Source organism: Halichoerus grypus, chromosome 14, assembly GCF_964656455.1.
Source record: "Halichoerus grypus chromosome 14, mHalGry1.hap1.1, whole genome shotgun sequence".
Classification (NCBI taxonomy): Eukaryota; Metazoa; Chordata; class Mammalia; order Carnivora; family Phocidae; genus Halichoerus; species Halichoerus grypus.
In genome coordinates this window covers 33,227,358-33,358,346 of record NC_135725.1, presented here as the reverse complement: position 1 = coordinate 33,358,346, position 130,989 = coordinate 33,227,358, and the positions used below count along the sequence as shown (strand labels likewise).

Sequence of the window (130,989 nt, the reverse complement as noted above, 5' to 3'; positions counted from 1 at the left end):
GGTATGGATTGTGTTGATGTATGAGCCCATGCCCATCCATTTGGCCACTGACAGCTGGGCAGTGTGGAAAGTGTTAACAACATGGATATTGCAGCAGCACAAAGAAGACTGCGTTTTATTAAATAGACCCCTGTGGGGAGCAGAACTATGGAAAGATATTTAGGAAGTATGCACTAAGCCTGATGCAGCCATCCAAGTATGGCCCATGTCTGCTCACTCCCCATTCACACTACCAGGCAATCATGAGGCAGGCATTCTAGCCCGGGCACAAGACCTTCTGCTAGAGAAAATGTTGATTACATCTGATGCAGCAGAATGGTTCCACTGTGAGTCAGAACACTGAAGTCCCAAAACCACTCAGGAAATAGTAAAAAGATTGCATTTGTCTTTAAACTATTCTAATTGAGAAGCTGCTGACAAGGACTGCCCCCAGTGCCACCTCAGGTGATGGCTGTTGTGCCATATGCTGGGCATATTGGGTGGCTACATGCCCTGTTTCTCACTGGGAAATAGACTATAGAGGCCCTTGGCCAGTATCAGAAGGGCACAAACATGCACTAACCTGTGTGGACATGTCCACAGGATTTATACAAGCCTTTGCCCATAAAAGAGCTAATCAGGCTACAACTATAAAGAGATTAACAAAACTAGAGGGCATGTACAAACACCGACTCAGAGAGGTAGTGACCAAGTGACCTTACCAGCCATGAGGTCCAAGAATGGGCAGAGGCCTGGGATATATTATGGACTTTCTACCTGCCATCCAGTCCTACTGCTGCAGGCCTGATTGAAAGGGTGAATGGACTAATAAAAAACACATTAAAGACTTTGTCACCAGAAGGTTCCCCAAAAGATGATCTCTGAGACTAACACATATGCAAATAACAGCTTCTAAGTCTCTGACACTTGGTACAGAGGTAGGGTTGTTAGTATGGGGGCCACCTGAGATGACTATGTGCAATACGGACACACCCTCTATTAATACTAAGGGACAAAATATATGGTATCACCCCTCAGGGAAAATACCTAAGCCAGGAGTAGTATTGACTCATGGAGACCAAACCACTACCATGTTGTTACTAAATGAAGATTTACCATATTACTGCCTGTAAACATTTGTCTTATCACCACTAGCCTCCTATTGCTGATGTTTCTTTCTGTCACATCAGGAAACATTTTCCTATAATGGACCACCACTTACATTGAAGTTCACAATCACTCCAACTGTTGGGTCTGTGGAAAGGCCTCTTTACCAGGTCTCCAGAGAACTATAATTCTAAATATTTTCTTTGGTCTGATAGGTATATTAATATTGTTGCTATGGCATAAGGATGCAAGTCACCTCCCGATATCTGGCTCTAGTGTCATCATGGAAGAATGGCATATAAAGATGTTGAGGGTGGAGTGTAGGAGCGCTGATAACACTGACTCCTTCTTTGGCCTTCCGTCTTGTTCATGCCCATGCAATGACCTCCCTCAGGGTTACATGTTCTGGGCCTTGTGGAAGTTAATGTACGCTGACCAAAACGTGGGAAAGCTTGTTCTGATCTTCCCTAAACTGGCACACAGAAGGCTCCACTCTCAGATGGTAGATAACTGGTGCCCAGAAAGTGCCACTTAGGTAACTAGTAGGGAAAACTGGTTCACATGTGGGGTCACATTAGATAACTACCCTTTGACCCCCCCCACACACACATCCCTCCCTCTGCACTCTATAAAAGCTGTGGGTTAAGGTCCAAACTAGGCAGAGAATAGCTTTTTAGTGCCTGGACCATTGCCTGCCAAATCTCCCATCCCTCCCCACCTTCCCCCTCTCCCATCCCAACTGTACATTATCCTGAATAAAACTGTGTAAGTGACATGGAGTGGCTTGGTTCATTTTTCAGTCTTAAAGTGCCTTCTCAGTCTGGAGGATACTTTACTGTCCCTCCTCCATCTTCTAACAAAATGGTTGTCTTTTAAATTTCTGTACCACTTTAAAATAAGTTGCAGACAGGGGCGCCTGGGTGGCTCAGTTGGTTAAGCAACTGCCTTCGGCTCGGGTCATGATTCTGGAGTCCTGGGATCGAGTCCCACATCGGGCTCCCTGCTCAGCAGGGGGTCTGCTTCTCCCTCTGACCCTTCCCCTCTCATGCTCTCTGTCTCCCATTCTCTCTCTCAGATAAATAAATAAAATCTTAAAAAAAATAAAAATAAAAATAAAATAAAATAAAATAAGTTGCAGACATCATAACCTCTCCCTGAATACTTCATACATTTCCTCTAAGTTTAACAACATTGTTCTGGGGTTCCTGGCTGGCTCAGTTGGTTGAGAACTCTTGATTTAGGCTCTGGTCATGATCTCAGGTTCGTGAGATCGAGCCCGCCTCGGCTCCAGTCTGAGTGTGGAGCCTGTTTGAGATTCTCTCTCTCTCTCTCTCCCTCTGCCCCTCCCTCCACTTTCTCTCTCTAAAAAAAAAAAAAAAGGAATAGTGTCCTAAGTAACCATTATCACACCCAACATAATTAACAAAAATTCCTTAATGCCATATAATAGTTTTATCTTTTACAGCTAGTGTTTTGAGCCAGAACTGAGTCAGGATTCTTGTGTATATTACATTGTTGTAACTTTTAAAGTTCTATCATCATCACTTTTTATGTTAAAAAAAGTCCTAACAATTATTGTTTATTATTTCCAACTAAAATTTAGACATTTTGGGGTGCCTGGTGGCTTGGTCAGTTAAATGTCTGACTCTTGATTCCAGCTCAGGTCATGATCTCAGTGTTGTGAGATAGAGCCCTGCCTTGGGCTCCTTGCTCAGCTGGGAGTCTGTTTGAGAGTCTGTCTCCCTCTCCCACTGCCCCTCCCCCTGCTCAAGTGCAGGTTCTCTCTCTCTAAAAATAAATAAATTAAAAAAATTTAGACATACTTGTTAAGTTCCAATTACTATTGGATTTTTGCTAGACTTCAGTTAAATCTATACATTATTTTGTGCAAAAGTGATCATTTTTTTTACTATATTTAGATTTTCCTTACAGAATCCTCTTTGTTTCAATATTAAAACATTGTCTCTTAGTGAAGCTTTGTTTTTTATAATATAAATTTTGAGTATTTAGTGTTGATTATTTCCAAGTGTTATGTTGTTATTATGAATGCAATTTTTCTCATTCTAAGTAATGATGTAAAGGAAAAACTATTGAAACTCTTTTGTTAGTTCAAATTCATTTCAGTTGGTTATTTGTGAACAACTAATTATAAAAGTTAAAATAATGAAACTTGACTCCACCTATCCAATACTTAATGCAGTTTCAAGCTTTAATACAGGGCTATGAATTCCAAAATAATGTTAAATAAACATGTTAATTGTGGGCATCCTTGCTTGTTTCTAGATTTCTTTTACAATTATTTATGAAGTTATCTCTTAATTTATGATGTTGACTCTTAGTCACAAATTCTTATGCACTCCACTCCATTGAAGACACCTCTCTTGGTCAAAATACCCCTTTATTTAACTGATTAGCTTACAGCTATTTTTACATCCCAGTTACGAATAAAGACTTCACTGAACATATATATGTTTCATAGGAATCCTCAATATATATCATATTTACACATCATCTACAGCTGAACTCAAGGAAGCAACTATACAAAAGAGCACTAACTTGGATCAACTTTGAGATATTTTCTTCCAACCATAAGAATGTGACAATCTCTACTGAGGTGAGATAGTTGTAAATGAAAACTATATGCATATTCCTGAGAAACTCTTGTCACATAACTCTACAGTAAAGTTTGGTTACTTTCTCTCCTCCAGATTCCTAGACATGGAAGATCTCAACCTAAAGACTGTCAGGGGCTATTAGGGTTCAAACAGTTCATCTGTGTGGTTTGTTTGGGATTTTAAAAACCTATGCAGAAACTGTCAGCTAGGAGGAATTACTCCCTAAGTCATGGCTTTAATGAGCTTCAGATGTGCTGGCTTGACATGAGAGAGTGCAATCCATCACGGGTCAATCAGGAAAACAGAAATCACTCTGGGCATTTCAGGCAGAGGGTTCATATTAAGAATCAAGTGTTTACAACACTGAAGAAGAGAAAGTCAGAGGGAAGCTGCCACTGGCTTCCAGGTTTGTGTTGCTGTGGTCCTGAAAAGCAGTGAGTAGTGGCTGTCACACGGGAAATTACAGGAACTAGCCACCAATCATCATTGCTGTTTTGTTGCATAGAGACGAGTGACTAACAGTGGAATAAATACCTGTGGTCATTACAACACTTCCCATCTACCTCATCCCACATAACTGTCCACTGCTGCCAGAGGAAGAAAGAAATGACTTTTGCCTCTCTTCTGCCTAACAAGCATTGTATGAGTGTATTTGTGGCTGACTGTAAATTGCATCCGGGATCCTGGAGAAAATGGGGTCAGAGAAATACAGTTCCAAGACTCTCCAGCATTTGTGATATAGAGAAGAGAATAGAGGGAGTGGGAATGCATTTTGGATGAAGACAAAAAAGCAATCTATTTCTTTGGCTACTCAGCAACCATACAGAGCTTTCTATCTATATCCAAGCTTACAAATAACAGCAACAAAAATAGCCTGCTTCCTCCTAATGCAATGCAACAATTTCTTATACAAAGGAAAGCAGACCCACCTTTTCCTCTGGAAGGGGACAGCCAAAGTCTCATCAATCATTGTATTTATGAATGATATTTCTAGTTCAGTCATAATCTCCCTTTGATATTCTATACACAGTGGATAATTTATAATGTTAACTACCACCAACACAACTTACATAAAGTAATAAAAAGGGGAAAGGGAGAAAAGGTTGATAAAGTATATATATATAACAGAACATGGAAAAACATGTGCCTCTTTTTGAATGGCAAGGGGTTTAAGGTGCACAAAACTGTCTTTTACTTTGAAGTGGATAGCTCAACATGACTAAGACCACTGGAGCTTTAGGAACTTTACTGAGGTAGTGGATTCCTGAATCTTAATGAGGTTTATCTTCCACTCTGGTATGTGTCTTACCGAGGACAAATTTGCTGCATTCTGCTCACAAGGTCCTTCAAGCATTATGTCCTTCAGGAGAACAAGACAGTCCAAGGTCCTGGCAGATTAGAGCATGACAGAAAGTTGAAAAGTTGACACAGCCCTGTGGTAAGATAGCAGGTATACAGCTTCTGTTGACAAGTGAAATTAAGTGCTTCTGGTGGTCTTTACCAATTAGTATAGAGGAAAAATAGTTCTCCCAGATTAACAGCCACATACCAGTTGCAAGGGACTATGTTAATCTGTTCTAGTAATCAGTAGGAACAGCTCCAATTAGAATTATTACTTGCATAAATTTTCATAATCCATTATCAATCTAAAATTATGTCTTCTATACAGATCAAACAGGAGTGTTAAAAGAGATATGAACCAGACTTCTGCTTCTGGAAAAATGGAGTACTAATTATAACTAATTATAACTCAAATCCCTGGTTGAAATACGTAAGGCATCTATCAGAAGAGTCTGAAAGGTGGAGAAAAGGAGGTGGTGTAGACACTTTAGGACTTGAAAAATGACCTAGCAATGAGATTCCTGAGGTTTTTATTTTGCCTCATGTGTATCCAGGCTTCAGTGCAAGAGAAATCTGCCCTCACTAGCCAAAAAAATGAGAAAAGAGTGACTCTACAGGATAAAACCTGTTTGACTGTTCCTGTCCTACTCCAGGTAGAAACCATGAAAAAAGCCACACCCATCCCCCTCAGAGCTGAGTCTGGCCAAGACTGTGGGATGGAGCCTTGCTGGCCATCCCTACCCTGCACTAACAGAGGCAGCAGTCCTCTAACCAAGCTCTGTAGAAACCATGGGATGGGACAGTTTTGACCATCACTGCATTAAGAATGCCAGTCCAGCTCAACTCTCTAGTTGAGAATTAGAAAAGGGAACTGGAAAATGGGATGCTTTAAATCTGTGTATGAAATCCAGAGCAGACCTTGGAGTGGACCAAGCATGAAACTGACCATAATCAACACAGCACACGGAACTGTGTGGACTACTGCCCAGGTTTTAAATTGTTCTGGGAAACACCCAAGTGGGGCAGACCAGAATAGCACTGCAAAGGCTTTGAAAACTAATTGACATTTGAAATACAGCCCACAAAAGTGGGCCAGGACATGCATTCTAAACCTAAACAGTTTGACTGCCTTATAAAATGGAAGATTTATTATTATTATTTTTTTCAAATGGAAGATTTAAATAGGAACCATAGTCTCATAATATTCAAAATGTCCTGGATAAAATGCAAAATTACTCATCATACCAAGAATGAGGAAAATCCTTAACTTGATGAGAAATATAAAGAGCAATTGAATAGAAATTTTAGAACTGAAAAATACAATAAATAAATAATATAAAAAGTAAGTCGATGGCTGGACTTTACACAGGATGGAAAGACAGAGGAAAGAATTAGTGGACTTGAAGGTAGAGCAGTAAAGGTTACCCAATCTGAACAACAAAGAGTAAATAGGAGGAAGAAAATGAACAAAGCTTTAGAAACATATGAAAGTATAACAAAAAGTCTAGCATTCATGTTATTGAAGTCCCAGAAGGAGAGGAGAAAAAGAGAAAAGGGCTGAAGAAAAAAATAATGTCTGAAAATTTCCTAAATTTGGTAAAAAATACAAACCTACATCTTTAAGAGCCTGAGTGCTATGGACTGAATTGTGCTCCTCACCCCAAATTCATATATTGAAGCCCTAACCCTGACGTTATTGTATTTGGGGATAGGGGCATAAGGGTGGGGGAACTAATCCAATAGGATTGGTGGCCTTATAACAAGAGGAAGATTTCTTTCTTTTTCTGTCTTTCTTTCTCTCCCCCCCAGCCCCAGCACCTGCCTCTCTTTTCTTGTACACACACCAAAGAAAGGCCATGTGGGGACCTAGCAGGAAAGAATCCATCTGCAAGCAGGAAGAGAGCTCTCACTAGGAACTGAATTGGACTTTCTAGCCTACAGAACTGTGAGACATAAATTTCTGTTGTTTCTACCCACTCTATGGGTATTTCATTATGGCAGCCCAAATTGACTAAGACACTGAGAAAACCTCAAATAAGATAACCACTCTCCCCAAAAAAGATAAACCCAAAAAAATTTATACCAAGACATATCATAGTCAAACTGCTAAATACTAAAGACAAAGATAAATGCTGAAAGAAGCAAATGAGAAATGATACCTTATATATAGGAAAAAAGTCTTTGAATGATAACAGATTTATCAGAAACCATGGAGAACAGAAAGAGTGGCACATGTTTTTCAAGTGCTGCAAGAAAAGAAGAGTTGACCCAGAATCCTTTGTCTTGTGAAAGATCTTTCATGAATGAAAGGGAAATCAAGTTATTCCCACAAAAGGAAAACTAAGAATAAGAAGCTAGCCTTTTAAAAAAATAACTGAAGGACTTTCCCTAAACAAAAAGAAAATGATTTAACAAAACCCCCAAAACACTCTTGGAACATCAGAAGAAAAGAAAGAACAAAGGAAAGAACAAAAATATAGGTAATGTCTGCTAGCTGTGAATTCTCTCAATTTTTGTTTGAGGAAATCTTCATTTCTTGTTCACTTTTTTTTTTAGTTTCAAGTTTTTATTTAAATTCCAGTTAGTTAACATACAGTGTAATATTAGTTTCAGATGTAGAATTTAGTGATTCATCACTTACAACACTGTATCTGTGATGTCATTTGCAAATATCTTCTCCCATTCTGTGGGTTGCCTCTTAGTTTTGTTAACTGTTTCCTTTGCTGTACAGAAGCTTTTTATCTTGATGAAGTCCCAAAAGTTCATTTTTTCTTTTGTTTCTCTTGCCTTTAGAGACGTGTCTTGAAAGAGGTTACTGCCTATGTTCCCCTCTAGAATTTTGATGGTTTCCTGTCTCACGTTGAGGTCTTTTATCCATTTTGAGTCTATTTTTGTGTATGGTGTAAGGAAATGGTCCAGTTTCATTCTTCTGCATGTGGCTGTCCAATTTTCCCAGCACCACTTATTGAAGAGACTGTCTTTTTTCCATTGGACATTCTTTCCTGCTTTATTGAAGATTAGTTGAACATAGAGTTGAGGGCCCATTTCTGGGGACTCTATTCTGTTCTATTGGTTTATGTGTCTGTTTTTGTGCCAATACCGTACTGTCTTGATGATTACAGCTTTGTAATAGAGCTTGAAGTCAAGCATTGTGATGCCCCCAGCTTTGGTTTTCTTTTTCAACATTCCCCTGGTGATTTGGGGTCTTTTCTGGTTCCATACGAATCTTAGGATTGTTTGTTCCAGCTCTGTGAAAAATGTTGATGGCATTTTGATAGAGATTGCTCTGGGCAACACAGACATTTTAACAATGTTTATTCTTCCAATCCATGAGCATGAAATGTTTTTCCATCTCTTTGTGTCTTCCTCAATTTCTTTCATAAGTGTTCTGTAGTTTCTAGAGTATAGATCCTTTACCTCTTTGGTTAGGTTTGTTCCTAGGTATCTTATGGTTTTTGGTGCTATTGTAAATGGAATCGATTCCTTAATTTTCTTTCTTCAATCACATTGTTAGTGTATAGAAATGCAACTGATTTCTGTGCACTGATTTTGTATTCTGTCATGTTGGTGAATTGCTATATGAGTTCTAGTAATTTGGGGGTGGAGTCTTTTGGGTTTTCCACATAAAGTATCATGTCATCTGTGAATAGAGAGTTTGACTTCTTTGCCAATTTCAATGCCTTTTATTTCTTTTTGTTGTCTGATTGCTAAAGCTAGGACTTCTAGTGCTATGTTTAACAACAGTGGTGAGAGTGGGCATCCCTGTCGTGTTCCTGACCATAAGGGGTTCCAGTTCTCAGTTTTTCCCCATTAAGAATGATATTCGTGGGGTGCCTGGGTGGCTCAGTCATTAAGTGCCTGCCTTCAGCTCAGGTCATGATCCCAGGGTCCTGGGATCGAATCCCACATCGGGCTCCCTGCTCCTCGAGAAGCCTGCTTCTCCCTCTCCCACTCCCGCTGCTTGTGTTCCCTCTCTCGCTGTGTCTCTCTCTGTCAAATAAATAAATAAAATCTTAAAAAAAAAAAAAAGAATGATATTCGCTGTGGGCTTTTCATAGACGGCTTTTACGATATTGAGGTATGTTCCCTCTATCCCTATACTTTGAAGAGTTTTAATCAGAAAAAGATGCTGTATTTTGTCAAATGCTTTTTCTGCATCAATTGAGAGGATCATATGCTTCTTGTCTCTTCTTTTGTTAATGTGATCTAACACATTGATTGATTTGCAAATGTTGAACCACCCTTGAATCCCAGGAATAAATCCCACCTGCTCAAGGTGAATAATCTTTTTAATGTACTGTTGGATCCTCTTGGCTAGGATCTTGGTGAGTATTTTGGCTTCCATGTTCATCAGGGATATTGGTCTGTAGTTCTCCTTTTTCTTTTCTGGTTTTGGGATCAGAGTAATGCTGGTCTCATAGAACAAGTTTGGAAGTTTTCCTTCCATTTCTATTTTTTGAAACAGCTTCAGGAGAATAGGTATTATTTCTTCTTTAAATGTTTGGTAGAATTCCCCCTGGGAAGCCATCTGGCCCTGGGCTCTTGTTTTTGGGGAGGTTTTTGATTACTGCTTTAATTTCCTTGCTGGTTATTGGTCTGTTCAGATTGTCTATTTCTTCCTGTTTCAGGCTTGGTATTTTCCAGGAATGCATCCATTTCTTCCACATTGCCTTATTTGTTGGCTTATAGCTGCTGGTAATAAGTTCTAACAATTGTCTCTCTTTCCTTGGTATTAGTCGTGATCTCCTCCCTTTCATTCATGATTTTATTAATTTGGGTCCTTTCTCTTTTCTTTGGATAAGTCTGGCCAGAGGTTCATCTATCTTTTTTTTTTTTTAAAGATTTTATTTATTTATTTGACAGAGAGAGACACAGCAAGAGAGGGAACAGAAGCAGGGGGTGTGGGAGAGGGAGAAGCAGGCTCCCTGCTGAGCAGGGAGCCCCATGTGGGACTCAGTCCCAGGATCATGACCTGAGCCGAAGGCAGACGCTTAACGACTGAGCCACCAGGTGCCCCAAGGTTTATCGATCTTATTAATTCTTTCAAAGAACCAGCTTCTAGTTTCATTAATCTGTTTTACTGTTCTTCTGGTTTCTATTTCATTGATTTCTGCTCTAATCTTTATTATTTCTTTTCTGCTTGGTTTAGGCTTTATTTGCTGTTCTTTCTCCAGGTCCTTTAGGTGTAAAGTTAGCTTGTGCATTGGGGATTTTTCTAATTTTTTGAAAGAGGCCTGGATGGCTATGTACTTCCCTCTTAGGACCGCCTTTGCAGTTTCCCATAGGTTTTGGACTGATGTGTGTGTGTGTGTGTGTGTGTGTGTGTGTGTGTGTGTGTGTGTAAGATTTTATTTATTTGTCAGAGAGAGAGAGAGCACAAGCAGGGGGAGCTGCAGGCATAGGGAGAAGCAGGCTCCCCACTGAGCAAGGAGGCCGATGTGGGACTCAATCCCAGGACCCTGGGATCATGACCCAAGCTGAAGGCAGACACTCAATGGACTGAGCCACCCAGGCGTCCCGATGTGTTTTCATTCTCATTGGTGTCCATGAATTGCTTAAGTTCTTCTTTAATTTCCTGGTTGACCCAGTCATTCTTTAGCTGGATGCTCTTTAACCTCCAAGTGTTTGTGTTCCTTCCAAATTTCTTCTTGTGATTGAGTTCCAGTTTCAAAGCATTGTTGTCTGAAAATATGCAGGGAATAATCTCAGTCTTTTGGTGTTGGTTGAGACCTGATTTGTGACCCAGTATGTCATCTATTCTGTAGAGAGTTCCATGTGCCCTTGAGAAGAATGAGTATTCTGTTGTTTTAGGATGGAATGTTCTGTATATATCTATGAAGTCCATCTGGTCCAGTGTGTCATTCAAAGCTTTTGTTTCTTTGTTGATCTTCTGCTTAGATGATCTGTCTACTGCTGTGAGTGGAATGTTGAAGTCTCCTACTATTAATGTTTTATTGTTTAATGTTTAATGTTCTTTATTTTGGTTATTAATTGGTTTATATAATTGGCTGCTCCCATGTTGGGGGCATAGATAATTACAATTGTTAGATCTTCTTGTTGGATAGACTCTTTAAGTATGATATAGTGTCCCTCTACATCTCTTACTATGGTCTTTGGTTTAAAATCTAATTTGTCTGATATGAGGATTGTTACCCCAGCTTTCTTTTGAGGTCCATTGGCATGGTAAATGGTTCTCCAGCCCCTCACTTTCAATCTGGAGCTGTCTTAAGGTTCAAAATGAGTCTCTTGTAGACAGCATATGGATGGGTCCTGCTTTTTTATCCAATCTGAAACCCTGTGTCTTTTGATTGGAGCATTCAGCCCATTTACATTCAGAGTAACTATTGAAAGATATTAATTTAGTGCCATTGTATTGCCTGTAAAGTCCCTGTTTCTGTAGATTGTCTCTATTACTTTCTGGTCTATATTACTCTTGGGGTCTTTCTTTGCTTACAGAAGCCCCCTTATATTTCTTGCAGGGCTGGCTTGGTGGTCACATATTCTTTCAGTTTCTGCCTGTCCTGGAAGCTCTTTATCTCTCCATCCATTCTGAATGACAGCCTTGCTAGATAAAGTATTATTGGCTGCATGTTCTTCTCATTTAGTACCCTGAATATGTCTTGCCAGCCCTTTCTGGCTTGCCAGGTTTCTGTGGATACATCTGATGTTATTCTGAGGTTCCTCACTCCAAATATAAGGAATCTCCTCTCCCTAGCTGCTCTCAGGGTAGCTTCTTTGGCTCTAAGATTTGCAAGCTTCACTATTATATGTCGGGGTTTGATCTGTTTTTATTGACTTTGGGAGGGGTTCTCTCTGCCTCTTGGACATGAATTCTTATTTCCTTCCCCAGATTAGGAAAATTCTCAGCTATGATTTGCTCAATATACCTTCTAGCCCCCTCTCTCTCCACCCACTCAGGGGTCCCAATAATTCTGACATTGGAACATTTCATGGCATCATTAATCTCTCCAAGCTTTTTTTCATGGGCTACTAGCTGCCTATCTCTGTCTTCTCAACTTCCTTCCTTTCTATCAGTTTAGCTTCTAGATCATTTATTCTTTCTTCTGCCTCATTGACCCTAGCTGTTAGAGTAACAAGTTTAGACTGCATCTCATTCATAGCATTTTTTATGTTCGGCCTGATTGGATCTCATTTCTGCCCTTAGAGATTCTATATTGTCACTTACGCTTTTTTTCAAGCCTAGCTATTAACTTTATGATTGCGATCCTGGATTCTATCTGTGACATCTTATATCCATATCAGTTATCTCTGTGGCAGAGAACACTGCCTCTGGTTCTTTTTTGTGTGACTTCTTCCTTCTTGTCATTCTGTCCAGAGAATGATGGTTGGGCAAATGAATGGAGTCCAAAATATTAACCACAACCCAAGCAAGATGCACCCTAGCAAAATCCAGAGTGGGTGGAAGCCACCACAGAAAAACAAAGCCAACATGAAACACAAGAATAAAATTTTAAAAAGCGGGGGCGGGGGGAGAATGACTATAATCTTACAGTGTGGACAAAGCAGGGTGTTGCTCTTGTTCCTGGGTGAATTTTGGTCTGTGTGTTAGAAGACACTACATCCCAATATTACAAGGAAAGTAAAATTTATATATAGATAGATAGATAAAATTGAATAGAGTGAAAAAAAAAAAGACTAAAATTAAGCATGTATCTATAAAAAAATGTAGATGTGAAAAAGTACACGTTAAAAAGTGACTATGAGGGGCGCCTGGGTGGCTCAGTTGTTAAGCGTCTGCCTTCGGCTCAGGTCATGATCCCAGGGTCCTGGGATCGAGCCCCACATCGGGCTCCCTGCTCAGCGGGAAGCCTGCTTCTCCCTCTCCCACTCCCCTTGCTTGTGTTCCCTCTCTCGCTGTGTCTCTCTCTGTTAAATAAATACAATCTTTAAAAAAAAAAAAAAAGTGACTATGAAATATAAGTTGGTATAATAAGCATCTAGTTGAAACGAGAAAAAGGTAAAAGGAAAAAAAAAAGAGAAAAAGCATAAGAAAAAGAAAAAAAAGAAAAGGAGAATTTTATCTGAAAAATAAATTAGTCAAGAGGCAACACCTGGAGCTCAATATACTATTTTCCCCTGGCGTTGGAATTTCACAGTCTTGTGGGATCCATAGGCTTGTTATCCACCTGTTCTTCCAGACTGTCTTCTGGGGAAGGGACCTGCTGTGCTGTTTTTCAGGTATCCCTGCCTGGGCAGAGTTGTCCCACCCCCTGTCAGGGGGATGGGCTCAGTGCAAACTTGTCCTCTGTGTGGCTTTTGTTCCCTGGCGGCTTTCCGCACCTCTTCAGAGGATCAGAGCAAAAATGGCCCGGAGCAGAAAGATCGCAGCCTGCCCTCTTTAATAAACCCTCCAGGACAAATATTCTTACATCTCAGGCTGATTTCATGGGTATTTCAAAATGGTTTGATAGATGGGTGCCTGGGTGGCTCAGCTGGTTAAGTGACTGCCTTTGGCTCAGGTCACGATCCTGGAGTTCCAGGATCGAGTCCCGCATTGGGCTCCCTGCTCAGCAGGGAGTCTCTTTCTCCCTCTGACCCTTTCCCCTCTCATGCACTCTTTCTCTTTCATTCTCTCTCTCTCAAATAAATAAATTTAAAAAATCTTAAAACAAAACAAAACAAAATGGTTTGATAGACATCCAGCTAAATTCAGGGGACCAGTTGAAAAGGGGTCCTCTCCTCCTCTACCATCTTGCCTCCCTCTCTCTCTGGCTTTTAAAAAGATTTTATCTTTTGGGGCACCTGGCTGGTTCAATGGGTAGAGCGTGTGACTCTTGATCTTGGGGTTGTAAGTCTGAGCCCCATGTTGGGGAATGATTACTCTTTTGTAAAAGATTTTATTTATTTATTTATTTATTTGTTTGTTTGTTTATTTTGGATAGAGAGCACACATACAAGTGGGGGGAGGGGCAGAAGGAGAGGCAGAGAATCCAAAGCTGACTCCAGCCTAGAGTGCAGAGCCGGGTGTGAGGCCCAATCTCATGACTCTGAGATCATGACCTGAGCCAAAACCAAGAGTTAGTTGCTTAACCGACTGAGCCACCCAGATGCCCCAACAACAAAATCTTTAAAAAATATATTTCATTTTTTCCCTTGGTTTTCTGCAGTCTGAATATGATATACCTAAGTGTTGTATTTCTCTTTAGTGTGTTCTCTGATCCTCCTGGATCTGTGATTTGGTGTCTATTTTAATTTTTGAAAGTTTTCAGTTATTATTACCCAAAAATCTCCTCTGCTTTCTCTTTTTCCTCCTTCTGGTATTCCAATTATGCACCTTTTGAAATTGTCCCACAGTTCTTGGATGTTCTGATCTGTTTTTGTTTTTGCTTTATCATTCTGTTTTCTTCTGCATTTCAGTTTGGGAAAGTTCTATTGATTTGTTTGCATTCACTAATTCTTTCTTCAGCTGTGTCAGGTCTACTCATCATCACTTAGAAGGCATTCTTCATGTCTGTTATGGTGTTTTGATTTCTATCATTTCCTTTTGATAATTTCTTGGAGTTTCCATCTTTCTGCTTACATTGGCCATCTGTTCCTACAACTTGTCTACTTTTCTATTAGAGTTTTTAACATGTTAATCATAATTATTTTAAATTCCTTGTCTGATGATTCCTACATCTGTATCATGTGTGAGTTTGGTTCTGATGATTTATTTGTCTCTTCAAACTGCTTTTTTCTTGACTTTTTGCATGTCTTATAATTTTTTATTGAAAGCTGAACATGATGTATTGGGTGATAAGAACTGAGGTAAATAGGGCTTTAGTGTGAGGATTTCTGGGCTTGGCTACGGTTGTGTTGTGTTTAATGTTTGCTGTAGCTAACATTGACAGAGGCTTCAAATTCCTCTAGTGTCCTTGTTTATCTTTCCCCTGTTGCTTGTGGGATTCCCTAGTACTCTTCCTCAGAGACAACCTGTGTTTTACAGCAATTGTATTTGTTTTATTGGAGCCCTACTTATGTGGTGGTGTGTTGTGGTGGAGGAGAAGTGTTTTGTAATGTTCCAGTTAAATATAGCCCTATGTCTTGGACTGTGAACCTCCAACTGTATCTCCAGTGATATAGCTCCCTCACCCCCACCCCACCTCATACTCCTTTCCTTGGCTGCAGGGTTCTCAATCTATTCCCTTGAAGCACTAAACCCTGTTGACTTTTCCCCCGACTATGTGAGATAAGAAGACTGGAAGGGGCTGGAGTGGGAGAAATTCCCTTCCTTAGCTTGGATAAACTCTGGAAGTCCTTTTCTTTGGAGAGTAGGTCTTTGTTATGAAGAAGGCTCTGGACATATTTCACAGTGATTACTCTTTTCCTTTTTCTAGTGCTGAGGGCAGATATTTCTTGGATTTTTACCCTAACTGTGGTGGGGGTCCTGGAGGTAAAGCCTATGAAAGTGCGGGACCCCACTAAGACTAGTCCCCAGGAGTTTCTCCCTCTCAAGTTAGTCCACAGTCAGCATCCAGTGATTCATCATAATTACCATTACATATTCCTACCGGTTTCTAATTCTAGCAGCTTCTGCTCTAGGCAAGCAGATCTTGGCTATGTCTCTTTGGATGATCCTGTCTTATTAGATTTCAAGGTGCCATTTTGTCCTACAATGTCAGTTTTCAGATGTGTCCAAAAGTCATTGATTTTTAGTTTATCCAGCTTTTTCTTGTTGTAAGGACAGAAGTGATGACTTTCATGCCCTTACATATTGGAACTGAAAGTAGAAGTCCCAAATCTCCATTTATAATCAAGCTTCCATAACATCCCACTGTGATTAGTGGACCAGAGTAGTTTGTTTCAGATCTGCAGAATTTAGCATTATCTTAGAACCAAGTTCCAGTAACCACCCAAAGTCTGGGTATTTTCCTTTCCTTGGAGTATCAGTCAGTGTTCTTCAGAAACAGAATCAATAGTATATGTATATATATCAAAAGAGATTTTAAGAAATTGGCTCATGTGATTATAGAGGCTGGCAAGTCCAAAAATCTGCACTAGCATGCTAGCAGGCTGGAGACCCAGAGAAGAGCTAATGCTATATAGTTCAAGTCTAAAGGTTATCAGGGAAGAGCCAATATTACAGTTCAAGTCCAAAGGCTGTCTGCTGCAGAATTTCCCCTTGCTCAGGGGAGATTAGTTTTTTGTTCTATTCAGACCTTCAACTAATTGGATGAGGCCCACCTACCTTTGGAGGAGGTCAATCTGCTTTTCTCAGAGTCCACTGATTCAAATATTAATTTCAATCAAAAACATTTTCACAGAAACATTGAATAAGGTTTGACCACATATCTGGGCACTGTGGCCTAACCATCACACTTGGTAAATGGCCACAGGTATCTTTAGGGGAGTTTAGGAAGAAGATTTACAGTGTATATGTATAGCAGGGTCATAAGATCTTTTCTCAAGTGTTCTTTCTTTTTTTTTTTTTTTTTTAAGATTTTATTTATTTATTTGACAGAGAGAGAGACAGCGAGAGAGGGAACACAAGTAGGGGGAGAGGGAGAAGCAGGCTTCCCACCGAGCAGGGAGCCTGACGTGGGGCTCGATCCCAGGACCCTGGGATCATGACCTGAGCCGCAGGCAGACGCTTAACAACTGAGCCACCCAGGCGCCCCTCAAGTGTTCTTTCTCAAGATTCCCTTCATTTGGGAGGCTCTGGGTCTATGAACCAGCTAAATTAAGAAAACTAGTTGAGAGGCTGTGTCGCTTTATTTGGGTGACATATCAGGTTTTAGTTTGCCAGATTAAGATTTTCATAGGTTAATCATTAATTAGTGAGCACCAAAGATCCTTGTGGATCAAGCCCAATTAGTTACCACTCTGACTCTGCTGTCCTTTACTGCAACCTTGCCCCCTTTTCTTTGTTTTACTAGTGTTGCCGCTGGCCCCTACCACTCTGGGACTCTATTATTACCACTGAAAGCAAGGAGCCCCTTTCAACAGTGGCATCTTCTACCATTATATGTGCAGACACAGAAAATACAGAGCTTTTCAAGAATATTACTGCTCCTTTTAGCAATGGATTTCTCAATGTTTAGGTGAAGTGATTGTCCTCTGGGCCTTCCTGAGGGATACAATGAAAGGGTTGAAGAGTACATTGCATATGATGAAACCATACCAACATTCCTATCTCATCAAGCCTTTGGATCCTTTCTTCTCCTCTATTATGCCTAGAAAGTTCTAGTATCTTAACCTAATTTAATGAAGGCCATTGTTGAGTCTGGTTCCAGTTAACCAACTCAGCAAACTCTTAGAGCCACTCCTGACTGATTGAGCTGATACACTGAATCCAGAATCTCTGGTGCTACTAGAATATCAGTAATTTCAATATTATTTTCCTGGTCCAGAATCCACTCCTACACAGAAATCCTCTAGTGCTGATATACATTAGTGATATCTTGCTATTGTTTCCCTGTGTAGGCTTCTCCTCTGGTGTCAGGCGTCTTACTCATCTTCCCACGGTATGCTGAGATCTGAGTCTTGTGGATCTAGAGGTAAAGAAGTATTGACATACCTTTGCAAGATTAATGCTTTAGTGAAGCCATTATAAGATCATCAAGCAAGGGATGGTCAGCATTTCAAAGAGGGGATGAGGAACAGCTTCAGCTGTCAGAGGGACTCAGTGAAAGCTGGGGGTTCAAGATAATCAGATTCAACCCAAACTACCAAAATGTCCCTAAAGACTTAGTTTTTAATGAATCCCAAACTTTCACATGTGAGACCTGATAAAGCTGTGAATTCAACTTGTATGATAACTGGGCAATCCACAAGATCAAACATTGGGTCTGATTTTTATATACTTTCTCCCTGCAGCTAAAGAAATTAAGAGATTTTTTTAGAGTGGTGAAGCTCTCTGGTTCTCTGAACTATCATTTTATCCTGTTAATTCTCCAGGGCATTTGGAAACCACCGGCCCTCCCTATAGTCCTTGTAGATATCATTCCCACCACAGTGGTCTAACCCAGCAACTAGTTCATCTAGCAAAGACCTCCCTTCAATAGGCACTTAATTCCCCACTGATAATTTAAGTAACTGTTTCCATTTCATGACAAGACTATCATGATCTCATTTTCCACTAGTGACAGTGTTCTCATTTACTTCAAACAGAACCAGGTCAGATAGCTAATCCCAGATTCCTATCTTTGGGGTCAGTTTCCTAAAGCTACTTTTGGCCTCAGATACAGGCTATGTTAAAGTTTATTTAGAAAACATGGAGTATTTCAAGCAGAGGAGGATTAAAATGCCAGGAATGGGTGTATATAAAACCACTGGAAGGACTGGAAGAGCAAAAAATAGAGTAGATAGACCACCACTATCTTCTGGTAAACCACTGAAGTTCAATGAGAAATTCCTGTTGCCTCCTATGTTGGAAAACCAAAGGACAGTTCCACTGAGGGACACAGCTGCCCTGCTGTACCAATATGGGTGGCTGGTAAGGAAGCACTTTATGTCTGCTACCACTCATGCATCTGTCTGCTGCTGTCAGAGAAATAAGAAAACGATTTCTGCTTTATTCCATTTTCTAGTTCTCCCACAAGTTTATTTTGTTGATAGAAGATTAATAACATCCAGAACCCTGGAGCCATACGAATCTGGGAATTATAGTTCTCTGGCTTCTAGTCCCTGTGATACACAGAGTGTATAGACAGGAATAGAGATGGCATCCCACGCTGAGGGTATCCCCCAACTTTTATGAAGGCTGTAATGAATGAAAGCCTGTTCAAAGACATTCAACCCAGCCCTTCTAGCTCACCACCTGCCCCTGCCTGCCATATGCACACATTTTGCGTACTGTTTTGTTTTATACTTTCCTGCCTCTCTGCCTAGTCTATGTGCCTGACAGCTACAGAACCCAGAATGTGCAGAGGATGATTGAAGGAGAAAGCTTAGAGGAGAAAAAAACAGGTTCTACTTATCTATAGTCTAAGTAATGTTCTGATGGCTTCCGTCCAGTCCTATCTTCCTCACAGTAGGACAATTGTAATTTTGAAAGTTCATTCTTTGTTTTTTAAAAATATTTTATTTTATTTTTAAATATTTTATTTATTTATTTGACAGAGAGAGACACAGCGAGAGAGAGGGAACACAAGCAGGGGGAGTGGGAGAGGGAGAAGCAGGCTTCCCGCCGAGCAGGGACGCTGATGCGGGGCTGGATTCCAGGGCCCCCGGGATCATGACCGGAGCCGCAGGCAGACGCTTAAGGACTGAGCCACCCAGGCGCCCCTAAAGATCTTATTTTTAAGTAATCTCTACACCCAGTGCTGGCTAGAACTCACAACCCTAGAGTCACATGCAGCACAGACTGAGCCAGACAGGTGCCAGGAAGTTCGTTTTTTTGTTTTTTTTTTTTTTTACATTTATTTATCTATTTTAGAGTGTGTGAGGCAGGGGTGGGGGGACGGGCAGTGGGAGAGAGAAAGAAACTTTAGCAGACTCAGCGCTCAGCGCCAGCCGAGGTGGGGCTCCATCTCACCACCATGAGATCAGACTTATGCCGAAAGCAAGAGTTGGCCGCTTAACTGCGCCACCCGGGTGACCCTTGAAAGTTCATTCTTGGTAAAAATCTCAAGAGATAGCTGAGAACTTAGATATACAAAATTTTCCGACTAAGATGATAATACAAAATATATACCTCAATATCTTTTGCATCCCTCCCTCCCCACATATATATGGGGAGAGACAGAGAGAGAGAAGTGACTCAAGCCTACTGTTGGGGCAATTCTTTCAATGTATAATCTCTTTAAATCCATCAAACTGTGTGAGATGAGAAAACTGAAACTCAGAGGTTGAGTAACTTGCCCACAATCATAACTATAAAAAAACTTTCATCTGCCCATATTGGTTTCCATGAAATATAACCGGGAACGATGCCCTAAAATTAATGAATGGAAACTAATTATTTGAGCCTGGCTTCTCTCTCAGAATCATCCTTCATCTCAGCTGAGTTCCCCCAGGCACTTCGCCCGCAGCTGTGCAGCCGGATCCAGCGCCAGTGCGGTCCCAGACCTTGGCCCCGAGCTCATGGATCGCCCTGGTCCCCGCATCAGCCAGAGATGGAGTAGGAGTGACTGAGGATGGCAGGCTCGGGTCAGGAGCAGGACTGCTGAGGGCCTGAGAAGGGAGTAGGAGAGGGGGCGGGGCGGTGTGTGCCCCGCCCCCGCCCCTCTGTCAACTCCCATTGGCCGAGGCTTTCCTGGCCCCATCCCACCGCCCGCCCGCAGGACGACGCTTAAAGTGTGCCGAGCAGGTGCCTCGCGTGGAGCAACAACTTTGCGCGCGTGTTCAGGCTGAGCGCTACGCCCATTCATTGCCCACGAGCGCCCATCCGTCTGTCCTGCGAATCGTCCAACGATAAGGGGCTCCAGGCAGAAGGCAGCCGCCACCTGGAGGACTGCGACCAAAAGAGGCCGAGAGCGCGGCTGACCCTCGCGGGCCGGGCAGGGGACTGTGGCCGCGACCATGCAGACGTGCGCCAGGGCCTGGGGGCTGCGTTTGGGCTGTGGAGTTGGGGGCGGCCGCCGCCTGGCTGGAGGCAAGGGACCAGTTTGGGTACCGCGGGGCCGTGACAGCAGCAGCTGCGGCGGGGACAGCAGCAGGGCTGGGGACTCGCGCCTCCTCGAGCGCCTCCTGCCCAGACACGACGACTTCGCTCGGAGGCACATCGGCCCCGGGGACAAAGACCAGAGGGAGATGCTACAGGCCCTGGGGCTGGCGGTAAGGACCCCACCGGCCTTCTAGGGCCTCATCCCGCCCTGCCCGGTTTCTGCCGGCGCGGCCTCCCGGCCCCCGCCCGGAGCTCCGCTTTGCTCCGCGTGGGACCCGCTCCCGGGTCTGGGGCCCTGGCGTGGAAGCGAGCCCGCGAGTTCGGTTCCTGTGCCCTAGCTTTCTCTCACCCGTTTACTTTCTCCACCCGCTCTTCGCGCCTCAGAACCTTATGTTTTTCAACCCAACTCGCCCTCCTGATGAACCCTAACTTTGCAAAAGGAGGACCTCCTGGTTTATCCGATTATCTCCGGTTGCTGACTGAAATCAAACCTGGAGTGGTGGAATCACTAACCGAATTCATTTGCTTTCCTCCAAGTGATTTCTGGTTTGCTCAGAGTTGTTCTTTTCTTTTTAAAAAAGAAACCCTAATTAGGCGATTTTAAATGAGGTTACCACAAGCCTTTGTAGATGCAAAACACAGAGGTGACTCTTTCAACTCCCGAGGCACTTTCCTCTCCCTTCAGTGTTCACGGACTTATGTTTTAATTTTAGAGCATTGATGAACTGATTGAGAAGACAGTCCCCGCCAGCATCCGCTTGAAAAGACCCTTGAAAATGGAAGATCCTGTTTGTAAGTTGCCGGGAGGGCTCCCTTAGACTCCGCTTGCTCTGGCCTATTTGTCTTCTATGGTCTCTGAAAATCCAGCTCTGGGTTAGGATTGCCCAGGACTGGGAATATGTTTATTCAAATAAAATAGCGGCGGTACCTTAAGGGACGGGAGATGGTGGAATATTTAGTTCCCGGAGCAGTCAGTTCTGTACCCTAGGTTGGAGTCCATGCCTCGCCTTTCTAGGTTTTTATCTAGGCGCCAGCAAACTTCCCAGTGGAAGGCAGTGCACAAACGCGCGTGCAGGACTCCCCACTTCCCAGGCAACCGTCCCTCCCAGGCCATGGTTCTCATATCCTTTGGGTTGAGAAGTGTCCTCACCTCTGTGCAAGTCAGGATACTCTGAAGGGAAAAAGGAATTGCCTATGATCATACAACTAGGGAAGTGGCAAAAATAGGAGATGCAGACATGTGTTCTCCTAACCCAATTTTCTTTATAGGACTAGAGCTTCACATTGTTTTCTTATCTCATGTCCAATTTCATTACTTACGCCTAGTGTAAGGCAGCAGTACTCTTCAAGTTCAAATGATTTTTATAAGGAAACATGCAAATAAGATTTGTGCTTGGTTAAAAAAGCTTAGTTTACTCATAGAATTAGAATTTTGTTATACATTTAAATATTTTTAATAGTCTGAAGACTGACTGACTTTCAAAGGTATTTTTATGTGAGCACTTGACTTCCATGGGCTTAGGCATGAATTCACATGTCAAAGGATTAGTTAGGCAGAGTTGAAGAGCACCCTCTCCCTCCCTAAACAGGAAAGAATTCTCTTGGAGGTTATCTGGTTTTGAGTCATAGAGATGCTGTCTCATATTTTTGGAGTCAGGTAAAGAGAAGGTACTTTGTTTTGTTTCAGGTTTTAGGACAGAAAGGATATATAAATGGCAAACTTTATTTTATTTTTTTAAGATTTTATTTATTTATTTATTTAAGAGAGAGAGAGAGAGAGAGAGAGCACGCTCATGGGTTCAAGCCGGGAGAGGAGCAGAGGGAGAGGGACAACCAGACTGCTCTGAGTGCAGAGCCTGACTTGGGGGCTCAAACTCACAACCCTGAGATCATGACCTGAGTGGAAATCAAGAGTCAGCCCCTTAACAGACTCAGCCACTCAGGTGCCCCAAACTTTATTTTGTTTTAAAGTAGACAACTTGAGGGGCGCCTGGGTGGCTCAGTGGCTTAAGTGTCTGATTCTTGATTTCTGCTCAGGTCATGATCTCAGGGTCGTGAGATGGAGCTGGTGAGATCAAGCCCGGCCTTAGGCTCCCAAGCTGGGTGTGGACCCTGCTTAAGGTTCTCTCTCCTGCCCCTCCCCCCTCCAAAAAAAAGTAGACAACTTGAGGTATGAAGCCAGTCCAGATCCAGTGGGCTAATGTAACTCAAACTATGATGAGGACTGCTTCCCTGGTTGGTTTCAAATGTGAACCATTTCTCCTGATGGCAGGGACCTTGCCTTTAGAAGATAAAATAGCACATTTTGTTCAATTGAACTGATTGAGACCTAAGGATAGCTGGAAGCGTTATCTATTTCAATTTTAGGAAATAATAATCCTGATTTACTGGATGTTTAAAAAGTGAAGAGTTGTATGTTTTTGTAAGGATTTATTCATTTATCTTAAGGGGGAAGGGGCAGAGGGAGAGAGAGCGAGAGAAACTCAAGCAGACTCCCCAATGCAGGGCTTGATCTCATGACCTTGAGGTCACCATCCTGAGATCAGGACCCTGAGATCACAACCTGAGCCGAAATCAAGAGTTGGTCGCTTAACAGACTGTACCACCCAGGTGCCCCAAGAATTTATTTATATATAAAGTGAGCAGGGAGAAGGACAGAGGGAGAGAAACTCAAGCAGATTCCCTCACTGAGCAGGGAGCCCAACATGGGGCTCGATCCCACAACCCTGAGATCCTGACCTGAACTGAAATCAAGAGCCAAATGCTTTAACCCACTGAGCCACCCAGGCACCTCCTGAGTGGTATATTTTTATTTTTTTAAAAAAAGTTTTTATTTGACAGAGAGCACAAGCAGGGGGAGCAGCAGCAGAGGCAAAGGGAGAAGCAGGCTCCCTGCTGATCAGGGAGCCTGTCGCGGGGCTCGAGCCCAGGATCCTGGGATCATGACCTGAGCCGAAGGCAGACGCTTAATGACTGAGCCACCCAGGTGCCCCAGCTGAGTTGTATATTTTTATTTTTTTATTTTTTTAAAGATTTTTATTTATTTATTTGACAGAGAGAGAGCGCGCAAGAGCAGGAACACAAGCAGGGGGAGTGGGAGAGGGAGAAGCAGACTTCCCGCTGAGCAGGGAGTCCGATGTGGGGCTTGATCCCAGGACCCTGGGACCATGACTTGAGCTGAAGGCAGATGCTTAACGACTGAGCCACCCAGGCACCCCCGAGTTGTATATTTTTAAAGCAAGCCTTAGGTAATGCCTTTCTGAGACTTTCAAAGTCAGAAAATGTTTAGGTCAGCCCTTTTTACAGTATACTCTAAAATAAGATGTTTTTAAAGAGCATTAGAGCCTAGGAAACATGTCAAAGTTGCCTATCTAAAAAAAAAGTTGACGGCACCTGGGTGGCTCAGTCGTTAAGTGCCTGCCGTCGGCTCAGGTCATGATCCCAGAGTCCTGGGATCGAGCCCCGCATCGGGCTCCCTGCTCCGTGGGAAGCCTGCTTCTCCTTCTCCCACTCCCCCTGCTTGTGTTCCCTCTCTCGCTATGTCTCTCTCTGTCAAATAAATAAATAAAATCTTTTTTAAAAAAAAAGTTCAGCTACTCATTTCCAGCTGAATAATGTGAACATTGGGGAATTCCGTTTCTCCTCCTTTGTCTCATTGGAATCAGGCTCCTGTTAGTAATTTGCAACTTACCTTTAAACTTTAAACTCAGTGGCTTCTGTGAGATTTGGGGCTGGTTTCATCTGGTTATTCTGAGGTGGCTCAAAAAATACTGCCCAGTCAGGAGGACCCCCTGCCACCAACCCCGCTACTTCTTGCCTGTAAGTGGACTGGCTCTCCAACAAAGCTTGCTTCTTGGAAGAGTAAGCTCTGCTTAGTACAGGCACAGAATGTGTCAGACAGGCATCAGTGTTTTGCGGAGGTGTGCACACGTCATGGTTAATGAATGTTCTCCACCTGGGGAGAGGAAATTGGTCCATGTAACTTCCAGTAGTAGCATTTCCATAGTGGAGCAGCATTATCCAAATGGTTTAATGTTGAATGCCCATGCTCTGTTGTAGTCAGAGAGGAATTCTAGACCCAATATTTGTTCACTGTATACATAGGAAACTAATAAGAGCTAGTTAGTTATATGAGTCTTAAATGCCTTCATTGCTGAGCAAAAAGAAGACTGAGAGCTATAAGTACCACAGAGATACTTGGGTTAGTTTTTACACATAATTTAATAATCTCAAACATTTATGTAGTACTTACCATGTGCTGGCCACTTTTAAAAGTGCTTTGCATGTGTTAGTTTAGTCCTTATACAACCCTGTGAGGTAAGCACCATTATCTGTTCTAAAGATAAAGACACCATGGCATACAGAGGATATGTCATAACGTGCAGTGGAGACAGAATTTGACTCAGGCGGCCCAGCTCCACTGTCCACCCTCTAACCACTAGTCTAAATCATTGTCTATGTTGTTTACAGATATGCACAAATCCAGTCATGCCAGATTCCCCCTGCCATTTGCCAACTGCTCTGTTGGAAATGCAGTGGCATGCTGAGAGCACAGATGTGGGAACACTCAGCCACTAGCAGGGAGAGGGAAGGGGTCACAGGTGCAGGACTAGGTTTGGGTATTGAAGGATGAATAGTGATGTTCTACTGGACAAGGCTGGGGGAGGATGCTGCAGGCAGAGGGACCATCATGTACAGGACAGAGTGGCCTGACAGAATCAAGAAAGTACAGATGATTCATCTGTCATGAGGATGCTCCCCTCCCCTTGGACATTTAAGTGCTTTGAAAGAATACCTTGATTATCAGTTGGATTCTCAGTAAATCATGCTTCAAAGAAATAAGGAAAACTACTCAATTCAAAACCCTGTTGTCATCCTGTTCAAGTGAATCCACCCTCCTTCACCCACATACACACATAAAGAAAAAAAAGTTGAAAGGATATATGTCAATGGGAGCGTTCATTTCCCTGGATGGGCCATGATGGATGATTTTAGCTTTCTTTTTATTCCCTTGCTTTTTCTAGATTTTCTACAATAACTATATTTTGTAATTATTACCAAATTTAAAAGTACTTTATGAACCAACCCAATCACTTTTAGCTACGGTGTGCCTTGCTGTGTAGTATTTTCAGTGAAGTCATCTCAAGCTAACCAGACTGAATTAGCTTATAACTTCACAGAAGCTGCAGGGTTTAAAGTTTACACAAAATTGCACATTGCTTATTGTGAGAATGCTTAGGAAGAGAGAGAAGAAACTAACCCCTCTAATGTTCAAATTATTCGACCAGAACCAAGCAGCTGAGCTGTCACAATACTTTTGACGAACTTGTGGGAACTTAATGTTCTAAGCCACATCATTTAGAGTGGTGTTTAATAAATGGTTACTAGAGGGGATGTTGTGTAATGCAGCTGCAGGTGGTGACTGTGTCACCTGGGTGGGGTTGAGCACTCTCCTGCACTGACCTCCAGGGCACCTAAACAGAATAGCTGTTCCCCAGACTGTGGATGGCAGGTGTCTTTCAGCTGGATGACATACATCATTGGGTTTTGCCTATAGAGTTTGTGACAAGGCTCTCCCTTGGCCTATTCCTGACCAAGTTACCAGCTTATATGAATTATTTTATCCTTAGGATAATACCAATGGATTTTCCTTACATGTTTTCCTTATTTCCTGTGGAAATAAATGAAGACAAACCAAATGAGAAAAGCAAAGCCTATTTATTCTGAACTTATAGCAAGGGAATCAGACTTTTGTTTTGGCAGAGGAGTGGGAAAGCCTTATAGTGAAATAAAGGAAAGGGCTCAGGTATGCCCATGTTGGGGGCTATTGGCATGCAGAAGATGTAGGGGGGCAAGTAGAATCAGGGGATCCTGTGTGATTGGTTAAGGATGCATATTTGGCTTTGTATGGCTGGTCCTACATTGGAAGCCAAGACCAAACTTCAGGAAGCTGTCAATTATTAATCAAGTCCTGGCCAATAATTTTGGTCCAATTATTACATAAGTTATTGTACAGTTTGCTGAATTGTCACTGAAGATAGCAATTTGGCTTTCTGTAAGTCTAACTTACAGAAGACTGGCTTCTGTTGTTGTTTGTTTTAGAAAGGGTGTTGGTTTCTTGAGCAGGTTGCTGCAGGTTGTGGGTGAAAGTTATGTGGTAGTATATGGTCTAGCCATTGTTTGTGTATTTAGTCTCTCACAATAGAATCTGTCTTGTCCTTATATTTTTGTCATTAATTCTTTTTAGGGAGACAGCTGCTGATCTGAGTGATAACCTTGGTCTATTGCCCGAATTGCTAAATTTCATTGGCCATCTAGTATGTGCAAAGCACTGTGAGGAAAAATCGGTGAATAAACATAATCACTATTCTCAAGAAGCTTACTCCTTACCTTCTTAATATAAATTATGTCAGAAAGTTAAAAAGTCCCAGGTGCCATGAGAACTATGGAAAAAATGCTATGAGTGCTCAGAAATGTGAAGTTGAATAAAGAAGAGAAATAAGGGTTTCTGAAACAACATAAATGAGTTAGAAGCAAAAGCAATTATCTTTACATTGACTGTTTTTTTGGTGTGTCTATAAGGAAAAAATGCAAAAAAATAAAGGCAGTATCTTCACTGAGAAAAAGAAAAGGCAAATGCAACATGGCAAGCACAGTTAGGGAAGTATTTTAGTATTGTTGGAATCTCATCATTGATGGAATCTTACCAGAATACTTATGCTGTCAGTCATTTGGGGATTCTGGGTATGTTCCAACACCACAAAGCAATTCTTCAACTAGGTGTTCTACAAATTTAATTCAATTCTGACACTATCTACCTGGAGGTAGCATCAGATCCTACAGGTTAAGGGCTTGGTTCCACGAAACTGTCCCCTCTTTAATTGCCAATCCCAAGTCCACCTGTGCTTCTGACCAACAAACTATATTGGAGGTTCCCACAACCCCCTGCTTGGATTTGATTAATTTGTGAGAGCAGCTGAAACATTTCCATATTTACCAGTTTATTTTTTAAATTATTTATTTGAGAGAGAGAGCACGAGGGATGGGAGGGTCAGAGGGAGAAGCAGACTCCCCACTGTGCAGGGAGCCTGATGCGGGACTCTATTCGGGACTCCAGGATCACGACCTGAGCCGAAGGCAGTCGCCCAACCAACTGAGCCACCAAGGCGCCCTACCGATTTATTTTAAAGAATGTTATAAAAGATACAGATGAACCACCAGATGAAGAGGTACATAGGGCGAGGTCCATAAGGGTTTTGAGCACAGGAGCTTCTTTTCCTGTGGGACTTGGGGTTCACCACCCTACCGGCATGTGGATGCGTTAACCATCCCAGAAAATCATCAAAACTTGTTGTTCAAGAGTTTTTACAGAGCTTAATCTGTATCCTCCCACCCCCAACCCTTCTCCTTCCCAGAGGTCTCTGGGTGAGGCCAAGAAAGTCCCAACCCTCTAATCAGTTGGTTTTTCTTGGTCTTTCTAGCCAGACCCATCCTGAGGCTATGTAGGGCACCACTCTCAATCACTTCATTAGCATAAACTCAGGTGTGATCAAAAGGGCTTATTTTTTAAAAAGATTATTTATTTGAGACAGAGCATGAGGTGGAGGAGGGGCAGAGAGAGGGGGAGAAGCAGACTCCCTGCTGAGTAGGGTGCCCAACCTGGGGCTAGAGCCCAAGACCCCAGGACCATGACCTGAGCGGAAGGCAGACCTTTGACTGAGCCACCCAGGCGCCGCTCAAAGGGCTTCTTATGAATAACAAAAGAATCCTGTTACTCAAATTCCGGAGACCATATATATTTTTTATTATACCAGTGGTATTTTAGTTAAATGGTGGAGGTATATCCTGATAGAAGTGGAGAAATAAAAATATTAATTTTAAAAGAGATGAATTCTAAAATAAATTATCCAAATTTTCCCCCTTTTCAAAATTAGAATACAAACTTGATACCTGTATAAGTTATCATTTTTAGCATTAAAATGTTGTGGGGGTGCCTGGGTGGATCAGTTGTTTGTGTCCAACTCTTTTTTTAAAAATTTTTCTGTTATGTTAATCACCATACATTACATCATTACTTTTTGATGTAGTGTTCCATGATTCATTGTTTGTGCATAACACCCAGTGCTCCATGCAGAACGTGCCCTCTTTAATACCCATCACCAGGCTAACCCATCCTCCCACCCAGTGTCCATCTCTTGATTTCGGCTGAGGTCATGTTCTCAGGGTTGTGAGATTGAGCCCACATCGGGCTCTGTGCTCGGTGTGGAGTCTGCTTAAGATTTTCTCTCTCCCTCTCGCTCTGCTCCTGCTCTCTCTCTTTAACTCTCTCTCTCTCTCTCTCAAATAAATCTTTAAGAAATAATAAAGTAAAGTGTTTTGTACTTCCTTATTTTTAGACATATAAAGGATACAAACATGTAAACATATAGTGATGAGAGGCCAAATAAAATAGGTCCTGTGACTGGGACAAAGAACTTTTTAAAATGTAAAAACAACTTTTTTTCCTCTTCATCTTGCTGAAGGATCATGGAATTTATCCAGTATCATCAAATATATTTTATATAAATGAAATTAATTCTTTAATATTAATTTAAAAACTGACCTTTTTGGGGGAGGAAGCTATTACATCTGTTATCTCTTGTTGTATAGGAAATTAACTGCAAAATTCTGTGGCTTAAAACAACCATGAACATTTATTATCCTCACAGTTCCAGGAGCAGCTGGGCTGGATGGTTCTGGCTCAGGGTCTTTCACAATACTGAGGTTGCACTGCGGTCGCTCATCTGGGCCTGGAGGAGCCGCCTGCAGGGTGGCTCACGTGTGACAGCTGGCAAGTTGGGGCTGGCTGTGAGTGGGAGGTCATAGTGCCCCCACATGGGTCTCTCCACGGGCCACCTACCTGTCCTCACATGGCAGCCGGATTCCCCCAGAGCCAGTGATTCAAGAGGGAAAGAAAGCCAGGCAAAAGCTATCCTTTTTATGATCTACCCTTGGAATTCCAATAGCATCACTTAACACCATTTTCTGTTGATTAGAGTGACTCATTAAGTCTGCCCTGAATTCAAGGGAAGGGGAATTAACTTTCACTTAAAAATTTTTTTATATTTGAATATAGTTGACACACAATGTTACATTGGTTTCAGACGCACAACATGGTGATTTGACAAGTTTATACCTTCTCTATGCTGACCACAAGGACAGCTACCATCTGTCACCATAGAATGCTATTATATCATTGACCGTATTCCTTATGCTGTGCCTTTTATTCTCGTGGCTTATTCATTCCATAGCTGGAAGCCTGTATTTCCCACTGCCCTTCACCCATTTCCCCACCCTCCTCTCTGGCAATGATCAAATTCTCTTATTTTTATTTAAGAGTTTATTTATTTGACAGAGAGAGACACAGTAAGAAAGGAAACACAAGTAGGGGAGTGGGAGAGGGAGAAGCAAGCTTCCTGCGGAGCAGGGAGCCCGATGTGGGGCTCCATCTAGGACCCTGGGATCATGACCTGAGCCGAAGGCAGACGCTTAACGACTGAGCCACCCAGGCGCCCCCAATTTTCTGTATTTATAGTTCCGCTTCTGTTTTTTGTTTATTGTGTTTTTTAGATTCCACTTACGAGTGGAATCATATGGTATTTGTCTTTCTCCGTCTGACTTTCATTTAGCATAATATATCCAAAATATATAAAGAACTTATAGAACTCAACACTAAAAAAACAATCTGATTAAAAGATGGGCAGAGGACCTGAATAGACATTTTTCCAAAGAAGGTATGCAAATGGCTAACAAACACATGAAAAGATGTTCAACATCACTAATCATCAGGGAAGTGCAAATCAAAATGAGATATCACCTTACATGCATCAGAATGGCTAAAATAAAAACATAGCAAATGTTGGCAAAGATGTTGTAGAAAAAGGAACACGTGTACACTGTTGGTGGGAATGTAAATTGGTACAGCCACTGTGGAAAACAGTATGGAGTTTCTAAAAAGTTAAAGAAATAAAGTACAATCCAATAATTCCACTACTGGGTATTTAACCAAAGAAAATGAAAACACTAATTCAAAAAAAAGAAAACACTAATTCAAAAAGATATATGCACCTGTATGTTTATTGTAGCATTATTTACAATAGCTAAGATATGGAAGCAACCTCTATCCATAGATAGAAAAATGAATAAGGAGGATGTGGTATGTATGTATGTAAATGGTACGATCTCATCCTTCTTGTGGCTGTGTAATATGTAATATTACATATGTAATTACATATATTAATATGTAATATTACACAGCCACAAGAAGGAATATTACACAGCCACAAGAAGGATGAGATTGTACCATTTACAACAATATGGATAGACCTAGAGGATATTATGCTAAGTCTCCACCCTTTGAAAGGGACTGTAAACAAATTTGCAGATGTATTTTTTTATTAGACTTTAATTTTTTAGATTAGTTTTAGGTTCACAGCAAAATTAAATGTAAGGTACAGAGTTCCCACATACCTCTTGCCCCCAGATAGCCTCCCCCATTATCAATATACCCCCCAGAGCAATACATTTGTTACAACTGATGAACGTACATTGACACATCAACACCCAAAGTTCATAGTTTACATTAAGGTTCACTCTTAGTGTTGTACATTCTTTGGATTTGGAGGAATGTATAATGACATGTATCCACCTCTAAGTATCATACAGAATAGTTTCACTGCCCTAAAAACATCCTGCAGACATTTTTTTTAAAACTGCCACATTCATCCAAATTAGCACATACTTCCTATCTTAAATTTACAATGATTTTTATTTAACTTTTAAAAATATTCAATGCTATTGGGTGCCTGGGTGGCTCAGATGGTTAAGCGTCTGCCTTCGGCTCAGGTCATGATCTCAGGGTCCTGGGATCGAGTCCCGCATCGGGTTCCCTGCTCTGTGCAGAGCCTGCTTCTCCCTCTCCCTCTGCCATTCCCTCTGCTTGTGCTCTTCTGTCTATTTCTCTGTCAAATAAATAAATAAAATCTTTAAAAAAATAAAAAAATAAAAATAAAAATTCAATGCTATCAATGAAATCAGTCATACTGTATCATAAATATAGTGTTACTGCTAAGGAGTATTAAGGTACACAGGACCATTTGCCTACACACTAAATGTGGCACCCCACTCACCTTTGTCACCAGTGGGTTATAAGCTACTATCATCAAATCTATTTCTATAACTTCCTCCATCTTCTTCCCTTTCTCATTTATTGAGAAGCTTCTATTGGAGGTAAGATACTGTTTCAGTCACTGAGGGTAAGAGTCAAGAGGTAAAAGATGATAAAGATATGATCCCTGACTATAGGTTATAATAGGGAGATAGATATTGAGTAGCAGTAAGATCTGTAAATAGGATGAATGCTTTGGCTGATGTTAAGGCATGAGCAGAGGCATGGTTATTTGAGGGATATGGTGAATGACCGTGTATGTAGAACATGTCTGCAGAAAGGCACTGAAAACAATATATAGAGGGCTCAGAGCCATGATAAGGAATTTGTTTTGTCTCTGTAATGAGAAGACATTAACAGTTATTACAGAGGGAAATGACATGATTGTGTTTTGCAGAGTGCCTCTGAGATCAGAGGCAAGGGGACCAGCTGGGAGATCGTTGGAAAGTTTAGAGGTGAAGTGTGCATTAGTTCAGATCCACCAAAATGTACTCACCAGGATGATATTAGATATGCAAGAAATTTGTTGGGAGTGGGAACAGGAGAAGGCAGGGGAGTCTTTAGACTGTGAGGTCTCACCCTGGTGGAAGGGGAGAGAGAAGGGGAGGAATGGCTAGGAAAATCTTAGGCTGCAAGCACAGATCTAAGAAAGTTTTGGTCAAATGGGGGTCTTTGAGCTAAAGTCACCCATGGGAGGGTTCCCACATCTTGCAAGAATGGGTCTGCATTAGTTCTCTTGCTGTTCTTAGTAATTGGCTGGGAGCAGCCTATGGGAATTACGGTTTTAGTATAAACATGGTGGTCGATCCAGAGGGGCAACAGGTGGGCTGTCAATTTCTAGGCTGAGTGTCTCGAGGTAATAGTAATGTCATTAACAGGAAACAGGGAGGAGCAGAGGGTTCTGGAGGAAGGAGAGATCATGAATGTTTGAGCAGAACTGTTTGAGGTGTTCATGGAACATGCATTTGGAAATGTTGAAACAATAGTTGGAAATAATGAGTCTAGAGCTCAAGAGAGAGAGATGAGAGATGGAGTTCCAGATTTAGTGAGTCTTCTAAATGAATTCATGGGAGTGAGATGTCCTAGGGATGGAATATGGGGAGAAAAGTGGAAGTCAGGATGCTGGGAAATAGAGCATGTAAAAGGAGGCAGAGCTGTCTGAAGTGAAGTAATTAAAGAAGCTGGAGGATAAATTTTCAGGCAGGGGGTTGTGGACCCTACTCGCATATTCTGGGCCTTTCTTAGGCGTAAGAGGGAGTAAAATCCACCTGAGGATGTAAGGACACTCAGAAGTAAGAAGAGTTGAGGGGTTGCCCATCTGGTGATGTGAGTGAGAGACAGGAAACATGAGACTGAACATTAGAGAAAAGTGGGTAAGGTTCAAAACAGCTATTGTGAGCATCCAAGTAGTGGATGCTTAACCCCCCCAAAAGTATTTTTATAAAAATGCAAACAGAATTTTAGTAAGGATTCTCAATGCCCACATCATCAACATACTGATTAAACAATGAGGAAATAAAATTTCTAAAACTCTGAAATTATTGTATTAATTAATGCACTGTGTTATTTCACAGAACTTAATAGCTGTGGGTTTTCCATTTATAAATGTTTCTCTGAAGCCCATACTTTTAAGGATGCATTTGAACTAAACATGAGAACAGTTTGTGCATTGCTTTGTCATCATGAGATTCTGTGATGGGTGATTATTGTGAATATTGAGCTAGATATTTGTGGGAATTTAGGCGAGTTTTCATTGCAACACCTTTATTCACCTGTATTTTCTGAGCATTTACTATGTGCCTAACAACCTGCTATGCCCCTCCTCACAAAGAGATTATAATTTATTTTTTTTAAAGATTTTATTTATTTATTTGACAGAGAGAGAGCGAGAGAGGGAACACAAGCAGGGGGAGTGGGAGAGGGAGAAGCAGGCTTCCTGCGGAGCAGGGAGCCCGGTGTAGGGCTCGATCCCAGGACCCTGGGATCATGACCCCAAACCGAAGGCAGACGCCCAATGACTAAAGCCACCCAGGCACCCCAAGAGATTATAATTTAGTGGGTGAGATTCTGGGTTGGACTATAACTTTCTCCCTACGCCTATTCCTTTCATCTATAAAAAATTATCTCTTTCCTGCAAGCATGTTAAATTGTTTGAGTTGGACTCCTAGAACATATCCTTCCCTTCTTGTTTTTGCTCTGCTGGCTGACAAATACTCCAGGACTTCCACCCTGATTCTCATTTAAAACTTACCATTTGCCCTGATTATATAGGTAAACTGGTATTCCAGATAAATGTGAATTGCAATGTTTCTCTGTACATTTCTTTAAAAAATGCATGTGTTGTGATGAGCACTGGGTGTTATATGCAACTAATGAATCATGGAACACTACATCAAAAACTAATGATGTACTGTATGGTGGCTAACTGAACATAATAAAAAAAAAAGTGTTCATAGATTAAATGAAGAGAGGTGATAGAGGAGGCCTCCCGTAGAAAGTACTGTGACCCAAGACCAGGGGGAAAATAACAGACATCGTGCCTCTTGTCCCCACTTCCCCACTGTGGGATGTTGTTCTCATTTTCTTACAGCTAGTATTAAGATCTTGAACCTGTATTTCTTTTGGGTGAACAAGAAGGGCTGTAGGGACATGTCTCAGCTCCTTTTGGCTTTGGAGGTGCCCCTGGGGGTAATGAGGGGCTGGGTGCAATGGGATGTTAATTAACTGAGCAATAAGATGGGGAAGAACCTGGCAGGATTAGGGTCAGGTGGATCATAGCCCCAGTCAGGCCTGCATTGTCCTGTCCCAACCACATCTTGTCACACAGGGCAGGTGCCCCTCTGAATCTCAAAGAGTTTTCAATCTGAAGAGTTTCCATGTCCTTATTCTACACTACCCAGAGCTTACAGATTGGTTTACCTTCCTGGAATGAAGAAATTCTGTGATTCACAGACTTTGGTTGTGAAACTGTCCTTTGTTGGGGGAGGAAATTTGACAAATGAGAGGGAGTAGGGTTTATGGGCTAGGTAAGTGGGTTTAAGTCAGGCTGTTATGGGGGGAGGAGAGGGGTGCTGCAAATGATTAGGTGATGCTACAGAAAGGCTACAAATTACAATGGAATTTGTATGCAAATTCCAGGTTCCACTGAGAAAATCAGAAAATGTCCTGACAAGTGCTATCATTCATGGTCTGTTTATCTTGATTGAGACCCTTGACCCCACCCCATGGTTTTCTGAGCAGCTTTGAAGCCAAGGATCTGCAGGTTGGCAAGAAAAATATGCTAAGGCAGTCTCTGTCCTAACATTCTGGCCCCAGCTTTCCCCTTCAGCCTCTGGCAGAAAAAGGCCTTTCTGGGCAAATTCAAATATGATTGTGTTGGTTTTCAGTCCTGATGATTTCCTTGGAGACCTTTTCTGAGTATCTTGCCAAGTACACGAAGGGCAGGGAGTGGGAGGGAGACTCCGACGCTGGTTTGAGTGGCTGTTGTTCTGCACTGGGTGCTGCTGGACTTCCAGAAAATTCTCTGTGGACTTTTGGCCACTGTGGGGACTGACAGCTGTCTGCACTCATATATTTCACAAGGAGGATTTTGTTCTGCGCATAACATTTTAATTGAATTTTTAATTTTTGAATAACAGGCATATTGTCCAAAATTAAAAAACAGAAAGATATGTCAGTTTTGAGAAAGCAAGACTCCTTCAGTCTCCTCCTATCAGTTTCCTGAGAATCATTCCATAGATATTCTGTTAATATATAGCATATGCATATGTATTTATTCCTTTTTTAATATAAACTGCAGAATCATATATACTTTCTCTGGAAACTTAGGCCTAATATTTTAAGATTGCCAAAAACCAAAAACAAAGCATGGATACATTTTTTTCATATAATTGACACAAAAAGTAACCATAGGGATAAGGCTTAAGGGTGGGGAACAATGTGTGTATGCACTCAGTACAGCCTGCCTGTCTTTTCTAATGACATTTTTTCTATTCTTGTTAAAATTCACATACATGGAAAATTAAAACCTGGGCCTAGGGGCGCCTGGGTGACTCAGTCGGTTAAGCGTCTGCCTTCAGCTCAGGTCATGATCCCAGGGTCCTGGGATCGAGCCCCGCATCGGGCTCCCTGCTTGGCGGGAAGCCTGCTTCTCCCTCTCCCACTCCCCCTGCTTGTGTTCCCTCTGCTTGTGCTCTCTCTGTCAAATAAATAAAATCTTGAAAAAAACAAAAACCTGGGCCTAGAGTGCATTGACTATTTAATAGCTAAATTGGTTTATTCCTGTTAGAAAGTATTTATTTGGTGTAGTGGTTGGTACAAAGCCCTGCTTGATATTTTAGGTGCTGGTGACAAGGGAGCTGCTATTAGAAAGTCTCTTATGTGGAATTATGTAAGGAGAAATCATTCATTCTGAATTCTGTGAAGAGGAACAGCGTGAGATCCACCTGTGGATTCTTAGAGAGTGGTGCCGAGGTCACTGAACTCTGTTCTTGGTACATTAGAACCAGGGCATTATGCAATGCTCAGAGGCAGAGGAATAAACAAGGTCAAAAGCAGGCATTTATTCTGTAAGAAAAGAAATTATTGCTTGAATTCCTGAAGGACTACTTGAGGACTTCTGTGGCTGGGGGTGCACAAGAATGCACAGTGACTGACTGTAGGCAAGCATTTGGAGAATGACACACTCTCTCTTTCTCTGTCTGTCTCATTTCCCCCCCTGGTTAGTTTCATGGCCATTCACATTAAGGAAGGCAGTTACTGGAATTGGGCCTGTTTACAGGAGGAAGCTGTTTTTGTCAGGTTGGAAGGAAGAGAAGAATGTGCACTGCTGTGGGGTTTGCTCTGGAGTAAATGGGAAGCATTTCAGAAGCATAGCCAAGAACCCACCCTACTCTTGATGACTCAAGAGTGTCCATTAGTGTGTCCTTGGTGTACAGAGGACTGCTTATTTGTTTAACTCACTTTGTTCCCAAAAGAAGGTCAATAAGAAAAAGTCAAGCTTGAGAAGCAAAACTTGATCCTATAGTGCTTCTGTCCTCAAATGGTGTTGTCCTCATATGTGTGGCTCTGTGTCCACATTTCCCTTTTCTTATAGGGCAGCAGTCATGAATTAGGACTGACCCTAATATAGCATGTGTTCATCTTAACTTGATTACATCATTAAAACCCTATTTCCGAATAAGATCACGTTCACAGGTACCAGGGGTTAGGACTTCAACATATCTTTTTAGAGGACACAGTTCAATTCACAACACTCCTTTTCCCATCTCCCTCCTGTACTAGCTTCTTACCATATCTCCCTGTTTCCAGGGTCTCCCCTCTGACCTAGCCACCATATCAATAATTATCTTTCTATAATGTAGGAAAGATCATATTATTCATTACTCTATTATTCCTAAAGGTTAAACTCTTGATTTGACAGATAAAGCCCTTCACAGACCATTCTCATTTGGGAGCTAGACCTTTTGTCCTCATGACATAATATGGAACAGGGATCCCTCTTGCACAAGATCTTAATTGGAGTTGGCCTTGTTGAATTGTGTGCCTACCAGAAACTGCTAGTCAATCCCAGCTGGTAATGGGTTCTCAATCAACCTCTCCGAAGGACGCTTTGGGAAGTGATTGGGTTTCTTGCAGGATTGCTCCTAAGGATGCCGCGCTTGCATATCTCCTCAGATACTGATTTATTGAACTTTCACTTACATTTCCTAAACTTTCAATGGAAGAAGGTAAGATTGTCTGTCAAAAGGCAGTTGGATGACGTTTACTCATGAAACTGATACTTACAAAACTGTCTTCTCTTTCCTTAACCTAGTCTGGCAAAATGACACATCTCTTGTGAACTTATTTCTTGTGAAAGCATATGGAGTGGGAAGGTGGGATGGAGGGTAAAAGTGTTTTCTTTGAGGATAAAGAAGGATTAATGAGAGTAGTATTTACATAGAGTTCAGTAGGATTAAAACAAAGTGAAGCATCCTCTTAGCTAGTTTGCCATTTTAGAGACTGCTGTATATAGATTTTTCTCTGATATAGTAACAATAAAATCAGACAATTCTAAGATTTAAGTGATTGAATCCCTGAGAAGATCGTAAAGGAGCCAGACATTTGACCAAGTAGTTAAATTTTTAGCAGAATGATGTATCTTTATGCAGAAGGGCAGAGAAAGAACCATGTAAGGTCATTTGATCTAGAAACTGTCCTTCAGTGTAGGTGCCATACCTGTAGCAGGTCTGTACCTGGCCCAGTGCGGAAAGTGTAGGATCTGGAGTTAGACAGACTGGGTTGTAACCATTCAGTGTAAAGCCGCGTAGCCTCAGGCAAGTGATCTGTGCATGCCTCAGATTCCTGAGCTGCACGAGAAGCATTTGGTACAATTCCTGGCGAAGAGTAATGCTCAGAAGTCAGATTTTGTCGTTATTATATGAATGACCTCAAATAGGGTGTCACCTGCATCCAAGAACTTTTATTATTCCTTCTTAATTATCAAAGTGTCCTAATGGGAATGCTGGTTAAAACTGCATCTTTTATTACAACTGATACTTTATACTGTTGGGTGAAGGCCTTTTTGTAAGTAGTCTTTTAAGTGACACAAAGGAAAAAACATCAGAGTTAGTAGAGGAGTTTTAGAGAAAAATATAGGTCATGTATTATTTAAGACTTATACCAATATTGGTATAAGGCAATTTAAAAGGGAAAACAATATTTTAATAAGAGAAAGCAGAATTTTAAAAAATATTTTATTTATTTATTTGAGGGGGGGCGGGGAAGGAGCAGAGGGAAAGGGACAAGCAGAAGCTGTGCTGAGCAAGAGTCCAACACTTAAACCGACTGAGCCACCAAGGCACACCAAGAAAGCAGAATTATTTGGTGTAAATACCACAGAAATGTAAAGGGAACAGAAGAAACTCAGAATGAGGCAAGTATTATAGTTGGGCAATTCTAACAAAGCCAAAAAAAAGAAGAGCCAAAAAAAAAAAATTACGAGGAACCAAACTGGAGGGTAATTGAGTGCTGTTTTGGGATTTTTGAGATTTCTGCATACAGTACTTAGTATTGCTGGGGGATTGATTCTTATATTTTCATATAGCTGTTTTCATATATATATTCAAAGAAAACAAAGGTCTTAAACTATAATTGGAGCTCTCTTTTGAGATGTTTTCTGTCTGTAATATTTCTCTCTTTCTTATAATCAGGTGAAAATGAAATCCTTACAACTCTGCATGCCATTTCCAGCAAAAACCAGATCTGGAGATCGTATATGGGCATGGGCTATTATAACTGCTTCGTGCCACAGACGATTTTGCGGAATTTACTGGAGAATGCAGGATGGTAATGTATTATTAGATTGAAAACAAGAGTACTATGTTTTGATTTGCATGATTCTCCCAGTTTCCCCACACCTCCTTACCCCTTGGAGTGTCAGAACTTATACACTGACATCTACACTCCTGTGTTGTCTCTAACCTCCAAGAACCTACTTGGTTTTCTCTGGCTTGGGAAATTTCCTTACTCAAATGTAGAGGAAATATAGAGTTTCTTTCCACTTTTATTCCCATAAAAAATTTTAGAGCTCTAAAATGTGGATGCTGGTAATCTCGTCTTCTCTAATTTAATGTCTGTTCTGTCTTTGTAAGCATATTGAGCAAGATGTCAACTTGTAGGTGGGCAGATTCAGGGCTTTATTCTTTGGAGACACTGGGATTTTAAGGCTATGTCTTTTTTTTTTTTTTTTAAAGGTTATGTCTGAGCTTACTCAGTGAGTCAGAATCTTAGTCCATTATCTTCTCAGGATTTTAGGAGTATCCTTTATCACCCCCGCCTTATATTCTGTACATGACCAATTGAAAAAGCAGATGTAGTAGCAGGTAAATGGAGATTAAAATATCCGGTTTATTACTTAGCACTTTGTAGAGAAAGAGAACATATGTATTCTGTGAACAGGCTCTTCTAGAAACAGCAAAAGAAAGGGCTGAGCCGCACATCCTCAGGTGTGTGATCTGTGCTCATCCCACATCTCATATACACAGTAGTTGGCTGTATGACAGGAAGAACCAAACAGAGGTTCACATCTCAACACCTTGGATATTTTTGTCAGGGAGAAGTCCTGGCTCCAAAGACCCGCCCATCTGCTTCTCTGCCCATTGGGAAATATTGTCTGACTGTAGAGGAGGAAAGATGGGGATTCCTGGGCCTTTCTTTTTCTTGTTTTTGGATCAGCATCACTGTATACACCAGCATCTTTAAATTGAAACTTTATTTCAGTTGAGAACTTAGTCTCAAAAGGAATGTATGCACTTATTTCTAGCATAGAAATGGAGTGGGGAGGCAATAATTCCTAGATGACTTTTTTCTTTCAGTTAGTTGGTATAAGAAATTACCATTTTAACTATGCAAGCATGTATGACAAGTATGCAGATGCCATTTATTTGGTCCATAAATACAGTATAGTAGTATTTGAGTTTTACAAAACATCAAATATTATAAATAACCTGAAACTATAACAATACATAAAAATTAGCATCTTACACGGATATACCAGGTGGTGTAAGCTGGAAAGTTGAGTAAATTAACATTGTTTTACATTAATATACACAGTGCCACTTAATATTTATTGTTTTATTCAAGATTTTATTTATTTTAGAGAGAGAAAGCGTGAATGGGGGAGGGGCAGAGGGAGAGAGAATCGCAAGCAGACTACACACTGACAGAGCCCAACATAGGGCTTGATCCCAGGACCCTGAGATCATTACTTGACCCGAAATCTAGAGTCGGATGCTCACCCAGCTGAACCACCCAGGCACCGCAGTGCCAGTTAACATTTAAAAAACAAGTTTCAATGCATAGCACTTGATATAAGAAGTAACTTTAATTTCTAGTACAACCAATATTATGTGAGGACAGAATAAGCAATTGCCTCTGTAATTCAAAGGTATTTAGAGCAAGATGTAAAGATTGTCTCTCAGGTTAGCATATATAAAAAAATCAACATAGTAAAGGGAAGGTAGGCTTCTCTATGGGAAATCATAAATTGCCCCCACATGAGCTTTTGAAATACCCAAGTACATCCTCCACCGCAATAAATCTTAAAAAATTGCTGAACACTTTGCATCTTTTGTAAAATATTTTATTTAATAAATTTTGTTAGATTTAACTTGAATTCTCAGTGATCAGAATTCTTATAAATAATTGCCTTATATAAGAGGCTCTCCACCTACCATCATAAGACAGACTATTGAGACATCCATTAGTCCATTTTTTTTTACCTTAAAAACAGAAAATAGGAAAGTACCTGTGCAAAAAACTCAAAGCTGCCAAAAATTTTTACTGTTTTGTTGTAGTCAACACCTAAAGATAGGGCCCTCTCAGCCTCTGTGCAGGGTGGGAGCCTAACTTCTATGAGCACCAGTTAGCAAACCCAGATGAATTTTACACTCCTTCCTGATTTTTGTAATTTTTCATTTCCCTGATTCCACTGAGCTCCTGCTTGTGCCCTCCCTGCTCCCTCATTCTCTCCTTAAAACATCAAGCCATCTCTAATACACACACACACACTAATATGCAGACTCATCTAGGAATACGAACTTTTTGACAGTTTTGGCATTTTTTAAAAAGATTTTATTTATTTGAGAGAGAGAGAGTACAAGAAGGAGGGGAGGAGCAGAGGGAGAAGCAGACTCCCTGCTGAGCAAGGAGCCTCACGTGGGGCTCGATCCCAGGACCCTGAGATCATGACCTGAGCCGAAGGCAGACCCTTAACCGACTGAGCCACCCAGGCGCCCTCAGTTTTGGTATTTTGAAAAGTAAACCTGATACCCTATTTAATTTCAAACTTTGCACAAAGTGTTCTTAGTACAGGAATAAACCCACTGTGGCGACTATGACATGTGAACTTATACTCACTTACCATCATACCACCCACAAGCATAACTGGTTTCTGTGCATTTGAGTCTGTGAGGAGTTGATGTGTTTGGCCATCAGTTCAGACCGTCGTCATCTGCTGCCTCAAGTCCAGACCTGTAGTTCTGAGGCACAAAGCATTTGTCTAGGGTAGGGCGGTGGTCAGCCTGGATGGATGGGAAGCAAAGCAGTCCTGGTTGACCAGAGTGCCTTGTCCTGGATGAAGTTGCTCATGTCCCATCATTACAGGAGCCAGATCTGTTGGCCTGATCACTCCTGCCTTGCCATCCCTGGCCAGAGCTTTTAGTTTCAGTATGCTTCATTTCTTCATCAGTAAGAGAAAGGAAAGAACCATCAAAGAACTAGTTTTTTTGCTTTGGGTGTGTGTGCGAATATATTTGCATTGCTGAGGCTTCTTTCCCACTGTGGTACTGATAAAAGTTTGCATGGTTGAACTCCAAGTTTGATTTCAAAAGGGAATGGCCTGTCTTTCTCCTTACAAAATAAGCCTCAAAAGTACATGAATGAGCTGCGCATTTTAGCTGTCTGAATACTGGCCTGTGGCCTTCACTCTTGGTGGCCATAGAGTATTCACCATATTGCTTCCTGGCTGTGAGTGGATGTGTTAATTTACTTTAGGAGCTGCCAGCATTTTGAGAGGAAGACAATGTTGTTTTTGCTTTTCAGTCCTGGTTTTTGGGAGCATTTTAAATATTGCTCCTTTCCATTCACTGAAAATTGGTTTGAACCAGAGGGTAATACTGTACCTCACCAGCACTGATAGGGAGGACTGTGCACATGAGGGTGAGGAGATTTCACAGTATCACCCTTCTGTTCTGAATGGTTTCCATAGAGACGGCACCAACAAATTCCGGTGACGTGAGGTGAAAATAAATGGACAACATAGCTTCAAAAGAATACAAACATTTGGGCTCTTACAAGAAAACTTGCATCAGGTCCAGAATTTTATTTTATGGGGCCCACTGTTAACAAAACTTTGACTGCTGATAGCATCAGTATTTAATATAAAAGGACTTAACATTTTCTTTGTGGCTATTTCTGTTTTGTGTAACTTTGGCACTGGGATTAAAATGAGAGAATCTTATGAATGTTTGTCCTACTGCAATACCTCATTCTTTCTCAATCTCACAAGAAAGTCACAGCCCAAAAGTCATAGAAAATACTGATTATTTTGGGATAAATGTTAATGCCATGTTGAAGATATCAAGCATCCTGTTTGAGCCTGACAAAATGCCTTCTTGGATGTCCAGATGCTTTAAAAATATATTAAAATAGATCTATAAATAGAAATGAGTTAAATAGTCAGTTGAAATATAGAAAATGTAGGGGTGCCTGGCTGGCTTAGTTGGTAGAGCATGTGACTCTTGGTCTTGGCACTGAGAGTTTGAGCCCCATGTTGGATGTAGAGATTATTTAAAAATAAAATCTTTTTTTAAAAAAAGAAATACAGAAAATGTAGATCACAGACACACTTTCTTAATCACCACATTTTGCCTAATTGAGTCAACTAAACCTTTGCATACATGACAGCAGGCCCTCTTTTAGCATTTTTCTCCTGAAATGAGGGTTTGTTAGTGTCCTTGGGCCTCAGACTCACTGGCTTGAGTTTTTTAATAGAGGCTTGTTAAGACCTTTAATACCTGATATTTTAGTGGTGTAGAAAATGGGTAGACTGTAAGTAAAAGAAGTGGGATCATATGTTTATTTTTGCAAGAAAACAATTACAAAACTCTCTACCTTTCGAAAGGCTAATCAGCATCAGCCTAACTTTGGGCTTATGAAAGTGTTGAGTAAGGTGAGAAAGGTTGGTGAGGGAAGAGAGTATTAAATCTCAAAGTCTGTTATCAAAGGAACAGTGCAGTCTCAGGTATGGAGGACTGTGCTTGGGAGGTTTGGGTTTTTTCCTGTAGGTAATGGGGAGCCATCTCCATTTAAGCAGGGAAGTCAAATACTACACACTTCTGCACCACAGATATTCAGTAAGTTCCTATTTTAAGCACAGCATTAGGGCAGTAAGGCAACAAAGATAAAAGGGTGGATATGGGACATTGGAAGGAAGACTAATGGGAATTGATCATGATTTGGGCTCAAAAGACCTGCAGTTTCTACTTTGAGAATTGGCACAGCATTGAAGGAATAAGAATTTTTAGGAAGGAGAAACTGGTTTGTTTGGGGATCTAGTTGGAGGAAGAATAGGCAGTGTGAAGCTGACATGAGATGTGATAAATTTTCAGAAAAAAACCCTTTCCAAATACAAATATCTAATAATATCTGAACAGAACTATGAGTGAATCCTCTTAAAGATCAAAACAGAGGGGGAAAAAAACCTTTTTTTTTTTTTTAAAGATTTTATTTATTTATTTGAGAGAGAGAGAATGAGAGAGAGCGAGTACATGAGAGGGGGGAGGGTCAGAGAGAGAAGCAGACTCCCTGCCGAGCAGGGAGCCCGATGCGGGACTCGATCCAGGGACTCCAGGATCATGACCTGAGCCGAAGGCAGTCGCTTAACCAACTGAGCCACCCAGGCGCCCAGAAAAAAACCTTTTTAAGACAACTAATATTTGGGCAGGATTTTACCGTTCCACATGCTTTGTATATATTAACCTCCTTTGAGTGCTAAGAACCTATGATATAGGTGATGTTATCTTCATTGATCACCAGGAGAAATTGGAAGAGAGGTTTAGTTACTTGTCCCAATTCACAGGTAGTACATTAAAGAATTAAGGTTGAAACCCAGGGCTTCTTAGTACTAGTATCATGATAATGCAGGGAAATCTGTGAATCACTATACTACTTAAGAGAGTACATATAGGGCATGATCTTTCTGGAGAGGAACATGGCAATATCTGAGAACCTTAAAATTAATTATCATATACAATTCAGAATTCCACTTCCAGGAATTTATCTGAAGGAAATAAGACAAAGAGAAGGCTGTTCACTGTTACACTAGTTCTGATATTTAAAACCAAAAGTAATATTTAATTTGAGGGGACTTAAATAAATTATGGTAAATAAGATGATTTAATGCCACATAACAATTAAAATTATGTTGTGGAACAGTATTAAAGTTATTAGAAATTGTCCATGGCATAATGTTAAGAAATAAAATCAGGGCAGAAGACTTTACATAGAGTATAATCTTATTTTAAATATAAATATGATTATGATGTAGAAAAGAGTAAATTAATTAGCTTGATTGTGGTAATCATCTAACAAAATATGTATATCAAATCATATTGTTTATTTTATTTTATTTTATTTTATTTTATCTTATTTTATTAAGTAGACTCCACACCCAATGTGGGGCTTGAACACACTACCCTAAAATTAAGTCGGATACTCTACTGACGAGCCACCCAGGTGCCCTTGTACACTTTAAATATATATTGTTTTGTTGATTATCTCAACAAAGTTGGAGAAAAAAAGGATCTTAAAGAAAAGTCACAAATCAACGAGGGGCAGACAGCACAACAGAAAGATGGGCAGGATAGTTGAGTGTGTCTTTCACAAAAGAGAAAAAAAACATTGAAAAGAAAGCATGTAAATGATAACTGTTGTTATCTTGGAGTTTTGGGATAATGGGTGATTTTATAGTCTCCACAGTTACCTGAGTTTTCCAACTTTTTACAATAAACAGGTGTAAGATAATCAGAAAAAGGTTGTAAATAAGTTCCTGACACAGAAAATGGTTAATAAATGGTAGCTGAGGTCTTTTACATTCAGAATACAATAAAAAGAAAGTAAAAATTACTTTTAATCTTACCACCCAGAGAAAAACCACTGTTTACACTTTGGTTCATTTGTCTTTACAAATTTACAGAAATGGGATCATGGTATTTGGCACTGTACTTTTTAAATATATATCAGGAGCATCTCCATTCAGAAATTATTCTTTTATACATCATTTTCAATAAATGTGTAGTATTATGTATGCATAGTGTCTATTTAATTGTTTTCTTTTCGATGGACACTTAGTTTTGTTGCTCTTCTATTGTTGTTATTACTAATTTTTCAATATTCCGTGCTGTGATGAATTCTCTGGAGTATTGCTCTCTCTAGTCCTATTGTATTTTCTGTGTCTATGGGTATACTGAATCTTTCCCATTTATTGGATGGACTAGCTAATATGTGTATGCTCGGGTGTGTGCATGAGCAAGTTTGTGTGTCTGTCTATATGTAAAATAATGACTCTGAGTAAATGAAAGCTTCATGTTAGCCAGGCAATCTAAGCATGTCTTTGTGGTGTCAGGCTATGCTGTGTGTGAAAGTCTTATCTGATGTGAGGTCACAATTGCTCCTTGTCTTTGCCTTTTGTATGACCCCAATTCTACTCGGATTCCTTTTCTACTTTGCCTACAACATGTATTGTGTGCCTCATTCATTCCAGTTCACCACCCACTTAGAATTTGGCAAACTGATTTACAGTTGCTAAGCCAGGCTGTTCAAGGAGTTAACTGAAGCAAAAATGTACTCTGCTGTACACACACACACACATACACGCACACAACTGTGCCAATAAAAGTTTCGGGAAGATTATTTCAAAGTCTTGACGCTTTACTTCTTGGTAAGGCAAGTTTCCCCACCCACTCCCCCTCAAATATATGAAGTATTAATTTCAAAGCCTTCAAAAAGGAAAGAGAAAGGATAGAAATATCCTGCACATGATTACCAGAGCAAGACAGAAAGGGATAGGGCTTGAAAAAAAAAGCCTAATTTTTTCCTAATACTTTTCTGGCTTAGAACAAAAACAATAGATTTATGAAACCATGTCAATCACGTGTGGGAGCATGGACCCCAGTCTGACCCACTTTGGTAGAGTGAATGGATTCTTGGTGAAAAGATAGCAGCTGTGTCACAAGTCCTCTATCATACCACCTGATTTTATTTTCTTTAAAATATTTATCACTCTGAAATGATTTCATTTATTTATTGTCTCTTTTTCCCCATTACAGTATACTCTTGAGATCAGGGACTGTTATCCATTTGCTTATGATGTATCATCAGCAGAACCTATCCTAGTTCTTGGCACTTACAGGCATACAGTAATATTTGTAGGATGAGTGAATGAAGGAATGAAAAAAAAGTATGAAGGCACTAAGTGTGTTAACTCAAATACCTAAAGAAATATTTGTGGCTAATAACTAGAGGATATAATATTAAAACTCATGTCTATACTGCCTTCTAACCATTTATATCCTTGAATTTTGAGTTAACTTCTGCAGACTCTTAATAACTGAATAGTCAGGATTCTTTTTTTTTTTTTAAGATTTTATTTATTCATTTGACACAGAGGGCACAAACGGGGAGCATCAGGCAGAGGGAGAGGAAGAAGCAGGCTTCCCCCGAGTGGGGAGCCCGATGCGGGGCTCAATCCCAGGACCCTGGGATCATACCTGAGCTAAAGGCTGACGCTTAACCGGCTGAGCCACCCAGGTGCCCCTGAATAGTCAGGATTCTTAAATAGACCTCTGTTAATTTCCTAGGAGCACACAGAATTCCTCCTGCTTAGTATTAAACAAAGATCCCCATAAAACAACAGTTTTGAGTATTAGATAGTAGATTCTTAGATGCTTTCCTGTTGTGGACTGTGATTGAGATAGGCTTTTAGCTAGCAGAAAGATAACAGGAAGTAAAATTTCTGTTTATATTACCATAGGTAAGCTCAAGTGGATTTTAAGAACCAGCTTACAATAAAACACATACGATAAGGTTATTAAAATAGAAATGTAAGATTAAGAAGTACCTTAAAGAGATAGAAAGAAACATAAGTACTGAATATGCCCAAACAAAAGATAATATTGTTACTGTGATTTAAGTCTGAGCTTCCTTACTGATATATAATTCTCAAGGGAAGCTGACTGATCCACAGTTCTCAAAGAACACAAAAACTTAAATTTCAGTTACTGAATTCCAAAGTGAAGACATTTTGTACACTTTTCTGAATAGTGGAGTCACAGTTTGGACATGGCCTTTTGTGTCTTTCATAGGATCACCCAGTATACTCCATACCAGCCAGAAGTGTCTCAGGGGAGACTGGAGAGTTTACTAAACTACCAGACCATGGTGTGCGACATCACAGGCATGGACATGGCCAACGCGTCCCTGCTGGATGAGGCCACAGCGGCCGCAGAGGCGATGCAGCTGTGCCACAGGTAAGAGGCCCACAGGGCGAGGGACATCCTCCAGTATCTCCCGCTGGGCGGGCGGAGCTAGCCCTGCAGTGCCCCGTGACTCACCTCTTCTCACACGCACACGCACACACGCGCGCGCGCGCATACACACGCACCCACACGCGTGCACACGCTCGCGCACGCACACACACACACACACACACACACAGAGTAGCATTATACCAGTCAGCTGAGAGAACAAAAAAATCTGAAAAAATAGTGGCTTTTAAAGCCACTGTTGTTTACCGTTTAACATTACATAAGAAAAACATTTGGCTCTCCTCATCCATAGTGTTAAGTTCAGGGATGTTACAGGAGCTCTGAGATAGTATCAAGTTCCCCTCTCTCTGTGCCATCTTCAGTGTGAGGCCTTTGTCCTCATGGTCGCAAGATGACTGCTGGGGCTTTAACTATGACCTCTGCACCCACGAAGAAGGACAGGGGCAAGGGTGCTGCTAGCTAATTAAGTCCTCTTGAAAGAGTTTTTTGGCAACTTGCACTCAGCAACTTTATGCTTCATTGACCACCCGTACCTACAAGTGACCTGGGGAAATGCAGTTTTTATTAGATGGGCACACTGCTGTGCCCTACGTATTGGGGTTCTATTACTATTGGTAAAGGGGAGAATGGATATTGGGTAAGAACTGGCAGTCTGTACTATAATACACAAATGCCATCTTTCATGAAGCATATTGTTTTAGGTTGTATTTAAATGTTTTATACCTTGTTTTCTTGTATTTAACAATATATTGTGAGATTTGCCTTAGTCAGCTTTCTAGGACATGGCTTTTATTGACTACCTGGTAGTACTCACTTGCACGAAAGTACCCCAATTTATGTAACCTCACCTCTATTGTTACACATTCACTTTGATACCATCTTTTCCTGTTACAGATGCTATTGTTTTACATCTTTAGAATCAATTTTGTCAAAAGTTCTGATGATTTCCTGAGGATACATTTCTAGAAGTAGAATTGCTGGGTCATGGTATATAGTTAACAATTGCTCTCCAGTTCCCCACCTTCCTTTGTTCTTGGCCTTGTGAGTACTTTTGAGCTTACCTTCCTGGTAGAGTTCACATGTAGATGTCATCTGGTTGGGAAATCTGCCCATATTCACGGTGTGTCTGTGAGGTTTTGTGCCTCTGGCTCTGAATGCCCATGTAACTCTCTTTCTTGGCTTCCAGATACTTAGGGATGGTTAAATTGGTTCTGGTACCAAGTCCAATGTGTGCATCGAGGTTTTCCCCACACCAACAAATAATTCTTTAACAGCAGCAGGGTGTCCAAGACTTCAACTCAATTCTGACACAATCTATCTGGAGATAGCATCAGATTCCAGGGGTTAAGGGTTCAGTCTTACGAGACTGCCCTGCCCCCCTGACTCACTCCACCACACCCCACTTCATATGTCAGTGGCGAGCCCACGTTATTTCCTTTGCTTCTGCATGCCTGGCTATAAACCAGAGGTTTCCAGGGCACCCTCCTCAAGTTCATTTAATTTGCTAGAGCAACTCACAGAACTCAGAAACATTACTTACTAGATCACTGGTTTATTATTAAGGGAAAAAACAAGAATAGCCAAATGGGAGTGATACATAAGGCAAGGTATGTGGGAAAGGCGTGGAGCATCCATGCTCTCTTAGCTACACCATTCGCCTCCAATCTCCACCCATTCTTCAACCCGAAGTTCTCCAAATGCCGTCCATTATGGTTTTTTATGGAGGCTTCATTACATAGGCAAAATTGATTAAATCATTGGCAATTGGCTGTTGATTTGACCTCCAACCCCTCTTCCTTCTGAGGTCGGGAGGTGGGACTAAAAGTTCCAGCCCTCTAATCACAGGGTTGGCTCCTCTGGCAACCAAACCCCATCCATGGACATTCTTCAAAAGTCACCTAATTAACATAAAAAAAGACATCTTTACATTCTCCACAGTTAGGAAGTTTGGGGGGCTACGAGCCAAGAACTGTGGAGGAAGACTAAATATAAATGAAAATATGAAATATTTTGATATTGATATATTAAAAATTTGGTCATGACCAAATATATATTTCTCATAAATCACAACATTGCCATAGTGAACCCCAAACTTGCTTAGCAGGTATGAAAACCTCTAAATTTCCAGCCACAGGTTATTCTGCTTCCCAAGTAGCCTTAGAGGTGGGCTTAGGCTCTTCCTCCTCATCCTGGTTAGACAGCCAGAAAGGAATGCTTCTCTATTCTCAGCTTTTCACATTTTCATCTTATCTCATCCTTATCCACCTTCTTGCTGCTTTCTCATCTCCCTCTGCCTCTCTTTCTTAAGAGCTTCCATTTCACACTTGGAGAAGCTGAGGCCTTTCTGGTTGATGGTTCGGGGATTTGGTCCTGAACTGATTTGAGTTAATGAGCTATAGCTCTGCAAATGCTTGATTTGCTCTGCAAATGCTAGATTTACTTCCTCTCTCTTAATTCTCGTATCTTCGGGCCTGCATTTAATTTGAAAAGCAGCCTTGTGGTTTTTATCTTTGGAAAGATAAATAAAATAATAATAAAAATTAAAATAGCAGTGTTTTTGTTTCCATCTTAGGTCGTTTAGGCTCAAATGGCTCTTTTCTCCCAATTTATTTAGATTCACACTGTGAAGAGCATTGTGCTTTGGATAATTAATAGCTTTTTTTATCTATACAACTCTACCTAATCCTCTATTAAATTTATGTTTATTATAAAAATACCTGTTCAGAGTGGGAAAAATATGCAAACAGTAGAAAATATAATGAAGTGAACATGCTGTTTCTCAGTCCTGTTCCATTGAGAAAGCTGTTGTTATTGTGTATCTTTCTGGGAAATTAAATGCATAGCACAATGTACATGTGTTCCCCACCCTTTTTACCCAGATGTGCTCATGATACATGCACTGTTATGTATCCTGTTAAAAAACAATATTCAACCGAGCATATTTGAAGATCTAATTGGTTTTATTATTAAATGATTCATAAATTGGGCAGCATTCTATCTAGCAGGTAGAAAGTCTCCCTGAGGAGTTGTACAAAATGAAAGGTTTTTTTATAGGAAGGAGGGTGGGGCAAGAATGTGATAAGCAAAAGAAAAGAAAGATTTGTTTCAGGCAAGATCACCTTCCCTTAGGGGGAATGACAGGGGGTCTTATTATACAGATGACCTCTTCTAGCCTTTGGTGGATGGAGAAAGCTCATGTGACAGATTACCTCCTTTGTGCTTATCGGAAAATTCCTGACTCACAGGTTAAGACTACATTTCTGGAGGAGGTTGAAACCGCAATTAGCTTAGGTATTAAGCCCTGGTTTGGTGACTGGGCGCGGCCCAAGAAACACCATTTTGGGCCTATGGTTTTCTTTTTAACAATCTCCATCAGTTTCGTTTCCTGAAATCAGGAACTTTTAGAAAACTCCCAGCATTTAGGTCCTTGAGTAGCTGTGTGGCCCTGCCCATGTCACTTCTCTGAGTCCTTTTCATCCTCTGTCGAATGAGGACATTTGGTTTAGATAAGCTTCTTTGGCAGTAAAATTCTCAGATATTTTTTATTTCAAGAGTTAGTTTTTATTTCTACTTGTACCCCATCACTATCCTGTTTTTATTTCTTTTAACTTAGCATATTTAAAAGAAATTTAAGCCAGTTTAAGATTGATTTTGCTAAATGGGGTTGGAATGGTGTTTTTTTTTTTTTTTTAAAACACCCAAATTCAGCTGAGTAAATTTGAAGATCTAACTGGCTTTATTCAATGATTCATGAATCGGACAGCATCCCCTCTAGCAAATAAAGGAGCGACAAAGGGCTACAGAAAGGGAAAGGATTTTTTTTAACATCTGATTTAATTTTATTTTTTTCAAGTTTTTATTTAAATTCCAGTTAGTTAAGATACAATGTAAAATTAGTTTCAGGTGTAAAATTTAGTAATTCATCACTTACATACAATACCCAGTGCTCATCACAAGTGCCCTCCTTAATATCCATCATCTATTTAGCCCATTCTCCACCCATCGCTCCTCCAGCAACCCTCAGTTTGTTCTCTGTGGTTTGGAGTCTGTTTCTTGGTTTACTTCCCTTTTTTTTTTCTCCTACGTTCATCTGTTTTGTTTCTTAAATTCCACGTATGAGTGAAATCATATGGTATTTGCCTTTTGCTGATTGACTTATTTGGCTTAGCATAATACTCCCTAGCTTTAGTCACATCGTTGCAAATGGCAAGATTTCATTCTTTTTTTTAATTTAATTTAATTTAATTCAATTTAATTTTTTTAAGATTTTATTTATTTATCAGAGAGAGAGAGAGAGCGAGCACAGTCGGGATCAGCAGACAGAGGGAGAAACAAGCTCCCTGCTGAGCAAGGAGCCCGATGCGGGACTCAATCCCAGGACCCTGGGATCATGACCTGAGCCGAAGACAGATGCTTAACCGGCTGAGCCACACAGGCGTCCCAAGATTTCATTCTTTTTTATGGCTGAGTAATATTCCAGTGCGTGTGTGTGTGTGTGTGTGTGTGTGTGTGTGTGTGTGTGTGTGTACTTAGGGAAACTCTGAGCACAATGTAAAAACTTCACACATCTTCTTTATCCATTCATCTTCTTTATCCATTCATCAGGCAATGGACAATTGAGCTGTTTCCAATTGTTTTCCAACAATTGGCTATTGTTGATAATGCTGCTGTAAACATTGGGGCGCGTGTACCCTTTGAACCAGTATTTTTGTATCCTTTGGGTAAATACCTAGTAATGCAATTGCTGGATTATAGGTTAGTTCTATTTTTAAATTTTTGAGGAACCTCCATGCTGTTTTCCAGAATGGCTGCACCAGTTCGCATTCCCACCAACAGTGCAAGAGGGTTCCTCTTTCTCCACATGCTTGCCAAGACCTGTTGTTTCCTGTGTTGTTGATTTTAGCCATTCTGACAGGTGTGAGATAATATCTTGTTACAGTTTTGATTTGTATTTCCCTGATGATGAGTGATGTTGAGCATCTTTTCATGTGTCTGTTGGCCACCTGGATGTCTTCTTTGGAAAAATGTCTATTCATGTCTTCTGCCCATTTTTTAACTGGAATATTTGCTTTTGGGGTGTTGAGTTTTATAAGTTCTTTATATATTTTGGATGCTAACCCTTTATCAGAGCATTTGCAAATGTCTTCTCCCATTCAGTAGATTGCCTTTTAGTTTTGTTGATTGTTTCCTTAGCTGTGCAGAGGCTTTTTATCTTGATGAAGTTCCAGTAGTTCATTTTTGCTTTTGTTTCCCTTGCCTCAGTTGACATATCTAGTAAGAAGTTGCTTTGGCCAATGTCAGAGAGGTTACTGCCTGTGTTCTTCTCTAGGATTTTTGTGGTTTCATGTCTCATGTTTAGGCCTGTCATCCATTCCGAACTTATTTTTGTGTATGGTGTAAGAAAGTGGTCCAGTTTCATTCTTTTACATGTTGCTGTCCAATGTGAAAGGGAAAGGTTTTTATTTTTTTATTTTTTATTTTATTTTATTTATTTTATTTTTTAAAAGATTTTATTTATTTATTTGAGAGAGAGAGAGAATGAGAGAGAGAGAGCATGAGGGGGGGAGGGTCAGAGGGAGAAGAAGACTCCCCACCGAGCAGGGAGCCCAATGTGGGACTCGATCCCAGGACTCCAGGATCATGACCTGAGCCGAAGGCAGTCGCTTAACCAACTGAGCCACCCAGGCACCCTATTTTTTATTTTTTTAAGATTTTCTTTATTTGAGAGACAGAGGGAGAGAGCATGAGCAAGGTGAGGGACAGAGGGAGAAGGAGAAGTAGACTCTCCACTGAGCAGAGAGACCATTTGTGGGGCTTGATCCCAGGACTCTGGGATCATGACCTGAACTGAAGGCAGCCCCTGAAAGGGAAAGGTTTTTAAAGGGGGTGTCAAGGAAGTCATAAACAAAAAAGAGATTATTTAGAGCAAGGTCACTTTCCTTTGGGGGACAAAAAGAGTCTTATTAGGTGAATTACCTCATTGTTGCTTACCAGGAAATTCTAGACTGACCAGTTAAGATTATATTACTGGGGAAGGTTGAAACTATAATCAGGTATGTATGAAGCCCCAGTTTGGTGACATGAACCTAGCACAAGTGACTCCATTTTGGGCCTACGGTTTTCTTTTCAAGAACGGAAATTGGATTTCAGTAGAATTCTGATCAGTAGAATTAAGGACTCAGTTTTTACATTGTGCTCAGAGTTTCCCTAAGTACCACCTTTGCTTTGCATTCTTAGAAGATACTTTGATTTCTTTAATGTTCATGTTTGAATGTGATTTTCCTTTTCAACAGGCACAACAAGAGGAAGAGATTTTTTGTTGACCCGCGTTGCCACCCACAGACAATAGCTGTCGTCCAGACTCGAGCCAAGTAATTAATTTCATTCATATTTTGAACTCAGGGATAATATATATCATGCTCATCACCTTTGCTTCTCTCTCTTACTTCCAAACTGATTGGAGGTGAACCTGGTTTAAATTGAGGTTGTTCAGTTTCGCTTCCTTCCCACTTTCTTCCTGAGATCTTGCCTAGTAAGTAAAATGTGTCAGAATTGAGAGAATACAGAAGTGGCCTTAGTTGCCTTTGCTTTATATTGAGTAACCATGTTGTTTGTTTTTTTAAAAAAAAAAAATTAAAAATATTAAAATAATTTCAGCAATGTTTTAGAAGGCTTGAGAAGTAGAGGGAAAAAATGGAATTCTCACACAGTTGTTAGAGTTTAGTGTGTGCAACTGCAAACATAGTTTATAAGGGATCCATATAAAGCCTAGGTGTGGTATGATATAGACGAAAGCAAGCGTACTGTATTTGTTTAGTGCTGTAATCAGATAAAAACAGCACAACTATCACCTGCCGGGGTGTCTGTTTGCTCTCTTCTTGTAAGAACGGGGCAATATTCCCCAACCCCATACCACCATCCCTTCAGAAGGGGTGTTCTCACATAGAATTGGAACTGGGTGGTTAAGAAAGGTCTTTCTCTTTGTCTTATTGATGGTTTTCCATTCACCTAAAACTGATCCCAGGTGAAAGTGGTGACTGCTCTGTAGTTGCAGGAATTGGTTCTTTAGTCCTAGGAAGCCATGTTCCTGACCCTCTCAGGAGCAGGTTCTGGCAAGAAAGGGGGGAATGGGTGTGGTAAGTGTGGAAGAGAGAAACAGAAGCACTCGAGATGGTGTGAAGCTCTGTTACCAATGAAAGGTCAGGTGTGAGATGGGTGTGTGTGTGTGTGTGTCAGGATGAGGTGGGGGTGGGGGGCAATGAGGAAGGACACTGAATATGGGCACTCTATCACTGAAAATAAATTGTAAGGGGTTTTATTTTCTCTTGAAAACCAAAAGCATGATTGCTCTTTGTCTTCTGTCTTTCCAGATACAATGGCGTTCTCATTGAGCTGAAATTACCCCATAAAATGGACTTCAGTGGAAACGATGTTAGTGGAGTGCTCTTCCAGTACCCAGACACCGAGGGGAAGGTGGAAGACTTCACAGAGCTTGTGGAGAGGGCCCATCAGACTGGGGTAGGCAAATCTCTCCTTGTGGGGGTCCATGGAGGCATGTCCCAACTTTGAATTATGATTTTTTAATGCATCTTAGTTTCCATAACTGTATCACCTAGAATGGTAAAACTCTCTCCTTCCTGCCTCCTTTTCTCAGGTTTATTTTGTTCATTAATTTCTGGTGCATAGTAAGCACTCAGTAATTTTTTAAAAAAAGATTTTAATTTATTTGAGAGAGAGAGAAAGAGCCTGAGCAGGGGGAGGGGCAGAAAGAGAGGGATTAAAGAGGCCCCCTGCTGAGTGGGGAGCTTGATGTGGGGCTTGATCCCAGGGCCCTGAGATCATGACCTGAGCCACCCAGGTGCCCCTCAGTAAATATTTTTGAATGAATCAGTGAGTAAATGGAATTCACAGGGTATGAAACAACCCTGTCTGTCTGCTTATATTGCAGATAATTTGCTATTCTCTCACTGCTCGCCAGGTGAAGGTGACAACTACGACCACTTTCTCTCTTGTGTCCTTTCTAGAGCCTGGCCTGCTGTGCTACCGACCTTTTAGCTCTGTGTATCTTGAGGCCTCCTGGAGAATTTGGGGTAGACATTGCCCTAGGCAGCTCACAGCGATTTGGAGTGCCACTGGGCTATGGCGGACCACATGCAGCCTTTTTTGCTGTTAGAGAAAGCTTGGTGAGGATGATGCCCGGGAGAATGGTGGGGGTAACAAGGTAATGAAGCTCATGTTTCTCCCCTTTGATTGTGTTATTATTTTCCCTGTTTCTTCTTCTGATTACAAAAGTTGTTGATTTCTCTCTGAATTTAACTGGGCCATGCACAATAATTTACAACATACTTGTATTCAAGTCACATAAGTGAATTTAATTAGGTTGACAAAAGCATTGAAAGACTGGACATTTTAGGTGGTTTTATATCTCACCACTTTCATTCTCAAATGCATTGTCATGCCACACAGTTAGGTAAAAGACAAGCACAGTGAGAGATTACCATGTACACATTGTAATCCACATTATTTCCTAGAGGCCTGCTACTTGTTTGTTCTAGTAATTTCTAAATGTACTTTCTCAAGTGCTTCTCATTGATACACCTCCTCAGATTAAGAATTTAGATGAATGTCATGATTATTACTGGGGAAATTTAACATGCCCTTTTAGACCTTTCAAAGAAGTTAGACTTACTAGCCCAAGTGAATAGCCTGTATTAGTGAATAATTTGAATTTTTGAAATGCAACTTATCACATAATAGCAAGAGGCACCTCGCTTTTTAGTGTAAAAATAAGTTTCTTCAAGTATTCTTACATTTGTTTCTTTCAGTGATATATCTTCACCAGGTGAGATGAGGCAGAAAGTTTTCTAATTAAAAAGAATTTAATATATTAATTATTGTCTGCTGATTTTTTTTTAAAGATTTTATTTATTTATCTATCAGAGAGAGAGCACAAGTTGGGGGGAGGCAGGCAGAGGGAGAGGCAGGCTCCCTGCTCAGCGGGGAGCCTAATGTGGGGCTCCATCCCAGCACCCTGGGGTCATGCATGACCTGAGTCAAAGGCAGATCCTTAACCGACTGATATACCCAGGTGCCCCTTTCTGCTGATTTTTATATTGAACTTCTTATCTTACTGAAAAAATGGACCCAGAGCTTGATGAAATAAAGGATAAGACTGTTGAATCTTTCTTTTTTTAAATTTTTAAGTTTTTTAATTAATTTATTTTTAAGATTTATTTATTTATTTGTCAGAGAGAGTGAGTGAGCACAAGCAGGGGGAGCGGCAGGCAGAGGGAGAAGCAAGCTCTCCACTGAGCAAGGAGCCTGACTCGGGGCTCGATCCCAGGACTCTGGGATCATGACTGAGCCGAAGGCAGAGGCTTAACGACTGAGCCACCCAAGTGTCCCCAAATTCTTTTTTTGTTTTTTAAAGATTTATTTATTTGAGAGAGAGAGAGCACGAGTGGGAGGGACAGAAGGAGAGGGAGAGAGAATCTCAAGCAGACTCCCACTCTGAGTGAGGAGCCCTACTCAGGGCTTGATCCCACGACCCTAAGATCATGACCTGAGCTAAAACCAGGAGTCTGTTGCTTAACCCACTGCACCACCCGGGTCCCCCTATCCAAATTCTTAATTGTATTAGGAAAGAAGGAAAATTTTTCTTAGAGACAAGTGGTAAGATTATTAACATTCTTTTTTTAAGTTCTTAAATTCCAGTTAACATACAGTGCAATACTAGTTTCAGGTGTACAATTTATTGATTCAACACATTCTTTTTCTTTGTAGCAGTACAGTTGCTTTAGATTCCAGGGCAGAAGTTGACTCCTTTGTCAGATATTTCCCTTTTTTCTGTGTCTGCCAAGATGCTCACAGTGAAATTTAATCTTCCCTAAGTTTAATTTTAAATTGAATCCTCATTCACCAGCATTATATTAGTCTGGGTAATTCCAGGGAAGTTTCCTTTCAAGGTTGCTGGTCTTTCTGTGTATATCTCGGTTCTTCCCTCAAAGTATATACTAAAAATTAGTAGTCCTATTTAGAACAGGATGGCTTAAGAATTGTTTCTTTATGGCCTTGCAGCCAAATATATTTTCTGGGTTCCCTTCAATCTGGGAAGGAAAGAAACAGGTCCCTTTGTGACCACCCTTGGTGCTATGATCATTTGTGTTAACTAGATGTTTTATTCTTGGGCCAGAGATGCCACTGGGAAAGAAGTGTACCGTCTTGCTCTTCAGACCAGGGAACAGCACATCCGGAGAGACAAGGCTACTAGCAACATCTGTACGGCTCAGGTCGGTCACGTGCCTGCTCTGCCACTAAACCGTGCATAGTCTACAGAAATGAGCTGCTCATGCATTCACTCGATTGTTCATTCGTTCGTCCACCACCTACTGACCAGTGTGTACATCAGAAGTGCTGTGATCTTATTGGTAGAGAAGCCCTGTGGTCTTGTCAGAACCAAAATACGATGCATTTTCCTGGAGCTCTGTGTATGGATGTACTGCATACGTCAGTGTTTCTAGCATTCTTGGCCATCGGGCCAGGTCCATTATGGGTGGTGGGTGATCGGGCACCTTCTCTTAAGGTTGAAATGGAAGCCCTCTAGGAATGTGGTGAGGGAGGCAATGTGACTGTGCTTGAGGGAGTGACCAAGATTGACCTGTTGGTGGTGGTCGTGGAGTACTCTTACTGGGGACTCAGGACAGGCATTCGTGAAAGGATGGACTAAAAGAGGAGGAGCTTCCTAAGTTCCTGACGATTCTGGAAGTTGCCCAGGGCTCAGGTCAGAGGAAGGAGTGTTTGAGACCAAGTTTCTAGGCTTAGGTGGAGGACTCTTCCTGAGCATCCAATCCATTCTAGGTCCATCTTCTCCATTCAGGGTAAGAGAAGGAGATCTTACCAACACCTCAGTGGGCAATACGGTGCTTTTTTTCTCTCAGGGCACTGGCTCAAAGCACCACCACCAGGTTTTAGACTCTCCAGGGGCAGTAGATGATAAGGTCTTCTATTTGGTTCTCTAGCCGGTGGTCTTTGGACTAGTTTCCTCAGTAGGTTTTCTTGTCTTCTTTGTTGCCTCAAAAAGGTGGCTGCTTCTTTTTAGCCAAGAGCTCTTCTTTTATCACAGGAAGGAGCCAGCTGTCAAGAGCTTTTCCTCTGTTGACAGCAAATTGAACTTTACATGATGCTATTACTTTCCATAGTTTACCCTTCATTTGTTGAATTCCCTGCTTATATATTTCTCCTTCCTGTGCAGCTGATTGCTCCTGTCTTGCTCTTTCTGCTCATGTTCTTCCAAAAGGTGCCTGTCTGGTTATAAATGCATTAAGGGGTTTTCTGCTTCAATGTTTGAAATTAATTTTACAGGTGAATTTGGGCTGAAAAAAGGCCTCTTTTTCAGCAATTATTAAAGTGATGTTTGCCTTGGAAATAGCGCAACTCTGTCTTTTGATTTTTTTTTTTTTTTAAAGATTTATTTATTTATCTTAGAGAAAGAGTGAGGGAGGCGAAGGGGCAGAGGGAGACAGGAGAGAGAATCCCAAGCAGACTCCACGCTGGGTGTGGAACCCGATGTGGTGCTCAATCCCAGGACCCTGAGATCATGATCTGAGCTGAAAGCAAGAGTCAGACACTTAACCGACTGCGCCACCCAGGTGCCCCTGTCTTCTCTGATTTTTACCTTCTCATTCTGGAGAACTTCCAGCTATCCATTGTCTATTTCATTTATGAGTTTCTTTTCATAATTGATTGGTTGCATAAAGCAGTTGCTCATAACTCCAGGGTCATTGTCTATAAGCATACAATTAATCTTTTTTTTTTTTGCAATTAATCTTTTTTGTTAGGAGATGACTGATATCTTTTGAGATGCTCCTTGAGCACTATATGCCTTTAACTCCAGCCTTCTGCTTCTTTAGCAACTGCTCTGTGTTCTCATGGCTGCCCCTTTTCTCTTGAGCATAATAGGCTCCACAATGCAGTTAGTTTTGCATTGTTGGTGGTACAAAGCTCTCTGAAAGTGTGTTATTGAATTCTTTTTTAAAATTCTTTCTATAAACTTGTGATATTTCACAGATATCTGAACTTGCATCACGTCCTGTTCTTTATGTTTTCTTATTTCTTGGGTTCTACCACCACAAGCAATTTTTTCATTAGCTTTCTCTGAAGTCAGTTGTGTTGAGGTGTAATCTGCATTTTATTAACTCTTCAGTGAGCTATAACTCTCCATAAAATTTGCTCATTTAAAGTATACAGTTCAGTGGTTTTCAGTATTTTTGTGAAGTTGTGCAACCATCACTAGCATTTCATTTCTGAACATTCTCATCACCCCAAAAGGAAACCTGTTCCCATGAAGCAATCACTCCCCATCCTTCTCCCCTCCCTGCAGCCCCTGGGAGCCACTAATCTACTTTCTTCCTATATGTATTTGCCTATTCTGGACATTCATACAAATGGGATTTTACAATATGTGGCCTTTTGTGCCTGGCTTCTTTCACTTAGCATAATGATTTCAAAGTTTATCCATATTGTGGTATGAATCAGTACTTCCTTTTTTTTATGGCTGTCCCATTGTATGGACATACCACATTTTGTTTATCCATTCATCAAGTGATGGATATTTGGGTTGTTTCCACTTTTAAGTATTTTGAATAAAGCTGCTATGCACATTCATGTACAAGATTTTATGGGGTCATATGTTTTCAGTTCTCTTAGGTATATACCCAGAAGTAGAATTACTAGGCCATATTATTAACCTAAATTGAACTTTCTGAAGAACTTCAGACTGTATTCCAAAGGGGCTTCATCATTTTGTATTCCCTCTACCAGCGTTTGAGGGTTGTAATTTCTCCACATTTTCACCAGTGCTTGTTATTGCCTGTCTTTTCAGTTATAGCCATCCTCGTGAGTGTGAACTGATATCTCATTGTGGTTTTAGTATGCATTTCCCTTATAACTAATGATTTCGAGCAACTTTTAATCATGAGCTTTTGATTACTCTTATTTTTTATTACTTTATTTGTATACTAATCATATTAAGTTTGTCCAAGTTATCCAGGAAATTTGAATTTTCTTGGTCTTCATTTCTCTGAACTTCCTTTGGAGTTCTAATTCCTTTCTGAGATTTCTAAAAATGATTCTATACTTGTCATCAGTTTGTTGACCAGTCACCTGATACAGTCTCCTCTTTGTGGGAAAGAGTCATCTCTACATTAAAAAGGGACATGAACCAACTTATACAGGGTTGTTGTGATAAGAGGATTCCAGAGGATTCTGTGAATATCAGGCCTGAGTTTCTATTCCCCAGCAGTAGTCATAAGCATTTGGATACACAGTGTCATGTATTGTTTGACTTGCCCTCTCCATAGCTGGAATGTGTTGTAGTGCTTCTGTATTTATTTCTAATTGTTGTACAGAGTCCACAAAGCTTCTATACTCTCTTGGGGAATTTTGGTCCAAGAAAGTCTACTTCTGTGTTCTTAGATGTCTTCTTCTGCTTCTTCTTTTTTTAGAGAGGGAAAGAGAGGAGAGGGAGAAAAGGAATCTTAAGCAGGCTCTGTGCTCAGTGCGTAGCCCAACTCGGGGCTTGATCTCAAAATCCTGAGATCATGATCTGAGCCAAAATCAAGAGTCGGATGCTTAACTGACTGAGCCACCCAGGTGCCCCAGATTTCTTCCTTTCCTCTGCATTTTCTTTGACTGTTGGCTTCACTTTCTGGCATCTTTTTTTTTTTTTTTTTTTTTGTCAGAGAGAGAGTGAGAGAGAGAGCACAAATAGAGGGAGCAGCAAGGCAGAGGGAGAAGCAGGCTCCCTGCTGAGCAAGGAGCCCAATGTGGGATTCAATCCCAGGACCCTGGGAACATGACCTGAGCCGAAGGCAGATGCTTAGCTGACTGAGCCACCCAGGCATCGCTTTCTGGCATCTTTTGAGAACTGTTTCTTGTTTTGCAGTGGTCCCATAGATGGGGATGCTTCTGGCAGCCTAGCTGAGAAAATGTGCACCGAACAAAATAGATCCAATATTGAATATCAGCCAACTTAAAAGCATTGTGTTTCTCAGGTGCCTTTCCCACTCTGTGGTGATTGGCTGTGAAGATGACCACATTAGGAGAAAATTCACACTAGTGGGACTGAAAACTTCAGAGTTTATGGTGCTGGACCAGTAAAATGGGAGTGGCAGTGGGAGAACGGAATAGGCTGGGCAGGGTAGGAATCTGAGACCTGAGTTGGGACCAGTTTCCTGGGAGGTAGGGATGATATTGCATGGTTAGAAGATTGCTTATTGGCAGGATCTAGGGTGATAAAGCAAATGAGAGATGGGACCAAGAGGAAGAGAAGCATGAGGTGGGCCTCCATCATTTTTTGCCACGTTGCCACTCGTTTTAGTATCTTATCCTAGCTATCTTCTTTTATCTTCTTCCCTGACTCAACATGCCATCACAGTGGGTCCTTTTCTTGTTCCCCATGCAGGACTTCCTCACTGAAGCATCGCTGTCTATGCCCCTTATCTCTGAGAGATTCCAGTGCCATTCCTTTCTATTTTCTGTCACACAAAAACACACGCTTCCCTGTAAATGTTCTTGTGAAACCTCAATCCCGTGGTCAAGGGAGATATCTTTACCTGAGAAAGTGACCTTGCTGTGAACAGGGAATAGCCAATAGGTGCTGATTTTCTCTAATACATGTCCTGCCAATTCATTTTGGTTTTATTCCCCTGTGTCCTGCATTTTCATTTTTGGTAGTCCTTTCCCACACAATATTCATTCATCCATTGGTTGGCTGAAATTCAGCTTCTAGGGCTTTATTTAAGTTCTCAGTATAATTGTGTTCCCTGAGTTCTTGTGTATTTGTAAATTGTTTGTTGCTTTTATCCTTGAATTGTTTGATGGATATAAAATTCTTGGATCTCACTTCTTTTCCCCTGACACCTTTATTACTCCGCTGTCTTCCTACATGAAATACTGCTCCTCGATGTTTAATGACAGCCCCATCTTCCCCCTTATGGGTGACATGATTATATTACATGGATGAAACTCCTCCTTTATAGTGGTCAAATTTGAAAGTTTAGTATCGTGACTCCAGGGTGTCTTGGATGCTGTGTTTGCCCCTGAGATAGGCAGGTTATAAATCATCCCCTACTCTCATAGAGAAAGCAGGAAATCTGATCACTTTTTTTGTCGCTGTTTTCAGTTGTGGCATTTCAAGTCAAAATAATACTCCTTCCCACTAACTGTCTTCATCGCATTGTTGAATATGATTCCTTAAATGTTCTTTGTTGTTTTAGGCTCTCTTGGCAAACATGGCTGCCATGTTTGCAATCTACCATGGTTCCCGTGGGCTGGAGCATATTGCTAGGAGGGTACATAATGCCACTTTGATTTTGTCTGAAGGTGAGTCACTTCATAACAAGACTGATAAACCTGAGTAAGTAAAATAGAAAACTCAGTGTATGTCCAATGCTGTATACAAAATTGAAAGTCAAATAAGAAAGTATTTCGCCATTTCTGATAGACTGAGTGTTAAAAATTTTAATATGGAGATCTTTTACTTGCTCCCCAACCCCATAAACAAGAGGGATGATCACTCAGAGAAAAATGGGCAAAGGACATTAAGTGTAATTTTATTTTTTTATTTTTTTAAGATTTATTTATTTTATTTTAGAGAGAGAGAACCAGGGGGAGGGGCAGAGGGAGAGGGAGAGAGAGTCTTAAAGTGCAGAGCCTGACACGGAGCTCAATCTCAGAACCCTGAGATCACAATCTGAGCTGAAACAGTCAGAAGCTTAACTGACTACGTCCCCCAGGTGCCTAAGTGTAATTTTAAAAGAAGTAAATATACAAATAAATGGCCAGTAAACATAAAATTTCAACCTTACTATTAAGGAAATGTAAATTGAAACAATAGTGTTTCTCCCATTACACTGGTAAAGATTAAAAAGAATGCTGATGTAGGTATAAAATTTTTTTAAAGATTTTTTTCTATTTATTAGAAAGAAAGAGGGAGAACACAGACGGAGAGTAAGAGGGAGAAGCAGACTCCCTGCTGAGCAGATAGCCAGATGTGGGACTCGATCCCAGGACCCTAAGATCATGACCTGAGCTGAAGGTAGACACTCAACTGACCGAGCCACCCAGGCGCCCATGTTGGTATAACTTTCATGAGGGCATGTAAGCAGTACATATCAAAAGCTTTTAAAATGTGCCGACAGTTTGAATCAAAAATTCTACTTCTAGAAATGTATCTAAAGGAAATAATCACCTAAGGATGTAAAGGGTATCCATTGAAACATTGTTTATAATACCACAACCTTAGAAACAGCCTAAATGTTCAATAATAAGTGATTAAATTATTTTACATGCATATATTTGAATATTATACCACCATTAAAAATAATGACATGGATATCGATCTGTAGAAAAGCAAAATGTTCTTTGTGTATTACAAATTTTTTAAAGTGTAAAGAAATATGTGATATCTCTCTCTCTCTCTCTCTCTCTCTTACACACACACACACACACACACACACACACATCCCAATTCTAGAGTAATATACACTAAATTGTAACCAGTGATTATTTCTGTATGGTGATTATGGTGATTTTTCTTTTTTTATATGTATTTATTTCATAATATTCTATAGCATAGTGACAAACTTTTAATTTCTTTAAAAAAAAAAAAGCAGCTATCAAAACACTGGCTAAAATCAGGAACAGACTATAGTTAAAATTTACCTCTTGGGGCCCCTGGATGGCTCAGTCAGTTAAGCATCCTACTCTTGATTTCAGCTCAGGTCATGATCTCAGGATCCTGCAATTGAGCCCTGCTTTGGGCTCTGCGCTCAGCGCAGTCTGCTGGTCCCACCCTCTACCCCCTCTTGTGCTCTTCCTAAAATAAGTAAATAAATAAATAAAATCTTAAAAAAAAAGAAAAAGAGTTTACCTCTTTACTTCTCTGTGAAAGGTCAGGGGCCGCGGAGCAGATTTCTGTGTTGGGGACTCGTGGCTCTCCTATCTTGTCTAGGTCTCAAGCGAGCAGGGCATCAACTCCAGCATGACTTGTTCTTTGACACTTTGAAGATTCAGTGTGGCTGCTCAGTGAAGGAGGTCTTGGACAGGGCCACTCAGCGGCAAATCAATTTTCGGCTCTTTGAGGATGGCACAGTAAGTAAAACTTTTCCACTTTTTAAACTACTTTAAAGTTTCCTGACTTTTCTTAGTAAAAATTTTCTTCTTAAAAAAATCAATATTGGAATTTTGGGCACAATCTATGTTTTTTAAACAATTTTCATTTCCCGCTTGGAACATTGTGACTTTCAAATAAAGGATAATTCATTCTTAGCTTTACTTAAGACTTTGTGTTTTCATGTATGGGACTCTTAGGCACATATTTTGCTCATAATACCCTTCACAATATGACTGTTGAAGGTAAAGACTATGATAAGTGATATAATAAATTAAGGTTAAGTATATCTGGTGACCTACCAGACCCACCAGACTGTTGGAGTCCAGAAGTGGCTCCTAAAACTCTAAACTTTGTAAAGTCTCAGACTCATCTAGCCATGCGCCAACTTGGATACAATGGCACCCAGATATTTTGGCATAACTGGGGGTCTTATCCAGCACCTTCCTCCCTTTGACTTCTCTTGGGGTTTCTCCACTGGTCTTGGTGTTGGGCTGATGTTTTCCCTTTCATTTTCATTTCTGTAGCTTGGGATTTCTCTTGATGAAACAGTCAATGAAAAAGATCTGGATGACTTGTTGTGGATCTTTGGCTGTGAATCGTCTGCAGTAAGTAAATTGAGAAGATGCATTTCTCATAATGACTGTTTGAGGTGTTGTCAAAGATGACTTTCCCTCTTGTGGCTCCAAGTGTGACACTGGGTGGCCTGCTGTTAAAATTATGCCACTGACCATCCCTGATAGCTGGTTGTCACTGCTGTGGGCCCTAGCTAGGACCTTACAGCCAGGCTATGTGGGAGGATTGTTAATGGTGTTTAATTAAAACTATCACTAACATGGAGAACCGTGACATTGGTGTCTTGGTTATGTCAGTTCTGGGAAAATACTCATTTATTGAACACCTAATATGTGGCAGGTACTATGTTAGGCCCTGAGGATGGTGGTGAATTAGACATGATTCCTGCCCCAACAGAGCTTATAGTCTAATGGGGACTCAGACATGCACAAGATTAAAATCCAGGTGATATCTTATGCTGGGTGTTGTCTGAAGATGCTCTGTGAGCACAGAGGAGGAGCTTCTCACCAAGACTTAGAGAAATTGTCCTAAGCTGAGTTCTGAATGATGAGTAGGAGTTATCCAATCTAAGATGGCACAATTGAAGAACTAGGAGGATGGGGCCAGAGGTGTTCCAGACACTGGGAAAAGCAACAATAAAGGCTTAGAGGAGAAAGATTGCAATGTGAACTTGGGGCAGTTCAGTGTGACTGAGTTGGTTTCTAAAGCAACGAATTAGCAGGGCCATGTGAGAGGAAAGGTTATAGTTCTGTGGAATGAAGATGACAGAGAAGCAGTCAGTAGCTACCTAAACCTGTGGCAAGATGTTAATCACAACACTCTATAGGGCCTGGTGCATAGGAAGCACTCAGTAAATACTGTTGAATGAATCAATGGAAGGAAACGTTTCCCATACAAGTAGAAATAGGTTCCAGAGTGCTGACCGTGTGCTGAACGGTGCCATCCTGGTCGTCTATGTACTCTTTAAGAAGAGGACTTCAGTACCAGATAACAGTTGTAAATCATCAAAGAGATATCACACTGTTCTTTTTTAAGCCTTAATAAATAGGAGTGAATAAGCCATCTTCTCTCTAGAACTCTGCATTAAATTTAACCACAGGTTCCATGCATTTAAGGAATATTTATGGAGCACCCACTGAAGGCTCTAGATGGCTGTACTATCATGAGGAACAAGCCATGCATTTATATATTCTGGATATTAAACCCTTATCAGATATGATATGCAACATTTTTTCCCATTCTGTGGGTTGTCTCAATGCTTGATAGTGTCCTTTGATATGCAAAAGTTTTTAAATTTTAATTGAAGTCCACTTTATTTACTTTTTCTTTTGTTACTCGTGCTTTTGGTGTCATATTTGAGAAACAAAATCCAAATCCAAGATCATGCAGATTTGTGTCTGTTTTCTTCTAAGAGTTTTATACTTTTGGCTTTTAAATTTAGGTCCTTAGTTCACTTTGAGTTAGTTTTTGTATATGGTATAAGGTAAGGGTTTGACTTCATTCTTTTACGTCTGGATATCCACTTTTCTCAGCAATTGTTTGTTGAAGGGATTATCCTTTTGCCCACTGAATGGTCTTGGCACATGTATTTTATTAGAATTGTTCTCACAGATAAAAGCACTGTCAAGTGAGAATACTTACTTGAGTGTTGTCATCATAACTGGTTTTTAAAAATATTTATTTATTCGAGAGAGAGAGAGCAATCACATGCATGGAGTTGGGAGTCAGAGGAGAGGGAAAGAGAGAATCTCAAGCAGACTCCCCGCTGAGTGTGGAGCCAGAAGCAGGGCTCAATCCCACGGCCCTGAGATTGTGACCTGAGCCAAAATCAAGAGTTGGATGCTTAACTGACTGAGCCACCCAGGCGCCCCCATCATAACTTTTTTGATAGCCCTTTAAAATAACTTAATGTAACTTGCTTCATTACTCAAGGAACATGCAGGAGAAGTCTTGCCAGGGAGGGGGTGGCAATAAAAATTGTCATTTTTCCTCTTTTCTTCTGGCAAAGGTCAGTAGAACTTAGAAATGGTGCTCCGCCCAATTCATGACTCCTGATACCTGTTACCTCACCATGCCAGATGCCAGGGGGTTGGGCGGTGGTAGTAGATCTCTAGTGCTTTGTCGGGGTACATGCCAGCCAGAAGCCTGGATCTCCACATGTCGTTCCAGGCATGCTTTCCACTGTTTAGTCTGTGGTCTCTCCACACAGGAGCTGGTTGCTGAAAGCATGGGCGAGGAGCGGAGAGGTATTCCGGGGACTGCTTTCAAGAGAACTAGCTCTTTCCTCACACATCAAGTGTTCAACAGGTTTGTGTGGTTGTATGCATTATGTGCTGTGGCTTGGGAGTACAATAGAGAGTGGCTGCTTTTTAAAAAATTTTGTTTTAAAGATTTATTTATTTGAGAGAGAGAGCAAGTGAGAGTGTGCAAGTTGGGGGAGGGGCAGAGGGAGAGAATCTCAAGCAGACTTACTACTAAGCATGGAGCCCAACATGGGGCTTAATCTCATGACGCATCATGAGATCATGACCTGAGCCAAAACCAAGAGTGGGAGGCTCAACCGACTTAGCCATCCAGGTGCCCATAGAGAGTGGCTTCTGGATCCAACTATGATATGGCTTGGGTTATTGTGGTTCAGCCATGGCTCACTAATAAACCAAGGCCATAAGGATTCCATTCCTGATTGGCATACACGTTGGCAGTGTAATCCCTAAGCCCACTTGTCAGGAAGAGAGGTTTGGATGCATGGTTGCTAGGCTGAAGTTCATACCCAGGAACTCAACATAGTCCTCTTCCCAACCTTCCTCTCCTGCCCACAGAAGCTTCTTGTCCTACTGCATCCCCTGAGGTTCGTGGGGGTTCCATGCCTTTCCCTCTGATGCTTTGTTGGCATGTTGCCCATGGCTCAATTTGATCTGTATTTTGAAGGTAGATCTGTGTGTCTTATATTTCAGGAGGATGTATATGGACTCTTATCCCATTATAATGCCCCAAATCATGTGTTTTGTGTTCACAGCTATCACTCAGAAACAAATATTGTGCGATATATGAAGAAATTGGAAAACAAAGACATTTCCCTTGTTCACAGCATGATTCCACTGGTAATTGTTGTCTTTATTCTTACCTCTAACCTCAACCCTGGTCTCACCTCTTTGGGTTGCAGCTACATGCTGCAAGAGGGATGGAGGGGTGGCCATGTGGGGAAATCAGAGGGTCAAGAGGAAATCATTAATGTGATACATTTTGGATATGCTTCTTAAAGGGGTCCTGTACCATGAAGCTCAACAGCTCATCTGAACTCGCAGTAAGTAGGACACTTCTCTTAAGAGGGAACTTAGTAGGAGCAGTGTTCTAGCTTGTACATAATTAGATAACTAGAGAAAGCTACTGGGACTGATTTAATACCTACCTGAATAATTCTTTACCTTGCTATTCTTTTTTTTTTTTTTTAAGATTTTGTTTATTTATTTGAGTGAAATAGAGAGAGAGCTTGAGTGGGCAGGGAAGGGCAGAGGGAAAAGGAGATGCAGGCTTCCCACTGAGCAGGGAGCCTGATGCTGGGCTCAATCCCAGGACCCTGAGATCATGACCTGAACCGAAGGCAGATGCTTAACCAGCTGAGCTACCCAGGCACCCCCATCTTTATGTTGCTGTTCAACAATCTTAGGAGAAACCCCAATTTTATCGCAACTTGATCATTTAAATTTGAGTAAAATTATCTGAAACTAATACTATATGTTAATTAATTGAATTTAAATTAAAATAATTAAATATATAATATTCATGCCTTCCTATCCCCTATTTATTTATTTATAGATTCATGCCTTCCTATCCCCTATTTATTTGTTTTAGTATAGATTTTATTTTTAAGTAATCTTAAAAATCTTGAACTCACAACCCTGAGACCAAGAGTCACATGTCTACTGACTAAGCCAGCCACATGCCGCTCCTATTCCCCCCTTTAAACCTGCAATGCTTTTATCAACTTGTAGCTGTTAAGCTCAGTAGAATTCAGAACCTTAAGCCTTCTTTCTAGAAATCCATTCACAGTGCAAGAAGGGTAGAGACTGGAGGTTTTCATTTATTTCTTGTGTCAACAGAAGAGTTGTGTAACCTGCTCTTGTGGTTGGTAAGTATCTCTCCTAGGCTAGGATCCATTTTAGCAAAACTATCTTCTTCCTTTTTTTCCATAGGGTTATTCTGATATGACAAATCACATCAGACAAAGGAAATCACTTTATATTGTGATTGGAAGCATTTTCCCCATTTGCTTTTGTTTTTGTCTTGTTCTGAGAATAAATACATGTGCTGTATGAGTCCAAGTAAACCATACGTGAAACAACTCACTGGGTTTCATGGATATAAATCTATTTTGGGGACTTTTTGTTCCTGAAAAGATAGAAAAAGTTTATATTTTTGTGTAAATTCCCTTTCTAGGCCTTTCTGACCCACTTATAAAATGAAGGCAGTAATAGTACTTACCTGGTAAGATTGTGGTGAGATTTAATGAATTAATGTATTTAAAGTGCTTAAAACAGTGCCTGGCACATAGTAAATACTCTTTGTGCTAGCTAGTGCTATACTCATCATCATCATCATTATTAAAGTTTACTATTGTTATTACTATTACAATTGTACATATGCATGTGTTTTCTCCCCTGTTGCTCTTCAGCCTATCACATGGAAAGAATTTGCAAACATCCACCCATTTGTGCCTCTGGACCAAGCTCAAGGGTATCAGCAACTTTTCCGAGAGCTTGAGAAAGACTTATGTGAACTCACGGGCTATGACCGAATCTCCTTCCAGCCTAACAGGTAAGAGATTTCTTCTCCTGTCTTTTAGCTATCTCTTGTGGTATAATACCCACCCCCAAAATTTTGAGGCTTGAAATGACAATTTCGTATCATTCTGAGAGTTGAGTAGACAGTTCAACTCCGCTGGGGTGGATGGCTAGAATATCCAATAAGTAGCCACATTCACATAGATGGCAAGTTAATGATGGGCTGTTGGCTGGGAGCTCACTTGAGGATGTTGACCTGGGCCTTGGTTCTTATTCATGTAGCCCTCTCCATGTGGTTGCTTGAGCTTCATTCGTCCTGGAATGATGTCTAGGTTTAAAGTGGAGTGTTCCATGATGGAAGAATGTGGAAGCTACAAAACCCCTTAAGGCTCAGCCTCTGAAGTTTCACAGCATGACTTCCAGAGCATTCTAGCTGTTAAAGCAAGTGACAGGGCCAGCCCAGTTTGAATGCAGGAGGGGACAACACATGGGTGTGAATGTCCAGAGTTGTGTTTCATTGTGGGTCATCTTTGGAAACTAGTTACTATATCCATCAATGACATAGCATTAGAATTAGAATCAAGTACACATGTTAACTCCTAACAAGCAGCAACATCTCAATCCTGTAGGGTCAGGAGAACCTAGATCCTGGTTTGTGCTGTCACTAACTTTGAAATTTCCCTGCTCCTCTTCTGGCCTCTGTTTCTTTATCTGTAAAGTAAAAACTCTGAAGAACAGTTGACTTTAAAAAAAAATTTTTTTTTTAATTTATTTTTTGACAGAGAAAGGGAACATAAGCAGGGGGAGTGGGAGAGGGAGAAGCAGGCTTCCCTAAGAGCATGGAGCCCGATGTGGGGCTCGATCCCAGGACCCTGGGATCATGACCTGAGCTGAAGGCAGACGTGCAACCGACTGAGCCACCCAGGCGCCCCAAACAGTGACTTTTTTTAAAAGCAGATGGCTCTAGCAACATTTCTTGGGTGCTTGTTAAAAATACAAATGTCTGTGTCCCACTCTAGGCCTACTGATCATAATCTCCAGGGTTTAGGACTAAGAAACCATATTTTTAAGAAGCAAACAAATGATTCTGATATACAGCCAATTTGGAATCCACTGGGTTTGTGATCTGTCTTCATGGGAATAGAGAGATAGGTGGATAGACAAACACTTTCATCAGCATGAATTCACATTTAACTATCTTCAGAAGAGTTGCGTTTCTGCCGAGGGATTCTCCACAAGAAGTGTAATTCTCCACCAGCAGCCTCAGCATTGACATCACCCAGGAGCTTGTTAGAAATGTAGACTTCAAGATACAAAAATCAAATGATTTTTTTTAAAGATTTATTTATTTGAGGGTGGGGAGTGGCAGAGGGAGAATCTTCAAGCAGACTCCCCGCCAAGCGAGAAGCCCGACTGGGGGCTCGATCTCACAACCTTGAGATCATGACCTGAGCCAAAATCAAGAGTTGGAGGCTTAAGCAACTGTACCACCGAGGCGCCCCAAAAATCAAATGATTTTAAAACTGGGACATTTATCATCTCACTCTCTGAAACAGAAAGTAATCAGATCTTAGCTACAATCAAGCCCTACCTCCTGTTTGGTAACATAAGCTATACAGCAAAGTCATGCATTTTGTGAAAACAGTATATCCTATAAAATACAAACCCTTTAAGATGGGGGCATATGGCAAATGAAAGGACACGGAGCTCTTTTAATAGTAGCCTCTCAAATGCTGATTTTATAAATAGGAAGGAATGACATTCATGAAAGTCTGGCTTCATACCTTCATTAAAACATCATCATCAAGCCCCTCCCCCTTTTTAAAGGAAGAGAGGAACCTTAGTGAATTATTAATCTGAGGCAATAAACCTTAATTAAATGTTGAAGATGAAGAAACTTCGCCCTCTAGTGATGGACTATGATTACATCGTCTGTGTCATATAGGAGAGTAATTGTTAAGGACTATTTTAACTCTTAAGTCATTAGCTTTTGCAGCTCATTGAGGGCCCAGCCAGGGTCCTGAAAGACTGACCTAAGGATGAGGAAGCTTGCCTTCCCTTAAAGCAATGGTTCCCAACCCTGGCTGGAAATTGGAGTCATGTGGTGGGTTTATAAAAAGGTTCTGGTGTCCATATCACAATCTCAGATTGAATTATAATCTTGATAGGGAAAGACTGGGGTGAGGGAAGGGACACAGGCTTGAGTATGTCGTTAAAGCTTCCCAGGTGATTCCAATTTGAAGGCGAGGGTAAGAACCACTGTCGTAGAAGTTTCTCTGTTGTTTTTCTTATTACAGATAATGCTCTTTCTCTGTCCTGCTCTCCTCACTCATGTGATTGGCAGTGAGATTCAGTACTCCATCTCAGTTTTGTAGGAGGGAAGGAGATGGTTATTAGGATGTCGTTTCTGTCAGTGATGCCTTCTCCACCTTCACAGATTCCCAGATATAACACTCATTGCCAAGAACCGATTTGAAAGTGACAGGAGCTGCGCCCAAAGTTGAGGCTTATTGAGGGATATTTCTGGTTCTTAGCAGAGGCTGCTGTGACAGATGAGGAAATGCCCTACTCTTTTGTTGGGAAGATAGAGAGACGATGCTTCCAGAGATTATTAAAGTTTGGGGAAAGGAGGAAGGGATGTAATAATGCAATATATGTTAAGAAAGAAAAAAAGAAGAAGAATGTACCAGGAGGGGAAGAATGAAGGGGGGGAAATCGGAGGGGGAGAAGAACCATGAGAGACGATGGACTCTGAAAAACAAACTGAGGGTTCTAGAGGGGAGGGGGGTGGGAGGATGGGTTAGCCTGGTGATGGGTATTGAGGAGGGCACGTTCTGCATGGAGCACTGGGTGTTATGCACAAACAATGAATCATGGAACACTATATCTAAAACTACTGATGTAATATATGGGGATTAACATAACAATAAAAAAATTAAAAAAAAAAGAGGAAGGGATGCACCATATATTCTCTGTGTAAGGATTTTGTTTTTATCTTGTTAAAACCCTCTTGGTTTATTTGTGCTAATCTCTCCACACGTGAATTATATATCCAGGTCTCATAATCTATATTCTAAGTATTATAATTAGTTACCACAGGACTAACTGTTTATTGGTTAGTTCATCATGATTTACTGCTGGCTAGTGACCACTCCAATCCAAGGTATTGTTGTAGGCTTCATATTTATTGTAAGAAGAAATACAAGTTTTCTTGAATATTCTGTACAGAGGGAGAATTTACTGTATCATCTCAGCCACTGAAATTTAGAATTACTTCTAAAATATGGGGTGCAGTCGCAATTATCATCAAGGTACTATTTCCTGGTGTTTTCATTTATACCTAATTGGAGTTGGTCAGTATGTCTATAGAGTTCTAGAGGCTAGTCACCAAAAAGTTTTGCATCTAAAATTTCTTTTCCTTTTTTGTTATATGATATTTAAAAGATAAATATGGCAAAATTTTTAGGAAGTAGCATTAGTAATATTTTGCAACTCTAAAATTTTTTATTGTGGTAAAATACACATAACATGAAAATTTACCATTTTAACCATTTTTAAGAGTATAGTTCAATAGCATGAATTCACATTGTTTTGTAAGCTTCAGCACCATCCATCTCCAGAACTTTTTTATCTTCCCAGATCAAAGCTCTGTATCAATTAAACAACAACTCCTCATTTCTCTCTTACCCCAGTCTCTGGCAACCGTGATTTTATTTTCTGCTGCTACTAAATCAACTACTAGTTATGTCATGTACGTGGAACTATATAATATTTGTCTTTTTGTATCTAGTGTATTTCACTTAGCATAATGTCTTTATCCATGTTGTAGCATGTGTCAACATTTCCTTTTTAAGGCTGAATAATGTTCCCTTGTATATGTGTGGACCACATTTTGCTTATCTCTGCCCATTGATGGACACTTGGGTTGTTTCCACCTTTTAGCTGTTGTGAATAATGTTGCTATGAACATTGGTATACAAATACCTGAGTCCCTGGTTTTAATTCTTTTGGGTATATACTCAGATGTGACATTGCTGGATGTATGGTAACTCTGTTTAATTTTTTGAGGAATGGCCATACTGATTTATGTATCAATGCAGAGGTATAGGTGGGAAAAGGTATCTGAAAAGAAGGACAGTTATCTTAAGGTGGTAGAACTTCAATACTTTTTGTCTTTAGGCCTTTTTAATTTTTTAATTTTAATTTTTCCCCTTCCCTGTCCTTAACGCTTTTTTAGATTACTAAAAACTTTAACCATGATACATGTTAGTATGTAATATAAAAAGAAGTTAATTTTATTGTGGGGAACATGCATATTATGAAACAATTAAACACAATGTAAGGATGCTTGCAGATTCATCTCTACGGTGGGTCTCCTGATCTCAGAGGATTTCTGCATCCCCTAATGGCATGATGAAGCTGGCTTCGACACTTGCCTGGGTTTGGAGGCAAACCATGTACTACCTCAGTCTTAGCAGTGACACAGTACTCAAACATAAAGTGAGAACGTCTTGTACCGTGGGCAAAGAAACCAAGCTCTGCAGAATAGAATATTTAACACCAAGTGCACTCATAACACAACTCTCTGGTTCTAAGATGCCTGTGTAGGAGAACAGTTTTCAGGCATGAACCTGAGTGTTCTGCATGTGGCCCTGATGGCTCCACCTCATCTTTGCTGCTGGGCCCTTCCATACTATCTTCTGGTCCAGCGGAGATCTACATGATGCTCACAGAAGGCTATTGGTCTTTCTCTAATAGTTCCTACCTAGATATACACTGCCACAGGACCTTTCTCTTCAGTGGATTCTTTTTCTGAAAGGGAATTCAGCAGCTCAAAGGAAAGGTTAGCATCCAGAATATGTGAGACCTCCAAACGGCTTCTCAGTCATGATGTAGGTTTCTCTCCTACACAGCAAGAAAGCAAATGCTGTGTTACTGATCTGATTGAGGTTTAATTGAGGAATGACTGATAATTAAGGTTGATAAAGGATTTTATTATGATCAATTGTGGCATGAAATCTTTCATTCATGTAGCTGAACTTTTACTTGGTCTATTTCCTGGGACCGTTAGATTCCAAAAAGGTGTCTAAAAGACTTGAAACAAAAATGTCAAGAAACTTGTCCCCATTTCTCATATTTATTTGCTGCATCTACAAACCTGGAGAGCATTTCCAGTTTGCTGAAGAAAATACCCAAATATTTCATTACCTTTCCATTTTCTACTATGCCTAGCATGGCTTGCTTTGACTTGTTCCCCCATAATAGTGTGACACTCTTAAAATCATTCAACAGCTCATAAATACACTCCAGGAATTGCTGGGTTAGAATTATGATGTAATGTTTAAGGGAGACAGAAACAGTAATTAACACCTTCCACAGATATTTAAAGTGAAAGACAAGCCGGGATTATTATTAGCTCCCTTGGCTTATAAGAGTAAGGAAGTTGTTTTCATCTTTAAAAAACAGCAAACTACGATCATGAATGTAGATAGAGCTGTCAGTTGCTTTCCCAGAATCTCCACCTGGAAGGCTCTTAAACAAAGGTGTAAACAGGGCATAATCTATGGATCTCAAACTTTATTGTACTGCAGAATCACCGGGGGGCTTGTTAAATTGCTAAGCTTCACTACCGGAGTTTCTGATTCAGTAAGGCTGGGTTGGGGCCTGAGTATTTGCATTTCTAACAAATTTCAGGATGATGTTAATATGCTGGTTTGGCCACTATACTGTGAAAAACACTGGGGTTGCAGGCATTCACAGTCCTGGCTGCTTATTAGAATTAGTTGGGGAGCCTCTGAAGAATACTGATGCTCTCCCTACCCCACAAACTAGTTGCATCAGAATCTCCTGAGGGGGGAGGTTGGAGTTCAGGAATCACGGTTTTTAATACCCTCCCCAGGTGATTCTAATGTGCATCACTGGGTTGCAGAGTGTGTTGCCCTAAACAAATACCAGAGGAAAGTTTAGTTAGATGACTAGTATCTTCCAGTGGACTGAACTTTGAAAGTGCCCTTTGAAGACTAAGTCACGACCATCATGTGCCTATCAGGAGATGCAGAAAGGAGAATCAAACACCTGATAGTTGCTACCTCCCACTCCACCTTTTTTTTTTTTTTAAGATTTTATTTATTTATTTGAGAGAGAGAGTGAGAGAGAGCGAGCACAAGAGGGGGGAGAGGGAGAAGCAGACTCCCTGCTGAGCAGGTAGCCCGATGCGGGACTGGATCCCGGGACTCCAGGATCATGACCTGAGCCGAAGGCAGTCGCTTAACCAACTGAGCCACCCAGGCGCCCTCCCACTCCACCTTTCTTGAGCTCATGATTGATGGCACTGATTAGCTCTAACATGACTCCTATCATTGGTAACCTCTGATAATGCTTTCCTATGGAGCCTGATGCAGCTCCACAATCCACCTCTCAGAGAACGCTGGGACGCCAGACAGTAGAGACCCTCCTCTGATTAGAGACTGATTTCCCAAAGAAGCACTCAGAATGCCAGGAAGAAGAGAAAGAAGGGTGAAGGATGAAGAGAGCCATCTTTGGGGACATTGAATGCAGTGAAGAGAAGACCTCCCCTTCCCCAATTTTCTTAACTCTCAAAAGTATGTTTTGATTTTTGCAGTTTGTAAGGCTTGGAGCAGTGGATCTCACACTTGGTCACACCCACAAGTTTTTTTTTTTTTTTAAGATTTTATTTGTCAGAGGGAGAAAAGAGCACAAGCAGGGGGAGCGGCAGGTAGAGGGAGAAGCAGGCTTCCCACTGAGCAAGGAGCCCGATACCAGGCTCGATCCCAGGACCCTGGGATCATGACCTGAGCCGAAGGCAGATGCTTAACCGACTGAGCCACCCAGGCGTTCCCCCACAGGATTTTCTGATTCAGTACTTGAGAACTTGTATTTCTATCAGGTTTCCAGGTGATGCTAATGCTTTGTTTGGGAACTTCAGTTTGAGAACTGCTGCTTTAAGGTACACTTCAGATATCAGAATGGTTAGAACTGGATCTATTCAGATATTTTTGACCAGAAATTGAAGGTTAAGTATAGAATTCAGTTTATGTCAAATTAGATACAGATTGGTAAGAACATTCCAGAATATGTTGAGAGGTTTTTATTATATGCTCATTGGAAGAAGATCCAGGCAGTTTTTGGGTACTTGAGGTAAGCAACAGCATTAGACTGATTAAAATCCTATTGCTTCCAAGGTGTGTGTATTGGGAAAATGTCAGTTAATCCTGTTTATTCCATTCATAAGATAGGAATCAGTGCCTTTTTTTTTTTTTTACCTTATTTCCCTGGGAGTGTCTTACTACGTTGCCATGGATTAAAGTGGGTCATTTTGACACAGTAGCTGTTTTGACCATCTTACTGGGATCGGTTTTACCATGTCAGTTTCTTAGCTAATTTCACTTGGATCACTTGGTCACTTCCTGAGCACTTGATGGTGGTATTTTTAAAATAAAGAAGTTCTTGGATCAGGGGAGTTTGACATCAAAATGCCCAACATCAAAACATAGATAGCAAGAAATCATTAATCAGTTTCCTTCTGGAGAGTGAGACTGGGAAGAATAGGAGGGGGTTGCTTGTTTTACTGATATAAATTCTTAAATCACATGAATGCATTACTTTATAATATATAATATAATATAATATAATAATATAATATAAACTTAAATCCACCTATGAATTAGGTGGCAAGACCCAAGGGAGGCTGGCAGCAGAGAATAAATCACGGTTACTCCAGGGGAAGAGTCACCACTACCACTGGAAAATCTGTGACTGTCCCATTCCTTGGGTCACTCTCTCCAGGTTGATGAAGTCCCAGGCTACTGGAGTATCCTATGGACTGGGAGTGGGTCACGTGTCCAACACTTTGTTAATGAGTAGTGATTGGGAATGTCTGGTCCCTTCCCGCTTCTATAGGGGGTTTAGGACACTGCCTTTTCCCCAGACTCACACAAAATGGGAAATTCCCCTAACTAGTAAGGAGACTAAAAGGCTGTGCGTTCCCACATACACATGAAAACAGCAACAATGAATACCCAGCAAATCTCCAGCATCCTAATGGAAGACTTCCTTAGTATTAAGATTTATTTATTTATTTGTCAGACAGAGGGGGGAGGGTAGTGCACAAGCAGGGGGAGTGGCAGTCAGAGAGAGCGGGAGAAGCAGGCTTCTCGTGGGGCAGGGAACCCCATGTGGGACTTGATCTCAGGACCCTGGGATCATGACCTGAGCCAAAGGCAGGCGCTTAACCGACTGAGCCACCCAGGCGACCCTTCCTTAGTATTTCTAAGCACATTCATGCGTTGGATCATCACAGCACCATTTTCTACTTGGGCTGTCTTTGATGTCTTTACTGTTTATTTGATACGTAGTTTGCAGATATTTTCTCCCACTCTGTAGCTTGTCTTTTTGTCCTTTTAGTGGGTCTTTCGTAGAGCAAAAGTAATTATGGTGAAGTGTAATTTATCAATTTTCCTTTTATGAATTGTGCTTTTGGTTTCAAGTCTGAGAACTCTTTTCTTAGTCCTAGATTCTAAAGACTTTTTTCTGTTTATTCCTAAAAGTTTTCTAGCTCTGTATTTTACATTTAAATCCATAATCCATTTTGAGATAATTTTTGTATAAAGGTAAAAGCCTTGGGTCGACCTATGCGTGTCTGACTGCTCCAGCACTATTTGTTGAAAAGGCTGTTGTTCCTCCACCACTTTGCTTTTGCAACTTTGTAAAGAATCAGTTTGGCTTATTTACGTGAATTGATTTCTGGTTTCTATAGTCTAACCCATTGATCTACATGTCTGTCCGTCCCCCAGTAACACAAATCTTGATTCCTGTAGGTATATAATAAGTCTTGGCATCAGATAGACTGATTCCTCCCACTTTCTTCTTTTTCAAAGTGTAGCTATTCTAGTTACTTTGCCTTGCATATAAATTTTCAAATAAACTTGTTTATATCTACAGAAATCTTGGTTTTATTGGATAATGATATATATATTTTAGCTTCCATATGTTGCAATGTATACAATGGGCTAGATGCTAGTTGTTAGATAGTATATAGATGGTTAAAGGGAAACAATGCACTTCATATTTAAATGTACAATTTATTCATAAAAGAATGATTTCTCATGAAGAATGTCTTTTTAAATGTAATAATTAAAAAAATACCAAAAGAAACTTCTCAGGAAATGCAACTATTATTAAAAATAAAATAGGCCGCAGGTGCCCGGGTGGCACAGATGGTCAAGCCTCCAACTTTTGGTTTTGGCTCAGGTCATGAACTCAGGGTCATGAGATTGAGCCCTGTGTCGGGCTCTGTGCTCAGTGGGAAGTAGGCTTGAGATTCTCTCCCTCTTCCCCTCTCCCACTTTCTCTCTCTCTTGCAAATAAATCTTTATTTTTTCTTTTTTTAAAGTTTCATTTATTTATTTGAGAGAGAGAGAGAAACAGAGCACAAGCAGAGGGAACTGAAGGCAGAGGGAAAAAGCAGGCTCCCCGCTGAGCAAGTAGCCTGATATGGGGCTCTGGATCATGACCTGAGCTGAAGGCAGATGCTTAACTGACCGAGCCACCCGGGTGTCCCAATAAATAAATCTTTAAAAAGAAATAGAATAGGCCCACTGACTTATAAACAGCATAAAAGAGAACTTCTCTTAAGTCACACACTAAATGTGGCCATCAGTGTGCAAAATATAATAATGGGGTTAAAAATATAAAATTATTTCCATAAGAATATCTAGAGGAAAATTAAAACAAGAATAGATCTGGTAAATCTAGATACTTGATAATTTAAAAAAAAAATGTATAAATCTTAAATTACTGGCACCAAAATTTTAAAATGGTAGGATCCATAACATGATCATTTTCTTGAGGGCACATTTTTTTTTAAATTTTTTTATTGTTATGTTAATCCCCATACATTACATCATTAGTTTTAGATATAGTGTTCCATGATTCATTGTTTGTGCATAACACCCAGTGCTCCATGCAGAACGTGCCCTCCTCAATACCCATCACCAGGCTAACCCATCCTCCCACCCCCCTCCCCTCTAGAACCCTCAGTTTGTTTTTCAGAGTCCATCGTCTCTCATGGTTCTTCTCCCCCTCCGATTTCCCCCCCTTCATTCTTCCCCTGCTGCTACATTCTTCTTCTTCTTTTTTTCTTTCTTAACATATATTGCATTATTTGTTTCAGAGGTACAGATCTGAGATTCAACAGTCTTGCACAATTCACAGCGCTTACCAGAACACATACCCTCCCCAGTGTCCATCACCCAGTCACCCCATCCCTCCCACCCCACCCCCCACTCCAGCAACCCTCAGTTTGTTTCCTGAGATTAAGAATTCTTGAGGGCACATTTTTAGCTGCTTTTGATTTGTATAAATACAGTATCCTAGTAGAGAACACAAATACTGTTTTCTTAGTACAATTGCAGTATAATTCAGCAGGACTTTTGGTGACCTCTGGGGGTCACCTTAAATCGTGAATTATAACATTCTGCAGTCTTGTAAAATGTGTTCTATATATAAGTATAAAAACCATGAAGAAATATTTCTTTTAAAAAGAGCAGCTATGATAATCTGTCTCTAAATATTCCAAAGCAGCCAACTTCTGAGGAATTTCTTTGGTGTCTGTGAAGTCAGTCACCATATTCTTTCAGCAGATTGAAGAGTTTTTTTCATGACTGGTCAAAGATTACTTCTGTGATCAGTGATAAATGTACACAGTAACTGACCAAAATGCCTTCTTTACAGGATGCAATTCATTCATAATCTTAATCCATCTTTAGTTTTATGCTTAGGAAGTGCTTTCCACCTGTGACCACTGGCCATGCATGTTCTTTACAGTCCTCTCTAAGTCGTCTTCATCACAGAGATCATCTGCTATCGTATTTGTAACATACAGCAGAAGTCTCTAACTGTCCCTTGGGATTGATCTTGTGTAATGGCACAATAAAAATTTGTTCCAAAGATGTAAAAATGTAACCCTTCCAGGTAGAACTAAGCTGTAGTATTTCTAAATCCCAACCTTTTTGCCCAGGGTTCTTAGCAGAGGTAAAGCTAAAGTGATAAACATCTTTGACGTTTATTGTGTCCTTAAACTCTTGTTTTGTCTTGGCAAAAGAGCTGAACTATCACCCTGGCCCTGTTATGTCATCTTCAAATAAATTCACATTGAGTAGCTGCCTGAAATTGTACTTAGGATGCTACACTGATACTAATAGAGTCTACGTTAAGTCATTACAAAACTGTGGAACCCCATCAACTCCATCTTATCTTCACCTTGTGGCACATTGCTCTTGTTCTAGCTTCTTCTAGTCCATAGAGTGAGTCTGGGTTCTGGAGGAAGTCATCGCTGGAGTTCACTCATTCTGTGTTAAGCAGTATAATATGTAGCAGTTCTTTCAGCAGCCTGAATAAATGCCAAGACTGGAGGATTTTGTTTTTCTAAGACAGTTGAAGCGTATGCTCACTTAGCACTTCTGTGGGGCTGAGGCTCCCCGCCCACTGGTGTCCTTCTTTCTGTGGCCAGCTCTGCAGGTCCAGGCCACCAACGACTTCAATTTAAATAGATGTCAGAAAACCACTATCCTTGCTGCTACTCCACGTGAGTAGTTAGTTCTCTGATAGACTCTCAATCGGGGTTATGGAGCCAAGCAGTTATTTTTCATAATAATTTTCCACCAACAGGTGGCGCTCATAATTCCCTTTATTTTAATAGAACCCCAGTAATAAGGCTTATGTGGCCTTTAGAACATACCTTTTGCACTTTTCGAGGTGCCGCATCCAGCATTTTTTATCAAATCTTTAGCATATTTCCTTTCTCTTGGATTACGGGCTCATAGTTCCAGATTCTTTCATTCCTGGTCTGAGCACTTTGTTTGGCTTTCCAACAAAACAAGATGAGCAGAAGTTGTGAGAAAAACACCGGGCCATTAGTTGAGGCTCCTTTCCATGGGGGAAAGGATGACAATGTTGACTGCCTGGGCTGGAGATGGTAACTCAATTTTGAACAAATTTGCTCAGCAGTTATTGCAGATCTACTCCATGCAGAGTACTGTTCTATACATTCTGAGACCTAGGACCTACTCTCAGAGCTTACATTCTGAGACAAGACAGGCACACAAAGTAAATATGAGTTCTATAATCCTTTTCCATGTACAGTGCATGTATAGGAGTGTATTAACAGAAGAGTGAGCAAAATGCTATGAGTGCATATGGGTGCAATTTATTATCCCTATTTTAGAGATGAGAATGCAGAGGCACAGAGAGGCTAAGTAGCTAGTGATGTGGGTGGTTTGCTGAAGCATATTCATTTTTCTGCTCCCAAAATAAAAACATCATGTGAACTACAACTATTTTTCCAAAACCTGGAAAATGGGAGACCGGCGTCTGCCTCACTCCCTAGAAGAGAGCAGAGGCAGAGCTCACTCAGTGTAAGCGATAAGGGACTGCATGCCCCAGGTCTTACAGGGACAGGTCTTCTTTTATGTGTAGCTAAACCTCCTCGTTCTCTCAGTCAGACAAGGGTTCTGTGAAGGAAAACCACAGCTCTGACTCCTTTGGGGAGCACAGCATGCTCAGAGGAGCAGCACGGCTTACATGGGAAGCATGAGCCTCCTTGAGAGGCCAACTTGTACTGAAGTCTAAAATCTGCCACTGTTGGCCATTTGGGCATGTAATACTCAGACCTCAGTTTCTTTTCGTGCAAAATGGGGGCAATGGTACCTACCTCATGGGCGTATTGGGAGGATTAAATAGGATGATGAAAAATGCTTGGTGGCGACCACCACAACAAGGGCTACTGTTTCCCTGTGCTTATTCTGTGCAGCATGCCTGGTAAATAGGAAGTGCTTAATTAATGAAGCAGTTTATACTTATTACTGTTACTTCGCTCATCTACCCTATTTCATTGCTCTGCAAATCACCATTTTCCTTCTCTTTCTCCAGCCACACTCCAAGCCCTTCACCCCCAGATGCTACCCTGTTCTCTGTCCTCTCCTAAGTCCTCATTTCTGCTATCTCCTGACACCAGATATCAGTGTCCCCACAACAGTTTGCAAACATTTCAAATCCAACTGTTCGATCCTAGTGTTCTCTCGAAAAAAATTCCAGTGCTCAAAATTTTAGCTTTTGGTTTAGAAATAGAAGTTTATCTAGTTTGTTGTTAAACCGTGTGCTTTTAGAGTATGATCTCAATATTATGGGGGTGATTAGAAAGGATGAATGCCAAAACCACTGGGCCTTCTCCAGAGTTAAAGAATGGTGTAATTTTGCGAAATAGAGGAAATACGCATTTTGAATGGGATTTAGAAACCTATTACTCACTTCCCTTTCCTTCCTGCAGAGATTACTGAAAACGTTAAGTAACAGTTTATGAATTGACTCAGCATCGCTCACTGGACTGTTAGTCATTAAGTGTGCTTTAAAAGTGGTGCCTTCAAGGACTGCTTAGTTGGGTATGGCCAGCCTCTAGCAGCCACGTGCATGTGGGGCCTGGGAAAGCTCACCCAAGAGACTAATGGGAATGTTGCCACATTCAAAGTGCATAGTTCCTTTGGGGGTAATCTGATCATTGACTAAAAATGTGGTGGTATTGAGAAATTGTGGTTTTAGGTATAATAATCGTAGTTACATATATATATTTTAAAAAGATTTTATTTATTTTATTTTTATTTTTTTAATTTAAATTCAATTAATGTATAATGTATTATTAGTTTCAGAGGTAGAGGTCAGTGATTCATCAGTCTGCGCTCCTTTATTTTATTTTAATCTTTAAAGATTTTATTTATTTATTTGACAGAGAGAGAGAGAGCGAGAGCAGGAACACAAGCAGGGGGAGTGGGAGAGGGAGAAGCAGGCTTCCCACCGAGCAGGGAGTCCGATGCGGGGCTCGATCCCAGGACTCTGGGATCATGACCTGAGCCAAAGGCAGACACTTAACAACTGAGCCACCCAGGCGCCCCTTCCCTCCTTTATTTTAGAGAAAAAAGTGAGAGAGCGTGTGCACGCACGCACATGTGGAGGGGAGGGGCAGAGGGAGAGGGAGGGAGAGGAAGAGAGAAACCCAAGCGGACTCCATGCTGAGCATGAAGCCCAATGTGGGGCTTGATCTCACAACCCTGAGATGAGACCTGAGCCGAAACCAAGAGTTGGATGCCCAACTGACTGCCCAACACAGATGCCCCTGTAGCTGTATTTTAAAAAATAATTGTTATCTTTGAAAGATACACACTGAAGTTTGAATTGATAAAATGATAATGATGCTTGAGTTTTACCTCAAAATAACAGTTCAGGGGGCCTGGCTGGCTTAGTCCGAAGAGCATGCAACTCTTGATCTCAGGATTGTGAGTTCAAGCCCAAGGTTGGTCATGGAGCCTACCTAAATAATAATCTAGTTCAGAGTGAGGGGGCTAGTGAGGGATATGGTTGGAAAAAGATTGACCATATCTGAGAATTGTTAAAGCTGGGTGATAGGTACATGGCAGCTCCTTATATTCTTCTGTTTTTGTATAATTTTGAAATTTTCTGTAATAGAAATGAATTCTTAGGTGCATTGTCCTGAGCAAGGCTTGAAAGGCTCATCTCTGAGTAGCAGTGGGTGAGCTTTAGTACCAAGACCAAGTGCCATTCTGTGGTTGTTCAAGAACTTATAGGCTGGTGCAGCGATCCTTGGTGAGCTTTCCATGGTGTCAGGTAGTGTGTTTGGGTCACATGTTGGTGAACATGCCGCCCATGCCCAAAGAATATTGAATGAGTAAATGAAAGTAAAGAGGCCCAAAGCCCTGATGCTCTTCTTATCTTTGCAGCGGAGCCCAGGGGGAATATGCTGGGCTGGCCACCATCCGAGCTTACTTCGACGGGAAAGGAGAGGGACACAGGACAGTGAGTATGGACAGGTGGTGGGTGCTCACCACCGGGTGGCAGTGGGTCCAACTCTCTCCTTCTAAGCCTTCTTGTAAGTAGCTAGGGAACATATAATCAAGAGACAGATTTCTTTGAACTGGCCATTACGGTCCTTGTCCCCAAGACATTTCACTGGACCATTTTAAGAGAAAACATTTGCTCAAACCCAGTGTGTAAAAGTCAGCCAGTTTTTAGATTGCTCATTATAAAATACAGGCAACTAGCCGTAAATAATCTTGTAGTTTTAATAAAACCAGAAATGGACTGAGATTGGGCCACCACCTACTGTACCCCACTTACTTGGGCAGCCAGAACGAGCCTGGAACCCTTTTCTCTAACTCTCCTGGGAGCAAAGGAAGGAAAGGACAGGAATGTTACAATTCCAGGTCTTAGGCCTGGACAAAGGGCAGAGACCAACCTTTAACTGTTCTGTAACTCCTACTGTGACTAGGCACAGTTCTCGTTTCTGTATGCTCAAAAAATTTTTATTGAGGGGTGCCTGGCTGGCTCAGTTGGTGGAGCACGTGACTCTTTTTTTTTTTTTTTTAAGATTTTATTTATTTATTTGACAGAGAGACAGAGAGGGAACACAAGCAGGGGGAGTGGGAGAGGGAGAAGCAGGCTCCCCGCTGAGCAGGGAGCCCTATGCATGACATGAGCAGAAGGCAGATGCTTAACCAGCCACCCAGGCATCCCAGACCATGTGACTCTTAATCTCAGGGTCATGAGTTCGAGCCCCACGTTGGGTGTAGACGTTACTTTAAAAAAGTAGAGGGAGAGGGAGAGAGAGAATCCTGAGGAGGTTCCATGCCCAGCGCGGAACTGGACGTGGGGCTCAATCCCACGAACCCAAGATCACGACCCGAGCTGAAACTTAACTGACTGAGCCACCCAGGCACCCCATAAATAAATGTTTAATAAAATATTTACTGGATAAGTAAATTCCCTATTGAGAATTGTCATCTCTAAGCAGCAAAAGAAGACATGGAGCAGAGTTCATGGTTCTGCTTCAGTTTTTGCTTTGGGTATGAGAGTCTAGTCTCCAGGGTCCAAACTGCTCTTGGGGCCTCTGTAGGGACCAGCAGACGTGCTAATGGTCTTGACTGGACTCCACTAATCCCCAGAGGCAGTGCTTCTAGCAGTTATCTGACCTAGGCTTCCAAGTGTGGTAAAAGAGACTATGTTTCTGAGGTCTTCATTTTGGTGATGAGCAACAGTAAGCTAGAACTTCCACTGAGCTGTAGACATGGAGTTCTTCTTTTTTTTTTTTTTCCAATGGCTGTATTCTAGTAAACCTTTATTTATGGAGACCGAAATTTGAATGTCCCATAATTCTCATATGTCAGGAAATAATGTGGATTTTTTTTCAACCTTTTAAATTAACTCACAAGTCATATAAAAACAGTAGTGGATTGGTACAGTGTTGGCCTGTAGGTTGCAGTTTTCTGACCCTGCTCTAGCAGAAGAAAGCACACTTGACGGCAAACTGTTCATAAGTATAGAGAAACAAAAAGGACTGCTTTGACGTTCAAGAAACGTTCTTGCAGGCATTCCACGGATTCTGTGATGTTCGAGAAATGTTCTAGCAGGCATTCCACAGATTCCGTGATATCTGAGGGTCATTCCCCATTTATGGAGAAGTAACAAAGCGCAGCGAGACTCATTCACACCAGGTGGTAAGCACCTGCCCTCGCTGCCTGTGCCCACGTGGTTTGTTCCTCAGACAAGACCCCCCCCACACACACTTTCACTTTCTCTAATTTCACCATTTCCAAACGGAAGTCAGGCCAAAAATCAGAGCGCAAGTTGTAAGTATATGCCAAATTCTTAATATCAGAAGGTAGCTGTTCTTTTGTTATATTAGAAGGGGAAAAAAGACATATATTCATATACACAGAGCCTTGTGTAAGCACACTTACAAATTCCTGCTGAGGTCTCATAAGCTGAACTGTGGAAAGGAGGTCAAATTGGATAACGCAAGCACCCAAATAAAATGGCTTTCCTTGCCCATTCTCATGGCGCTCCACAGGCAGGCTTGGCAGTGAACAGGCCAATACAAACATCCAGTGTGGATATGAAGAATTTCCTTTAGTAGGATCAATTGATTAACCAGTCCCACTCACACAGAGGAAGGCATCTCCAAGTGCAGTGAGCACCGGGGCTACCTTGTGGAATGGCCAACGCCTTTGCAGGAAGTCAAGGGCAGAGATCCAAGCCACCCAGTGATGAGCCTTGGCCTTGTCCTTCCAGGTCTTCCTTCTGGAGGGGAGGAGAGCACTTGGAGCCTGAATGATAGAGTGGGATTCAAGAATATGGATGCTATTTTCTAGAGCACTGAGAAAAGCTTTCATGTAAAAGTAAAACCTCTGAATTGGGGCTTTTTGCCAATTCAGTAAACAAATTATAGGACTAAGGGAAGAGAGAGAACAGTCAGTATTTTTTGGAGCTTTTACTTTTTTTGTGTTTTAAACCATGCTATGACATTGGCAACTCACTCTAAACAACTGATGGTTTCCACGTCTTTCTGCGAAGGCCTGAGAAGTTTAGGGTGTGAGTGTGGGCCTGGCCACTGTAGAGACTCCCCGACTGCCGACATCTTCTGGCTGCAGACATGTCCTGGCCATGCCCCTGCTAGCTCCCTGGGATCTACATGTGGCACGTAGGGCGGGGCGTGGTTAGCAGTGACACCCCTGAGCACTGGGAGCCGGGGGGGGGCAGCTACACTGTTCCCTGGTTCCCTCTGGATGAAAATCCTGCAAATTTCACAGTGAAACAAAACAAGACAGGAACTTAGATATTTACCAGACTCAGCCCCATTCCACCTCCATTTCTGGGACTTCACAGATTTTCCAGACTGGCTTGTGCCCCCTCATTTATCCTCAAAGAAATGACACAACAACTCATGTATATCAGGGAGTGGCCGTTTGGGAATAAAAAGCCTTAGTCATTTTTTAGATGATTCAAACTATGAGCCAGTATGGTTTGATTAGACATGGAGTTCTTAGAGGGGACAGTGGGTAGGGGTTGGGAGCAGGACAAAAGTGACTGCCCATCCCAGGAGAGTTAGAGAAAAGGGTGCCAGGCTCGTTCTGGCTGCCCAAGTAAGTGGGGTACATAGGTGGTGGCCCAGTCTCAGTCCATTTCTGGTGTTATTAATACTAGATTATTTATGGGTAGTTGCCTGTATTTTGCAATAAAGAATCTAAAAACTGTTTTACTTCCCTTTCAAAAAAAAGGAGGGGAAAAAAAAGAACATTTTCTTCCTCCTTCTCCTGTTTATTTATCCTGATTCCACAGGTGTGTTTTCCCAGGTCTTTAACTTAGTTGGGCAGTCGAACTGATTTTCAAAGAATTTTGAAAAAGAGGACATTCATTAATTGAGTAATTATTCAATACTGGTCATATACAAGGTACTATGTGGGGCACCTGGGTGGCTCAGTTGGTTAAGCGACTGCCTTCAGCTCAGGTCATGATCCTGGAGTCCCTGGATCGAGTCCCGCATCGGGCTCCCTGCTCAGCAGGGAGCCTGCTTCTCCCTCTGACCCTCCCCTGTCTCATGTGCTGTCTCTCTCTCATTCTCTATCTCTCAAATAAATAAAATCTTAAAAAAAAAAAAAAAAGGTACTATGTGTGCCAGTCCAGAGTTAAATCAAGTCATAACTAAGATAGACACAGTCCCTGACACACCAACTTGGTTTTTTTCACTTGGGTTTTCTAGTAGTTTTGAATTCTTTCATTTCCTTTCTTTCTTTTTTTTCAAATGATTTTATTTATTTATTTGACAGAGAGACAGAGAGGGAACACAAGCAGAGGGAGTGGGAGAGGGAGAAGCAGGGAGCCCAACATGGGACTCGATCCCAGGACCCTGGGATTATGACCTGAGCCGAAGGCAGACGCTTAACCTTAAGCCTGAGCCACCCCGACGCCCTGAAATTTTTAATTTTCTAAGGAAGGGTTAGTTTAGAACTAGAATTATTCTTTAGCATCAGAAAGGAAACACTGAAGCTCTCGTTGCCCAGGGAAAGGACACCAGGTGACTGACAGTAAAAGTCCCCTTCTGTTTTTCCTCTCTGGCTTCCTCATGTTGAGGTAGCCACTGGAATGCCTCCTTGTTATCCTCGTTAACCACAAGGTGTCTGGGAAGACTGGGAAGGGATCCGTTCATCCTGTGTGACCATGTTACCTCCTTTGCCTCACCCCTCTCCTGCCCAGAGGCTTTGTAGAGAGACCTCGAGATCTACAATGTGGTGCTTATGGAAGGCTGGAGATGAGCTAATAACAAAGGGCCAGCTAACACCCAGGTTCCGTCTACTCCGTGATGCTTCCCATCCCTCATTGTTTCCTAGTTCACCAGTGTGACACCAGGAAATATCTGTGAATGTCCAGGAGTTGGGGACCAAACCGGAAAGGTCAAGGAGAAGGGATGAAAGAACTTTTGATTGCACCTGGGCAGAGTTCTTCTCTGACTCCCGGACCCTTTCTTGCCCATTTTCCCTCTCTGTGTTTTTCAGTCCTCCCTTCTCTGTCTATCCCCCTGTGTGTGATGTTTCTTCTCTCACTGTTGTCCACACTGCTATCACCACGTGTCCTTGTTCTATTCTGAAGGACGGGGGAACTTGATGCAGCAGTTTTGGGAGGGAGAGGCAGGGAAGGCTGCCCAGCCCCCGAGCTTGTAGAAATACAGAATTCTTAAGTTTGGAAATGTTGGCATCCTTTCTAGATTAAAGATTTTATTTAAAGCAGTGTTTTCAGTTGGAGAAGAAGAAAATGACTTATTGCTCAAATAATCAGGGAGGATTTTTCCACATCAGAGAAGTCCAAGGCAGCTGCTACTGCACAATAGACTCTAATGGAATCCAGTAAAATATATCCTTTTTTGAAAAGGAGTGTGGGGAAATCATGTGCTTCAGAACCTCCCGGGTTCCTGATAGTTCTTATTTCAAGCTGTTTTGGGCAGTTATTTTCACGTCTGCTCTTAGGTTAAATTTCAGAGGTTCCTAAAGTGCAACAGCCAAGTTCCTGATTTACCAGTTTAATTTGGGAGAATATAAATTTATTTAACAAATACTTACCAGGCACTATCTGAAACCCTTTATAATTAATAATTCAATTTGCTAGTCAAATATTAACTCAGATTTGCTGATCAGAGATGAGATTCTTATACAAAGGGGAAACATTAACCCTTAGAAAACACCAAAAACCACCACCGCACCCCCCGCCGAACGTGTATGGAAGTATTTTTCTCTTCCCAACTGCCTGAGATGAAGTAGTAGCCTTTGGTTGTTAGATTTTATTAGTGGTAAGAAATTTATTTCCCTTGCAAAGGAACACTGCTCCTTAATCCCTCACTCATTCAGCAAGTGTTGGAGGATGAGGTATGGGTTGGGTCTACACCAGGTACATTGCGGAGTTGGAAAAACAGAGCATCCATCTAAATGGGCATAAATGCACCAAAGAGGATTATTTTAGATAAACTAAAGCACCAAATCTGGGTCCTGTTATTTCCATGTCCCTTGTGACCCCACAATTTTAAAGTGAGGAAAAATTACCATTAAAAATTTCCCAAAAAATTATTAAATAAAATTTCCTATTTCCACATAGAAAACCAGAAATGTGTAACAGCAACCTATAAATGAGTCATTGACAAAACCACTGAGACGTTTTTCTTTCTGATGCCTTACGTCAGGGTATGTATTACTTTCCTGTGGCTGCCGTAACAAATTCTCACAAACTTAGTGGCTTGACAAAACAAAAAATTATTTTCTCAGTTATGGAGTCCAGGAGTCTAAAATTGGATTTCTCTCGGCTACAGTCAAGGTGTTGGCAAGGCTGCCTCCTTCTGGAGGATCCAGGAGAGAATCTGTTTCTCTGCCTCTCTGAGGCCTTCTGCGTTCCTTGGCTGGGGCCCTTCCTGCCATCACTCCATCCTCTTGTTCATTCATGAAATTTTCTACTTCCTTTGTAGTCAAACCTCCTTCTGCCTCCCTCTGCTCAGAATACTGGGGAATATATTTAGGGCCCAACTGATAATCCAGATTTCAAGATCCATAATTTCTTATCTGAAGAGCCTGATTTAATCACAGTTACAAAGTCTGTTTTGCCATAAGGTAACATCCATAGATTCTGGGGATCAGGGTTGGGCATTTTGAGCGGCCCATTATTCAGTGTACCACAGGATAGTTGACATTTTTACCTTGAATGTTTTTATTTCAGCAGAACTTCCCTGGTACAAATTCTTAATTTAGGCCTTTAACCAATATTTTATATTCATTCAAAAATTTTTTAATTTGGGTATAGTTGACTATATACATTTTTAATATTTGCTTTTTCCTTCTTAATCAATGTTCTGCCCAGAAGGGGTCCTTTTATCCAAAGATCCTGTGGTAGAATAAAAATAATTTATGGGAAAGGACAAGGGACTTTGGTTCTGAGAAATTAAAGAGTCAATACAATAGGGAAGCATTTAACCTAGAAAAAGGATTTGAGGACACACTGCATAACCAGCATGAGACCAATAACCATTCAAAAGAGGCACCAACTTTCTGTCAACAGAAGAGTGACAGTTTGCCTTTGTGTACACGTGTGTTTTTCTTCAGTAGACAACTTTGCTGTTTTTGAGGAAACAGCTGTAAGCAAAGTTTCCCCTTCATAAATCCATTACTATAATGCCCATCCATTTCTCTTCGAGGGGTTGCAGTATTGGTCCTGGTATTTAAAAAAAGGAGGATTATTTTCAGGGTGGTCATTGCTTCTCTGTTGCTTTCCGTTGGGAAAAACTCTGTGATGCACTTTCCTGTAGCACAGCATCATCACATCTACCCCAGCATGTGTGTTTGCTTGTTCACGTGATTTGTAGGAGGAAATGAAAATGATTTAAATCTGGGCATTCTAAAATTGTACCCACCATCCACCTTCTGTAAGAATTCAACTCATCTTTAAAGGCTAGCTTAGGCTCTAGCTCTGGAAATCCTTTCCCTTTACCTCTTCCACTTGAAGTGACATCCCTATTCTGAGTTCCTGTGGCACCTGTTTATACATTTGCCAGCATTGTCCGTGAATACACGACATGCTTTCATGCTCACCTTATGATTCTTGTGGCAACGAACAGTCCAGTGCACAGAATAAGCATCCAGTAAATGGTGACTGAGGTATTAGCACTGGAAGGCCTTGGAATTATGTCTACCATTATCATCTCTTCCTGAATCTCAGCAAAGCCAAGCAGAGCACTGAAACTGTGATTTGGGCACTTGGGTTCTAGAGTTTAACTTCCAACTTCATGTTCTTATATGATGCTTTCTACATATTATAACTGTGACAAGGTCACAATAAGCCTGGGTCTGGTTTTTGGTATGCTGAGATAAGGGAGCAGAGTACTAATTAATATTTCAGGAGTCTTTAAAGAGCAATATTTGTGGATTCAGATGCAAACTCCTCTTTTGGACATTGTTTTACACTATAGTAATATTGAAATTGTAGCAGATTTTAAGGCATTAGTGATCAGTTTAAATAAAGCATGTGGTGCCTATTTAATCTGTGTTCCAAGCATTTGTAGGACTTTTCTGCTGTGAATAGTCTGGTGATGATTTTTTCTCCTTCCTGTCATTCCATTCCTAAGGTTTGCCTCATTCCAAAATCAGCACATGGGACCAATCCCGCAAGTGCTCACATGGCAGGCATGAAGATTCAGCCTGTGGAGGTGGATAAATACGGGAATATTGACACAGCTCACCTCGAGGCCATGGTACCCATCTTCCACTAAACAGATGGGGGAGGTCTGGGTTGGGAAGAGGTGGTGGGGAGAAGGGACTAGATGGTTTATATCAACCTTATCTTTCTTTGCATTCTAATTAAAAGACTGCAGTTCCTCCTCTGAATGGGTCTGGGGAAAATGGAGTAATATCAGAAAACCTAACCGTCTCTATCAGAAAAATAGAAAGCAACAGTCACATTTTTGGTCCATAATAAAACTGAACATAGTCTGCTTCTTTCACTAACCGGGAGAAGGTCCTTTAAACTGAAATCCCATCCTCTTAATGCATATGTAAGAAACTGAATGAATTATTCATGGTCATAGTAAGGATACTCCTTGCAGGGCCTGCCTGCCTTCTCCTTCCTGCCCAACCTTCCCTCCCTTCCCCCATTAATAATCAAACTAGCAGTCACAGTTATTCTCAATCTTTGTGTTGGGAATTAAAACATAAATGTAGATTTTTGCAAATGTGTGTGACTGTCCCAGCCATTACCTGCTGAATTTCGGGCAGCATTCCACCTCCTTCCTACAACACCAGCCCCCACTCCCAACCTCCCAACCTCCAGGAAGAGGTTGCCTAGCAACTGTATGTGCTTTCCCCTGGCGGACTGGAGGCTGCGTCTTAAGAGGGAAGGAAATCGGTTGAATAGCAATGTGATTTTGTCGGGATTACTAGGCACGGAGACTGAGAACTTCATGCAACTGCCTTCAGAGGAAGCTGAAAACACACAGCACTGCTCATGTCTCCCATCCATGCCCACCCTTCCAGAGCCGCACAAAGTTTTTACCAACAGATATTCTGGGGCAGTAGTTGTAATTACTAAGTTTCCCCAATATAGGATATGACCTTTAAAAAATATTTTTTTTCATTTCCACATGAGCGTGCTCTGACTCACTGGCCAAAACAACAGGAATGTGCCTTTTATATATGTTTGCTTTCTGTGAAAAGGAAATGTGAGGGAGATTTCTTTTTATCAGAGCAGAACACTCCTTATGGGAATTCTAATTTCAACAGAATGAGAGGGAAATGGAATAGGGGTGGATATGGCCAGATGAGCAGAGAGAGATTAGCTGTGAGAACAGACATGTCTGCAACCAAAAAGATCTGAAATAATTATTCAGATGACTAAAACCAAAGGAAAACTTTGGGGAGTTGAGCCTAAAATACCCAAAAATCTTCCTAATAGTCTTTTAGGTCTTTATCATGGAGACCTAGCCTGAAGGCATTTTGTTATTTCTTTGGAATTACTTAAGAAAAGAGTAATGGCTGTGAATTGTTAGTGCCATCATACTTTGAGGGAATTCTAGACATGAAAAGTCCAAGACTTAATCTTTCCTAATCCTGTAAAGTAAAAAGAAAGGATTTGGCCAATAAACATTTCCTCCTTTGTCTACCTCTGCTCTTTTCTATCCCACAGGTGGATAAACACAAGGAGAACCTAGCAGCAATCATGATTACATACCCATCCACCAATGGAGTGTTTGAAGAGAATATTGGTGACGTGTGTGACCTGATCCACCAACACGGAGGACAGGTCTATCTAGACGGGGCAAATATGAATGCACAGGTAGGCAACGCAAGAGGGACTCCCTGGGAAAATGGTTAAGTCAGAAGATGATTTTTTCCTCTGACTTCTGGACAGTTGTTTTACAACATATTAACTGAATTCAGAACTGTGGTTGGCTTTCTTTATTACCACTTTCAAGCAAAGTACTGCACTTTGACTGAGATTAGATTTGAAGGGGGCGATAGTGGAGGTTGGGGAGGAGGTAAAGAGATTGACAGGATGCAGGGAATGAACTGAATGTCCTTAGTTCGTCAGAGGTTGTGATCTCTCTTGGGGTGCTACCAGTAAGAAGGTCACTTGACTCCCTTTCTAAGGGAGTTCAGACCCAAATTCTGGCCACTGTGGATGTTCATCTCCCACAACATCCCATGACAATGAACAAGCCATTAATCTGGCTTCAACTTTTTCAGTGTAAAGTGGCTGAATAATTCTGTCCCTGAAGGGCCAATCCTGATTCCTGATTACTTGTGTGTGTGTGTGTGTGTGTGTGAGAGAGAGAGAGAGAGAGAGGGAGGAGGGAGAGGGTTGTGTGTAATGTGCACCCTTGAACAAATGCTGTAGGGGACACGAGCAGAGGATGTCATCATCTTTCAGAGTTTTCTTAACTTCTTGGTCATTGTTTGTTGTTGTGGTTGTGGTTGTGGGTTGGTTTTGTTTTTTGTGTTTGTTTTTGGTTTTGGTTTGTTTTACTTTACCATTTCAAATTCTTTGTTTTTCTTTACTTCTGTCTGATTCCCTCTGTCAGTGTGGTCCAGGGATTGTCTATCGCTTCAGTAGCATTAATGCACTCTTCATCTTTGGCCACATTGAAAATTAGCCCTAATGCCAAAGTGGCAGAAAGGCCTGTTGAATGTTGTAGTTGGTATTACGGTGGTCTCAGGAAAACCGTCAGCCTCCCTTCCTTTCCTTTGGCTCAGCATCCTCTCAGGTGGCCTTCCATCCCCTTCCACTGCTGTACCCAAAGTACATGATACTCAAAGCCAACCATGCAGGGGGAGCTATTATTGCTGGGGTGAAAGTAATCTCTTTCTGCAGCAAGGAGGTAATTCCCTTTCTTTTGCTCAGGGTGCTTCCTCTCCCTCTTGTGGTGGAAAATTAGGAATTGACTGTATATTCAAATCTGTATTTTAAAATCTAAATTAGGCTAAATGGTCAGTGGCTGTTTCCATAGAAACCATAAGCCAGGCTGCCTATGGGATGTGAGGTTTTGACTGCAGAACTTGGCCATTATTGAGAACATTCTGTGAACAGCTCTGCCTACCTTTCCTCTAAGGGGAGAGGCCACAGTCAGGAGCACGACCACCTTTCCAGACCACCCTTTCAACTCTTGACTTTTGATTTTGGCTCTTTCCCTGTGTGGTAGGTGGGAATCTGTCGTCCTGGAGATTTTGGGTCTGATGTCTCACACCTAAATCTTCACAAGACCTTCTGCATTCCCCACGGAGGAGGCGGCCCTGGCATGGGGCCCATCGGCGTGTGAGTTCTGGGCTGCTTGTTTCAGGAAGGTTTTAGAGATTAAGAATGAAAGAATGGCCCCCAATTCGCTGTTCCTCTCATCAGGGTCTTCAAGTGTCATGGACACCTTCATATCTAGTGTTCCTGGAGGGGCTGGGAGAGAAGCAGTGAGAAGGATGACTTAGGGAATGTCCAAAGAGGAGCATAAGTAGATTTTATTAACCACAGTGCTCGATTGGCCACACTAAGCTCCCAGTCATACATAGACAGGGCAGGCTTGTGAGCAGAGCAATGAATAGGGAGTTTACTGGGGCATTATGAATCTGAACTGGAATATTAGCACCTGCAAGTGTCTCTTAGACTTTAATTTAGATTTCCAAGAAGGTTTTCTTTATTCATTCTTTTTAAAAAGAAATCAGCTGATGGTTACATTGAACATGAATTATCTATCAACAATGAAAGGAACTCAGAGGAGAAAAGTGCTTGCCAGGGGCTGGGGAGCAGGGGGGTGGGTAGGGAGAGGTTGGTAAAGGGCACAAACTTTATAAGATGTGTAACATGTACAACACGGTGATTATCATGGACAACACTATATTGTATATTTGAAATTTGCTAAGAGAGTAGAACTTAAGTGTTCTCAACAAAGAAAGAAAAAGAAAGAAGTGAATTGCATGTAAAGTGTTAAACACTTTGCAGCCTGGATTCTTATTACATCTGAGAAAAGTAAGGAGGAAACAGACCTTATTACTAGAAATAATTAGATGAAGTCAGAATAACACTAAAGGAATGTCTCATAGCTGTTGATAACTTTTTATACTGTGAAGTTGAATCACCTTGTGAAAATGATGCTGAGCAGCCATTTCCTGAGTTTCTTCAGTTTTCCAAAAATGGACCAAAGGGCCCAGTCTTCAGGTTGCTGGGAACCTGGCTTCTTGCTTTTTCATGTTTTTTCTTTTTGATTATTATTATTATTTATAACAAGTGGGGGCGCCTCAGTACCTCCACTGTAGGGGAGGTGGGGGAGTGATATTCATGTGCTGGCCTCTGATGTGTAGACCCATGGGGCTCCCTCTCAGCAGCACCCTCTATCCCTTAGATTCCTCGGGAAAGAATGTGGGGCGTGGGGCTGGGATGTCCCCACATCCTGGTGAGTCCGTGGCTTACAAGCTCTTTCATGGCTGTCTAATTCTGCCAAATCCCCTGCTGTAGTTCTTGGGTGAACCACTGGGACACTGATGGCTGGTGAAGAGGAGGAAGGAAGGAATCCTTCCTGAACATCTGTTTCTTAGCAGGTGTTAGGTCCTTTCCACTCTGAGTTCCTCTACTAGAAATAGCATTTTCTGAGAGGGCTCAGCTCTTGCCTGTTTTGCCTGTTTGGTTGGTCTGGATTTTTTTTTATATCTGCTGAATTTGTGTTTAAAAATAACAGGAAGAAGCATCTTGCCCCTTTCCTGCCCAGTCATCCCATCATCTCGGTAAAGCCAAGTGAGGATGACCGACCTGTGGGTACTGTTAGCGCAGCCCCGTGGGGCTCCAGTTCCATCTTGCCCATTTCGTGGGCCTATATTAAGGTGAGGCCTGTGACTGTGTTAGGCGGGCGGGGGATGTGATATGTGGGTGGGAAACTAAGACTGGAGACTTTCTCCTTGACTTAAAAATGGAGAAATCCAGGGGTGCCTGGATGGCTCAGTTGGTTAAGCGTCTGACTCTTGGTTTCAGCTCAGGTCATGATCTTGCGGTCATGAGATTGAGCTCCGCATGGGGCTCTGTGCTCAGCTCAGAGTCGGCTACAGATTCTCTCGCCCTCTGACCCTCCCCTGCCTCAAATAAATAAAATCTTAAAAAAAAAAAAAAGAAATCTATGATCTGAGATGTGGTTCAGTGAAGATTGCTGACTTGGGTGGAAGAAACCTTCTTAAAGAGATCAGATAAATTTTATTTCATCTCTTCTTCATGATGCTATTTCCTTTGGGTTCTCATAGTGGGTTTAACATCACAGAAACTGACATGCCAGATATGTTTTTCCAGACCAAGTTAAGTTCCATGAGTCATGTGGATGTTCTGGCTACGTCATTTTAGTTTCCTGTAGGATTTGTATAGCCGCTTGCAAGTGAAGAACAGTGCACATAGTAATTACACTTGGTTGAAATCCTGGGATAAATTTTTAGGAATAAATCTCACATTGCTTTATATTTCTTAGGAACCTGGAAGATAAGACAAAAAATAGCAGAAATTTGCTTATGTGGTAGTTTCCCAAAGCTCTGCCCTTTACTGTAGAACTGTAACTCTCTGGGGTAATTAGACTTTGTTAGAGAACAGCTTTCCTTTCTTTGTGTTTCTCCAAAAAACTCTAGAGCCAGAGTTTATTTTATACAGCTCTTGTTCAAACGGGCCTGCCCACTCCTGGGTTGACAAGACTGTGCATTGGATAGGAACACTTGTTCAGCAGCTAATTAGGGCATCTTTCCCAAACTGGCTTCCCTCCTTAAAGGAAGGGTGGCTTCTGGTGAAACAAGACTCCAAAACTCAGCTATGCAAGTCATAGTGGATGGCTCTCTGGGGCTGACTGTTATTCTTAAACAGGGTGGCATTTATGCTTCTTAATGAAAATTTTCTGGGTAGCTGGAACAACAGTTCTGTACCTCAGAGACTAAAACCTCCTTTTAAAAATGATACTTGCGTTGTTTTACAAATAGTAACAACAAAACAATCATAATAAAGGTCTGCTTCTTTGCAAACAGAATCTTATTCCCAGGTTCCTTTTGGTCCCTAGATCCTGTAAACCTGGATTATTTGTTATGGATATATTTGGGTTAGAGATTATTTCCCACATACAGAAAATAAATGCCCCAAAGCTGGTTTGGCCATATGCCAGGAATACCAGACAGAACCTCAGTTATAAATGAAATAAATAAAATAGGTTTTAAACTACCTTGACCCCTCTCTTTATTTCAGGCTGTTGTTACTTGCCACTTGCTCTAGAACTACCTTCTTTCCCTGCTTCAGTCCATCTTGGACACTCTCTATAGTAGTGCAGGATTCCCTCTAAGACCCCAAATTATCTTCTGGTTTCCCTTTGCCTTTACTGCTCAGTCTTTCTAGCCTACACAGAATCCTTAGGGGATTCTTCCCAAAACACACATGCCGAGGCCCCATCCCAGAGAGAATCAAATTCAGCCTATGAGCGGTAGGGATTGGGCCATCAGACTTTCCAAGTGAGTCTGATGCATGAGTTGAGAGCCGTTGGCTGCCTGAACCAAATCCAAGTTCTTCATAGCAAAGGTTTGAGGCTTGTAGGAGGTCGTCACAGCTCACCAGCCTCTACAGTAACCCCCAGACTGCAACCCTGTGCCTTCACTTCTACACCTTTGTTTTTGTTATTCTTATCACCTGGAGCTCCTTCCCCTTTCTTTTTGCCTCCAAATTCTACCCATTTTTAGATTTCCACTCAAGTTCTAGCTCTTACTCTGGTAATCCTTCTTTGTCCCGCTTGGCAAGATGTGTCCTCTCCTTACTTTGGACGTTGGTGTCCCTGTTTTATTTGATGCTTTCTCATTTGATTTATATTAGTTATGTATTTGGTATATAACAAGGCTCCGTCATACATGAAGTGTTCTTGGAAGAATGTCAACAATAAAATTGGTGCAATCTTGATTTTAAGCTCTTTGCTGGTGATAGTGTTCACCCTGTATAACTACAGGGATTTAGAAAATACCAGAAAGGGATAATATCAACCCTGGCAGTTGTTAAACATATAAATGACCCTGACTATGGACAACTGTAAGACAAACCATACAAAATTGATTCAGTGGGGATTTTGGTCAAGATTGCACGAGATTTCTGGCAATTATCAAGACATCTCAGATTCACAGTAAACAAACAAAAACTCTCCCAAATGCATGTAATCTAAGATTCTTTTTCCTCTTTATTTTTTCTTTTTTTTAATTTAAATTCAATTAACATATAATATATTATTTGTTTCAGGGTACAGGTCTGTGATTCATCAGTCTTATATAATACCCAGTGCTCATTACAGCACATACCCTCCCCAGTGTCCATCACCCAGTTACCCCATCCCCCTCCCCTCCAGCAACCTTCAGTTTATTTCGTGTGATTAAGAGTCTCTTATTCTTTTTCCTCTTTAGATAACACAATTATCAGCAGTCAGTTTTGCCCTGTTGTAAGCTTTGTTACTTTGTTCCTTATTACTTTTATGTTACTACTTTGTTATTTTTATAAGAAATATTAAAAGTTATGTTCCAAGAAGAAAACCAAAATTTATTTCAGGCTTAGAGAAGACTGGCAGACCTCCTTGTTGGGATTTTATACCCATCTGTAATCCAGAGTGATAGTGGGTTGACTCCCTTTGTAGGTGGGATTTATTTGGGGGTGTCTTTGGTTAGTGTCCATTGGGTTTACCTATTCTGTGGTTGATGACTCTTTTTCTCTCTGTTGCAGATGATGGGAGGCAAGGGCCTTAAACAGGCCACAGAAATTGCTATATTAAATGCCAACTACATGGCCAAGCGATTAGAAAAACACTACAGAGTCCTTTTCCGGGGTGCAAGAGGCAAGTATCAACCTTAGTTTACCATCACCTTGGTTTTTTCTTGACCAAGTTTGACCTAGTAGATGTGGTTTTCTGCAGTGGGTAGGAAACTTCTGTTTCTTAGCATATACCAGAGAAAAGCATAGATTTTTTGGAAATAACTTCTATTTAGTGAACAGTTTAGGAGTATCACTATTTGGAAGGCTGTGTGATGCAGTTAGTGTACACAGCCCAGGTCAACAAGGAGCCACACCACTGAGAGATGTATACATAAATATCGTGAGCTCATTACCTCCCAAAGTGCTATGGGAATGCCTCTAGAAGAGGAGTAATTCAGACTGGGCAGAATAATTGGGAGAGCCTTCTGGGAGGAGCCCTTTGAGATGAGCCTGGAAGGCAGAGGAGCAACCCCAGTAAACAGAGACTGCAGCAAGCCAGAATTGTCTAGGTGGTGGGAGGCTTTGGGGGGTTGATGGATGGGATAGGAGGAAGGGGAGCAGATAAGAATGAAGTTGGAGAGGCAGCTTGGGGCCTTGAAGGTCTCAGAAGGCTCTCATCTTTACCCTTGAGCCAGATGACAGCCATGGAAGGTTTTTTGAGCAGGGGAATGACAGGATTAAGAGAATGGTAAAGTCATTAAGAAAATGGCAGGGGATGAACATCCTATTAGAAGTAGAATCAATAGGACTTAGTTACTGATTATTTGAGTGTGAAGAGCGATTCTAGGTAAGCCTCTTATGCTGATAATAGAGGTGCAATTGTGGGAATAATAGAAGGGGGGACAAAGTCACCCTGGAAGTGATGGGAGGGGACGGAGCCAGACAGATTTGCAGAAATTTGGCTTTGGGCACAGAATCTAGGAGCAGACTCTTCGAACTGGTGAAACCCAAGAAAAGAGTTTTGAGAAACTAGAGCAAAACCCCTCAAGCAGATGGCTACATTAACAGGGATGAGCAGGAAAGGCGTACCTGATGAGGGCGGGCTCCATGCCTGAGGCAGCTTTAGAGCCTCTGCAGCGTTTGTCACAGTGCCTCTCCCGAGAAAAGCCCCTGCTTGCCCTGTCTGTCTCTGTTCTGGCCTCATCTGATCCCTGTAGCCTCCTTTCCCTGGCACAGAGAACTACTCCTTCCTTTGCTCCCTCCACTACTGAGGATTTCTCCCACTCGGTTTCTTGTCTGGCTCTGTCCGTCAGACCTTGAGCAGGGTAAAGACTGTGCCTGCTTCCATGCTCCAGCACCCGTACCTGTCAATCACTCCTGGCCCACCATAAATGTCCGCGGTGTTGCACAACCGGGAGAGACAGACTGGTCTTACGACGGGAGTCTTAAACAAAACAAAACAAAACAAAACAAAACCTGCCTTTAACAATTAGGAACACTTTGGTCACCTTTGAAAGAATTAGGGCAAAAATGATAGGGCAGATGCCAAATGGAAATGAGCTGAGAAGTGGACTGAGGGTGGGGAAAAGAAGGGAGAGGCATTCATGGTTTGGGCGAGTTTCGTAGCGAAGGCAGTGGGACAGGTGGGGGCTGCTCCAATAGGATGCCGTTTTGCTTTGAAATAAGAAAAGAACATGATACTCACCTGCCAGAGAAAAGGAGTTGAAGAGGGGAGACTGAAGCTACGATAGAGGGAGTAATAGGTGGGCGAACAAAGTCATCCTGGAGGTGATGGGAGGAGACACGCAGCAAGTTGGCTGTGGGCACGGAGTCACAGACAGGGACAGATGGGGACTTGGAGCTTGGAGCAGAGAGTTAGCAGTCAGTAAGCAGCATGGGCCGAAAGAATGAGGCCTCTCTTGGGCTCTTTGTTTCTCCAGCTCAGGCGGAGTATACATCTGCATCTGTGATCTTTAATTTAAAGGCTGGTCTTGCCTTAAAAATAGGTATCCAAAGGATTAGTTCTGTAGTTTGAAAATAGAAAAGAGCTAAATAACTAGTAGGTCTGGTTAGGAATGCTCCCCAGAGATTAGGAAAGAAACTTGTGGGCAATATGTCTCTAAGCAGCACAATAAAATGCTTCTGAGGTGGGTATTAAAGAATCTACAAGAGCTACTAATTAATTCATTCAAATATAGCTCCTGCCCTGTGAAATGCATCCTGCTTATGTGTCGGCCTTCAGGATTAGTTTAAATACTTGTTTTGTCTGATTATGTAAGTAATTTTCATATGCTCAACATGGAAAATTTGGAAAATAAAAACCATGAGGAAGGAAACATAAATGATCCATGGTTTCGTCAAGCAGACATAACCACTATTAATATTTTGCTGTATTTCTTCTTATCTTACATTTAGACCATGATATCATAATACAAATACAGTTTGTGTCCTGTTTTTTAACTTTATCTTATATTGTGATCATTTCCCCTTGTCATTAAATGTTCTTTGAAAGTAGCTACATTGATTCTATTATATGGATATACCAGGATTTAGGTAATTGTGTTTTCCTCCTAGTTGTTTGCTTTGCATTTGCTACAAGGAATATTTTTTTATTTAGATTTTTAAAAAACATTTCTGATTATTTCCTGAGGTTAGAGCTGTAGAAGAGAAATTATTATTTCAGAGTATGAATGCATTTAGGCTCTTGGTATGTGTGGCCTGGTTGTCCCCACAGAGACTTTGTAACAATTTATTTCATGCTAATAGCATATGAAGTGACCATCACACCAGGGCCTAGTGAACACCAAGTGCCAGGCTGAAAAAAACAACACCAACCAAAAACAAAGTATCTTTGCCATTCTGTGGTTGAAAAATGATTTTTTTGCTTTAATTGACGAGGTTTAGGGTTTTTTTCTGTTTATTTTTTTAAGGTATTTGAAATTTACTTATGATTAACTTTATTTGAAAACATTGAGACAGAATTCACATACCATACAAATGACCCACTTTAAATGTACAATTCACTGATTTTTAGTGTGTTCACACAGTTGTGCAATCTGAAGTTTAGTTTTTAAAGCAAGAATGTGTGTGATCGGGACTGCATGTGGGGTATGGTGGCGGTCTAGCAGAGAGGAAACTGAACAAGCAAGCCTACTCAGGTGCCTACCATGTGCTTAGCATTTGAGTGACTGCTTTAAGCAGAGACTGTCTCACAGTCCTAGGGGATTTGCAGCACAGAATGATAGATGCAATTTCCATTTGTTTTGACATTTTATCCCAGAATCAAATAATAAATTGTATTTCTCATCCCACGCAGAGATATATTGGTGATTACAGACTTTTATTACCCAATCCCAAAGTTCATGAAATAAAAAAACTGTCTCATGTTTGGTCTGGTAAACACATTCATTATATAATTTGAAGCTGAGTATTCTAGGGCCTAAAAAAGAATTATCACTGTACCTCCTGAGGGCCCAAAATAGAAATGTTCTTAATAAACGCATTGTAGTCCAAGATGTCTAATGGCAATATTAAAAGACCATTAATCATCTTAATCATATTTACTAGTTCTATATAAGACTTTGGAATTACAGATGACTACGAGGCAATAATTTTAATGAACTCCAGGCTTCCCTTTATGAACCATTTCTTTTGAGAGATTTGAAAATACCAGCTAAACCACTGAGGCTTATGGTTTTGTGAAGCAAGGAAGTGACAGGCAAGAATTGGGATGGGGGAAAAGCAGTAGTATTTCGGATGAGGAAAGAAAGGAATTACCTCAGGTAAAATGGTACCTTTTGTTTGTTTGTTTGTTTTAATGATAAATTCTTATTTATTGAAAGACATCCAGTTGAGAATTTTTTTTTTTAAGATGGTACCTTTTTTAAAGGAGGAATTAAAAAAAATTCACGGATGTCTACTCTTGGCAGGCTAAGCTCACTGTTTGATCTAAATGGAGTTTCTGTCAGCGGAGTAGGCAACTTTATTAGTATCCCAGTGTTTTATTTATGTTTTAATTTCTTAAATGCCTATCCCTTTTTGACCTTAGACAAACCTAATGCTGCCTGGAAATTCCTATTCCTGAATTGGTTTCCCAGTCGCCTTTATGGGTAGACATGGGCCTCAGGGGATGGGCCTTCACATCCCAGGCCAGCAGGTGACCCTCCTGAGGCCAGAGGCCCCACCTACCCGACCTCATTTCCAGGGAAACCTTCAGTTTTGATTCTATTAGTAATGGTCCCTGGATTGCAACTGAAAAGCTTGACCAAGCCCTGATTGCTCACCTAAGCTTTATAGAGTAATTAGCCAGTGAGTTCCGTTTATCTCTAGGCAATCACTCTGAGGATGCGGAGCGGGAGGGAAGATGTTCCAAGCTTAGAGCCAAGCCACTTTTATTTTGCTTTTCCATCATGCCACCATCCCCTCCTTGTTCCTTTGACTTGGTATCTTTTCAGACTCTCCGCTATAGTCATGGTTAGGCCCAGCAGGAACGTCTACTCAGAGGAAATTAAAACTTGTGCTGATCAGTTTATATAATTTCTACTTCAAATTTTCCTGACTCACCATATGCCATAGAAGGTTTTCTATCTTTTCTCCTTTTTTTTTTTTTTTAAAGATTTTTTATTTATTTATTTGAGAGAGAGAGAATGAGAGAGAGCAAGCACATGAGAGGGGGGAGGGTCAGAGGGAGAAGCAGACTCCCTGCCGAGCAGGGAGCCCGATGTGGGACTCGATCCAGGGACTCCAGGATCATGACCTGAGCCGAAGGCAGTCGCTTAACCAACTGAGCCACCCAGGCGCCCCTTCTATCTTTTCTCCTTAAAAAGTGTAAACAAAGACGAACATCTTGGCATCTGGCCTCTAACAGCCACCAAGTTTCCATTTCACCCCTTTCAGGGCTCAAGTACAGAAAGAAAGAATATGCTGAAATTCCACCGTTTCCATTTGAACACGTTAGGATATGGATTTAGAAAATAACATCTGAACCTCATTTTGAAAATGGAGCTCTTCCCAAACCGCCTGGCTGTGGTGGGGGCCCTGCAGACGCAGGCTTTGTGTTAGCAGTGCTGGGCTGGGCTCCGCGTGACTGAACTTCTCCTTGGAAGACTGCCCTCTGCCTGCCAGCAAGAGTGACTCCTTTCCTCCATCATGTGTCCCTCCTCCCCTCCTGCCCACTGAGCATCCTTCAGAGCAGTGAGCTTCATTAGCCTTCTTTCTTGTGTCACTGTCACAGTGCTGGGGTGGCAGCCAGAGGCTCAGAGAAGAAAGGTCAAAGGTTGAGGCTGGGCTACCAAAATGGGGTAGGGACAATTGTGTATTTAGGATTCCTAGACTTAAATGGTCTCACCATTCCTCCCCCCCCCAACCCCCGCCCAATATTCCAACTGGTCGTTCCTTTTAGGTACCTTTTCCCCCCGACTACCTAGCTATGAATACAACTTTCTCCTTTTGAATCCCACTTCTTACAAATTTAATCCCCATCACTGTTAGAAAGAATATTTAAAAAATATTCAGTGACAGTATATTTAAAGCTTCAGGTTCTCATACTTTCATTTTCTAACAAAACCAGTCCTTTCTTATCTATTCATTACATAAGAAGCAGAGCAGTTCCGGACGATCTCAGGGGCTATTAATGACTGGAGCTATTCTTCTCAGGCTTGAGGAATTATGTCTGCTCCACGTATCTGTAAGTAGAGTCATTGTTTGCTGAGAGTCAGGAAAGTAGGTTAAGAAGAGGGAGTACATTATTATCTCATGAGCAGATACTTTCTTGGAAGGAAACTCATCAGTTGTGTGGGCCATGGAATTTCGAAGCCCCCAGAAATGTTCTATTTATGAAAATGCTGACTGAGTTGATGGTTTGTTCCTGCTGATGGGTGGGGGATCAAACAGCTCATGCTGGAGAGCTAGATAGCAGCCTGGGCCGGGGGAGGCTGTCAGTTTACAAACTAGAGCAAAGAGAACGGACTCCCAGGGCCTTTGGCTTCTTCAGCTTCTTGCCATTTGTGGTGTGGTGTTTGACAGCTCCGATTTCTAATTCTCAGCTTGAAGCCTGAACCCAAAACCTCAAGAGCCCCTTTGAAGAATCACATACAATTATGTATGAGCCTTACAGGTCTAGGTTTACTATGTATTTACACACACGCAGGAGGAAGTTATTTGATGCTGGGGGCAGAGTCGCTGAAAACAGTATCAGTGGATCTTTAGCTCTAGAAATATTTTGTAATAAAAGGGTCAGGCCTGTGATGACATGTTTAACTGTTGGAAGTAGATTTTATAACCTCAGAGTAGAAAAAACCTCATCCCCAGGAAATCTCCAGGCAAATAGTTCAGCAGTGCATTGGCACCAAAGTCCCACCTCCCATCAGCCTCTTGGCTCCGGGGTGTGTTGTGACACATTGGCCTGATGTGTTAAAAACATTTTTAATTTTACAATTATCTTTATATTTTATAGTTATACTTATTAATAAAGTAGACGAGGTCTTTGTTGCCAACTATAAACTTACCAAGTGATCAGGCTTCTTGGTACTCATTGATATGTGATTTAAGCTGATTTATTTGTTCATTTGTTTGGGTAAAACAAGCTGATGCTAATCTTGAGCTGAAAAAATTTTCCAGGTTATGTGGCTCATGAATTTATTTTGGATACAAGACCCTTCAAAAAGTCTGCAAATATTGAGGCTGTGGATGTGGCCAAGAGGCTTCAGGATTATGGTGAGTGACCTTGTGGGAGAACTGCTTTTAGGGCAACTTAGGTTTTTGACATTCATGCAGCTTTCCATGCTGGCTATGGGCCACTTCCTCAAGGCACAAACCAAATGTGCAGGCACCATAGTAAACTGATCCATAGGCTAAACGGTGAGCCCAGGATTCTAGGCAAGCTTCAAAATGATAGAGAAAACACTTGCCCTATGAGTGCATTGGTAATACCCTTCAAAAGATATTAAATCATATATCTTGAATCCATTGGCATCCTAGAAGTCTTTGTAGTTAATAGAATTAAAAACCCCAAAGAAAATGGTTGCTGTTTCCTATGTTGCTTCATTTTTTTTTACATTTTTAATTAAGTTTTTAATTTTAATTCCATTTACAGTTAACATACAGTATTTGTTAGTTTCAGGTGTGCAACATAGTGATTCAACACTTCATACATCACCCAGTGCTCATCATGATAAGTGTACTCTGTGATTCCCAGCACCTATTTCATGTATCCCCCCACCCACCTCCCCTCTGGTCACCATCAGTTTGTTCTCTGTAGTTAAGAGTCTGTTTCTTGGTTTGCCTCTCTCTCTGTTTTCCCCCTTTGTTCATTTGTTTTGTTTCTTAAATTCCACATACGGGAAAATCATATATTTGTCTTTCTCTGACTAATTTATTTTGCATAGCATTATACTCTCTAGCTCCATCTGTGTTGTTGCAAATCGCAAGATTTTATTCTTTTTTATGGCAGAATAATATGTCACATACAACATATTCTTTATCCATTCATCAGTTGGTGGACATTTGGGCTCTTGCCATAATTTGGTTATTGTAGATAATGTTGCTCTAAACACTGGGGTGCAGGTATCCCTTTGAATCTGTATTTTTGTATCCTTTGGGTAAATACCTAGTAGTGCAATTGCTGGGTCATATGGTAGCTCTATTTTCAACTTTTTGAGGAAGCTCCATACTGTTTTCCAGAGTGGCTGCACCAGCTTGCATTCCCACCAACAGTGCAAAAGGGTTCCCCTTTCTCCACATCCCCGCCAACATCTGTCATTTCCTGACTTGTTAATTTTAGCCATTCTGACTGGTGTGAGGTGGTATCTTATTGAGGTTTTGATTTGGATTTCCCTAATGCCAAGCAATGTTGAGCACTTTTTCATGTGTCTATTGACCATTTGGATGTCTTCTTTGGAGAAATGTCTGTTCATGTCTTCTGCCCACTTTTAATTGGATTATTTGGGTTTTGTGGTTTTTTGTTTGTTTGTTTGTTTTTTGGTGTTGTCTTGCCTATGTTTCTGGTAAATTCTTACTCCTGTTCCACTCTTGGTAAACAAAGGAGTCCATGAAGAGATCAATTGGTGTAATGGTGAAGGAAGTAGAGCAGGTAACCTGTAGAAGTGTTCAAGACCAATGGCATTTGAGTTTTATAAGCACCTCAGTCATGGCATAGCTATTTCAGCTGCTTCTATAGATGAAGGAATAGGCTTCCTTCACCTTAGGAAGAATTTCCTCCACCACAGGAATATGGTTTCATAAAGACAGTGCAGTTTTCCTGGAAGAATTTTGAAAGACACAGGCCCTTGTGAATTAGTAGATGTTCATTCAGCACAGTCCTTATTGAAATACATGTTTTAGTGACATTATCAATAATATCAAAGACGCTTCAATTCTCAGAAAGGCTAAGGTGGGGAGAACTTTGCCTTTCAGTGGGTGTGGAGTCCTATCTGAATTTTAATAATTTGAATAACTTCTCTTAATAAGGAAAGTGAAAGCTTCAGTAATTTAATATCTGCATCATAATGGGAGTCCCACATGTGTGGCTCATTCCTCTCCTGGATGCATGATCTTATTAGGCAGAGTTATAATAAATGGGAAAGCCAGAGAAAGTTTTCATTAATGAAATTAGCAGTTACTCCCTCCAAATCTCTTGGTTGCTCCCGTGACCTGACTCAGCCTCCTGGCTAATGGCTGAGTGATGGAGATTCAGGTGGGCTCTAGCTTCGCTTCTGAGATGTGTTGTCCGTATCACATGTGTGGCGGCGGCAGCATTTGCAGGGAGGGAGAGGACGGGCGAGGAGGGAGTTGTAGTGCAAGTCACGACCCAGTATTTCCAAGTCTTGGTCTGTCTCCAAACTTGACATTATTTTGGTGTTTGATAGGGTGATTGCCACACTTGCCCCAAGTCTAGAATTGTACAGGTGCCTAGCACTTAGTAAGCACCTCAGAACTTACATGTTTAGTAAATGAGAGAATGGGGTGCCTGGCTGCCTGGCTGCGGAGCACGCGACTCTTGACCTCGGGGTCGTGAGTTCGAGCTCCACACTGGGTGTAGAGATTACTTAAATAAATACACTTGAAAAAAATGTGAGAGAATGAATGAATGAATGGCTAAGTAAAAACACACACACAAAAACAAAACAAAAACCACCCCCCAAAACCCCGAAAATAGCAATTGAGAATGACAACACAGATTCTTAATCACACCTACTGAATCAAAGTTTCCAGGGGAGAAGCCTCGTAACCTGTATATTTAACAAGCATCCCGCAGATGAGTCTTAACAGCCCGATGTGGGGCACACTGCCTTAGGGCAGAGGTTTCCAAACTTAGTGAGTGATGAGTCACAGGGAGAGTTTTTAAGACTCATAGCTTTCTGAGCCTTACTTTGGACTTCCTGAATCAGGGTGAAGATCCAAGAATCTGTGTTCCTAAGACAACTGATTCTTTTAAGATATGGGAACCACTACAGCAGAATATGTTGGGCTGAATTTGCTCATGCATGGAATTGAGGTTGGACTTAATGGGTAATGAGATTAGCTTGTTTTTTTTTGTTTTTTGTTTTTTTAAAATATCCTTTTCTGGTTTGAGTGACATATGTATTTGTCAAAACTGTGCATTTTGCTCTATGTAAATTTTATCACAAATACATGTGAAGAGATATTGAATTCTAGTTAATAATATGCATGCTGAACTATTTAAGGGAGAAGTGTACTGATGACTGAAGCATACTTTGAAATGCATCAAAAATAAGATGGAAGGATGAATAGATATGTGATTAAGCAAACAGAGCATCATTGTAGAATCTAGGTGAACAGTGTATGGGTCTTCACTCTATAGTCTTTTCAATATAATGTTTGAAAATGTTTATAACATGTTGAGGAGACAATCCCTTAAAGCACACAGGCACGACCCTAAAGCACGCCATGTGATTTATGCAGATCAGAATTTGGGACCCATTTAAACTTAACTGACAGATATATCAACTTTGGGGCTGTTCGTCATCTTTTCACAGTTTCATAGAAAAAGGGTAAGAAGTGGGAAAAGGTTGTTTTTGGCTTTTGTCCAGGAAATCTCTCTCAAGCATGTGTCATTTTACATATGAAAACTTTTGGAAACAGAAATACCTTCAGCCTGAATTCAGTGTAAAGACAAAAGGCTTTCCATGGTCAAGGCTCAGTTTCCTCATCTATAAAATGGGGACAGTAGCACTCACTTCAGGCTTATGGTTGCTATCTTGTTATTTAACTTGTGATAGGCTATGATATTTCAATTTCTCTTAATTGCAAGTAAAACACAAGCATTATAGATTCTAAAACAAAATCAAAGTGAAATAAAATCTTAGTCTCATACTTTGGTGATAACCCCTGTTAAAATTTTAGTATTTATTCTTCAAAGTGTCTTCCTTCATAAGATATATATACATAAACACTTTGTCACATTTTTTTTAATAAAAATGGAATATCATTATTATGTAGCTTGCTTTTTTGACTTAATATTTTTTAATGTTTACCCAATTTAGCAAATATAAATTTACATACATTTGAAGTGTCTGTAAAACTTGCTTAACTGATCCTCTATTGTTGGATGTTAGTTTATTTCCTAAGTTTTTCTTTTTTCTTGCATAAACAGTGCTGAGATGAATCCATATATATATGCAAATTATATACGTAAGCACATTCATCCAGTGATTTCCTTGACACGACGGGGAGGGTCTCTTCTAAATTGGGGAGGTCAAGGTTAGTGACACAAGTCCCCCTATCTGCTTTGCAGGTTTTCATGCCCCTACCATGTCCTGGCCGGTGGCAGGGACTCTCATGGTTGAGCCCACTGAGTCAGAAGACAAGGCAGAGCTGGATAGATTCTGTGATGCCATGATCAGCATTCGGCAGGAAATTGCTGACATCGAGGAGGGCCGCATTGACCCCAGGGTCAATCCACTGAAGGTGTGTAGGCGCTGGTACTCTATCCGAAATGTCCCATAGAGAAGACTGGGTATGGACAGGGTGCCAGCAACCCCTGAACTCCCATCAGAAGGTGAGATTATTCTTGCCTAGATTAAGACCATTCTTCTGAACAAATTCATTGCTTGCAAATTTAAATCTTCTTGAACAACATAGTAGCAGTTACTCAAGTATAAAGTGGATGTTTTGAGATATGTTTTAATTTTGTTTATGTAATTGTTTTGTCATTGTGGGAGGTATACCTCCCACGTGCACCCAACTTGGTTGCCAAAGGAGGGAGCAGAGGCTGAAGAGCTATCTATTTGGGGAGTCTTATTCTTATTCTATGTCTCTGTTTGATGCACTCTAGTGAGATTATTTACCTCACAAACTCTGGATAAAGACAAGTTCTTATGTTGGAGTAGTTATCTCTTAGAACAACTAACTGGTACTTGGCCTTTTATAATGTTATGGCCTATTTTTGGAGAAAATCTGAAACATGTTTATTGTGAGCTCTAAGTCTCTCGTTAGGTCCAGGCATTATTAAGCAGGGGCGGGGGGGGGGGGGCGGTCATGAATTGAAAACACTGTGAAGACTTTGGTTGCGCTATTATGGCCCCAAGCCAGAGAGCAAGTCTGAGATGCTTGGGGAAGCTCAGGCAAGTTCCAAGGTGCCCAGCTGAAGGTGGAGTACCCAGGCCAGTGGCTGGCAGGAGAAGGCATCTTGCTTATTATTATTTCTCTTTTCTGTGGATACTGCTGATTCTTTAAGGATTTAGGCCATTTTTAAAAATGGCAATAGACATCTAAAGAACATAATACTGAGTTACAAAAACAAGTGGAGAATAATACAGGATGATAAGATTTTAAAATGTGCCCAACTATGCTATATGCTGTTTATGCATATATGCAGTAATAGTATAAAAACAATCAGCATGGTGAACACCAAATTCATGATAGTGGTTATCACCGGGGAGTAGGGTAAGAGATGAGATGGAGGGGATATATAGGCAGCTTCAGATGTATCTGCAACATTGTTTTATTCATTTTATTTGACACAGAGAAAGAGCCCAAGCAGGGAGAGGGGGCGGGCAGAGGGAAAAGCAGGCTCCCCTCGGAGCAACCCAGGACCCCAGGATCATGACCTGAGCCAAAGGCAGATGCTCATCCGACTGAGCCACCCAGGCACCCCTGTTTTATTTATTTATTTATTTTTAAGACTTCTTTATTTTGAGAGAGACAGTGAGCACAAGTTGGGGTGGGGAGGGGCAGAGGGAGAGGGAGAATCTCAAGCCGACTCCTGGCTAAGCATGGAGCCTGGCACAGGGCTCAGTCCCAGGACCCTGAGATCATGACCTGAGTCAAAACCACGAGTCGGACACTTAACTAATGGAGCCACCCAGGTGCCCCTCTGCAATGTTTATTTTAAAAGATTAAGCAAATATGACAAAATGTTGATTTATGTTGGTTGGGTGGTAGATGTTCTAATATATTACCATAACTTTCTGATATTTGAAATATTTCACAATAGTTTCCTATCAACATTTTTTTCCCCCTTAAGTTGAAATTAAACAAAACAACCACGCTGTGTCCCTGGGCTTCCATCAGCTCACTGGCTGAACAAAGCACAGGAGGAGAAGGCAGTATTCTCTCTGATCCCTTTCCCATCTGTGTCTGTTTCAGATGTCTCCACATTCCCTGACCTGCGTCACATCCTCCCACTGGGATCGGCCTTATTCCAGAGAGGTGGCAGCTTTCCCACTTGTAAGTTCTCCTCTGAAGCTGCCTGTGCCAGGTGGTGGAGTGTTCATGTGCGTATGAAGGGCCATCACCTATCTGGTGGGGCTCCCGTCCTTGCAGCCTCATTATAGTAACTGTATGTGGGACGCTTTTTTTTTTTTTTAAAGATTTTATTTATTTATTTGACAGAGACACAGCGAGAGAGGGAACACAAGCAGGGGGAGTGGGAGAGGGAGAAGCAGGCTTCCCGCTGAGCAGAGCGCCAATGTGGGGCTTGATCCCAGGACCCTGGGATCATGACCTGAGCCGAAGGCAGATGCTCCACCACTGAGCCACCCAGGCACCCTGGGACACTTTTTTTTAAAATATAGATTTTATTTATTTATTTACTGGAGTGAGTGAGAAAGAGAGAGCTTTTGGGGGGGGGGGGAGGAGCAGAGGGAGAGGTACAAGCAGCATGGAGTTCAATCTCATGACCCTGAGATCATGACCAGAGCTGAAATCAAGAGTTGGATGCTTAACCCATTGAGCCACCCAGGCACCCCTATGTGGGACACTTTCCTAAATAGGTCATGACAAGTGAGGCAGAGCGTAGGCTTTGGCTTTCAGGGCTCTGAGGTCAGAGTGTCAGCCATAGGCTTGGGAATCCACTGGGTACACAGTGGAGGAAGACCAAATAGGAATCCCTGTCAAATTTCTACTGTCGTCCAACAGGGAGACAGCCCCAAATGCACCAAATACAGTCTTTGTTTCCTTTCTGAGTCTTACGTGAAAAAGGTACTCCATAGTCTGGCAGGGTGGAGACAAGAGTCAAAAATTGGATTTGGGGGGACAATAATGAAGGGGTCGCTTATAGCTTTTTTTTGTATTGGAATATAGTTGACACATAATGTTACATTAGTTTCAGGTATACCACATAGTGATTTGACAACTTGATACATTATGCTGTGCTCACCACAAGTGTAGCTACCATCTGTCACCATAACAAATGCTATTACAATACATTGACTCTATTTCCTATGTGGTACCTTTTATCCCCCTGACTTACCCCTTCCATACTTGGAAGCCTGTATTTCCCACTCCCCTTGACCCATTTTGCCCATCTCCCACACCCTCCCCTCTGGCAACTATCAGTTCTCTGTATTTATGGGTCTGTTTCTTTTTTCTGTGTTTTTAGATCCATGTAAGTGAAATCATATGGTATTTGTCTTTCTCTGTTTGATGTATTTCACTTAGCATAATACTCTCTAGGTCCACCCATGTTGTCGTAAATGGCAAGATCTCATTCTTTTTCATGGCTGAGTGATAGTCCAGTGTATATGTGTGCACACACATGTGTGTATACATACATATACATACACATCTTTATCATCTGTTGGACACGGGTTACTTCCATATTTTGGCTACCGTAAATAATGCTGCAATAAAAAATAGGAGTGTGGGTTTTACCTTCTTCTACTTTTGGGCACTTATTGGGGTTAGGCTGTGGGACATCACTGCAGTCTCCTCTTTCCCCAAGAGAAATGTTTCAGAATACCCCAGAACGTTTCCATCTTTTGTCCCTTGCAGCCCTTTGTGAAACCAGAGAACAAATTCTGGCCAACCATTGCCCGGATTGATGACATCTATGGAGACCAGCACCTGGTTTGTACCTGCCCACCCATGGAAGTTTATGAGTCCCCATTTTCTGAACAGAAGAGGGCCTCTTCTTAGTCCTGTCTCCTTAAGTTCAAGCGACTGACTGGATGTCTTTCTCTGGAGCACTTGATGAGCAAGAACTATATAATTTCCCATCCCAGACTCAACTTGGGGTTTTATATACTGTGTATATTTTTGTAATCTCTGTCAAGGTAAATGTAAATACTATTAGCATAGTGAGTGGAAACTCGTTGGAAGACCAACGTGCCTCAGTGCCTGCTTCCACATGTAGCAGTTGATGTTCCAGTTGCCTGGATTAGGAACCATCTAGTTTTTTTTTCATAGAAAATTTTGGGTGTGCTAGGAACTTTAACTTTCAATGTAGGAAGTTCAGAGACATTATAGAGGTTATACTGTAGACTCTGATAGATTCTTGGTCCAAATAAGTCCTTGTGGACTGTGCTATCTGTGAGGAATCCCAGGGCAAATGTTTACATTTTCTATACATTGAAGAAAATTTTTCTCTAATTTGCCTAATCTGTAATAGCATTTCTGAGTGTTTTCCCTTTCCCATGTGTGTGGTTTCCTTTTATCTGCAATTATTAGTATTCTAATAAAAGCATTTCAATTTGAAGAATGCCTTCTTGGTCCATTTTTCATGCTTATTTCCACATAGCCTAAGTTCAGAGAGATTTGAAGGGCAATGAGAATACCCAACCCAATAGCCATTTTTACATTAATCAGTTTTGTCTAGCAGTTTTTCTCATTAGACACTAAGTCCAGAGATAATAAGCCAAGGTCTAGTGTTCCTCAGTCTTTCTCTTGTGCCTTCCTTTGTATGTAATCTTCATCCTCATAGTCTTAAGATGGCTCCTGCATATTGACATCACATAACCATTCTAGATAGGAAAAAGGGAGAAAAACCAAAGAAAAAAGGCAAATTCCATCCACATTGACTTCTTTTGAAATGCTTTCCCAGAGACTCCACCCAGTAACTTCTGCTTGCTTTTGGCCAGAATTGTTTCACATTGCCACTTCTACCTGGGTATGTTAGTGCCCCAGAGGAAGTCAGGAGTTTGTTAGATAAATAAAAGGGGGGATATGGGTTTCAGGTAGGCAACTAGCATGGCTGCCACAAAATAACTTTCCCCTAGATACAGCAAATGCTTCAGATTTTCTTCCCTGATTGTGAGCACTTGTTCGATTACTTGGTTCTTTGCATGGCAGCTTACTCAATCAACCATTATTCAAGCTATTACGATAGTCAACTGAAGAAAGGTCTTAGTACTCTATTGAATGCTCTGCAAGCGGTTCACTTATTCTCACACTTCAAATGTTTGTAGAACAATTTATTTCAGCCTAACTAAGCAGTAGAGAAATGATGGGATCCATGTTTGTTTGTTTGTTTTTACATTATAATTAAATGGTTAATATTTATTGAGTTCTTCTCTGGGGTTAGGTACTATTTGAAGTGTTTAAAATGTATTATCTCATTGGAACCTCACAACAGTCCACTTTTACACAAGAGGGTATGGCGAGATGCCCAAGGTCACACAGCTGATTAGAGGGAGAACCTGAATTTGAACCCAGGCTGCAGAACTCCAGTGGCAGCTGGTCAAAACAGGTTACCACACTGCCATGGTCACTGTATCCCTGGAGATCTGCCTCCCTGAGCTGGAAACCAGGCTCTCAACACAGACTAGCCCTCAGGGTATGGAATAGTCCCTTCAGAGGAAGGACAGCATATGGAAACAAATCATCAAAGGTGAACAGCAGCTCTTCTTTTCACTGTAAAGTGTATCAGAGGCAAATGCAGGTGATTAAATATTCAAATTGTCCTTCACTATTAAGTTGCTCGTATGTTCACCTGATGCTTGTGCACATCTTTCCTACCTCTGGGTCTTTGCCCGAGTGGTGTCCTCCACCTGGAGCACTCTCCCCTGCTCCCTTTGCTTTACTGGCTCCTGTTTGTTCATTTTAGCATTTCCTCAAGAAGGTCTTCCACAGTCCCCCACCCCCCACCCCCGGAGTAGCTATGAGCAAGCGGAACCAAGTTTCATACGTGCGGCAGGCCGAACCGGCGTTCCTGGCCTGCTTCAAGGAATGGGTCAGCTACAGGTAAGGGCCTACCGTGGAAACCAAGGTGAGCCCAGGCCAGTCGCGTTACCTCAGAAACGCGGGTCGCCCTGCCACTTCTGGCTTCTGCCTGGATTTGGAGGCCAGGCACTGACGGGTCCTCACTCTCACCTGCGCCCAGCCCCGAATCTGGATGGGCCTGAGTCCAGGCTGGTCCTTTTTGAACAACTACAGCCTTGTATGCCCAGGAAGCTATTTGTCGTTGTTCGTCATGCTGCTGTGTTCTTGAAAATGACTTGACGCTGGTAAAGCACTTCGTCCTTGATAGATGGTTCAGAAAGATCACTTTCCTCTCTCATCTTATTTGCTTATCCCAAAACCTATAGTTAGCAGGATGAGTGGTAGCTTAGTCCCGTTTTCCAGATAAAGAAACGGAGGCCACTCGATCAAATGACCTGATGTCCTAGGCCTGGAGTCTGCAGCATCTTTGGAAAAATGCCCTGGATCTATTTTTATGCTTTGTTGTTTACCACACCCCTCTCCCCCCCCAAAAAAACAAGCATGTTTAAGAATATCCTGGATCGGGGCACCTGGGTGGCTCAGATAGTTAAGCATCTGCCTTCAGCTCAGGTCATGATCTCAGGGTCCTGGGATCAAGTCCCACATTGGGCTCCTTGCTTGGCAGGGAGCCTGCTTCTCCTTCTGCCTGCCACTCCCCCTGCTTGTACTCTCCCTCTCTCTCCCTCTGGCAAATAAATAAAATCTTAAAAAAAAAAAAAATCCTGGATCTAGGGGGCCCTGTGTGGCTCAGTTGGTTAAGTGGCTGCCTTTGGTTGGGGTCATGATCTTAGGGTCCTGGGATCGAGCCCCATATCTGGCTCCCCACTCAGTGGCTCAGTGGGGAGTCTGCTTCTCCCTCTCCCTCTGATCCTCATCCCTGCTTGTGTTGTCTCAAATAAATGGATAAAATCTTAAAAAAATCTTGGATCTAAATAGAAGAGGAGCTTCAGGAAAGAGCAAATCCTGAATAGTTTAGGGATGAGGATTGGTGGGAATCAATTTCTGAGCCCTCCCAGGGGCTAACTGGTTCACACCAAAACCTGCCCTACTTTCAACAGGAAGGGACTGTTACGCTTAGGGATTGTGTGGAGAAATCAAGAATTCATTTAGAAAAAAAAGAAAAAGGTCTTCCACACGTCTGTGAAATGTGCTATTATTTTGTATCTTGGCATTCAGCTTGCTTGCCTTTACCCTTAGCACAATTAGTAATTACCCTGTTTCCCTGTTTCCTTGGTTTTCTTCTGCTTCACCAGACTAAGTTCCCTGAGAGCAGGGACCATATCTCATTCATCATTGGATTCCCAGTGCTGAGCCAGGGTCTTCCACAGAGGGTATGTTCAACAGCAGGAAATAGGAATTGAGTAAAGGAATGATCTTTCATCTTAAAGAGGGACACTGTCATGGAAACCAGTATTTCCTGCTGTAATACCTACTGCAAGTAGTTGTTAAAGTACAAAATGCCAGGCCTTAAAGACAAGGCACACAGGCTTTGTACAGGATGCCCGCCCCCCCCCCATCCCCAGCTCTTTTTTATTGTGGTAAAATATACATAAAATTTACCATTTAAAATTATTCAATTCAATAGCATTAAATACTTATACAGTGTTGTGTCGAATGTGCCTTTTGAGCAGTTTTGAAGATGAGGATCTGAGGTAGACATGCACAGACTTCATATAAATGGGGCACTGCCCTCTGCCTTCTCCCAGCCCTGGGGCCGGCCACTGTTAGAACAATCATTGCCTTGCTGCTGTGTATGATAGAGGGCAAGGGCCCAGTGTGGAAACCCCATGAAACCTCTATATAAATACAGGGGCCAAGTTTTCCAATGACAAAACTGGTGCCTATCATCCAAATAAAGGATGTAGGTACCACTTTTGGGTACAAGAAGCCATCTGGGACAAGTAGTTTGGGAGCTGAGATGTTAGCACTTTTAGAGGTTCACAGGGCTCCGGGTCAGAATGTTTAGTAGGGTTTTTAATTGGCCAAGGTCAGGTATGTGTCCTAGGGCAGTGATTTTCACACCTTAGTGTGTACAGACTACCAGGAGGGCTTGTTAGACCCTGGCCTCAGAGTTTGATACAGTTCTTAGGCAGAGCCAGAGAATCTGCATTTCTAACATGTTCCAGGTACTACTTCTCAGCCTTCTTTGTTCACATTTCAAACAGTAAAGGATGGGTTTTGGGAGGCTGAAGGTGGGTAAGAGGCTGGACTTTGTCAGCCTTGCTTTTTTTTTTAAATTTTTTAAATTTTTTAAAGATTTTATTTATTTATTTGACAGAGAGAGACACAGCGAGAGAGGGAACACAAGCAGGGGGAGCAGGAGAGGGAGAAGCAGGCTTCCCGTGGAGCAGGGAGCCCGATGTGGGGCTCGATCCCAGGATCCTGGGATCATGACCCAAGCCGAAGGCAGACGCCCAATGACTGAGCCACCCAGGCGCCCCTAGCCTTGCATTTTTTGTGCAAATCTTACCATTTCGAAAAAAATCCCTCTTTCCCTTGCTTTCATTGAGGATCCTATGGCAGGAGGAGGCTATTCAGGAGTAGAAGCAAACCAGCGCTTTGGCCACGCTCTCTCATCTGGTAGGCTTGTTCCTACCAGCATTGCATCAAGGATCAAGGAATTTTTTTTTTTTTTTTTTGAGTTCAAAATAATCAGCTTTATTGCTAATAAAGCTGATTGGTAAATGCCGTTTTAGTTGAGACCACTAAGGCTTGCTCTCCATTTTTGTCCCTCCAGTGCTTCGCCAGTCTAAGCCTGGGATACCCACTCAGGGAAACTGAGTCTGTGCAGCAGATGCACCAGGGCAGAAGTGCTGCCCCATGCTGACCCCAGGTGAACAGGGAGGATACAGAGGGGGGTCTCCCCAGCACTAGTGGAGTACCATGGATGAACTGTCTCCTCTACGGAGAGCAGTGAGAAGTAGGCCAGGAGGGAGGACTGTCCCATTACCTGAGGTCATTCCATGAAGAAAACAAAATCCCGGAAGCAGGAGTTAGTGCCCAACGCATAGTACACCACTCTTGTGTATCTGTTTAATTTCCTGCTGATGAGGATAGTGCAGGATGGCAATTGGAGTTACTTGCTCCCAGCTTCCCCATATCCTAGCTGTAGGACCTTAGGATAAATGGCATCTCTCAGCCTGTCTTCTTACCTGTAAAATGGTACTACCTACCGCTCCTAGGTGAAGTTTCAATATATTGCTCCAAACAGTGCCTGACACAGCGTGTTAAGTGTTAGCTCTTATTCTCAACTCCAACCCCAGTTTGACCTACCTTGCATTCAGATCCATTCCCTTTCCTTTTCTTTACATTCCTAAGCACCCTTTTCCTCTGGACGGCCAGAGAAAGTAGAAGGAATATGGGCTGTGACTTCATACAGATCTAGACTGAATTCTCAGATATGCCAATTGTTTCGAGACAATAGGCAAATTCACTTATCCTTAGTGCACTTCAGTTTGTTAAGGTGTAAAATAACAATAATAAAGTACTTGAATCAGGCTTGTAAGGATTAAATGAGATAACACAAAGTGAGCACTTAGCATAGTGTCTGGCACCAGAAATCATGAACTTTTATTTTGCAAATTCTGACTGAGCCGTTTTGTACCAGGCACCATTCTAAATGATACCTCTTTCATGGAGCACCAATGCTAGATGGACAAACAGACCACATCAATCAAGACTTGAGTGTTAAATATTCTTTAGAAAACGAAAATAAAATGGTATGTGTGGGGGATCTGGGACCCTTTCACATTGGGTAGGTAGGGAAGGATTCTCTGAGGAGGTGATTTTTCAACTAAAATCTAAACAAAAAAAGAAGACAGCCATAACTTGATGTGGGGAAAGGGTAGCGGGAGTGTTCAGGAATAGAGAGAAGCATGTTTGAAGCACATTAGTATCTCCATTGTAGCATTTGGTTCTTTTCTTTTCTTTTTTTTTTTTTAAGATTTTATTTATTTATTTTAAAGAGAGAGAGACAGGAGAGAGGGAACACAAGTAGGGGGAGTGGGAGAGGGAGAAGCAGGCTTCCCGCTGAGCATGGAGCCCGATGCAAGGCTCGATCCCAGGACCCTGGGATCATGACCTGAGCCGAAGGCAGCCGCCTAACCGACTGAGCCACCCAGGCGCCCCAGCATTTGGTTATTTTCATATGTAAAGGGCTGAATCCCTGGATAGGGGAAAGAGAAGATGAGGAATAAAAGCTGAGGTTGGGGAGAGGTGTGGGACTTCTAGGAGTTAGGAATGGTGAGGAGGGGTTTTAGCCTAGAGTCAAGATCACAGGGAATGAAAATAGGATCCAGAGAAGAAAGGGACCCTGACTCAGGTGAAGGGCTTTGAGGAAAAAGAAAAGGAGAAAAGAAATGGGGTGGGTGGAGGTCCTTGGGTCAGGAAGAGATGGAAGGATCTGTAATGGAGGACAAGAAGGCAGAGAGTAGGATAGAAAGTGGGAGAAAGATGCAAGAAGGAAATGGGGGAGGAGATAGGAAGGGCCTCTGGTAAGGATGGGGAGAAGGAAAGGATTAATATGTGGAAAGAGAAAGAATATCATCAGCTCAATGACCAGACAGAAGAGTCAGGAAGTGGTGGGGTAGGAGAGATGGGAGAAGGATCTCCACGGTGTGAAGTAAGAGAAAGGAGTCAAGAACATGAGAAATAAGGCATGGGTCAGAAAGTGAGAGAGGACTCCACCAAATTAGGAAGAGGACAGGGAGCAAGATGAGAATGGGGAAGGGGGATGGTTAAAAAGGATGTTGAGTGCAATTCTGGGAGGGGCTTAGGTCAACAGCAGGGTGGCCTCTTGGTAAAGGGGTAGAGAGAGAAGCCCATGGTTGGAAGGGAAAGTCTTTTTTGGAAACCAACTAGGCAGCCAGATTGTTGAGCTAAGGGAGCCTAAATCTGAGGCCGTAGGTAGGGAAGTGGGAGGCAGGGAAGGCAGTGCCCTTGGGTTAGAAAGTCTGCAAAATTGAAAACTGAGCCCAGGTTGCAGCAAAGCCCTGAGGAGAGGGCTGGTGGAAACTTCCCAGGACCATTGCAGTAACCCAGAATGGGAGGCTGAGGTGCTGGAAGACCCACTTGTTCATTACCGTATACAGGTACCCTGATATGCATGACTTGTGTAGTGTGTTTATATACATCAGAGTATGATGTGCTTTTCCTACCGTGGCTCTTTTCTTCCTGCTCCTGTTCATATGCAGTTCTCATTGCTTGCTTCACTGAATGCCCGATCTTATCCTCCCCTCCTCCCTCCTCATGCCCTGGAGTCCTTCCAGCTCAGGGGTGCCTCCCCATTGGTGCTTTACCTTGCCAAGCTCCAGCCACCCAATTTTGTATATGTTGTTCCTCTCATCTAGGGCTTTTCCCATAGCTCCTCCCCACCTTTCATACATACAACTCATTGGGGATGGAGAGAAGTCTCTGATATTAAAGAAGTTACAATCTGTGCTCTCAGATCACCCATCCCCAAATTTTGAAAAATGTAGTCATTTTGGGACGGGGTTGGACTCTGGTGCCTGGGACTGGTAAGAGATACCTTTTCCATAAAAGCAGTGTTGCTAAATTATGGTTTAATAGGCTTTTATATGCTAACCTGGGAACCTACCCCTTTCCTCTGTATCATTGCTCCTATAGGTAATATTTGTACAAATTCATACAAATGAGATTATTGCATTTTCAACCTACATCGAGTCAAAGATCGTGGCCATCATTCTTTTACAAATTAGCTTCTAAAATGCAAGTTGGAGATTGCCTGTAATTTCTTCTAAATTCAACAGAATTGATGGAGGGTTGAAAAAAATCAAGTACAGATTTTTTTAATGGACCTATCTGACTCTCTGGGTGTCTGGACCTCTCTTATTGAGGCCTAGGGTTTTCAGAACCAATGCAAGAGAAATTTTAGTGTGCTTTTGATCTGTTTGTTGCACTGTGCTTTAACCTTACCAATAAAAGTGTTATCAATCAGGGTGTGGCGTGTCTATAACGGAACTTCTGAAGATCATTTGAAAAAAAAAAAACCAACTTGGTGAGATTCTGAAGATTTAAGTGCTTTAAGTAACAGCCAAAGTTATAAATTTCCAGAAAAAAGGGTGTGATCCAACAGCACCAGGAGTGATGTCAGTCATCCTAAAAACATGCAGACTTTCCCCCAACAGTGCTGCCACTGGGAACTTGATACAAAACGGCTACACGCTGCAGTAGGAGCAGCCAAAGCAGAATTAGATGCAAACAGATCTTTTTTTAAAGTCTGGGCATAAAGAATGGAAAGAAAAAAATAACTTGCTTATGTTCAAGACATTCTATCCAACGTGAACTACAGAGGAATATTAAAGTTTCCCAAAATAGAAAAACTAGATATCTTTATTGGTTAAAAGAAGCTGCTTGAAATGCATTCCAAAAGACAATGAGGAAAATACTTTCCATGGAAAGAGACAGCTGGGTAGGCTGTTAAATAAACTTGCAAATAGCAAAGGAGTGAGTATAGTATGTGGTGCCAGCCATGTGGGGAGGGAGGAGGTGGATTGTGGAGGTCAGCACTTTTTCTGTACTTTGTCGAAAAGACAGGCTTTAGCGTGGGACAGTACCTGCCATTCAGAAAATTGCTGTTAATCTGAAATCTAATGCTCCTAAGCACGAGGAGATGGTGAAAGGTGCCACAGTTAAACAGGCTCAGTACAGTTCTTAAGACAATTTCAGTATTTCCCAGAAATTAGTTGCCTTTAAGAATGAAACCCAAGGTTTTTATAGTATGAAAATAAGAAGAGACTCTAAAAGAAATATGCACCAGGCAATAACCATTTGGATATTTTTAGATGAAACTGTCAGGTTGCACATGAGTTCTCTTTAAGATAGCGTCCAAACCTGGTTTTCAAAGGGCAAAAGGATGTGGTATAAATTAAAAGTAAATACTGTAGTAAATGAACAAACAGTGATGTAGAAAAAGTAGTAGAAAGTAACACACAGCCTTTAAATAGAGTTTAAATTCTATCTGCTGCTAACTACCTGTGACTTAGGGTGAGTAACTCTGAAATCACTACCTTGTCTGTAAAACGGACACAATGCCATTTACCTCACAAGGTGTGTGTGAGAAGCGATGTAGGAAAAACGCTGACAGTGCTCTTCTGTTTGGACACAGACCCCACAGACGTGGGAACTGTCACCATCCCTGCTGCAAATGCACAGGCTGGGAAAATACTCTTCTTCCACCCAATGAAAAACAAACAAAAACAGGAAAATAAGAACTGGTTATCGAGGAAGAAAAAGGAAAGCTCCAGGTGGCAGAAATGAAGAGGGAACCCATAGGGCCTGAAACCATCTGGGCCATGGAGGAGGCTGCACTAGATGTGTGTCTTAGGATTGGGGTTTCAGTAATGCCAGGGAACGAATGTTAGGAATCAAGGCTGTATTTATAATAGATAGTAAGGAGCAGAAATGAGGCATGTTCAAAACTGGGGAAGCCTGTTCCAATAGGAGAACTGAAATATCAGGATCTACTGGCCGGAGGTCATAGCAGGAAACAAGCTTTCCATCCGAGGCCACGGGTGGAAACAAAGATTCAATACAATTCACATAACAACTGGTTCAGTTTCAGGAAACTTATAAGGGCCCTAGAAGAAACAAATCTAAAAATTTCTCCAAAGGAAGTGACTGCACACAGAAATAAGCCATAAGGAAAACTCTCTAAGAAAATGCCACAGAAGATGAGCTCACAAATTTACAAAACATAATGAAATTCAACGTTAAGTACCAACAAATGGCAGAATTCTTACTTAAGGAACTGGAAATGACAGAAAGAAAACAACTTTGAAATAAATATGTTTTAAATGCTCAAAGAGAAAACACAAGGACTAAAATCCACAAATGAGATTATGAAACAAGAATAGATAAATGTGAAAACAAAATTACAAGAAAATAGTTCTTAAAATCAAATATAACTTATTTAGATGGTTAAACAGTAGGCTAGATTAAAAAAGAAAATTCAGTGAATTATAAGAAAGATATAAGCAATCACCTAGAATATAGCAGAGAGTAAAGAGATGAAAAATGTAAGAGATGTTAAGGTAAAGCAGATCAAGAAGGAGACAGAGGAAACAGGAAAAGCACAATGTTTTTAGGAGAAAGTAAAAAATTGCCAGAATGAAGACATGCATTCCCAATTTAAAGGTATACAATGAGTCCCAATACAAGCAAATAAAAACTAATCCACACCTAGATGGATTTCAGTGAAACTCAAGCTATTAGAGAAGCTACATCCTTCAAAACAATGACAAATTGACATCCAACTATTTTCAGCAAGAAGGAATGTCAGAACACAATGGAATGTCTATAAGATGCTGAAGAAAGATAACTAGCAACCTAGATCTAAACCAAACCAATTTTTCTAACAGTGTGAAAAATAAAGAGGACATGCAAAGATTGAGAAAATTTACTGAAAATAGACATTCACTGGAAGGTCTATGATACAAAAACATCTTTAAGTATTCAACAAGAAATAGTGAGCAAAGAAATAGACAAAACTTGTCAGTAAATCAGTAAGTCACACATTTTAAAAAACTCAGGTCTTAAAGAGGTTTTTTTAAAAAGATTTTATTTATTTATTTGACAGAGAGATAGACAGAAGAGCACAAGCAAGGGCATGGCAGGGGGAGAGGGAGAAGCAGGCTCTGTACCGAGCAGGGAGCCTGATGCAGGACCCGATCCCAGGACCCTGGGATCATGACCTGAGCTGAAGGCAGACACTTAACCATCTGAGCCACCCAGGCGCCCTCAGGTCTTAAAGAGTTCTAACAAAAATAATAAACACATGGAAAATAGATCAGAAAAGGTATTTGAAGGGTAATAAAAATAGGGTGAGATACTTATTCAAAAAAAACAGAGACAATGATCATTTTATAAATATTTACATGCTCTAAAGTATAGGTATGTTAAAAACTTAAGAATGAGTACAAAAATGTGCTATGGTGAGCACTGTGAATTGTGTAAGGCTGTTGAATCACAGACCTGTACCTCTGAAACAAATAATACATTATATGTTCAAAAAAAATAGTAGGAAGGGAAAAATGAAGGGGGGAAAATCGGAGGGGGAGACGAACCATGAGAGACTATGGACTCTGAGAAACAAACTGAGGGTTCTAGAGGGGAGGGGGGTGGGGGGATGGGTTAGCCTGGTGATGGGTATTAAAGAGGGCACGTATTGAATGGAGCACTGGGTGTTATACGCAAGCAATGAATCATGGAACACTACATCAAAAACTAATGATGTAGGGGCGCCTGGGTGGCTCAGTCGTTAAGCGTCTGCCTTTGGCTCAGGTCATGATCCCAGGGTCCTGGGATCGAGCCCCGCATCTGGCTCCCTGCTCAGCGGGAAGCCTGCTTCTCCCACTTCCCCTGCTTGTGCTCCCTCTCTCTCTGTGTTCCCCCTCTCTCTGTGTCTCTCTCTGTCAAATAAATAAATAAAATCTTTAAAAAAAAAAAAAACTAATGATGTAATGTATGGTGATTAACATAAAAAAAAAGAATGAGTACAAAATTGGGGCGGCTGGGTGGCTCAGTTGGTTGCACGCCTGACTCTTGACTTCAGCTCAGGTCATAATCTCAGGGTCCTGGGATGGAGCCTTGCTTTGGCTTTCTGCTCAGTGAGGAGTCTGCTGGTCTCCCTCTCCCTTCTCTTTCTCAAATAAAAAATAAAATTATAAAAGAGTGAGTAAAAAATAATAATAACTGATTTAAAATGTGAATAACTTTTGGTCCAGTGCAAGGGGAAGAGGGCAGGTTCAAACCCTCTTTAAAGGTAAGGACAAGAAGGAAAGGTAAGCCAGGAATTATACCTGCTCTTTTCATAATAAAGATAAATAGAAAACAAAATGCAATGAGAGGAGCAAGTCTAAATATTTCAGTATCATAATAAATTTACCTTTTTTATTATTTTTTTTAAAGATTTTTTATTTATTTGACAGAGAGAGATAGTGAGAGCAGGAACAGAAGCAGGGTGAGTAGGAGAGGGAGAAGCAGGCTTCCCGCCGAACAGGGAGCCCGATGTGGGACTTGATCCCAGGACCCTGGGATCATAACCTGAGCCGAAGGCAGATGCTTAACGACTGAGCCACCCAGGCGCCCCCAAATTTCCCTTTTTTAAAAGAGAAAACTAACCCAAAGCATAAAGTTGGTGAAAAAGCAAATTGCAGAATACATACAATATACCATTTACATAAAACTTAACACTTGAAATACTGTATTTTATGAATACCTATATATGAATACATAATAACAAGTAAAACTGAGAAGGCATCACTAAATTCAGGATAATATCCTCGGGTGGGGGAGGGGAATATGGGCAGGATGAGGAATGAAAGTTGTCAACTTCATTTGTAGTATTTTGTTCTTTATTTAAAAACAAATAGGTTAACTATGATACTGAGTAGTCTATACGCAAAGTGTTTGTTACAATTTCTTTGTAATTTTTCATATATTAAAAACAAGCAGGCAGGGGCGCCTGGGTGGCTCAGTTGGTTAAGCATCTGACTCTTGATTTTGGCTCATGAGATTGAGCGTTTGGTTGGAGTTTGGGCTCCGCACTCAGTGGGGAATCTGCTTCTCTCCCTCTGCCCCTCTCCCTGTGTGCTCTAATAAATCTTTAAAAAAAAAAGCAAAAACCCCAACAGACATAGAACATGGCATAGACGTTACTTTCCTACCCCTGGCTCATGTGTGTTTTATAACAAAAGGAAATTATCTTATTGGTTGGTTTGTTGGAAAGTTTTAATATTACTTAGTATAGTGGGTCTGATACATAAGTGCTTAATGTTAGTTTCCTCTCAAATAGAGTTCCTTTAATGTTAAACGTATTTTGGTTTCCTAGTAGATAAAAATCCGTTTTTGAAAGGCTACTTGGGGGACTTCAAGTTTCACACAAGATAAAGTAAGTATATTCCACTCTATCCCTGCTGCTAAATATAACTAAAAACCCTGGATGAAATACATAAAGCAACAATCAAGACTCTGAAAGGTGAGAAAATGATGGAAGCCTGGCTAGGCATTTTGGAACTTGAGGAATGATCTGGTAGTAAGTTTCCTGGGGTTTTTCTTTTGCCTTCTTTTTACCTTCTTTTGGCTTGGGTGCAAAGGAAGTCTACAACCCAAAAACATCAATGGGTGCAGCTACCTGCTGCCCCCCCCCCCAAAGCCTGCCCTCAGAGCCAAAGGAATGGGAAAAGGGTGACCTGTAAGAAAAATCCAGTTGATTTCCTGTCCCACTCCTGGTGAACAGCCATCCCCCTAGGCACTGATGGGGCCAGGCCTATGGGGAGGAGCCTTGCAGCCCACCCTGCCCTGCACCAAGTGACCAGCTGTAAAGAGGCAGCACCTTAACCATCTCCACTGGAGATTGGGGAGGATTGTAGAGAGAAGGGAGCTGCACAAAGGGTTCCTTTAAATCTGTACATGAAGTCTTGGGGAGTTCCTCAAGCAGACCATGCATGAAATTAACCATAATCAACACAGCAAAATGAACTATGAGTGGACTATTGCCCAGGTTTCAGATTGGCTTCTGGGTAGGACCCAAGTGGATGCAGACCAGAATAGCAACACAAACAAAAGCTTAGAAAATTAAAATGACAACGAACCACATAAGTGGGACAGAATGCGCATTCTGAACCTAAAGGTTTGACTGTCTTATAAAATAGAAGATTTAAATAGGAACAAGAGTTTCATAATACTCAAAATGTCCAGGATACAATGCAAAATTACTCATCATATCAAGACCAGGAAAATCCCAATTTGAACAAGAGATATACAGAAGACCCAAACAGAAATTTTATTTTTTTAAAAGATTTTATTTGAGAGAGAGCAAGCACAAACAAGGGGGAGTGGCAGAGGGAGAGGGAGAAGCAGACTCCCCACCGAGCTGGGAGCCCGATATGGGACTCAATCCCAGGACCCCAGGATCACGACCCAAGCCGAAGGCAGATGCTTAACCTACTGAGCCACCCAGGTGCCCTCCAAACAGAAATTTGCTATGCTTTCCACACCTGTATCATTTCTCATCTATGGCAATTCACCAGAGATTTTTAAAAAATACCCATATTTTCTCAAGGAGAGAATGTTATTAAATTCCTGGGTATGAGGGAAAGAATACTTTCAGAAACAAAGTGAATTCAGGGTTAGGTCATTAGAGATCTTTTTTTTTTTTTTTTTAAATAGGCTTCACACCCAGTGCGGAGCCCAATGTGGGGCTCGAACTCATGATTGTGAGATCAAGACCTGAGCTAAGATTGAGACCAACGCTCAACTGACTGAGCCACCCAGGTGCTCCAGTCATTAGAGATTTTTTTTAAAAGACTTACATATTTGAGAGAGAGAGAGAGAGAAGAGAGAGGCAGAGGGAAACATGCTGAGCATGGAGCCTGACTTGGAGCTTGATCCCACACCAGTCATTAGAGACCTTAATTGAGTCTATCAATAAGGTGATCTTACCTAAACTAGGGCACTTATTTTTCAAAAAGATTTTATCTGGGTGGCTCAGTTGGTTGAGCATCTGCCTTTGGCTCAGGTCATTATCTCAGGGTCCTGGGATGGAGCCCCGAGTCGGGCTCTCTGCTCTGCGGGGAGCCTGCTTACCCCTCTCCCTCTGCCTGCAGTTCCCCCTGCTTGTGCTCACTCTCTCTGTCAAATAAATAAATAAAATCTTAAAAAAAAGGTTTTGTTTAGAGAGAGTTCGAGAGCAAGCATGTGAGTGGGGGAAGGGACAGAGGGAGAGGGAGAGAATCTCCAGCAGACTCCCTGCTGAGTGTGGAGCCCAATGTGGGGCTCAATCCCACGACCAAGATCATGACCTGAGCAGAAATCAAGAGTCAGATGCTTAACCCACTGAGTCACCCAGGGACCCCTAAACTGGGGCACTTTATATATTTTTAGATTTCATTTAAATTCTAGTTAACATATAGTGTATTATTAGTTTCAGGGGTAGTATTGAGTGATTCATCAGTTGCATACAACACCCAGTGCTGATTACATCACGTGCCCTCCTTCATGCACATCACCCAATTACCCCATCCCCCACCCACCTCCCCTCCAGCAACCCTTAGTTTGTTTCCTAGAGTTAAGAGTCTCTTATGGTTTGCCTCCCTCTCTGTTTTGATCTTATTCTCCCTTCCCTTCCCCTATGTTCATCTTTTTTGTTTCTTAAATTCCACATATGAATGAAATCATATATTTGTCTTTCTCTGACTTATTTTGCTTAGCATAATACCCTCTAGTTTCATCCACATTGTTGCAAACAACAAGATCTCATTCTTTTTGATGGCTAATATTCCATTTTGTGTGTGTGTGTGTGTGTGTGTGCATATATCTTCTTTATACCATTCATCTGTCAATGGACATCTGTGTTCCTTCCAAGTTTTGGCTATTGTGGACATTGCTGCTATAAACATTGGGGTGCATGTGCCTCTTTGAATCACTTTTTGTAGCTTTTGGATAAATCCCTAGTAGTGCAATTGCTGGATCACAAGGTAGTTCTATTTTTTTTTTTTAAAGATTTTATTTACTTATTTGAGAGAGAGAATAGAATGAGAGAGAGAGAGCACATGAGAGGGGGGAAGGTCAGAGGGAGAAGCAGACTCCCCGCTGAGCAGAGAGCCCAATGCGGGACTCAATCCCGGGACTCCAGGATCATGACCTGAGCCGAAGGCAGTCGCTTAACCAACTGAGCCACCCAGGCGCCCCGGGGGTAGTTCTATTTTTAATGTTGAGGAAACTTCATAAGGTTTTCTAGAGTGGCTGTACCAGTTGTATTCCCACCAATAGTGCATGAGGGTTCCCCTTTTCCTACATCCTCACAAACACCTGTTGTTTCTTGTGCTGTTGATTTTAGCCATTCGGACAGGTGTGAGGTGATATCTCATTGTAGTTTTTATTTGCAGTTCCCTGGTAACCAGTGATGTTGAGTTTTTCATGTGCATGTTAGCCACTTGTATGTCTTTCATGTCTTCTGCCCATTTCTTGACTGGATTTTTTGTTACTTTTGGTTGTTGAGTTTGAGGAGTTCTTTAT

The 130,989-nt window shown here is 41.4% G+C and overlaps 1 protein-coding gene across 1 annotated transcript; it reads left to right on the top strand.

The window, feature by feature from the left end:
• The first annotated feature begins 20,257 nt into the window (after positions 1-20,257).
• GLDC (glycine decarboxylase) lies at positions 20,258-115,453 on the top strand. The gene is made up of 25 exons (XM_036065798.2): positions 20,258-20,759; positions 21,303-21,381; positions 38,989-39,124; positions 47,701-47,865; positions 54,177-54,254; positions 55,254-55,401; positions 55,908-56,104; positions 58,076-58,172; positions 63,159-63,264; positions 64,895-65,034; positions 65,581-65,661; positions 67,839-67,936; positions 68,646-68,730; positions 68,892-68,933; positions 70,302-70,444; positions 85,218-85,293; positions 92,930-93,055; positions 94,483-94,632; positions 95,996-96,108; positions 97,517-97,658; positions 100,546-100,657; positions 107,134-107,229; positions 111,269-111,441; positions 113,122-113,202; positions 114,748-115,453. Exons 1-25 carry the CDS (start codon positions 20,505-20,507, stop codon positions 114,889-114,891), a joined length of 3,063 nt encoding a protein of 1,020 aa, XP_035921691.1. The 5' UTR covers positions 20,258-20,504; the 3' UTR covers positions 114,892-115,453.
• The last annotated feature ends 15,536 nt before the right edge of the window (positions 115,454-130,989 follow it).

Excerpts from the sequence above, each read along its gene's own strand:
- GLDC (XM_036065798.2), top strand. The coding sequence starts at position 20,505 with ATGCAGACGTGCGCCAGGGCCTGGGGGCTGCGTTTGGGCTGTGGAGTT. Across the intron at positions 21,382-38,988 it reads GAAAATGGAAGATCCTGTTT|GTGAAAATGAAATCCTTACA; the intron begins GTAAGTTGCCGG and ends TCTTATAATCAG. Across the intron at positions 96,109-97,516 it reads GGCATGGGGCCCATCGGCGT|GAAGAAGCATCTTGCCCCTT; the intron begins GTGAGTTCTGGG and ends TAAAAATAACAG.